Source organism: Camellia sinensis, chromosome 8, assembly GCF_055761805.1.
Source record: "Camellia sinensis isolate YWXY chromosome 8, ASM5576180v1, whole genome shotgun sequence".
NCBI classification, from domain to species: Eukaryota; Viridiplantae; Streptophyta; class Magnoliopsida; order Ericales; family Theaceae; genus Camellia; species Camellia sinensis.
Window position 1 is genome coordinate 135,612,775 of NC_138968.1, and position 144,179 is coordinate 135,756,953.

Below are 144,179 nucleotides of genomic sequence, written 5' to 3' on the forward strand. Positions count from 1 at the left end.
TTAGTGATCACACATCTGATGAAGCTACATTTTAGGAAACAAAATATAAGTCATATGTCATGTCTCATTAATCTATTGAAAAGGAGAAGCTACAGTTCACAGGACTTGTAACACCACCACCTAAAACCAAATCCAATGCGACTCACACTGCTGGAAATCGTACTTTTAGCGGCGTTTAAAAAACGCACGCCGCCATATGTATCAAAAACGCCCCTAATTCCTTTTGTGGCGTTTAGTACCAAACGTCGAAGCTGCGGCCGTCGCTGTAGCTTTGCGACGTTTTAAAAACGTCGTGATATTAGTACAGGCAAATGTCCCACCACACACACGCTGACGTCACCAACAATATTTAGCGACGTTTTTGAAACGCCGTCGTATTTGTTTTAAAAAAATTACCGTTACTGTTGAGGGATTAGGAGGCGTTTGTGGAAACGCCGTCATATCTTCCTTTTTTTTTTTTTTTTTTTTTTTTGGGGATATTATGCTAATTTTATTTGATTAAATTAAAAAAAAATACCTGTAAAAAATATTGAATTTAGTTTCTCATTCAATTAATAAAAAAATACCTGTAATAAAACTAACATACAAATTAACTCCCATTCAAATATCTATAATAAAACTAACATATAAAATAATAACTCCCATTCAAATAACAAATGAAGCATTAATTCAATTTCTCATTCAAAAAAAACTTAACAAACCGTGTTTAAGTAAGAGACTACAATTTCTAAAATTTTGATTCCAGATCTGCTAAAATGAAAAATCCATCCATCTTGTCATAAAACATAACCCACCAAACTCAAATCTTGTCTCAAAACTGCCACAAAAAGTAAATTAACTCCTCTTGAAACAAAACAATTAGATAAAGATATTATACCAAGACAAAACTCAAAGACAGAAAAATCTCATTGGGAGACTCCCAACCACTTTGAGAAGTTTTCAAACTCGGTGTAATCGCTGTCGGAGATCATAGTCTGGTACTATGCCTTTCCTGCAGACTTGCTTTTGGTAGCCTCTTCCTATTAATGATGAAAAGGTCAAAATTATTCATTTAGAAAAAAGGATCCAAATGAGGCCAATTGTCTACATATCAGTTTCTATGCACTGAATGATTGACAGAACTGAATATTATTACAGCAAAGTGATCAGAAACACACGTACACAAGTATAGTCTCAGTATGCACTTCTAAACTACTGAGCTAAATCATATGGTACTAATTATGGTACTTAACTAGGAACACTATGTAATACTGCTGGGATTTGATAAGTAGCATTTTGACTGAAGATAAAGAATTTTCTACAGTCATAAACTGCACTGAGCACCATTAACAGAGGATATAACCAACAGGTGTAAACAATTCGGACTAGCCACCAATATCATGTATAATATAACCAATAAGAAACATGACACTAGAAAATTGAAGGGAAACGTAAATAACATGGAAGCTAAATATTATTCACATTTTGTTTCCCTTTTCTTTTTTCCTGCACAGCCTTCATAAGATGTTTAATTTCAGTCATTTATATCAATGAATTTTCAGGTCCATAGCAAACCATGACACATTATAAAACCAAATAGATGGAAACTTGGTTCACCCTGCAGCCACATAACAAAGTTCAATAATATAATACATGAAAAGGTCCAAGAGGCCAAGAAACTCTAGAACATATCAGAAATACCGATTATAAATAAATTAGCCAAATTTGCTAGTGCCAAACTTACAGCCATGGATTGGTAAACGTCATAGGGTACAAGATGAAAATGGACAAATCAATAATAGGATAAATTACAAGATGAAAATGGACAAATCAAGGGTTGCAAGATAGTTTGATATAAATTATGAGGATGTTCAATAATAGGATAAAGTACACTAACCTCCCCCTTAAGTTTAGAGAAAACACAACAAACGCTACAATTTTGACATAATTACATCGATCTCTCCTCTTAATATAAAGCTAAAAGAACAAAAATTAATGCAAATGATGTGAATACATGAAAATAATTTGTTCTTGGTTTGCTGCCAATGAGTACAAAAATTTGGAAAAAAAAAATGAAAAAAGAGGAAACAGAAATCTAGACAAAACAGAAAAACATATGGACAGAACAGAAATCTGGAAAAAAAAAAAAAAAAAAACGATTGTCTTCGTCCTTCGTTTGCTGTGAAGAAACAGCAAAAAAAACGAACACAAAATTGCCAACAAGAGAAGTATAGTTTTACCTACAAAAAATAACAGTTGAAAGTATAGTTTTACCTACAAAAATAACATCAATAAAGCCCCAAAATCTTCCACCAGGGAGTTCCAACTAGTCCCCAGATTACATATTAACAAGGGCCATCAAAATGCCCAGTCTAAAAACATCAGGAAGTTTTACATAACCACCTGTCAATAAGGGGAAAAAAAAAAAAGAATACTCATCAGTGCCAAACCTAGAAAACATTATCTCAACTCTCAACCAGAGAGAGAGAGAGAGAGAGAGAGAGAGAGAGAGAGAGAAAGAAGAAGAATAAGAATAAGACGAAGATATAGCTATGCAAACGAGCATTTGTGATGATACAGTTCTACATATCACTGGATTTATCTGATACTTTGACCGCATTTAAACCTGCCAGAGTCAAAAAACCACAATACATACTTTACAAAATCATCTCTTTACAAATTCTTTGAGGGACCTTTCATATTTGTTGTCATTGATGGTTTCCAACCCCATCCTATTCTAAGCTCAAATCCTCTGCCTCAACTGTTATTTTAGCTTCCAACACCATATCTCTCTCCACCCATTGCTAATGTTCATCGAAGCTCAGCTGTGTCAACCCATTAAACATAGTGAGTGCAATATAGCAAATGCATCTAGTAACTTGGCCCATACTATCCCCAATGTGACGGGTTTGGGGAGGAACTCAACAAGGTTGGGGAGGGTCAAGGCCGCTAGGTTCAATGTTTTATAAACTACAACAGATCGAACTGGTCAACTCAACTCAACTCTCATTGTATTTCTTATAAAAAATTCAAGGGGTGCAACTGTACCACAGTCACCAACTCCAACTCCATACTTTATAGAGATATTATCTCCATGTTGATAATATCATTTTAAAAGCAACATTTTATTAGAACTGGTGCTATAGTATCCCTGGAATAAATAAAAATTAAATAAATAAAAAACCGTAGGAAAAGCAATAAATAAAACAAAGGAGACTACTAACTCTTGAAGACAAATGAGTATAGCATGATTCAGTCTGTTTAGAGCCAGAGCATCATAGTCCAGACAGATAACAAAAAATATCTCAACAGTATTCCTCTTACAAAGTAGCATACTAGAAATAAGCTTTGCGTATAGGAAATAAACTTCGATGACAGCCACATTTCGCCCATAAACGAAGAAGATGTGAAGTCAGCTGCTGCTTATGTGCTTTTCTATAGGAGGGTGAAAACAGATTTGGATGCAAGTGAGTCATTCGAGGGCTTCTTCAAGGTTGGCAAATTTTGGTCCGACTTTGAACTAGGATAATTTAAAAAATAGATTTGGATGCAAATCAGCACTCAGAAATATATATATTTGATTTGATATTGTTTATTTCTCTACATGTTAATCACTTCTAAAGAGTACTCCATCAATGACAAAACCAGTACTTCACATCTCTCTTTTCTACATGTCATCTATTCTTTTATTTGTTGAATTGACTCACTAGTAAACATTAAGCAAACATCATGTCTTAATAGATTTAGAAAAGTGAGAAATTAAAAACTAGTGATGTTAGTACTTTTACCTTGTTAGTTCTTCTTCTTCTTCTTTTTCTTCTTCTTCTTCTTCTCTTTCTTTGAAAGGTAAACCTATATTTAATCAGAACAAGTATTTTAATTAATAAGATATTGTATTGTCAAAAAAGCTTTGATTAAATGATTGCTCACCTCTTGGGATGTAATGTCTAATTATACCTCCACTCGAACTACTGAGAAAGGCTTTCGGCCAGTTCTATGATGTAGTGTCTTCTTCTTCCGGATTTTTCTATTCTTCTTGCTTGATTTCTGTTAAATATGAAATCCATTTGAGATATTATCAAAAATTATCATATAAACATTTTTTCACATAAATAAATTGTACCGATGCACTCTGAGTGCCCCAATAGTAGACCAAGGCCCGCCACTGATCCTCATGTACTCTATCCGGTCGATGAGCCAACCTTTCTGCATCAAAACCTTTTAAGCACTAAACTTAAAACCAAACCAAGCCAAACTTACAGCTAACAAGTAAGCATGTCAATGTGCTAGGGAACTGAAAACAGAAAAGCATTAAGACAATGCCATGGATGATTGAGATGTGATGAAAAAAAACAAGACAAAAGGTTGGAAATTTTTGTGTTCAAAGAACAAAAACAAACTTCATAGAATTTCAATAATGAGTCTCTCATTCAAGGGTAATCAAATACAGGGATTTTACAAAGCTCAAGACTCATTCCTGGTCATTTGTGAATGAACACTTTCCCTTCACCTTCAGTGACTCCCTAACAATTACAGACACCAGCATAACAAAAAAATATGTATGTGGGGGGACCAGAAAAGCACTGTTTTCCACATTTTAGATAGCTCTCACCAAGTGAAATGAGCCAAACGATAGAATATAATTATACTGATATTCTTTTTAGTAAAGTTAAAGAGACCATTATCCAAAAAAAAATTAAAGAGATAAAAATAATACAGATGATATGAAAACACAAATATAAACCGGTAAAATATATATTTTAATGTAAAATAAATGACAATATTATTTTTTCATTCATATTACTAACAAATTTATAATGAAAATGGAATTAAAGTTATATGAATTAAAACCTTAAGGAACTTAATATAATTATGTCAAGCTTGTGAAATTTAACATATTTTTTTCCAACTTCAAGAGTGTAATTTATCCTAATAATTAGTATATATATTTTTATGTGATTTAATTATATAATTTCTTTTAAGTTGAAGCTAAAAATACTCTAATTTTTAAAACACTTTTAACATAGATTCTCAAACAAAAAATAATAACTTACAAGCAGCTGAATAATCTGTACCATCTACAAATCTCTGTATATTCTTCTGTATGAAAACTTTCATTGAATAATGTAAAAATCTTTAAGTACAATAATCTTAAAATATGATACAATAATTATGAGTATTTTAAGATAGGATATGACGGAATTTACACTAAGTTTAAATCATGAGGTGAGGTGAGAAAAAAAATAATAATTATAATTTCTCACTTAGGCTAGAAAACAAAAGAAATATTTATGATTTTTCATCATTATATTTGGATTAATAAAAGAGAAAAAAAAATGATTCCTCACTAAATTTCATCACTTTTGGTGAGAAACAAAATATAAATTTGGTGAGAATACTTTTTTCACTATCTCTCATCATTTGTTACTATTTCTTACTTAATTAACCATCCAACAAGTAATGAAGTTTTCTATTCTCACAATTTTTATTTTTATTTTTATATTTTTTTTTGGTCCTTACCAAAATTATCGGTCAATTAATTAATGAACTCCTGCGAAACCTGAAAGAAAAGAACTATTAAGCATGTTGACAATGACATAATGGAGGTATATCAATCTGTTAAAACTTCTACATCAAATCCACAAACAAGTTTCTATAAGAACCAACAAAAATCTGCAGACAAAAAAGCTCTTAACATGGTTGAGAAATTTAGCTGAGTTTAATCCATATGTACATATTGCTCAACCAAAACCAAGTTCTTCAACCATGAAAAACCCAACTGGTTCTATGCAATCAAGTGCATAAAAAGAAAACAGAGCAAAATCATACCTTCCCAGCAGTAGATGTTGATGCTTGAAGCTGCAATTTCTCTCCTCTAAGCTCTCCTGTAATCTATACATCTCATCCTCCATCTTCTTAGCTTTGGCCTCTGCCTAGGGAAAAAAATAATAATAAAAAACCCAAAAATACACAAAATTAGAGAAGGTCCCACAAAGAACATCACTTTACAGAGAAGAACAAAAAGGTGAAATGAAATTATTTTATTTCCAAAGTACACACAGATGCAAACAAATATACATAGAAACATATAAACAAATATACAAATTCACATGCCTGTCTTGTTAGGGTTTGAAGAGCCAATGATTGCACCTGTGAAGCGAGACGGCTTCGGACCTCCTTGTGCTCCACCGCCAGTGACACCACGTTCCGCCGGAAGCTCTGCTTCTTCTCACTCAGATCCTTCAACAACGGATCGATATTTCTCGGTGCGCAGAACGCTGTCGTTCCTTGCAATCACCTCATTGTCCATGCGATTGAAGCTTCTCTCCATCGCGATCTTCCACTCCTCCGTACTCGAATCCCTCTTCTCAATCTCTTCCTTTACAAGTTCATGTAACTGATCTCTACATTTCATCGCCACCTACAAAGAAATCAAACACCAATTAAATTGATAGACTTTCTTGTTCGATTTCGGATCTGCAATTTGCGAGAGAGATCGAGTTTGAGTTCGATGAAGAAAAGCTAGAGCAAGAATAGATCTAACAAAATGCAAGAGAGATCAGATCGAGTTCGGATCTGCGATTTGTGAGAGAGAGAGAGAGAGAGATCGAGTTCGATGAAGAAGAGCCGTGTATGAGAGAGATTCTGTGTTATTTTGTAATTGGAATGGGGTTTAATGTCTATTAAGTTAAATACGGTGAGCATGACACCTTGAAAAACGTGTTGACTATTCAGTATACCACAACGTTTTTTAAAACGTCTTGATTCAAGCGCCGTTACAGATCACTTTTCTTGTAGTGTCAACGGCGAGGTGCGGCAAAATGATCGGTCGTAGGTTACGTCTCCGGTGAATAAAAGACAACTAATGGCATGGAAATGTGTCACTTTTCCCTTGTTTTACAATGTTGATTCGTTTGATTTTGGTATCAAACCCGTAAATATGATTTTTGATATTTTCGGTTGATAATCATCAGAAGTTGAAATATGGGATGTATATATTGTGTGTTTTAGGAGTATCTGAGTTTTTGATATGTTTTGATTTGTAATCGTCAGTATCTGTATGTGGGTTGTCAATTTTGTGAGTTTTGTGAGTTATTCGTTGGTGTTTTCGAATGGGGTTTATGTCGTCCTATGAAAGTGGTTGTCGATTTTGTGCGTTTTGTGAGTTATTTGTTGGTGTGTTTTCGAATATGGTGTTTACGTTTTGATGCTTACGTTTGGACGGAGGGCCACTGACATGGTTGTCATACGTGGTACGATTTTCATGCCCACACAAATGATGATGGTTGAATGTTTGAATTTGGAGGTCCACACTGTGGTACGATGTCGTTTGGTTGTTTATGAACAGTAACACAACTTTGTTATCGAATGTGACTGGTGCCATCTCAATCTGTTTGTCAATGAAGAATTTTGGATGTGAATGTGAGAAACTGTTTGTTAATTGTCAAATTAAGTGAAAAACAATTCACATGTGTAAACTGTGGATTTAATAATAATTTCACACAACGACACACTTGACTACATTAGCATGATATTTTGCACACGTGTGGTAATGTGCGTGCGTTATTGCGTGTTTGTTTTGTCGAATGTGCAGTTATGTAATTCCCTTTGTAACTCAATTATATTGTATGTGCATAATGGTACAACTTTCGGTTGTGGTTTGTGTTTCATAAATTTGGGGGCCCACGATGTGTTATGATGTTGTTTCATGTGGCACATTCTCATTTGTGTTACGTTATATGTCAGTATTCATTTGTCACATTCTTGTTGGTATTGTCACATTAATATTTGTTCTACGTTATGAGTCTACGTTCTTGTGACACATTCATGTTTATTTTGTCACAATGTCCAACATTTTGGGATTCACATCGTGTTGTGTTATTTTTCACATTGTTATTTTAGTCAAATTTTAATGTGGCTCGTTTATGTTGTGACATTATCGTTTACATTGTGTCATATCATTTTACATGTTAGCCATGTTGTCAAAGTCTAATGTGGCATATTTGTAGTTATGAATTTAAAGTTATGATATCGTTTCATGTGGCACATTCTCATTTGGCTAGTAAATGTTAAGTAGTTGATGTTAATGTTTACTATTTGTGATTTTTGTCACAAATACTAATTACTTGTTTATATAATATTGACATTAACGTAGAAGGGATACTTTGCGTACACTAGAGTTGGGGAAGTTGAAACATAAGATCTGGTGAAAGAACTATTGTTAGTTGATGACTGTCAGCGTCAAAAAGACTCGTAAGTGTGAATTATGTTGGTTTGAAATGGATTTCATTACTAATGCCATACATTACATGTGGTTCGTTCAAATGTATATAGTAATGTGTTAGAACATAACATTTCATATTTTTGTGGTAGGTCTGATTGTGGTATTATAGTGTGCTTCATTATGAAGCAGATCGTGCGTCACATCGATGTGGAGAAGCCAATGAGAAAGAAAAGCTGCAAGACTATGCAAGCCGAGATGGTGAAGTCGTTTGTCAACGACCCAACCAAGGGCATTCCTTGATGATAATTGACAATCGGAACAGTCCTCCAACAGTGGCCAAGTGGCTGCAGTCTGGGTTTTTGTTAAATTGGCAAGTAGGTCGTCTGTGAATGTCACATAAACAGCTTTTGTGGTTTTTAGCATCGTCATTTTCTTAATATTGTTATCGTTATTTTACTATTTTTGGAAGCATCATTGACATGGTTTACGTTGAGAATATTTTGGAATGCTTTAGTTATAAATTTGGATTAAATGTCTTTGGTATGATATGGCAGTGTATGTGGTGAATTTTGAACACAGGGCACACAAGTCTTTGGATAATGACAACATTCACGTGTAGGTGTTCGACAGTGCATGTGATAAATCGTCTTTTATTGGTTGTGACAGTTACATTATGTGTGTAAATTACATGTTGTGATCTGCGATTTGTGCGATATCGTTTCAATTGTTGGTGGTCACATTCAAAATTACGTGTCAATGTGCCGCCCCATACCCAATTCGTACTTCCACATTGTAAACCAGGTCCAGTTGGCGCAACGCTACGACCATGTCAAACCCGTATTCAATTTGGTCAGACATTCCCATTAAAAATGCTTGGTGTGCGCCATTACTTTGATCTTTATGACCAATGCTATAAAATAAGATGAACGACCTGATTGCAGAATCGTCTATCTTATTAATTGTCACAGTTACGTTACGTGTTTACAATGCCACACTAGTACCCGAAATCAATCCCACATTTACTTTGATCTTAAATGTCGGTCAAGAGGTCACTTTTGAGTTGCTTGGCATGTGGCAATCATTTGGCATTTAATACGGCTGCTAGGTTGGGTGTTTTGATCCATGTTCTACGTTTCCAAAAATGGCAACATCACACCAAATTGGCCACACCAACGTCGATATGGTTCATGCCAAAGGATCTTGCAATGAAAAACATGTTTTCCACGTCGACATTAGAACTTACCATGAATTGGTTTCCATGACCCGATAATTTGTAAGATATGGAAATGGATGCTGGTGTCACATCCGCACACCTCCCACATAAATCATCCACCATGTGAATGTCAAGAACACCCCTGGCAGCAACATTGGATGAACTGCATGTGCACAACAACATAATGTCCATATTCTAGGCAACAAGATGAACAAAAAAATAAGTGTCCGTACATTCCCATCCAAACAAAAAAAAAAGGGCATGTCACATTATGTGTTGTAAAATCAACTGTGAGCCCAATATTTGCTATGGATGTGTTACTCTAAGGGAATAACGTGGCATCCTAAATGTAACCATGTATTGAACCACCATCATCCCCAATCCAACGTAACTTCGATATCATATGACGGGATTCAACCCACATTCAATTAAAAACTCAATTCCACCGTAAGTTTGTGCAATGTAATATGACATGTATGTAAACACCAATTACAATAAAAACACAATACACATTCAATCTCATGTACAATCGAACAAAACACAGAAATGTCAGAGTACATGCTGGATGTGGATTCATGTTACACCCAAACTGTAACATGCAATAGGGGTGCAACTTGGTCGGGCTAAACCCGAGCAACCCGAACCCAACCCGAATTTTTTTAGGGCTTGGACCAGATATTTTCAAATTCGGTACGAGTTTGGGAAAAAATTCAGAAGCTTGAATTAAATTTGGACGGGCTTGGGCAAAGACATCAAACAACCCGAGCAACTCGAAGCTTGAATTGTACATATATAGATATATAAAAATATTAAACATATATAGAAATTATTAGCCATTACATGATATTAAAATAATTTAGATTATTAAATCATATTGAATATATATTATATATGCAAATAACATAAAATCATACTTTATTTTTATTTTTTTTTAATTTTCACTCATAAATTATAAAGACTACTATAGCGACATCTCTCTTACATTATATAAATTATTTGTTTTCATAGTTGTAGACACTCCATTTTTGACCGACCTTAAGACTCAGACGTCATCGATTGAGCACTCTGTGATGGTGCATGTTGTGCTCGTTCTGAGGTTTCGGAGTTTTGGCTGAGAGCCTTGCCTCCGGGCCTCGGAACTCTTTTGTGCTTTGGCTCGGTTTGCGGACCAAGTCTTGTTTTCTCTTCCCGGAGGGAGGGAGTGGTCTTGTAGACCATCTCTCTGTGGTCATAGTGTACTTTTCGTGGTCGTAGACCACTTTTCCCGTTTGGAGACTAGTTTCTGATTTTTAGAGCCTTTGGTCGCGCGCCTTGTCTTGGGACCACTTAACATTCTCCATTTGGCGTGGTTTTTGAACCATACCTTGTTGCCTCTGCCTAGAGGAACACTGTGGTTCGGGAGACCACTTTTGTGGTTGCATACCACTTTTGATGCTCGTCAGCTAGTTTTCGGGGCTTTTGGCCGCGTGTTTCGCCTTCCGATTTCTCGTCTTGCATCCGCTTTGGTTTGTTTTTGGTACAAACCTTGTTTTCCTTGTTTGAAAGGTGGTACAAGGGTGGGAGACCAGTATTTCTCCTTGGAGATCACTTTTCCTTTTTCCAGCTAGTTTTCTTGTCACATAACTGGCTTTCTTGGTCTTTGGACCATCTTTTCTGGTCGGCCACCACACCACCACCTTGCATTTAGTGTGATGACCTCTCCCACCTGTGGCCGACCAGTTTTTGCTCTGGTTGACCACATAAAGTGGTCGGCCGACCACTTAAACTAGCAGGCCGACCACTTCAAGTGGTCGGTTGTTTTTTGGCACCTATTTGGAGATATTTTGAGACAGTTGGCACAACTGAAGAGCATTTGAGCCATCCTCCATACACGTGTATGGAGGGATGGCATTCAAGCTTAGCTTCTCCAAGAAGCTTTGGCTTTCCACTTCTATAAGAGGGAGACTCCTCCTCCCTCCTCCAGGTTCAGAAATTTGCCCCAAAAGAGTTACATATAACTTTGTCTCTATATCACTCTTGTTCTTCATTTTTGTATTCAAAAGTGTAGATTTGTCTTACTTTAACACACAAACACACACTCAAACACCTTGCATGGGTTGCTGAGGCTTCTTGAGGTTATTTTTGAGGTTTTTGGGCTAGTTTAAGTTCAAAAAGGTTGCCGGAGTTGCAGTTATAAAGAGGGTCTTCAAGGGTGAGTTTCTAACCTTTAGATCCCCCTTTCTTGCTTAAGATTTTAGCCTATCTTGCATGTTGTTTTAAGCTTATCTCATAACTGGTAAAAGTTTGGTTTTTTCATGCTTAAAAAGTTTGTTTAAGATTACTTTTGTGTTTGGAGTTGTTTACCCCCTCTTAGGCCTTGTTTTTGAGCCTTTTTTGTGAGTTTCGAGACTACCTTGTTTTGGCCTGGTATTTTAAGGTCCTAAGAAGGAGAGGGCCATCCCCTCTCCTTGCATCTTCAATACATGCCTTAATATGCCTCATGTTTGAGTATCTTTACTAAGTGTATGTTGACCATGTCTTAGCTTGTATTTGTGGTTATTTTGCTGAGGCATGCCAATATTTTTACTTGCTTTGGCCACTCCATGCATGGTTAATACACTTGTAGTGTAAATCACATACACTAGCTTTGTATGCTTCATGAAGTAGCATGTATTTCTAGCCTATGTTGTGTCCATTTCAGCATGTTCTTGGGCTTGTTTTATCATGTCATACCTCTGTTTAGGTTTGGTTTGGTTAGCCTTTGCATGTTCCATGCACTTGTAGTGCATTTCCATGAAATAGCCTAACATGCATCATGTTGTGACATGTCATTCTAACATGCTTTTGGCTTAACTTCATGAAGCTTTTATCCATGTTTTAACATGCGTTAACTCTGATTTTAGTTGTTTTGGCCATACATGACTTGCTTTGGGTAGCTATAGTTTAATCTAGCATGCTAGCTTTGTGCACCAAGTCCACTAGCATGCTCTACTTGGCCTATTTCAATGATTTGGCATCATTTATAATATGATTTCAGTCCATGTTTCATGGCCATGCACTTGCATTTGTCAATCATTCAATGCGTTAGAGGGTTTCCCCCTTTATGTCTTAACATGAACCATTGCGTATGCCTTCATGCCTTTGCTTGCGAGCCACCATTTTAGTGTGTTTTTGGGGTTATTATGCTATGATATAACTCTGATTTTTGTCGCTTAAGTCATTCCATGCTTGGTCTTAATAGGTGTAGTGTAATCCACCTTATTTGCTTTGTATGAATCATGCCTTATGCCCTTCATGCTAGCACATTGTGGCTTACTTCCATGCATGTTTTAGACTCATTTTGACATGTTCTAGGACTATTTTGGGTTGCCTTAATCACATGCTTCATGTTTTGTATACTTGTAGTACAAGTACTCTTGCTTGCTTCAAGCTTTGAGCACCATTGCATGCTTCATTTGTGTTGAGTACATGATTTAGCATCATCTAGCACGATATTTCAGAGCTTATAGCATGCTTATGTTCCCACGTCATTCATGCTTTGAATGCCTTTAAGTATTGTCCATGTTTGCCTAGCTTATTGCCTTAGCTTGCATGCTTGCATGCCTAGGCCTTTGGGCCCTTATCTCAGCATGTTTTGGTCCATGATTGGACCTACTTGAGCTCTGTCCATACATAATTCATGCATTTGTGCCATGTATTGCATGCCTCATTTGTGTTGCTCTTTGCTAGCTTTCATGCCTTAGGACCCTAGCATGCTTTACTTATGTTGTTTGAATGATTTGGCATCATTTCTTGCGTCATTTTAGTGCACATAGTGTTGTTACACTTCCACTTTTGTCACTCATTGAGTACTCTTAAGAGTTGTGCTCTTTGGCCTCTTTGATGGTCAATGCATTGTGCATGCATGCCTTGCTTTATGTGCCTTCATTTCATCACTTATGGCCACTGATTCGGGCATGATTGAGGTCTACCCTTTTGGTTTAAGTCCATTGAGTATACCATGTATATTGCATTGAGCATGCCATACTTGGTATATTACATAAGTTGCCCTTGTTGCGTTGCATTGTGCATGCATGCATGCATTGCATTGTCCTTAGAACCTTATGATTGCCTTGCATTAAGTATGCCACCTAGTTCTTAGCATTTAGCATTGTGTATGCTAGTTGTTACATGCTTTAGCATTGTGCATGCCATTAGCCTTGTTAGGTTGTTCATATTGCATTGCATGTTTGCATGCTTAAGTCATATTGCATACTTGCATGCTTGAATCGCATTGTGTATGCCATGCTTGTTTGCATTGTGTTTGGAGTAGGTGTTAGTCCAAACATGGGAAACGAGGGACGTTTCATACTTAAAGTGATGAAATGTGCCTTAATTCCCAGTCGCCGACGCTCTTGATCATCCATGATACAGTTTTAGGCTTTATGTGTTTACTTGTGCATTCATTTTCATATTGAATTGTGCAACTTTGCCTCTCGGCCATCATGCATTGAAATACGCAATTGGTGGCTCGAGGGTCGAGAACCTACACTCCCTTGAGTTCATGATATGATAGAGAGGGTGGTTGTGCACACATATCTTGCAAATACATTGCCATGCCCTTTCTCACTCTTTGTTGTAGCAAATTATAGTATGGCAGCAACAACTGGTCGGCCAGCCAGAAAAAGTAGCTGGCCGACCACTTTTCTTGGTTTTCAACAACAAAAAGTGGTTGGCAGGGGTCTGGAGAGACCAAAAGTGGTCGGCCACCCTCCCACTGGATTCCCAAGGTGGATTTTCAGCTTTCTGGAGCTTGGTGCAAGTTTCTGAAAACAAATGAAATCAGAGGCAAATCGGGGCATCGCATTGGATTTCTGAATGAGGCGACTGAGCATGCATCCAGTCTTCTCCCTCTGAGAACCTCCTTATGTACTGCTTTCCTTAGCTTCCATGCTTAGATAGCTAGGTTTTTCTTTGGTTTGTACTTTAATTAGTTAATGCGCTAGCTTTTCAATTCGTTTTGTAATAATTAGTTAACTAGGAATAGTTAATCAATTTTTGTTGTGTAATAATTAGTTTAATTAGCTCAAGTTAGCTAGTTAACTCTTTATTCGGTCTCTCCCTCGAGAGAGCCAATTGTTGTAATAAGCGTACGTATGTATGATGCATGTCTTCCAATCCCCATTTCTTTCTCCTTTTTACTTAACTGCTTACGATGGTTAGTTTTAGGGCACGTTTCATTTAGCATACCTTATGCTTGCATGTTTGCATCCATTCATCTGTATTGCATGCACTGGGCTCGGCGCATCATACTAACTGCATTGTATTTCAATTTCAGTTTGAATACATGTACCAAGTTGCATTTCACATGACATCCTTAGGATAGCCGAGCCTATCTTAAATGCATTTTCGCATGTGTTGCATTAGCCATTCTAACATGAACTAGGATCATGCATGATTTCTAACTAGTTCTTTGTTTTGGCTCGGAATACACTGTGAGAGTTTACGTTTTAGCATATTGCACGTGTGTTAATGTTACCATGAAAGCATGCTTGCCATGAGGCTATTTGCTTATGTGATATAACTGCCTGAATGCCTGTGGGTGAAGGTTGGATTACTTGAATTGAGACAATTCATCGAAATCCGCATTTTAGCCTACTTGCGAGTAGCAAACTTCAAACCATTTTCCAAATCAACGGATATGCAATGCTTTGTTCCAAATTAGGCGATCTAGTTTATATTTATTTTGCTGTGCGCATCACATAGTAATTCTAGCTAATTAACCAGAATAAGAGCGCATGTGTTTTCAAAAACTCGATATCATGCTTAGTAAAGGCCGATCTTTGATCGGGCGAGCGGGGGTGCTCATTAAATGACCTTCTCCAATCGTACCCAAGTTCCCGAGCCGAGGCAACTTTGGTGATGACGGACACGTGGCCTTAGGAACGAGTCAGGGTTTCCTAAATTCCCCTAAAATAAAATATATAGGTGGCGACTCTGTATTTGGCAAAGCGGTCCATGTTTAGCACTTCTTTCTAAAAATCAGTTTTCCAAATCGATTTGCCGGATTTGGACTTTTTGGTGATTTATCAATCCCACATCGCACATTGTGAGATCAGATTAAGAACCGTGACATTTGAGTCTGAACTGTAGCCAACAAAGGCCCTGATCCGGGGCGCGTCTAGAATAGTATTAATGATTTTCTATATATAAAAAAATGCAAACATAGTCAAATTTTAATAATGTAGCTGCAAAATAAAAAAATAAAAAAAAATGCAATTCGGGCAATTCGGGTTTAACTCGGGTCGGGCTTGGGCAGGCAACCTTGGGTTATAATTCAGACTTGGGCGGGCCTAGGCAAATCTCAGCACAACTTGGGCTGGACTTGGACAACCTCCCAACCTGACTGAACTCGCCCGAGTTGCATCCCTAACATGCAACAACAAACAATCATCCAAGTTCCAATGTATAATCGCCATCCTACAATGGGGTTCGTATTCGATATCAATAAACAACTGGAAAATCCAAAAACCAACTACTCCCCACCTAACTCTTGAACCCATACATATTACCCCACACATCAAACAAATTAAAATGCAACAAAATATCACAACGTGAAATACACACATTCAATCAGAACATTAACCTTTGTGTGCCTACCAATGAATGTAAGTGAATGTGAAAGATGAACAAATAGCAACATATTGCAACAAATCCCCCCCCCTTAAAAAAAAAAAACACCCTCTTACTCTCCGCCGACTTCATCATACCATCAACCATATCCACATTCCTTTAAGCAACATTTTGAAAATGCAGTGTAATCCTACGATCAACGCGAGAAAGACTCGTACGGTCGTTGCCTCCAGAATTCCCTTTCGTAAAAGCCTTCCTAAATATGATATGGTGAATGAGAAAATAACGGACAATATGGAAACAAACTAGGAATATAATAGTACACTAATATCATTTATTTACAACTCATAGTACTTTACAAAACATATTCCTATCTAAGGACTTCAAATTCTATAAGGATTTTCACAGGATTTCACATTAAATTTTTTTTTCATAATAGGACTTATAAATAATTTTTCCTAAATAGATTGAAACAAAAAAAATAAAATAAAATCATCACTTCACTAATATAAAAATGTTTAGAAAATCCATTGATTCATAATAAATAAATTGAAATGCAAAAAAAAAAAAATCAAAACAAATAAAATCATCAAACATTATTCACTGACATCACAGATATATATATATACAGATCTCGAAAGAGAATCTACAAATCTGGAGTGAGATACGAAAATGGATGGCTCTCTCCACGTCCACCTCTGTCGTCCTCGTCCTCACCCCTTGCTAGAACTAGATCTATATATATACACACACATAACGACAAAGAGCAACGCGAGAGTGAGATCGGCGACGGAGAGCAGCGAGAGGGAGAGAACGCGATGAAGAGTAGCGGAAGGGAGAGATTGGCGATGGAGAGCAATGGGAGAGGTAGAGATCTCTATAGTCTGAGTTGTGTTTGGAAGGACGACAAGGAGGTGAGGAATCGACGGAGGACGGTGGTATTGGGGGCAAGATGAGAGATTGATCGATAAAGAAGTGAGTGTTTGGTTTGGTTTGGTTTGGTTGGTACCGTGTATACCATATGGGTGTGTTTGATTGGACGGACTGGATAAAGGGGATTAGAATCCATCAGATTTGAGTCCTGGGACTGTGAATCTCTCGGACTATTTAGTTGGATTAGATACGTATCATGTGTTTGTTTTTTCGTGGGATTAGATGTCTGGAAATGACATTTTTTAGTGAATCCAACGTTTGGTTGGACGGACTGGATAGGATAAATGACCAAATGATTATTTTACCTTTTTTCAATTGTTTATTAAATAATAGCAATATTAAACATATTTTTAATATTTTAATTATTTTTATCTAGATTAAATAAAAATTTATTTTATTTATTTTTTACACAATTAAATAAATTTATTTTTTTAAAATAAAATAAATAAAATGTCAATAAAAATATATGTTATTTTTAATTAGAATTTTAAATAAATTTATTTTTAAAAATAATAATAATTAAACAATGAAATTAAATAAAACATCTATTAAAATTTAAATAATGAAATTAAATAAAATATAAACAAAATTTTAAAATAAAACATCAACAAAATATCTATAAAAAATTATTTTAAAAAAATTAAATAAATAAAATATCAATAAAAAGTTAAATAAAATAATTTTATTTTTAAACCGAGACATTTAAGTTTTATTGAATTTTACTAAATATAAAGCATAATTAAATAGTAGAGGGTCAAAATGGTCATTTTATCACCTAATCCTAACAGTGGATTGTTACCCCAAAATTGTCCCACACCCCCCCAGGACACAATAGTCGTCCATATGGGGGATAAGGAGTCCGGTCGGACTCCATGTCCGGTGAACTAAAAAAAAAATAAATGGCGGATTGGATGTTTCCTCCGGATTACAATCCGCACAGTAAATAGTCCCCCCCTTTATCCCTCCAATCAAACACACCCTATGTGTATACAAGATATTTTAGTCATTTCACTTGTCGTTAAATGTAGACGTTTTGACCAAATAAAATTCGAATTTAGATTTATAAACTGAGTGTGCTTTAATTAATAAATTATTAAGTTAATAGTTTTTAATGATGTTAAAAATATATTTTAATTAATAATTTTGATAATTTTATTGTTATATATGAGAGTAAGAATTTTATTTTTTTCATTAATTGTTTTAAATGTTGACAAAGAATATTTGTAATTTTTAAAAGAGAATTTGTAAAAAAAAATTCACTCTAACAATTGTCTAAGATAATAAATCCAGTAAATCTTTTTTATTGGTGAGAGATTCACCTTTTATAATATAATTTGGTGAGAAATCCAAAAGAACATTTTATTTTTAATTTTACCTCTTAATTTATCTATTGCCTTTTTTTATCTGTTGATTTTTCTTTGACTATCTATTCAAATACATATCTTTCTATTCAATTTTTTTTGTCTATCTGTTCAAATTCGTTAACTATCTGTTTAAATTTATATGTATCTATTTAAATTTTTTCTATCTGTCCAAATTTTATCTGTATAAATTTTTTATCTGTCCAATTTTTTTTGTATAAATTTTCTATCAGTTTAAATTTTCTTATATGTTCAAATTTTCTTTCTTGAAATTCTTCTATTTGTTTATTTTTTTTTCTCTATACAAATTTATTTAAATTCTTCTATCTATTTGAAATTCTTTTATTCAAATTTATTTGGGGTAAATTACAATTACACTCCCTAAATTTGTTTAAAATATAAATTGCTCCCTGTAGTTTGAAAAATTACAAATACCCCATTGTTAAAATTTTTTATTTAACAAAATTAACTAAAAAATGAAATTTATAATTGTTCTCCTATACAATAATAAAATTACCTAAATTATTAATTGAAACATATTTTTAATATCATTAAAAACTGTTAATTGACTTAATGATATATTAATAAAAGAGACAATTTGTTATAAAATTAGAAACTCAGGGGTGGAATGTAATTTTAGAACCACTAAGAGTTATTCGTATTATAATCAAACCTCAGGGAGTGTATTTGTAATTTACCCATTTATTTTAGGGCAAACTTCACTTTACCCCCTACAGTTTATGCCATGTGCGGATTACCCCCATGACTTTCAAATATCACCACATAACCCCCTTGTGGTTGATGGAATATTGTACAACGTTAACACCGTGAATGACAAACATAAAAAGACCAATTTGCCCTTGTGTATATATATATTGAAGCTTGCTTACCAGTTTCACTTCCAAAAGTCATGCATCTGAGAAGAGGAAAGTGAAGAGAACTAGGGTTGTTCGATTGAACAAATTAGGGTTTCAATTGAACGAAATAGTGTATAGATTTGAGAAAGTAGGGCTTCGATTGTTCGATTGTCACTGATTTGGAGATTTATGAAGCAAACGAAACCCAAAAGTTCACGAAGAATAAGTTGTAAGGTATTTTTTTGATCATTGCTTTTTATTTTGTGTTTCATTCGGTTCAATTTGCTGATATATATATATATGTATATAAAATGTTAGTTGATGTACTTTTTGTTGCTGTATATTGTGGTCTCGTATGTTTAGTATATTAGGGTTTGTGTGCCTCCATTTTTCGTACCATTAGTGGTTAACTTTTTGTCATGGCACTGTGTGCGATGCAGTTGTTCATATCCTGCTGCTATGGTGGTTTTTTTGTATATATAAAGTTGTTCATATATTATGGTCCCCTATGGTTGCTTGTTTATTTGTAGTGAATGATGTCAGTGTATTACTTTGTTTATTGTCATTGTGTTTTGTGTATGCACTGAAAATGTGAAGTTTATCCTTAATCCTTAATGTATTACTTTGTTTGTTTCCTTCTTCAATTAACTTTTAACTTTATGCCTGAAGAATAGGTTTTTTTTATTCAATTACTTTATGCTTTTATATTCTGTTTTTGTTTTATGTGATCTGTTTGAGGATTATGGATTATTTATTATTTTAGTTTATGTTGGTTACATGCATGACTATATCTTTGTTTAGGGTTGTGGGTTATGGTCCCAAAATGTATTGATGAAAGTCTTTTCTACTTTAGGAATGAATGTTGAAAATGTCAGACGAATTCATAATTGTTCAAATGCACCATAGGGGCCATTTTGTCTTTCATGCACATGTTGTTTATGAGGGTGGTAGGGTGAATGAAATAATTAACTGTGACCTTGACAAAATGTCTATGTTTGAGTTAAGAGACCTTTATTATGACCTGGTTGGTGGAAAAGAAGCAAACATAGATATGTACTATACATGGACTGGTTATAGTTTTGATGTTGGGTTGAAAATAATTTACAGTGATGCTGATGTGATTGGAAATGCTTGAGGCTTTTAAGGGTTTGGATTATATAGTAGTTTATGAAGAGAAGGGTGTAGATCCTATTATGGTTTTGTCATCCAATGGTGAGTTGTTGTCAGATCCCAATGGTGTAGAAAGGTTGGTAATGCCATAGGTGGTGGTGACATAAAACGGGGTGGTAATGCCAGATGTGGTACTGACAAAGACATTATTGATATAAATTTGTCCGATATTGACATCATAGTTGATGACATTGGGAATGACTCAGATGATAGTGCAGAGGTAGCTAAGGGTGAGGATGTGGGTAAGGGATGTGAGGGTAGTGATACACAACATGAGGGTTATAGACTCGACTTTCTTTGCGCCCCCCTTTCGGAGAGCTCGAATTGGTCCTACAGTTCGGACTCCTGTCACGGTTCTGAATCGAATCTCACAAAGTGCAATGTGAGACTGATAAACACCAAAGAGTCCAATCCGGCAAATCATTTTGGAAAATCAGATTTTTAAATCAAATAATGCCAAAATTGGATTGCTTTGCCAGATTATAGAGTCGCCACCTAAATATTTTATTTTTGGGAAATTTAGGAAACCCTGACTCGTGCCAAAGGCCACGTGTCCGTCATCACCAAAGTTGTCTCGGCTCGAGAACTTGGATACGAGAGGGAAATGTCCTGAAATTAGCACCCCCGCTCGCTCGATCAAAGATCGGCCTCTACTAGCATGATATGTTGTTTTAGAAACATTTGTGTTCTTATTCCGGTTATTAGACTAACTTTACTATGTGATGCACACACAAGCAAGAATAGACTATAATCGTAAGAATTGGAACAAATTCAACTCATGTTTCTTTTCGAAAATGGTTTGAAGGTGCCACCCTCAAGTGGGCTAAAACGTGGATTTGCCACCTTCAAGTGGGCTAAAACGCGGATTTGCCACCTTCAAGTGGGCTTAAAACATGATTTGCCACTTCGCAAAGTGGGCTTAAAACTTACAATCATCGAATTGTTCCAATTCAAACAACCAAACCTTCATTCACAGGCATTCATGCAGTTAATCAAGTAAGCACATAGCCTCATGGCAAGCATGCTATCATGGCAACACTCACACTCATGCAAGTATGCTAAAGCGTAAAACTTACAGTGTACTCTAAGCCAAAACAAAAGCCAGTTAGAAAAATGCATGATTCTAACTATGTTAAGATGCCTAATACAACACATGCAATAATGCAATAAGATAGGCTCGGCTACCTAATCATGGCATATGATACAATTTGATAACATGCTTCGAAACACGTATTCAAAGAAGTATTGAATTGACAATGCAGTTTGAATGATGCGCCGAGCCTCGGTGCATGCAAGACAAATGAATGATGCACGCATGCGAGCATAAGGTATGCTAATTGAAACATGACCCTAAACTAACCATCGAAAGCGGTTAAGTAAAAGGGAGAAAGAAGTGGGGTTGGAAGACATGCACACACACACGCACCCTTATTACAATATCATGCCCTCTCGAAGAAGGGTCCGAATGAGTAAGCTAACTAGCTACGCTAAGCTAAGCTAAGCAAAGCTAATTATTACAACACGAAACTAATTAACTATTTTAGTTAACTAATTATTACAACACAATTGAATAACTAACTATGCTAAGCTAATTAAAATATTACAAAACGAATTGAATGATTAGCTACGCTAACTAACTAGTAAAGCAATTTAAACGGCCTCGAGGGATGAGGGATGCATGCATGCTCGGTTGCTTCCTCTCGAAAATACTCTTGCCTTGCCATCAGATGCCTCTGTTTGTACTCATTTGATCTTGGAAAATTGCAACAATTTCCAGATTGCCTTTGCTCCAACACAGGAACACACTTGCACAAAAATTCACTAGTGGCCGGTCGGCTACTTTAAGTGGCCGGTCGGCCACCCCTATTTTTTGGACTTTCGCTTTTGTTACAACAGAGAGCAATAGAGGCAAAACAAAGCATTTTCAAGGAATGTGTGTACTGCTACACTCCTTATCATTTCTCAAGCTCAAAGGAGTGTAGCTCTTGGCTCTCAAGCCATCAACCAAGCATTTAAAATGCATGATGGCCAAAGAGTCGAGCTTGTACAAGCTTAATGAATGCACAAATAAGACTCAAAAGACCACCACCCTATCATACATGATCAATGATGACGGTGACCAAGAAACGTGACACGTTTCATCACTTTGAGTATGAAACGTCCCACATTTCTTGTGTTTGGATTAACGTTCGATCCAAACACATGCAATGCAATACAACATGCTTAACTTGCTCAAGTTTTGCTTGTTATATTTTGTTTACACATTTTATATTACCGAATCATTCTTTAACCGGTTAAGTCCAAAGTGAAAGTTCTCTAATTGGAAAGAAGTCCTAAGCCACAAGTGCCTTGAGCATGAAAGAGGCCTCATGTTGTTGGTTAGTAGAAACCCTCAAGGGAGGATTAAAACCATTAGGCATGAGAGCCTCAATTTCACACTCAAGCCAACAAGGGGCTCAAGGCCACTTTCAAAACAAAGTAAAAAGTGAAGAATAAAGGAAGGTTGCAGACATTTCAGTGCTGATATGGCATGTAAAATGATACTACAACATGCAAGAAACTCATGCACAACATGTTCAAAAGCCAAAAATACTAAACTAGTGAAGAGCACTACATTAGAGGCATGCAATACCAAGCTCAATTGACCAAACCAGCTTAAAAAAGAGCAAAAACATGCCAAAACAGTGGCCAAAACATGCCAAAATAGTAGCTAAAACATGCTGAGATTGAAGCATAAAATACTAGAAGAACATGCTGAGATTGAAGCATAAAAGACTAGAAAAAACGCTCACATGTTAGCTTGCAAACAAGACTCAAAGCACAACTCTCAAAAGCAATGAAAGAGTGAAATAAGTAAGAGTGTGACAGAGCTATATACACTGAAATCATATGTAAAATGATGCTACAACATGCAAGCCACTCAAACACTTTATGCTTAAAGTCTCAAAACAATGAGCTAGTGAAGACCATTACACTATAGCCATGCAACACAAGCCTTGAAGGACTTAACCAGCCCAAAATAGAGTTAAAGTTGGCTAAAATAGTAGCTAAAACAACTTGAATTTAAGCTAACACAAGCTACAAAAATAGGCTAAACCATTAAGCATGCTAGACTAGTAAGTAAAATTGCACTACAAGTACAAAAAGCAAGCAACAAATGCTCCAACCAACTCAAAACAAAGTTGAAACATGCAAAAACAGGGCCTAAAACATACTGAGATTAAGCTAACACAAGCTACAAAATCAAGCTAACATGTAGTGCAAATTAGGCATGCAAGAGAGACACAAGGAGGGGAGGCTAACCCCTCTATTTTTTGACTTCAAAACATACTTTTTACCACTGAAATAACTTTGAATTTCAGTGATTTAAAGGCCCAAAAATTTTGATGTAAAGGTAGTAAGAAATGGCACAAAACGTTTCACATGCCAAAGAGCAAAAAGAGGAGACAACCCCCTAACTCACCAAGACTTAAACCACCATTTTGAAACCTTAAAAACAGAATTTTTTTATGGTTGAAAAACCAGGTCAAAACAGTGTAAAAAGATAGCCAAGCAAGCAACTAAAACAAAGCTTAAATGAGGTAAGCCTTATACCTTTGAAGCACAACACTAAACAACCACAATTCTGAGCTAAAACCAGCCTTATGAGCTCAAACCAAGCCTTAAAAAACCTCAGCTCCAAGATGAAGATGTTTGGTTAAGGGTCTTAGTGCAAAAGTATAAAAAATTCTCACTTTCAAGCATCAAACAAGAAGAGAGAGACAGAGAGAGAGAGAGAGAGAGAGAGAGAATTCTAGAGAGAGGGAAAAATTTGCTCCAAATTGTGTAACCCCTCAAAATGGGGGAGAGACCCCCCCGTATATAGAAAATCAAGCTAAAGGCTTGTATTCATCCCTCCATACACGTATATGGAGATGAGCATCAGTGATCAACAGCTGGCACAACTGGCAAATAAATATCTGAAAAAGGAGAAAAATGGCCATCAGCAATCATCAGTGGCCGACCAGCCATCAACATAGCCGACCGGCCCCCACTGGTGGCCGACAGGCACAAGTCATGGCCGGCAGGCTAGGGGGATAGCCGATAGGTCACTCTCTCCTCCAAAAGTGAAGCAACAAGCTCTTGCCCACAACCAAGCACAAAACAGACAAGATTAGAGGCTCAAGGGCAAGGTGCTTAGCCGAGACCTTCAGGGACTCAAAGCAAACACGAGCGAGCACAATCATCGGGTGTTCAAATGATGACGTCCAAGTCTTGAGGATGGTCAAAAATGGGGTGTCTACAGTTGCCCCTCTTTGACAGAACATGGAAGTCATGAAATGACGGGACTGAATTTCAAAGCCCAGAGAGGACCCATTTTTAACAAGGCCGAAGACTTAGACAAATAAGCAATCAAAACAAAGAACGGTTGTGCCCGTAGGCTGCCTACGTATCCCTTTGTAAGGAATCAAACCGGCGTAGTTCTGGGACAAGATGCAAATGATATGCACAATGCAGAACATAACTTATGATCATGCAATGAGACTGTAACGAAATATCTAGATGCAAAAGTTATGCAAAGAAACGCTACAGCAAATTCGTACATAAGCAAGTTAACATGAACCAAACCACATTTCATGTAGAAAGGATGTAAGAAAATTATGTTATCTTAACTACACATCACGCAGGAAAAGTAAAGAACCGCAACCGTCGGGCGCACCTGAGACGGCAAACAAGATTCCAACACATGGCACATGTGAGGAAAGGAATGGTGTGAACCCAGGGATACATCCTAAGGTTCCGAACCACAAAGAACAGTGATAACAAGTGAAACACATTCAACCATTATGTAGCCAAAACAAAGAGCGATATAAGCATTGGAATCCGTCCATATGCATTTAACCAAAACGTCCTAACACGCCACGCACGAGAAGGAAATGAGAGCGGTGCAAACACCGGAGGGTGGTATAAACATCGAAGCGCTTTCCAATGTTTCTAACCAAAACAAAGAGGTATAAGCGTCAGGACACGGTCCAAACACTTATAATCGGAGAGTGGTATAAACATCGGGCACACGACCCAATGTTTTTAACTAACAAGAGAGGTATACGCGTCGGACACACATCCCAAACGCTTCTAATCGGGGAGTGGTATAAATATCGGGCACATGTCCCAATGTTTCTAACCAAAGCAAGGTATAAACATCGGGCACACAACCTGATGTTTCTAACCAACAGGGGAGGTATAAACATCGGGCACACATCCCAATGTTTCTAACCAAAGCAAATGAGGTATAAGTATCGGGACACGGTCCAAACGCTTCTAACCGGAGAGGTGGCATAAACATCGGGCACACGTCCCAATGTTTCTAACCAAAGCAAGGTGGTATAAGCGTTGGACACATGTCCCAAACGCTTCTAACTGGAGCAAGGTGTGGTATAAACATCGGGCACGCGTTCCAATGTTTCTAACCAACAAGAGAGGTATAAGCATCGGGCACACATCCCAAACACTTATAACCAGAGAGTGGTATAAACATCGAGCACACGTCCTAATGTTTTTAACCAAAGCAGAGATGTATAAGCGTCAGGCACTCGGTCCAAACACTTCTAACCAAAAGAGGTAAAAGCGTCGAACACTCGGTCCAAACGCTTCTAACCAAGAGAGGTATAAGCATTGGGCACTCAATCCAAACGCTTCTAACCAAGAGAGGTATAAGCGTCAGGCACTCAGTCCAAACGCTTCTAACCAACAAGAGATGTGGTGTAAGCACCGGGCGTACCCGAATGCTTCTAACCAAAACAAGGAATGGTGTTCAAAGGACAGGAATGATCTTACCCGGAATCCCTCTGAATGAACCGTACATACAATATCGTCTGGTTGCACCAGCTTTGAATGAATCGTACATACAATATCGTGCCTGCATAAGAAAGAAACTTAACAGATGCAGCAAGATAAGAATGCATGTTCCATGCAAGATTAACAGCATGTTCTATGCTAAATACCAAATGCATATTCTATGTGAGTGTAGGAAGTGCACATTCTATGCAAAGGTGACAAATGCATGCTCCATGCTTGATTAACAAATGCATGCGTCATGCAAGTGAGAAGTGCATATTCTATGCAACGAAAATTGTGGCATGGTCCATGCAACATCAAGATGTATATTTTATGCCATACTAGCAAACTTATGCTCTATACAGGCACAAGCATTCTCATGCGAATGTAACGCCATGCGAGCATTTTCTATGCAAGATGAAAAGCATATAAAATGCAAGCCATGAGCATTAAAGTTCAAAACACGGGTTTAATGCCCAAGTAGAAGTGAGTATAAGATGCTTGCTCTATGCGAATAAGAAACAATGACAAAAACGGTGCACGGTAAAAATGACTCGATCGCAACCTCCAACTTACCTCTTGGAGAAGTCGCAAGAATTTAAAAGGATACACCTCGTTCGTATTGAGTACCACACACTGAAAACACAGTTCAGAGCTTCCACAGAGGCCACTTGAGCTTAAAAAATGTATTTCCCTTGCACTTTCTTGAGGGATCAAGGCACAAAACAACAAAACAACATCCAAGGAGAGCACTAGAGGCCTGTCGGCCACTCTGGAAAGCCACCGGCCACCCATCAGCCACAAAATAATTCCATCGGCCACAAATGTGGCCGGTCGGCCAACACTGGTGGCTGGTCGGCCACCGATGACAGATTCGAGGCAATTTTGGCATTTCACCACGGGTCTTTATATATAGGGTTCCAAACCCTATTTCCTCACTACTTCAAGCCCGAAAATCCTTCTCCTCTTGCTAAAACCATTTTCCTCTAGACCATTTTCCCCTTCCGATCCGCACTTTATACGCATTTTCAAACATCCCACGAATGTCCAATTCGCTAAAACCTCTTTGCACACTCCGTTTTGAACTGATTAAAAAGTGATTTCGGTGCTTCCTTCTTGACTTCCATCATTCGGGGTTTGTTTCCCTCGAGTTACCCTTGATTTCAATGCAATCTTCCGAGCCTTGACCTTTTCTTCCATTTTTCCTCTACCAGAGTTGACTTTTTGTTGACTTTTGGCATTTCCGCTCATTTTCCACATTTTTGACAATTTTCTCATTTTTCTTCAAGATGGCGGACAACATCCCACATGACAGAGTTCCTCCGGGGATGGAGATGGATCCAAAGTTCGAGCCATTGCTGCTCAGTATTTGATCGTTTGACCCGGCGACGTACCATCCTAAGGTGCACGTGCTACCTCCCGATAGCATCTGCCAGTTTAGGCGGTTTGTGCGAGGTGCACTGGAGGACCTCCTACTACGCGAGTCGGAGTCACATTTATCCCATGGTGCCTCCGAGGTATACACTTTCTCTTTATTTTCCGCAATGTAGGTTATAATAGTTCACACTGCCTTTCATCTATTCATCCCAAACACATTTTTGCACTGCATTTCTTACACTGCCTTGCATCTGCTTGTCCTGAACATACCCTTGCACTGTAATTCTTACACTGCCTTGCATCTGTTTGTCCTGCTTACAGGGGGATTCACATGCTATTCATGGATACGGGACACCTCCGCGAGGGAGTGGTATGTGGAGCTTCCCAACGCCATCCGTCACATCATCGACGAGGCTGGCTTCGGAACATTTTGCATGGGGCTCTCACGTCTTATTGCGAGCCGGCCTCCACTGGGCGCTTTAGTAGAGAGGTGGTGGGATACCACCGATTCCTTTCACTTCTCTTCAGCAAGGGAGATGACGACGACTCCCTTTGACTTCTCTATGCTCACCGGCATAGCGGTATAGGGTTATCCGATTCCTTACGACACAGACATGGGCGAGTGGGAAGCCGCTCAAATCTACCTGCTGGGAATTCACCCACCCATCTCCCGATCAGGGATGGTGCGATGTACATGGTTCGCTGATCATTTCAAAGGGACGACACCGACGACTCGTGAGGAGACAGAGTACTACGCCCGAGGCTTCCTCATGTTTCTGTTTGGCACTACTCTTTTTGCCGACCGGGCGAACACCGTCGGGCTCTACCTCATGAGTGCCTTGGTGGACCTGTCTCGCGTCCGATTCTACGACTGGGGCGGTGCAGGCTTGGCCACACTATATGGGTACATGAGCTCCATCTCCCGCCAGAGCGGGCATCTGCTAGAAGGCTACTGGAGGGCCTGGAAGGTATGTCCTACCCTTCTGCTTTACATTTTTGCTTTGCATTTCCCGTATACTACACACACCATGCACTGCACTGCACACCATCTACTTTTTGTTTTACATTATCTATACGCCGCACACACTATCTGCTTTCTGCATTACATTATCTGTACATTGTACACACTGTTTGCTTTCTGCATTACATTATCTATACACTATACACATTGTTTGCTTTTTGCTTTGCATTCTCTGTATTCATCTGATATATACTCAATGTTATCCTTCCGCCTTCTACAACTATAGGTGTACGCCTATTTTTCGAGGCTCGCCCCAGAGCCATAGGTAGAGATACCACCAATGGTGCCGTACTCGCACAGGTACGATGAGAGATGCTAGCGGAGGCCCCAAGAGTCATTCTTATTTTTCTGTCGATTCTTTGACACCGTGACCGCAGCAGAGGTAACTCAAACCTTATAGTCATTTCAGCTCTACTTCATATTGCATAAACAATGGAAGCTAACAATCTGTATATTCACTATTTGCAGATCACCTGGCAGCCGTGGGCAGTGATGCTTAACGGGGTCAGAGATGAGTTTGCCAGTGCTCGGGAGGCTTCTCGATTCCAGATCTTGCTCGAGGGCCTAGTTTGTCGGGCGTGGTTCTTAGGGAAGTGATTCCTACGCCAGAGCCTCGGTTTGCCCGAGCCGATGGTTCCGATGCCGCCTCCCACATATATAAGGATCACAGAGAGGTACACTATGCAGGAGATGATCGATTTCACCAGAGGTTGGGATGCTAACTTCTTCAGGCTTGAAGGTGATTACACTGCCTTCATCCAAACATACCTCATGCCGCCCCTGACTGGCACCCACGAAGGTGAGGGAGTTAGAGCTCCAGCTACAGGAGGGAGAGTGGGAGGATCCAGGGTATCCCGGGCTCATGACAGGAGGGATTCTTAGACAAGGCAGAGGGTAGGATGGCCAGAGCTGCCTACTACACTAACTTGCTGGCAACCCACGAGGAAGGCTTACTAGATTCCCATCGAGCTTGCACTAGTTGGACACGAGCTTGTCGGAGTTCGAGGCCCAACTTCGGTATGTACTATACTTTACATTTTGCACATTCCATTCATTTCAGTTATGCTTTGTAGACCGCTGACCATCTCAACACATTCATAGGCGTCCATAGAGTACATCGGGCAGGCTCTCGAGCTAGCGGCTTCTCTGATATGGATGGTTCAGATGAGCATGCACTTACTCAGTCTCTACAGGATTCCGGGAAGTTTCCTTCAGTTTGCACTTTATGTCATGAAGTTTTGTGCGGATACATTAGCATTTTAACTGCAATCTGCCCATACTGATCATAACTGATGCATCTGATAAACTGCCGTTTTCAGGTCCCTTTTCAGATGCCAGTCCTATCGGACGCCCCAGTGGGAGCTACGACAGGACCTTTAGTGCCTTCCCTAACAGCAGGGAGAGAGAGACGAGGGACTCCGATGCATAGCTGACCTATCCCGGATGATGATGAGATAGATAAGGATGAGGAGCCAGCGAGCCCACAGTCAGAGTCATCTGAGGGTGGAGGCGATGGCACCAGCTTGGGTTCTGAGGGCAGTGGTGATGCTGAGAAGGGCTCCGAGAAGGGAAGCGGATGCAGCTTTGGATCATGCTTCAGCTCGGATTCAGACAGTGGCGCCGATGGTGATAGCTTTGAGTCCGCCCTGTCAAGGAAGAGGATGAAGAGGGCCTCTCAATCCTGAGACGGCTGGCGCTGATTCAGATGTTTTTGCCTAGTTTTCTTTTTGCTAGTAGTGTTAGCACATTCTACAGCCTTAGGCAGTTTTATTTTCTTAAAAACTTGTACTCTTTTTGTGAAAAAGGAAACCATGATTGGAATGAAGACAACTTTTGATTAAAAAGTGTTACATTTTGCATTCTGAGCATTTATCGCATCGCACCATTTTTCACGAAACAGGATTGATGGAAATTGAATATTGTATTAGCAACTGCTTAATCAGGTAACGAACCAACCAACACATAACAAAAAGAGTAAAACAACTCAATGAACAAAACAACAACTTGACAATCAAAACAAATACAACTCGATAAGCAAGTTCACAACTCGATAAGTAATTCGACAACTCGATAAGCAAAACAACAACTCGATAAGCAATTCAACAAAATTCTTAAAGAGAGATGGAATAAATGCACCAAGAGTGGAACAAAAGACAGGTTCTTAGCACTTTCAACACATGGAGGGCCCAGAGGGCAAAATAGGAGGCCACTAGCCATAAACAAATTATGTCGGCCATTAAAAGTGGTTGTCGGCCACTAGCACTGGTCGGTTGGCTACAAAAGTGGCCGGTCGGCCACTAGTGCAGGGAACCTCCAGATTGCTGCCATTTGTCTTCCACTTAGCACCTTATCTTCTACAAAAACTCCAGCTTCGTGGTTTCTTCAATTCAGCTCTATTTTTGCCACAAATGGAGCCATTCTTTGCCGAAAAACTCTCGACTTAGATTGCAACTTTAGATGGTTCGAAAAAGTTGAATTTCTGAGGTTTCGAGATAAATGCACTATTTCCGCTAAGTCATACTCCACTGTGTTTTCCGTTCCTCCATGCCGTAGCTAGATGTTGGAACCCGGTTACGCATGTTTTCAGCTTCGGGGGACAAGAGATATGTCTTACAATCGAAGAATTCCAAGCTTTGATGGAATTGCGGCGTGATGAAGAGATCTTGCCCCAGTCCCGTTTCGGCCACATCCAAGCTTTAGAATGGATGTGTGGGCTCAATTTACACGATGCTCGATCTTTAGTTCACAACGGAGAGTTGGATATCCCCAACCTCATTCACCGATTTTCTGACGCCGGTGTCCGTGGCGACCATCTTTGGAAAAGTTTTCGGCAACATGCCCTTTGCTTGTGTATGTTGGCTCATTTTCTGCTTGCCCCTGGTTTTGGAGGGTCTAACATTCGCTTGATTGAAGTGGCCCAAGGCTTGAAAGAGGGCAAGAGCTGCATTAGTCTGACATTGGCCGAGACTTTGATAGGCTTAGATGCTTTCCATCGTCGCAAGACGACCAGGTTCGCAGGAAGTCCACTACCCTTGCAGGTAATGTTTCCCACCCTTCTTACATGTGTTTCTCACATCACTCGGCCCTCAGGCTCTGTTTTTCTCTCAAAACCCTTTTCTCACTTTTTTTTTCCACGTACACCTCTCTATTCTTTAATTTCTCTTGTTTTTCATCACCCTCCAGGTATGGCTCATGGATAGGTTGAAGGTAGTGGACTCTTGTCCTGCATATTCAGTACGTGGCTATTTCTTTCGCCAACGGCTAGTTGATTTCCCGAACAAGGGATGGTGGTGCCATTGGATGTGCAACAGGTCCGCTGTTGACATTACTTGGCGTTGCCCCTGGTTTGATTTGCCTGAGATGAGCTACAACATATCTCGACAACCTGGCATTCAGTTGATTGGCTTGACACACTGTGTCTTCTACTCCCTATTTCGGTTCAGGCGTCAGTTCGGTCACGACCAGACTTGCCCAGAAAAGGGGGTAGAGTACCTAACTTCATTTCTAATCTAAGGATCACACCTAGCTCGATATACCACTGCATGGAGGACAAGAAAACTTCTGGCCTCCGCTCCCAATTTTAGTTATGCCCTTTCTGGCGAATACATAGCTTAGCTTGAAGATGAGGCACAAACCGAGCCCACTTTAGCATCTAAAACTTCCACAAGCTCTGGGAGGGGACGCAGGAACACCTGACTTAACTATGCCCCAAGTTTATTGCTTTAATTTGTACTTTCAAGTTTTCCTTTTGAATGTAATAAAAATCAACTTCAATTTGTATCGAGAGTCGAAGAACTCTATATTGAAATCAATGAAATTGAAGGTTGTGGGTACTGAAAATTTTCCTTTTGGTCAAAAAATGGTCTAAGTTGTAAAAAGATTAATTTGAACAAAATCAACTTTTATTAAAACTTTTCAAAACCATTTTCGATAAGGATCACAATTGGACACACCCGGAATCTATCCTTGAGATGCACAACCCCGAATCCAATAACGAAAAGTTGCCCCTTGTCTGAATAGCACTACACTGTAACCAGCTCTGATAGCAAAGATCACAACCGAACTCTTGGATGCAAAAAAGACAAAGATGACCAAAACAATCACATGGACACAGTTGATTTGGAAGTGTTTATGGCTGGACGTCAGAATGAAATTGCCTACGTATCCCAAAAATGGAAATCAAGTCTTACGTAGTTCAGTTCAGGTTCACTCGGGTATTAACACTCTCCTTTTGTGCTTTAATTTTTGCTAAGGATGCCCTTTTTGGGTTTTCAACCTTGCGAGCTCAGTTTTTTTTTATTTTAAATTTTTTGTGCTATAACTTTTGCCTAGGTCGCCCTTTCGGGTTTTCGGCCTAACGAGCCACTCAAGGGTAGTATTTCTTCAACTTGTCCATCTTGATTGGTTAGGAGAACTCGAGGCCATCTATGTCCATAAGAATGACATCTCCACCCGACCAAATAGATTTGATGATGTAAGGACCAGTCCAATTGGGTCTGAACTTGCCCCTAGGATCATGGATGGGAGCTCGATTGTCTTTGAGCACCAAATCCCCTTCTTTCAGATTCTTGAACTTAACTTTCATGTTGAAAGCCCTAGCAATCCTTCGTTGATAACCTTGGACATGGTACAGTGCTTTCAGCCTCCTCTCGTCGAACAACATAAGTTCCTCGAACCTGCTCTGCTACCAATCTACTTCTGCTATCTGGTACTCAGCCATAACTCGCAACGACAGAATTTCAACTTCAATCGACAAAACAGCTTCCATCCCATAAACCAGAGAATACGGAGTTGCCCCAGTAGAAGTCCGAATTGATGTTCTGTAGCCTCAAAGAGCAAATGGCAGCTTATCTGGCCAGTCCCTATAGGTTTCCACCATCTTCTGTAGGATGTGCTTCATGTTCTTGTTGGCGGCCTCAATAGCTCCTTTGGTTTGCAGCCGATATGTGGATGACTTATGAAAAATCACATTGTATTTCTCTAACAAGTCAATCACCTCTTTCTTGAAGTGGGAACCGTTGTCCGAGATGATCTCATTTGGGACCCCATAACAACAAATAATATTATTCCCGATGAACCTGGCTACATGCGACGCATTCAGCACTGCGTAGGATTGGGTCTCGACCCAGTCTATTACCACCAGGATGTACTCATGCCTGTTTGACCCCTTCGGAGTAACTGCCCCAATAGCATCAATTCCCCAAACTAAAAACAGCCACGGTGAAGTCATGTTGTATAGCTTCGACGATGGGATATTCATGCGATTTGCATGGATTTAGTATTTGTGGCATCGCCAAACAAAACCAATACAATCCTCCTCCATGGTTGACCAGTAGTAACCTTGTCTGGGAATCTTTCGAGCTAGCATCACTCTACTCATGTGCGATCTGCACTCTCCTCATGGGCGATCTGCACTCTCCTCCGTGGATGGCCTCCATTACGTGCTTCGACTCTTCTTCATTAACACATATCTTGTGCATTCCTAGATGGCCTCGTTTGTACAATTTACTCCCGCAGATGATAAACTGAGCATCCATTCGCCGTATGGCCCTTTTATCTTTGGCATTTGCCCCTAGTGGATAAGCCTCATTTTCCAAGAAGTTCTAGACGTCATGATACCAAGGGTTCTAATCTTGTACTTCATCTATTGCGGCAATCAGCTCGTAGGCCGGCACATACCTCTGTTCAATAATGATTGGACGCATCTGGACTCCCAAAGGGATGTCTATCATGGAAGATAGAGTTGATAAAGTGTCAGCAAACCTGTTGCTCTCTCTTAACAGATGCACGAAGGTTAGCTTCTCAAACTTGGGAATCAGAATGTCCAGGGTTTGGTGATAGATTTTCATCCTTTCTTCTTTAACCTTCCAGTCTCCTTTTGCTTGAGACACAACCAGGTTTGAGTCCCCAATGACGTCCAACCGTTTTGCCCCTAGTTCCAGGGCAACTTCTAAGCCAGCGATACATGCCTCGTATTCTACTTCGTTGTTAGATACCTTGAACCGGAGTTTGAAAGCTAAAGGTATGTGGGAATTGTCGGGCGCTATCAGCAACACCCATATCCCATACCCGTACTGGTTAGATGCTCCGTCAAAGTATATAGTCCAAATCTTTTCTCCGACCTGCAGAATAGCCTCATCTAGGAATAGATACTCTACTGCTTCGTCTCCCTCCACCGGGTGATCGGCTAGGAACTCCGTTACCGCTCTCCCTTTCACAGACTTGCGTGTCACATACTTCAAATCAAATTCGGAGAGAAGAAGCAACCAATAGGCTAGCCTACTCGTAAGCGTTGGTTTCTCGAAGAGATATTTGATGGGATCTAATCTCGAAACCAGAATTATGGAGTGAGCTAACAAGTAGTGCCTTAACTTCCTGGTAGCCCATACCAAAGTCAAACAAGCCTTTTCCAGCGGCGTGTAGCAGGTCTCATATTCCAGCATCTTCTTGTTCAGGTAATAGATGGCCTTCTCCACTCTATCTTCAGATTCCTGCGCAAGTATGTAGCCCATAGTCGTGTCGGTTACTGACAGATACAAAATCAACAGCTTCCCTGGCTCCGGCGGTGACAACACCAATAGGTTCTGTAGATACTGCTTGATATGCTTGAAAGCAACTTGGCATCGGTCATCCCATTGGAATTTCTTTCCTATCTTCAGGAGACCAAATAGTGGTTCACAAGTTAAGGTTAATTTTGCAATAAACCATCTTATGAATTGCACTTTTTCCAGAAAGCCTCGCACCTCCTTTTCAGTCCTTGGTAGTGGCATTTCTAAGATAGCCTTAATCTTGGAAGGATCGACCTCAATGCTCCTTTGTGTAATCAAGAACCCCAACATTTTCGCTGTTGGAACACCAAAAGTACATTTCTGAGGATTCAGTCGTAACCGATATTTCCTGATCCGTTAGAAAATTTCTTCAAGGCGATGTAGTGGCCCTCTCTTTCCATGGACTTCACAATCATGCCGTCCATATACACCTTAACCTCTTTATGGATCATATCGTGCAAGATCGTAGTTGCAGCCCGTTGATAAGTAGTCCCAGCATTCTTCAAACCGAACGGCATCACCCTATAGCAGTAAGTTCCCCACGGCGTGGTGAAGGCAGTTTTCTTCCTATCCTCGGGTGCCATCAAGATCTGGTTTTACCCAGAAAACCCATCCATAAAGGAAAGCAACGTGTGGCCTGTGGTGACGTCCACTTATTCATTGATGTGCGGTAGAAGAAAGTCATCCTTTAGACTAGCTTTGTTCAAATCTCTAAAATCCACACACACCTGAATTCTGCCATCTTTTTTCGGCACCAGAACAATGTTGGCTAACCAAGTAGAATACTCAGATACTAGCAAGAACCCTACATCTATCTGCTTGGTGACCTCTTCCTTGATTTTCAGAGCCCAGTCCGAGCGTATTCTCCGAAGCTTCTGCTTGACGGGTTGGGCCTCAAGGTCAAGAGGGATCTGGTGCTGTACAATCTCAAGATCGATTCCAGGCATGTCTTCGTAGGACCACGCGAAAACATCTTTAAAATCTTTTAATAAAGCGACTAAGCGCTCGCATTCCTCTGAAGACAACGTGGACCCGATCTGGACCAGACGCGGATCCTTTTCAGTACCAACATTAATTAAAGTGATTTCATCAACCAGGGGTTCTACAAACATCTTCTCCTCTCGATCAATCAAATGTTTCAAAATCGGAGGAATTTCTTCCTCGTCATTTTTATCAAAGTTTTGAAAGTCTTGATTAATGCAATAAACGAGTGGCACAAAATAGTACTCAGAAACAGCAGTGGTACCATTCTCATTCACAACTTCCAGTTCGTCCAATTCCTCGGTTACAACCAACTCAAAAGAAAAGGAAAAAGATGACCTGGACAAAACAAAGGCATCCGGGTTATCAACCCCAAGAATACCAGACTCTGACTCAGAAGAACTAGAATCTGATTCCGACTGCACAAACTTTGTGGAATCAGATTTTGGTTCACTACCTGATTCAGAACTGCTGGACAAAAAGCCCTCTTCGAACTGCCAAACGAGGAAGGGTGCAATGGATGTGTCCAGAATGTCGGAAGAAGGGCCCACAGCCGATTGATCTCCAATAATGGAAACAAAGAAGTCATCCCCTGAGCTCTCCAGTGTGATCTGAGGATCCGAGAGGAGACAAGCTAGCGCTGCTCCTATCTCAAGTTCTGTGCCATCAGACTTATCATCTCTGCACTGTTCAGCCTCAGCTGGTATATCAGTTTGCTCTTCTACAACTTCATCCCCTTGCAACTGTAGGTTAAAAAAGATTTCAAATCCGGGAAAACGTTGCTTTTTTGAATTTAGCCATGGCTCGGGAAAGCCACAAAATGGGAAATCCTCTCCCTCCTGGACAAAGCGGTCGTTCACGGTTCCTTGAATAGGTCCACGCACCAACTCATAGTGCTTCCCAGTTTGTTTAGCCTTGGCCCTTCCTGTCATTTCCTTTCCCTTTCTTACCCAATCCTCTTTGGTAGGTGTGTAACCTAAACGAAAGGTATAAGGGTTGTGTGGCACTTCGGCCAATGCAGTAACGCCTTCCGGCCGCTCCTTCCTAATCCCATTCTGGGTACATGTTGCAGCTTATTCATAAGGTAGACGGATTGTGCACTGACATATAACCCCTCATCAACAGCCAGAATATCTTGCACTACCCGGGCCTCGGCCAAGGTGAACCCAGAGAAAAAGACATCTTCCTCACCGTGTACAATTTCTAAGACCGGTGTAGTAACCTCCGACGGCAGATGTATCGAAGAATTCCTAAAAATGATAGCTACCCCATTCGTATGGGGGTACTTCAATATCTGATGTAGAGTGGAAGAGACAGCTCTGACTTGGTGCAGCCACGACCATCCAAGGAGTAAATTAAAGGTGGCTGGGACATCCAGAATGTGGAATTCAATATCATGTTGTGCTGAGCCAACCTAAGTTCTAATCCGAACTGTCCCCATCATTTCCCGAGTTGTATTGTCATAAGCCCGAATCACTTGGGCCATTGGTGCGAAGTCTGCGGGTTTCAAACCGATAGCATAGGCCTTACGTGATGGACACACATTAATTGCAGACCCAGTATCAACCAAGACAACCGGTATCCACTTCTCTTTACATTCCACAGAGATGTATAGTGGCTTGTTGTGTTCAGAGCCCCCAGGCGGCAATTCTTTATCTGTGAAAGTCAAAGTCGGCGAAGCACCACTCGGGAAAACCAGTCCCACTAACTGCTCAGGGGTTGTGTCGATGGAGAGCTTAGCCCTATCCATTATTGATAAAATTGCTTGTTTATGCACCCGTGAAGCCATGAGCAATCCCCAAATGGATATATCTGCCTGAATCTTCTTTAGTTGCTTTAGTACAGCTTCCTCTTCCAACATTTTATCCTTCTATTTCTCTGCTTCCTTGTCTTTCCCTGACGCTTCTGGTTGGTCTAGGTGTAGGGGCTTAAAGTATTGCCTACTCCGAATCATGTGATCGACTTCCTCAGCATACCATGTATCATCTGGCAGATTCTGTCCCCAGTCTTCATCTGTGTGGGCGAGATGCAAATCCTCATCTTCCCACCACATTCCTTCGGCAACTGACAAACAACTGTCCGGTTCCGCTGTAATCATTCTTGTGTTCACAACACAATCAGTCCCCACGGGGCCTTTGGTTTTCTAACCTTCTGATTAGTCTCAGTTCTTTCCTGCTCGAACCGCTTCAGCGCGGCCTCCTGTTCTATATCAGCTGTACACAAGCTACCCAATTCTTGAGCAGAATTCTTAGTACCGGTGCTCTCCAGCAGTTTCCCTTTGTTGTCGACCGTTCCGGCTGTTGCAGCAATCCCCATTTCTAACTGTTCCTGCTTTGGTTGAGACCTCTCATCAACATCTAGCTCATCACTAAGCCACCCTGTGTTATTCGTTGATCCGTTCATATCAAACTAGTCGATCTATACATTTCCCAGATCCTGTTCATCAAAGAACTATAGATTACTGATGTCCTCCTCAAGCTTAGCTAAGTCATCCAACTCCTGGCTTGGCCCGTCCTCCCGGACTACATTAACCTTCAGTGCCTTCGACAATTCCACCATTGGTCTGGCCTGGCTAGTTGGTACAATGTAATAACAAGGGTTGTACTCTTCTTCAGTTAAGCTCATGAAGCCCTCAGGCATACCTTCTTCTACTGCCACCACCACCATGGGTTCGGGTTGGGATATGGATGCGCTCATCATGCACATGTCTGTGCTTTTTGGGATGAACAGCGCCGGCTTAAGCAAGTGGGAGGGGGTGATGTATATGCTGGGGTCGTACGGGACATCTATTGTTTGGATAAGGTTTACTTGCCTGGGTGGGGGAGGGGGTTGGTTATGTGGTGGGAGATTATTTGTAGTGATGTTAGGCTTCTCAGGAGGCGCTATCACTTTGTTGTCAATGAGATCCTGAATCTCATGACGGAGTCTAAAGCATACGTCGGTATCATGACCATGCTGTTGGTAGAAGGCGTAATACTTGGCTGGGTTGTGTGTAGGAGGGAGGGGATTAGGCAATGGCCGCGGCTCCAGGGGATTCAGATGTCCTTTTCTGATCCTCAAGGCCACTGATAAAGACATATGGAGTGGGGTGAAAACCCTCTGGCCCCAGGGTGGGTACTTTGAAGGTTGTAAGGTGGTTCCGGATATGTCGGTGAAAGAGGTGGCCGCCTTCGGTGTGGTGGTGACCATACCAACATCAGAAGTCCGTGTAGCTGCGTTGCTACTCGTAGTCGCATTTGAACTGCGTGTAAAGGCCCTCTTGGGCTGCTCCTTTTCATGGTCAATTAGACCCTGTTTCATCACATCCTCAATCTGTACCCCTATCTCATGAAGGTCAGCAAATGTGGGTAGAGGTAGGACTATCATCTTTTGCAGCAGCTTCGGTTGTAGATTACGAACAACCATTCTTATCTGGTTTTTCTTAGCTGGCCTAGTGGTCATCATGAAGGCCTTGGCCCTCCACCGAGTGACGAAGTCGGAGAAGCCCTCCTTCGGCTCTTGCCGAGTTGCCTCGTGACCTCGATTTGAGTGTTATAAGAATATTGGGCAACAAAGGCCGCGACCATCTCTTCCCAGCTCCTTTTCACAGAATCTTCCAGTTTAGCATACTAAATACCCGCAATACTCAACAGGGTCCGGCCAAAAAGGGATAACTTTTGCAGTCAAGTCAGGCTTATCGGCCACAAAATATTTGAAAATAGCCGCAAGTGGATCATGGGATCACCCAAACCATCAATGCGGTCTATGTGTGGCCTTTTAAATCTATCCGGCAATGTCACCGCCGAATCTATGTGGCCGTTCTCTATGTCCGGGATCGAGTTGACACCCTGAGCCCTCTTAAAAAGCTTCTCAAGCTTGCTCACCTTCAGAGCAGTAGGTCGACCTCAAACTCAAAGGGGGCCTTCGTTGGGTGGGCCGGTGCTTTGGAAGTCTGGGATGGAATCAGATTCGTTGGGATGTCCGCATTTTCCTGGACATTGGCTGTGGGAGCAAGAGCTCTGGGTACTGGAATATCTACAGGAGGTGGGTGGGATGCAGAAGCAGTTGCCTGTTGCGGTTGTTGTTGATGTTGCTGTTGAAGCCTAGCAATCTGTGAGACCATGAAATATCCTCTCACATGGATGTTGTAGAGATCCAACGAAGAAAAGGGCTTCACCCCTGTAGATCTGCAATAATGAACATAGTCGGTGCCACCCAACCGGGGTTGCCAGTCGGGACTCTCCGATGATGAAGTTAGTCATTGAATCAAGGGAGTAAATAGTATATACATTTGAAGGGGTGTGTGTTCTGTAGAGAGAGATGAGACATACCTTGCACTTTGGGATGCCCCCTCCTTTATGTAGATGGGGGGTGTAATATTTGTTTGGGCTGGATCCATTGTAGGCTTTGTTTGGGTTAGGCCCAATAAGCTAGTACCTATATTTTTCTGGCTCCCACAATTGCCCCAAAACTTTCATTGTCTTCGATAGAAGGAATGAGAGTTTTTATTGCTGAGTTATGCGGTTCAAATAAATGTTAGGTCCAAAGAATACATTTGATAAGTGAATAACATAAATGAATAGATGGCTGGATGAATGCGTGTATGTATGAATGCATGTACAATTATATGTATATAGAGGAGAGAAGTAAGCTAAAGCCCAATGAGTAATACTATCTCTATAACGATGGGTCATGATATTATAATCCCCGGGTAAGGGTGTAGGTCGCGGTGTTATAACCCCGGGCAAGGGTGTGGTATATTGTCGAGTGCAAAGATTGCTTCCAAATATGGACTTTCATGCCGAGCTAGAAATATTTCTATAGGCCGAGCATGAAAATGATTGCCTGAACCAAATAAGACAAATTAAATAAGGTAGATATATCAGCCAAAAATTGGACCTCGGTATTATTACCCCCGGTTAAGGATGTAGGCCGCGGTATTCTAACCTCCGGGCATAGGTGTAGGCCGCGGTATTCTAACCTCCGGGCGTAGGTATAGGCCTTTGTTGATGGCGCTCCGTGCCGAGTGCGAAGATTACACTATACTCAGAGACTTTGCTAATTTTAAATGGCGACCAACTGCCAATATGGCAAGGACTTTGAATAATACGTTCTGTCAGTGATGGCCAGCACCGAATGAGGTAGACGTGTTAATCACAAAGAATATTGCTCCACTTGTAAGGGATGGCCAAATAGCTATTAGGCCAACTATTTAATTTGCTGAGTAAATTTTTGGGCCAATTAGCATTGCTCGGTATGTATTTAGTCTAAGACTTGCCCCATTACTTTCGAATGACAGGTGCTAGTTGGAAGGAATGCAGATTCCCATTGCCCTATGTTGCAGGGAAGATTCGGCTTTGGTAAAATGACGGCACACAAAAATATGCGAACTGTTGATTGCCAAATGCGAATTGCTGACTGCCAAGTGCGTAATGTATTGCCCGAAAACTGGCGCTTGCTTGGAGTGGTGTGAAAAGGAGTGGGAGTGTGTAACTCAGGTAAATGTTGTAGTGTTTGTACCAAGTTGGCTGAGTGTGCATGCATATCAGAGGTGCCGAGATGATGATTGGCTAATGTGCCTAAATTGGAAAGCGGGAATTCGACTAAGATGTCCCAGTGGGCAATTGTTTTGCCGAATAATGTTATTAGGCAAATAAAGTTGCCGAATACTGTGGCCAATGTTGCGAATAAAGTTGATGCACTGCCGAGTAACTAGTGTCAAAACATCGGTGTCCATTTCATATATAATGTGATTTTCCCGAAAAGTTGGTTAGCTACACTTGGGTCAGTCATTATGCCGATCTTTTGGTCGGCGATTTCTCTTAGCTTCACGGTGTGTCGGCATCCCTTCGGAGTTGGATTTGCTAAGAACTTGGTTGGCAATGGTTGCCAATTTATTGAAGTTGAGTTTCTTGTCCAACGTATATTTGCCCCATTGCTTTTGAATATGATTTGTTATTCGGAAGGAATAAAATGGACGTGGACCAAAATTGCCGAGTAGGCTGATAAAAATTTGAAACGGATTCCGTGCCCCCGTGTTTTCAAGAAATTATGAGATTTTTGCCGAAGAGGTAGACAAATTAACAATTGTTGTTATTCCGAGAATGTCTAATGCTGTGGAGTGAAAGTTGTTATTCGGAAGGAATTCATCATTTGGTGACAAATGAGTCGAGCTGGGAGATAAGCAAAGAGTCGCCAAATAAGATGTAGTTGGTGAATTCGACATTGAGCAAACTCCAGGTATGACGGTAAAAATGTTGTTTTTAGCTGCGATATGTGGCATTGCATATAACATCTATGGATGTTTGGTATGGAATTTTCAAAATTAGACCGTACGGATGTGTTTAGAAGGCTCTAAATAGTTGGAAACGACTATTCGATTGTTGGAATCGAACTCCAGATGGCGTAATTATAGCTAAAATATATCCGACGGCTCAGATCGGGGGAGAATTAGGCTCCGTAAAGCACTAGATAATTTTTCTGACTTATTCTGCATGTAACGGCTCAGGTTGATTGCTTGCAGCACGGCTTAGTGGCCTGGCAAAAAATATAAACAATGTTTTTGCCTACAAGATTTGAGCTCATGTCCTTGTGAAAAATGTTGAACACTTAACTACTTTGCCACCTTAGAGATGGAAACTAGCACTATGTTTGGGAACATAGGAGAAAAAAGAAAAGAACTGATTACTTAACTTATAAGAGAAAAGAAATGAAAAGAAATGATTGTAATTTCTCTCATTCTTGTTTGGATAAGTAATAAATAAAAGAAAAGAAATGATTATAATTTTTCTCCTTCTTGTTTGGTTAGATTTCATAAGTGAAAAGAAAAGAAATTATTTTATGTTATATTACCAAAATAACCTTTTTATATTTTCAATCATTTTATTTTTTTTTATTTTTATGGGGAGAAAATTGGTATTATGAAAATATTGGTTTCTTTTATCTCCTAATCTCTCCACTTTTGGAAAGATTGAAAATAAGAGTTATAAGAGAAATGAGTTTCTCTCCGTTTCTCTTCATTTCTTCCCATTTCTTACGTTATCCAAACAAGTGAAAGAAATACATATCACTCCAATTCTTTTCTTTTCTCTCCAAATCACTCAATCCATACATAGCGGTCCTTTTCGACCAAAACAGTGCAACAGTTTGGCAATCTTTCAATTACCCAATAGATTCCTTCCTTCCTGGGCAGAAGTTGGTCCTTTTGGGCAGAAGCTGATTGCTAGCACGTCCGCATCAAACTGGAGTCAAGGTTTGTATTCACTTGCTTTTTTGAACGAGGTTTGTATTCACTTGCTATGCACCCTAATCCTGATCCTTATTCTTATGTTAGTTATGGGCAAGATTACAGTTTGTTGGTTTATGTAGAATTCAATCCATCCTGGGTCTATTTTCAATCCTATTTGAATGCGAATTCCAACCACCAAGTATATGTGAAATTCGAGAATGGATGCTTCAACGCATAGAAAATCCTTCATGTTGGATCGTCAGCTCAGTTGATGAGGTTGGAACCTGATGGGCATTTGAGGGTTTATGAGTGGGTAGCAGATAACTGGAATGCGGTGGATCTGCTGACGTCAGATATTGGTGACTATGGGTATCCCATGGCGTGCGGCAATTACGGTATATGTTGTTCAAATGGACAGTGTGGCTCTCTTGAGGAAGCCCCCAGCAGCAACACTTTCAGGCAAATAAATTCTAGGCAACCTAGCCTTGGAAGTTCCCTTGTTACACCCATTTCTTGTAACCATTCTCAATATCACACACTTTTGGAGCTTCGGAATACTAGTTATTTTTGTAACTTGAAAGACACAAATGGATACTACTTGGATGCAAAAATCGAGTTAGAGGATTGCAAGAAGAGTTGCTTGAAAAACTGTTCATGCAAAGCCGCTTTGTTTGCACATGACTATAACTATAATCGTTGCATTTTACAATTTGAAGTCTATTCTCTTATAAATATTGAGGCAGGGGATGATAGCGTTTCTCTATTTCTTAAAGTGCAGAATTCTGTGACTGCGCAGTATCCTTTACCAACAAATTCTCCTCAAAAAAAATCAAGGAATGTCGCAATCACTCTTGGATCCAGCCTCGGAGCTCTCTTTGGTGTATTTTTTGTGATTGCCTCTTGCATTTTCCATTTTAGAAAGAAAGGAGAATCTGAAGAATTTGATGAGTTCTCTGTTGATCAAGTACCGGGGATGCCTACTAGATTCTCATGCGAAGACTTGAGAGCCATGACGAGCAATTTCAATAATAAGCTTGGGGAAGGAGGATTTGGGTTAGTGTTTCAAGGGACATTAAGTGATGGCACCGAAATAGCAGTTAAGCGTCTCAATGTTTTGGTCAAGTTAAGAAGTCATTCTTAGCTAAAGTTGAGACGATAGGCAGCATTCACCATATCAATTTGGAAAGATTAATAGGATTTTGCGCTGAAAAATCACACAGGCTTCTAGTTTACGAGTACATGTCTAATGGATCCTTGGATAAATGGATCTTCCAAAGGCACCAAGAGCTCACACTTGGGTGGCAATCCAGAAGAAAGATCATCATCGTGATAGCCAAGGGTCTATCCTATCTCCATGAGGAATGCAGGCAGAAAATATTTCACTTGGATATAAAACCCCAAAATATCCTCTTAGATGAATACTTCAATGCAAAAATGTCTGATTTTGGATTGTCAAAGCTAATTGATAAGGACCAAAGCCAAGTTGTAACAACTTTGAGGGGAACACCAGGCTATTTGACTGGTTGAACTCAATTATCACTGAGAAAGTAGATGTCTACAGCTTTGCTGTTGTGGTCTTGGAAATGTTATGTGGCCGAAAAAATTGGGATAGGTCTTAACCTGAGGAAGATATGCATTTACTAAGTCTATTTAAAAGGAAAGCCAAGGAGGAACGATTGATCAATATCGTTGATAAAGGCAATGATGAAATGCAGTTACATAGTACAGAAGTTGTGGAGATGATGAGGGTTGCTGTGTGGTGTCTACAAAGTAATTTTTCTAAGAGGCATTCCATGTCAGTGGTGGTTAAGGTCTTGGAGGGTTCTGTTGATGTTGATAACAACTTGGATTCTAACTTCGTAAATCTTGTGATACGAAGAACAATTGCAGATGTTGGTCAGCAAGAGGATGCCATTGGCGCTGCTTGTACTCTATTGTCTCCATTAGCTCTATCAGGACCAAGGTAAACAAAGTAGACTTCGACAAACAAATTTTTGCAAATTGAGTAACTTTTTAAGGTTTTTATTTTTATTGTGTGTGTTTTTGTTTTGTTATTTTGGGGATGCTAAGTTTTAGGATTTCAATTTTCATTAGAAGCATTGCCATATAACTCATAATATTAGGTTGTTGCACTTTTCTTGGTTTGTATATATATATCATCTTATGAAATTACAGTCATAGATATATATTTGTCTGATGTCATGGTCATTTGTGATATATGAGAAATCCACGCGCTATAATCTTATCTTATGAGAATAAGTTAGCCAGGATTGAGTATAAGAAACTACAACCAGATTAGCTACAGTTTAACTCATTTAATTCTATTATAGGCAAATGAGATCCGAATAAAAAAAATTATTGTATACAAATAAAGAGTTGGAAATGTACCAAGATAACTCTGAACTAATATGTCATGAATAAGTGCGTTTCTAAATTTTTGGTACCCGCTGCTGTACTATCTTTACTTATTATTTTTACTATTCGAGTGGGATTCTTAACTTAATCCGTTGGTTTTGGATTCAATAATAACTAGCATATCACCCGTGCTATGCACGGGATTAAATTTAAAAAAAAAAAAAAAACAAACCATTCATAGTTATGTCAAATATATTTTTAAATTGTTAGCATAAAATATATGGAATTTTAAAAAAAAATATTGACATTGCATAATTAAAGTAATAAAAATAAGAATTTATTACATTTGTTCAAAATTCACTGAATAAGTAAAACAAAAAATAACTAAAATCTAAATTGTTGTAGGCCTTCCATTAGCATTCATGCATTGTCAACATAATAGTTTGTATTATAATTAATGAACAACACATATATTATGTATTTATAAAATGTTATAAAATAAAAATGTTATGCTTACATGTTTTTTTTTTACCTTCTGAAAGGTATAGACATTCTTCAGACTAATCTATATTTAAAACAAAGGTCACGCACGGTGCACAATCTAATTGGCGTGGCATTGTTAGTACATGTATGGTAATAAAAAATAGTAAATAAAAAATTAACTTTTAAAAAAGAACCATTAAAATAGTAAATAAAAAGATTATTTAGAACCATTGAACAAACATTTTTCTTTTTGTGAGTGTTTATGTTTATCTTACTTCAATCATATTAAAAAAAATCGAATTATAAATAAAAAGAGATAATTTCAATCATACAAATCACAATTTTTTTAATGCTATCTAATTCTACAATCATATTTTTCTCATAATAAAAAAAATAATTGAAAAAAAGAACCATTAAAATAGTAAATAAAAAGAACAATCACATTTTTCTTTTTGTGAGTATTTATGTTTATCTAACTTCAATCATATTAAAAAATCAAATTATAAACAAAAGGAAATAACTTCAATCATACAAATCACATTTTTTTTAATGCTATCTAACTATAATCACATTTTTCTCATAATAAAAAAAAAAATTTGAAAAAAAGAACCATTAAAATAGTAAATAATAAGATTATTTAGAAGCATTAAACAAACTACAATCACATTTTTCTTTTTGTGAGTGCTTATGTTTATCTAACTTCAATCATATTAAAAAATCAAATTATAAACAAAAGAAGATAACTTCAATCATACAAATCACAATTTTTTAAATGATATCTAACCACAATCATATTTTTCTCATAATAAAAAAATAACTTTTAAAAAAGAACCATTAAAATAGTAAATAAAAAGATTATTTAGATTCGTTGAACAAACTACAATCACATTTTTCTTTTTGTAAGTTAACTTCAATCATATTAAAAAATCAAATTATAAACAAAAAGAGATAATTTCAATCATACAAATCACAATTTTTTTAATGCTATCTAACTATAATGACATTTTTCTCATAATAAAAAAAATAATTGAAAAATTAACCGTTAAAATAGTAAATAAAAAAGATTATTTAGAACCATTGAACAAACTACAATCACATTTTTCTTTTTGCGAGTGTTTATGTTTATCTAACTTCAATCATATTAAAAATTATAAACGAAAGGAGATAACTTCAATCATATAAATCACAATTTTTTTAATGCTATCTAATCATCATCAATAATTTAAAAAATCAATCACAAATTAAGTCAATTGATAATTAAAAAACACAATAATTTATTTTTCAAAAAACATAGCGAGTTAAAAAGATCAATTACAATTTTTTTTTTTCGGTCAAAATACAATCTAATCATCATCAATAATTGGTACATTATGTGACCCTAATGAGTACAATCCATTTTGTTTTTCAAAAAATACAGTGAGTTAAAAATCAAATCACAAATTAAGTGAATTGATAGTTAAAAAAATAAAATAATTTTTTTTCAAAAAACACAGTGAGTTAAAAAAATCAATTACAATTTTTTTTCAAAATACAATCTAATCATTATCAATAATTGGTACTTTAAAAATCAAATCAGAAAAAAAAAATCAAATCAAATCACAAATATTTTTATACTATCTAATTATAATAATATTTTTTTCATAAATAATTGTAAAGAAAAATCATTAAAACAGTAAATAAAAGATTAAATTACATTAAAAAAAAGAACCATTGAACAAATTACAATCACATCACATTTTTTCCATAATAAAATAAATAAATAAATGAAAAAAAAAACCATTGGCTAACTACAATCATATTTAAAAAAAAAAAAGAACCATTGAACTAACTACAATCACATTTTTTTTCTTTGTGAGCGTTTATGTTTATCTAACTTCAATCATATTAAAAATAAAATTAAAATAGTAAATAAAAAGACTAAATAACATTAAAAAAAAAATCATTGAACTAACTACAACAATTATATTTAAAAAAAAAGTCATTGAACAAATTACAATCACATCACATTTTTCCCATAATAAAAAAAATAAATGAAAAAAAGAACTATTAAACTCACTACAATCACATTAAAAAAAAGAATCATTCAACTAATTATAATCACATTTTTTCCTTCGTGGGGGTTTATATTTATCTAACTTCAATCATATTAAAAAATCAAAATAAAATTAAAATAGTAAAAAAAACCATTGAACTAAATGAAACAATCATATTAAAAAAAAAAAAAAAAGTCATTAAACAAACTACAATCACATCACATTTTTTCCATAATAAAATAAATAAATGAAAAAAAAAACTATTAAACTAACTATAATCACATTAAAAAAAAAAAAAAGAATCATTCAACTAATTATAATCACATGTTTCTCTTTGTGAGGGTTTATATTTACCTAACTTCAATCATATTAAAAAATCAAATTATAATTTTTCATTCGCTAGACAAATCACAAATATTTTATGCGCTATCTAACTACAATATTAAAACAGTAAACAAAAGAAAAAGTCAAGAAGGAGAAAACAAAAAGAAGACTTACTGTTTGCATACGTGGTCACTGAAGTTGAAAGTATAGAAGTGAGAGGTCAAGAAGGAGAAAATAAAAAGGAGACTCACTGTTTGCAATAGGTATGTGAAAAGTTAAAAATAGTGTATGTATTGGAAAAGTTAAAAAGAATTGGAAAAATTTAATAAATGCTAAGTTTTTTTAAAAAAATAAAAATAAAAAAATTAAGAAATTAAGGTTCAGATATTGGAATTCCCACAAAAATTGTGGGTTAGAGATAGATATAAAAAAATAGATAAATATAGATATAGATATTTGCCGTTTGGTAACACTTACGTTTTCAGTTTTCTGTTTATATTTACAAAAATTTAAAAAACTCAAATAAAAACTTGTTTGGTAAATTTTTTTATTTATAAATCAGTGGTCTAAGTTTATAAATTTGGCCAAAAAATGTAAACTCAAAAAATGTGTTTCCATTTTGAGTTTTCAGTTTTTTTTTTTACCACCCAACACTAGCCACCACTTGCCACCATTTTCCACCACCGTTTTCCACTACCACCACCCACCCCCTACCACCCACCACCCACCCACTAGCCACCACCCACCTACCACCCACTCGCCACTACCACCCACCCCTCGCCACCACCACCACCCACCACGCGCCTGCCATCCACCTGCCACCACCCACCACCCGTCACTACCATCCACCGCTCGCCACCACCACCAGCCACCTACCCGCCACCACCACTCACCACCCACCTGCCACCACCATCCACCACCCGCCACCCGCCACCACTAGCCACCTGCCACCCATCCGCCACCACCACCACCACCTACCACCCACCACCACCACCACTACCACCACCATCACCCACCACCCACCCGCCACCCACTACCCACCACCACCACCGCCACCACCCACTCGCTACCACCCCCACCCACCACCGTCATCCACCCACCCACCACCACCACCACCACCACCGGCCACCTACCCGTCACCACCCGCCATCTGCCATCGGCCACCCACCTGCCACCACCACCCACCACCCGCCACCACCCACCCGCTACTACCCACCACCGTCACCCACTCACCTACCATCACCACCTGTCACCTTCCCGCTTCCACTACCCACCCGCCACCACCCATCACCCGCCACCCGCCACCCACCTACCACCACCACCCACCACCCGTCACCACCACCACCACCACCCGCCACCCACCTACCACCACCACCCACCACCCGTCACCACCACCACCACCACCCACCCACTACCACCCACCACCTGCCACCGTCACCTACCCCCCACCGTTACCACCACCCACCCGCCATCCGCCACCCACCTGCCACCACCCGCCACCACCCACTCGCTACCACCCACCACTCGCCACCCGCCGCCACCACCACCACCACCCACTAGCTACCACCCACCACCCGCCACCTTCACCATCACCCACCCACCCACCACCACCCCACCGTCACCACTCTCCACCACCGTCTTCGGCCGCCACTTGCCACCACTTGCCATTTCTCACTCTTTTTTATATTTTTAAATTTTTTAAACATTTTGTCAATTACCAAACGCGTTTGTAGTTTATGTTTTTCTAAAAATAAACAAAAAATAAACAAAAACCAGTTTATAAAATTTTTGTAAATATAAACTGAAAACGTAAACGTTACCAAACAATATATTTGTTTTAAATTTTTTTTAATATACAAATTATTTGTTTTATAAGAAGTACTGCAGTAATTATAAGAGAAGTCAAAATGTCTTGTAGGTTGAGAGAAGTTAATAAATATACTGAGGTTAATATATTTTTTTTTAAAAAAATTAGAAAATTAGAATTGACATATTAAAGCTCCTATAAACTTTTGAGATTAAAAATCTCCTTTTACTTAATATATAATATAGATTAGGCATATTTGAGTGAAAATTGTTTCCCATTCAACAATGGCGTGTCAAATTTTCCCTCCCATCAGATTCATACCACTACTCACTCTTCGCAATTATCTTTGTGGCCACCAACAGCACGAGCAACAACAAAGATTTTGTGCGTGAAGAAAGGGGTTATCTACACACACGTTAATTGACTGACTCTTACTCTGACTCGGGGGTGGCTAACTAAGGCTTAAATTAATTCTTAGTGTATTTGGGAATTCCGTTGCGGTCTTTTGTGGAGTGTCGTCCTGAGCCTCTTTCTATAATTCGAACTGTTTATATTGTAGGGTTCATTAATTAAGGCCTTATTTGGGATGTTTTAAAAAAATCAAAAAGTCAATATCCTATTTAAGTCATATCATCTTACTTAAGTCACATCACCTCTTTACCACATCATTTCAAATCTAACCCATACCCAACCCATATTTCATAAAAATAAAAAAAAATACACTTATTTAGATTATCCCAAACCACCTTAAATCATCTATACAAAAAATCAAGTTTATTGGATATTTGCATCCCTATAATAAAAGCATATCTGTTTTATAAAAATGAACGGCTAACATAACTTTCATAAATTTTTAAAGACAATTAAGACTTAATCATGGAGTTATAAATATCCAATTAACTTACTTCTTTATAGAGATAATATTCTTTACGAATCCTATAATATGAACTGTTCAAATTATCAAAAGACATTCGAGACAACCTTCCACAATGGGGCACAGCAGCACTCCCAAATTTTTTTTCTTTTTTATTGTTTTTTTTTTTTTTAATAGCTTTCCATTCACGTTATGTTGGGAGAAAGGTTTTTGTTTGGATCATTAATTTGAGGAAGAATTTAATTGTTTGGATCATTAATTTGAGGAAGAATTTAAAAAGTGAAAGGAAAAAGAGGCACTGTGGATGCTCCGTCTGTCTCATCACTAGATTTGGTCATTGTGCAGCCAGCCACATACATAACCAGAGATCGTTCAAGCGTGTGGACCGACTGGAAATGTATAGATTAAAATAGTGAAAAGTCACTATTAAAAATTAATTTTTTTAATCTATTATTTTTTTGTCTTTTCGTAAAAAATAAATAAATCATTATAATACTTTTTATTATTATTTTATAATTAATTAAATATAAAACTAAATATTTTAATAAAATAATTATTCCATTCAAATGTTAGGAGCAAAAACAAAAACTACTGGAGGCAATATACATTTTCCACATCTTGACTGACCAAACATATGGTGGATGTTATTCCAAAAGCACACAAGTCTACGAACATAAAATCGAATACAATTTATCATACAGTTATGATAGAGATTCCAACAAAATACAACCCACACAACCTCTAAAATGATCTGTCCCATTCAAGTCACTGTCAGAGATAGAAAAAAAAAAATTTAAACACATCAATAATTAATACATCCGTGGGGGTCGTGGGGATCTTCCTTTGTGAGAGTTCCAAACATGTTCCTTTATCATATGAAAATGAGTGGAGCAATTGGAATAAAATTATACATTTTATAATGAGTTCAACGATGTGATAGGTATGATCAAAATTATTTTATGTGATTAATTTTGTGTTTGAATATATATTTTTTGTAAGAATATATATATATATATATATATTATTGGGAGAGACTTCTCTCAAGTCCACATAGTTATGTGAACTGAAGTATATTGTTGGGTCCGTAATGCCCACCACGGGTTCTGTTTCAATAATTCGAACCCTTTAAGGTGTAGAGTTTGTCGAGTACTTTATGTCTGTAAAAAAACACGTTGATTGGATATTAGTAGCCCCTTGATCGAAACACATTTGTATTAACAATTTATTTTTAAAATCATATTTACCATGGACAAAAATGTGTTTCATTCAAGCGGCTACCGATATCCGATCAATGTGATTTTTTGCCGGCATAAAGTACTCGACGAGTTCTACATATTAAACGGTTCAGATTATCGAAACTGGGCTCGGGGTGGGCCTCACGGATCCAACAATATGCTCTAGAAGCCATCTCCTATACTATTATATAAAAGAAAAGACTATGGTACACACCCCTCAAATGTATGCACCTTATAACTAAAGGAAAAAATGGCATAATTTCATGCTTTCTGAGTCGTAACTTAAAAAAAAAAAAAAAAACAAAGTCTTATACATGAGATATAACAAAAAATCTCATGAGTCATAACTAAAATAAGATCATAAGTAAAGAAGAAAATAGATTATAACTAAAGAAAAAAATGACATAATCTAGGAGTACACAGTGGCGGAGCCAGAAATTTAATATAGGGGGGGCACTTATTAATTACAATCTCAAATTTTTTTTCCCCAATCAATAACGATAACATAATAATAATTTTCGAGCTAATGTTAAACATTAAAAATTAATATTCATTACAAAAAAAAAATTAATTTTAAACTTTTACAATTGACCCCGACGAGTTTTCATCTTTTGAAATCTTTCCATAATAGTATCATTGTTAATGCCATAAAAAATATCTCTCTCAATGTAAACAACCAAGCTATCATTCATCCATTCATCACCCATTCAGTCCTAGGGTTAATTTCGCGAATAAATGGAGAACTGAGGGTTTTTATTTTTAACTGATTTTTTGCTAATTTCTTTTAATAGTATAATCAAGGTATTATTTTGTTCTATTATTATTTGTAAAGAAATATTACTATTTAAGTTATCAGATTCTATTTCTTCACTATATTTAACACTCATACAAATGTTATTAGCAAGGTCGAGAAATCAGGCTCTGGTATCAATTTCAATTACGAATTTTGAGAATTTAATTTAATATTAACTCTTTCAAAAAAAATTGTTGGTAATCGATACTTGCCTTTTCTAAGGATATTTTATTTTTAATCCTGACAATTTTCTGGTTATAATTTATTATAGATTATTCAGAAGCAATAACCAAAAAAGAATTTAATCTATTTAACTTACTTTATAATTTAGAAATATAATCTAAACTATCTTTTATTTCAACTCTAACTGTTGTAATTAAACAAATATAATTATTAATTAAGTATTCAAATTTTTTTTATTATTATTATTTTATAATATTAAGTTTAATTAATTGTGATGGAAGGTTTGTAATAACAGCTTTGTAGTGGTATGAAGAGAATACGGACAGAAGTGTTGTGAAAGGGCTTGTGATGCAATTTATATAATTATGATTAATTAAGACCCGTGGATTGTATTACTAGATGAGGTGGCAAAGTATGATGAAAGTGCAGGAAGATGGGTGGAGGGAAGAGTGCAGGAGGGGATCCACTTCCCTATTGGGGAGGGCTATGTATTAACTGCAGACTGTAAAAGCCAGACCCAACTTAAAAAAAAAAAAAAAGTCATTGGGGGCACGTGACCCCCTTGAGCCCCACGTCGCTCCGCCTCTGGGAGTGCATATGGTAAGGAGTGTGTATAGCATAATTTCCTTATATAAAATCACTACTTTTTTTGGTGCGACTGTCACATTTTTTATTTTTATGTTTTCAAAATGTCCTCAGAATATAATAATTGCTTAAAACTATTTCAAATATCTTAAATCCAACTATTTCAAATAATTGTCATAATTATCAGATTTAATTACAAATTCAGTTTGCCCACCTCTAGTATATATATATATATATGGTTAATTACACAAAGACCCCCTCCACTATTAGCAAATATTTGTTTATCTCACCATTAATGTAACTATCACGACCCAAACCCGCCTCTATAGGTTTACTGTCATGACCGGCCAGTAATCCCAGATTATCTATGACCTCAATTAACAAAATCAATCTTATAGCGAAAACAATACAAAACATAATAGACAATCCATTGAGCAATTCTTATATGAAAGACTTCATTTTATACATGAACTTTCAAACATCTTATATACTTACGACATAGCCAATTTAAACATTTGTCATACAACATTCATCCAAACTTTACATCCATTACAAATTCCAACATGACAAAAACAAAAGCAAAAGACAAAAGGGTTGACCATGCTTGGCTCCACTCAAACCCAAGCTTGCTTCATCTCAGAAGTACTTCAAAACAGCTTACACGGGGTTGACTCCGAGGGTTCCACTAGACTTGATGCTCAGCTTGTTCATCTGCATATATATATACACACACACATATAAATAGTGAGTTAGAGCTCAGTGAGTAATAATAGTATAAAAGAGTTAAATGAATAAAGTTCAAAACATAATTTCCATTTCCTTGATCAACATTTCACTTAACCAATGAATTCGATGTATCTCAATAGCAATAACAATTCAATCAATTTACATCGTATATCCAATAGAGTAGCAATAACAATGGGACCTCTTGAGTCAATCAATGGAACCACAACGGGTCAATCAATATAACAATTTCAATGTGACTATCAAGGTCTAACATCAGAGATCTCTGTGCTTCAATTATCTAATGGGTCGTGGTATTGTTTCTCCCACGCAAGGGCCTATTAATCCAATGGGCCATGGTGTTATTTCCCTCAGGCAAGGGCCTAACTAAAGGATGCCACAATTACAATTCAAAAGGAACTTCATTCATTACTAGAAAATAACATTTCAATAAATCAACCATGTAACAATTTTGAAAATAAATATAACATTGAACACATCTTTATAAAGTTACTACTCACAGTGGGTTGGATCGATTCTATGCCTCCGACGTCCACCTATACAAAACACATAACAAACACACAATTGAAGCACCATTTCGATTAACCGTTTTATCTCAATTCAATTCTCTTCTTGTATGTTTCTAGTTTATTCCATGGCTAAATGTGTCTAATTGATGCCTAAGAATACTTAAAATGATATGAAGATGCAAGTATGCTCTTATAAGAGTTAGCCAAAAATTGCTGAAAACAGGGTCTTCGCTCGAGCGCACCTTTGGTCGCTCGAGCGGTCTGCAAAGCTCTGTAAAAGCATTGAATGCTTGAAATCTAAGCTTGAGGCAACAATTTGTCACTCGAGCCATGTGCAGTGTAAAAACAGGGTTTGCTCGAGTGCATACTTGGTAGCTCAAGCCATTGTGTAATTGTTTGCAAAAATATTGGGAGCTTGAAATGTGCGCTCAAGTGACAATTCCATCGCTCAAGCGAACTGCTCAAATTCTGGAATTTCTAGAATTGTGTTTGAAGCTGAAAACATGGATTGAAAAGTTCAAACCTTGCATGGTTGATACAAAAACATGGAAAAACAGTGTATAACATGAAAATACTCCCAATTTGAAACCAATTACTCAAAATCATGGTCCAATTCTCAAATTCAAACTTAAAACTTTAAGCTACAAGCCATGCATGCCTTGAATTGGATTCTTTTCTTTTCAAAACATAACAAAATGGTATAAAATGCATGAAACCATGGAAAAACCTCCAAGTTCATGTATCTAAACTTCATGCATGTGGTAGCTTTGATGAAATTCAACCTCAAAGATGAAAATTTATGCATGCATGTACTTAATTATGCCCTTGATTAGTCAATTCTTGGGAATCCTAGCTTATCCTACTCAATTACATGTAAATGATCCTACAACCTGTTGAATTCAACTCTTACTTAAGATTATTTGCAAGAATTATGGTTGAGATCATACCTAACGCTTGAATTCAAGTGTCAATTAGCTCAATTTTTCAATCCTCTTCCAATTCTCTACACTTCTCCTTCTCGCTCTAAGGTTTGAGTTCTCTCTGTTTCTCACTTAATCTCAGCCAAGAGTGATAAATATGAGCTCACTATGCTTATATGGCATATTTATACATGTTGCTTATGTTAAGCTAATCAAGGGTGATTAAGGCTAATTAATCATTTTGATCTGAATAAAATTTTAATTAAACTTACTACATGATTCTAAATATTCTAATTAGCCTATCGGCCTAGTCAATTTTGGTTTTTGAGTTCGTTTGAGCTTTCAATTTCTGATTCTATGTTGGCAATTAAATAGATATTCCATGAATTAGCAGATATGCACATCAATTAACATATAATCATGCAATTAAACTCACACAAATAATATATAAAAATAGTATACGCGTTGGGGTCGTCACAAAAACCATAAAGTTTAACCCCTTCAATTATAAAAATGTATCACTTTTATCCTTTCAGACCAACTTCAAAAGAGGCGTATTTTCACAATTTTCATAGTTGAGGAGAGTCAGTATGTATAGTTTCATAAGTTATGCAGTAAAGTGATATTCAACAAATTGAGGGGGAACTTGGTATAATTAACCCTATATATATATATATATATATATGTTCCAACAACACATGGAAGGAGGTTCCCATTTCATCTCTAGAGCGCCTCTTCAATCTGATTGCTCGAAGTAAGTTGGTTTGGCTTTCTGTGTTTTTATGCATTAATGGATCAAACGAGGAGTTTGTGTTGCACTGTTCTTCTGATTTTAACATCTCTTATCTATTCCTCATACTTACGTTGTATTTGGTTGGGGGATTTGAGAAGGAATTTGGAAATAGAAAGAGAAAAGGTAGGTGAAATGTAAATAAAATATACCTACATTTCACATAGTTTTACACACACATTTTTCCTTTCCTTTTCTAAATCCCTTCCCAAATCCCCCAACCAAACACAACATTAATAATAAAAGTAAATCCCCAGCTTGTGGATAATCCAATTGCCATCCTATCCAGTTCATGGACCATTAACAAACCCCGACCAGCCCTGAATGCTTCGTGATTTGTATGGAAGCTGAAAATCCGATTAAAATATTCCAAACCCTAATTATCCAAAAACACACAATCTAAATCAACCAGCACTTACGAAAGTGATTTAGATTGTTTGTTTTTCGGAATAAACAATAAATCGACACAAACGATTTTTACGTGAAAAAATCACAATTGAAGAACCTTCAATTGTAATAAAAAACCACGGGCGAAACGCCACTAATCAATCCACTACTGAAGAAAGAAAGATTATAAAGATAATACACAAATTACCCAACTCAGTCAATTTGTCTTCGAATCTTCTGTAACTCTTTTACCACGCCTTCGTCTCGGAACTGATCAATCCTGAAGTTGAATCCACAACTTCACTTGTCGAATTAACGACTACGTACAGAATCAAACGCCTTTTGAAACTCTACGTTTGAATCTTCGAAATCCACCGAAGAGAACTCTCTTGAATATAAAGTAACAAACTCCTTGATGTATGAATCTCAAATCATAAGTTTAGAACTCTCTCAAAAACATCAAGGAAAACTCACAAAAACCTCAGAAGAAAACTTCAAACAAAACCCTAGGACTCTTGAATAAGGTCTAGGAAAAGTAAATCTTAGAATCAGCCTAAACAGGTATAAATAGGCAACCTGAGTCCGCAATCTCCGCTCGAGCGCCCAACAGCCCGCTTGAGCGGATTCAGCAAAATATGTGTGTGATAAAATAGAGCTCCGATCGAGCGCTTGAGAACCCGCTCGAGCGCGAAATCACACCTTCTAGTATTTTTACAGACCTGACAAAATACTAAGAGACCCCAATCTCTGCTTGAGCGCCAATGGTCCCGCTCAAGCGGGAAAGACAAAAACATAGAAAAAATTACAACTTTTTCAACACAAAGTTTTATACCCGGATTTGACAATAAAAGGACCTAACAATCTCCCCCTTTGTCAATTTCCGGACAAAACCTTTCTAAACAATTGTCCTTAAACACACGCACTGGACAAGATTAATAACAAAGAAAAAAGACTCTAAACAACTCTATTATCAAACAATCTTGCCATGTGATCAATCCATCCATCCAACTTCATCCAACATTCACCTGTGAAATAGCTAGCAACATACCAGAAAAACAAAACTTGTGAAACTGTATAAGAATATATCAAAACATACATAGAAAGATAACCATGATACAGTATCCATAATGACCACAATAATATCCAAACAAATCAGACTTAACCACCAACTACAATATTCAAATATTAACAAGACAAAACCAAATATCAAAATATGTACCACCAATGTCATCAAAATATCCAAATTTGTACCACCAATGTCAAAAAAATGTCCAAAAATGTCCAATGTCCACTCCCCCTTTTTGGCCGGGAATCAAGGATGAAAACACAAAGATCAAGCATCAGGGGGAGGTGGAGGCTGTTGAATCTGAAGTAGGGATGTGATGTGCACTAGCTGAGTAGTAATTTGGAAGGCAGTCTGCTCCAACTGACCAAGGCGACCATCAAAAGCATCAAAGCGTGCATCCAGAAAGTCCAACCGTCGGGTCATATTCTCCTCAAAAAGCTGAAGATGATCATGAAGAGTTCGAGGTGGAACAGCATCCGCCTCACCACCAGCAGCGGCGGTGTCAAACTCAGCCTCCTCAGCTAGTCCAGCAGTGGTACCTACAGAAGCACCGACCCAAGAAGACTCCCCCCTTAACATGAGCACGACTTTGGGACACGGTCTTTTTAGTGAACGGTCGGGAGGGGAAAGCAAACTCATCATCCTTTAACACTCGGACCTCAAGCTCGGACAAAAGACGGCTGATCATACAACCATAAGGAAGTCCTAACTGTTTATTCCCAGAAACACCTATCATCTTCTTAATAATCAGTGTGGCTAGATCAATAGACATGTGACGGGCGATACAGAACAAAACAAATCCTTGGTCTTGATTAATTTCGGATGAGTGAGTGGTTACAAGGATGTTGGCACAAACAATAAGATTAAGTAGTCTAAACTCCGAAAGGAGTTCAAACTGTTTTATCAATGCACACGTAGGCCAAGTACGAGAAGCACCACATAACACCTCAGCCACATTATTGAAATCACAAGTGGGACGGACTGGAAAAGGATAGAACTCAGGAAAGACTCTCTTAATCTTAAGAAGCTTGCGAATGAGATCAGGTGTGACAGAAATAGATTGAGACCTAACCCAGGTAGTGAAAGAAGGCACAATGTCACTAATTTACTGAATATTGCAGAAAAATTCTCGAACCCAGTCGAGATTTAGACGACCAGAAAAAGACAACACCAAATCACCACCTAAGGGGTCAAACAATCACACGCATATTTTGCTGAATCCGCTCGAGCGGGCTGTTGGGTGCTCGAGCGGAGATTGCGGACTCAGGTTGCCTATTTATACCTGTTTACGCTGATTTTAGGATTTACTTTTCCTAGACCATATTCAAGAGTCCTAGGGTTTTGTTTGAAGTTTTCTTCTGACGTTTTTGTGAGTTTCCTTGATGTTTTTGAGAGAGTTCTAAACTTATGATTTAAGATTCATACATTAAGGAGTTTGTTACTTTATATTCAAGAGAGTTCTCTTCAGTGGATTCCGAAGATTCAAACACAGAGTTTCAAAAGACGTTTGATTCTGTACGTAGTCGTTAATTCGACAAGTGAAGTTGTGGATTCAACTTCAGGATTGATCAGTTCCGAGACGAAGGCGTGGTGAAAGAGTTACAGAAGATTCGAAGACAAATTGACTGAGTTGGGTAATTTATGTATTATCTTTGTAATCTTTCTTTCTTCAGTAGTGGATTGATTAGTGGCGTTTCGCCCATGGTTTTTCATTACAATTGAAGGTTCTTCAATTGTGATTTTTCCACGTAAAATCGTTTGTGTCGATTTATTGTTTATTCCAAAAAACAAACAATCTAAATCACTTTCGTAAGTGCTGGTTGATTTAGATTGTGTGTTTTTGGATAATTAGGGTTTGGAATATTTTAATCTTGATCTAATCAAGAATCACTTAGGATTTTCAATTCACGACCATGATCAGTTCAGATTCTTATGATACGCCCAATGGAAACACCCTGTTCATTTTGGATTTTAAGGACTAAAGCCTGGAAAGCATCAAACGTATCAGATTTTTTTCTTAAAAAATTTACCCAAGAAAATCGAGTAAAATCATCAACAGTTAGAGAAATATATCTTTTACCTCCAATACTTTCAGCGCGAGTAGGACCCATTAAATCCATGTGAATCAATTCAAGAGGACGTTTGGTTGTAAAGCTGTCCACCTTTTTATGAGGGGCACGGGTTTGCTTTCCAAGTTGACATGGTCCACACACATGGCTCAAATTCTTACCCAGTTTGGGTACTCCTCTCACAAGCTCTTTGTTGGCTATCTTAGTTAGGTCTTTGAAATTCATGTGACCTAATCTTTGATGCCACAAATCAATGTTACTTATGATGGCAGAGTGACAAGTGAGATCATTAGTAGTAACAATCCCATAGCAGTTATCAGATGTGCGAACCCCATGTAAGACAGTATTTCCCTTTTTATCCAAAATTTCACATTTATTTTTTGAAAACAATACTTCATGATGGGAATCACACATTTGACTAATGCTCAAAAGGTTTGCTTTAAGACCATCAACAAGTAAAGCATTATCCAGCTTGGGAAGACCAGCAACACTGATAGAGCCCTTTCCAATGACTCTAGAAGTGCCGTCATCTCCAAAGGTAACAATTCCTCCTTCATATTTTTCTAGGGAGGTGAAGTAGGATTTGTTACCAGACACATGACGAGAGCAGCCACTATCAAAATACCACATGTGTGAATCACGTGCTTTTAGAGCAGTGTGAACAACTAAACAAGTCAAATCATCTTTTCTCACCCAAAACTTTTTAGTCTTGGTATTCCGCCTAGACATATAAGGTTGTCTCCTAGCCCAGAAAGTATTCGAATTTCTACCCTTTTGAGACACCTTACCAAACAATTCAAAACAGTAAGGACGAATATGGCCATACCTACCACAGTGATGACAAATAAAAACAGGATTTACCTCCTTTTTGTTAATCTTACCTGCTTTTGGTAGATGAAGAAAGGAATCATCCTGGTTTACCTTCAATTTTCCCTTTGCTTGAGTCTTCAGGTTATGTGAGGTAGAGGCCTGTCCCTTGTGAGCTGTCGCACCATAGCCTAGCCCACTTTTGTCAGAACCCATTTGTTGAGACCCGAGTATGTCTTCTAGAGATTTGGAACCTTTGTTCCACATGGCAATTGTTGTTCTAGCAATACGGAGTTCTTCGTCTTTCTGACAGACTATCTCTTCCAATGCAGCTTGTGACAACTCAAGACTTTCAAGCTTTTCTTCATATGTGGAATACACTTTCAAAAGTTCATTCCTTTCAGTTTCACAGGATAGAATTTTTCCACATAAGTCTTGCCTGTCACTTGAGATCTTGATGACATTCTGTTTTGCTACTACAAGTTCTCCTTTTAGCCTGACATTCTCACTCTCACATGTTTTGAGCTTGAGAGAGAGTTTGTCATTGATTTTGGACAAATTTAGAGATTTCTCGTACAACTTTTCGTAAGCTTGTTATAGTTCATCACCATTGACCTCATCATTGTCTTCAGATGTTTCATCATCCTCTTTTTGCTCTTCATCCTCCTTGACCTCATCCAATCTAGCAACTAAGGCAGGGAAGTTGTTGGATGGTAGTGAAGGTGAATCTCCTCTTTCATGGAATTGGCTCAGAATTTCCCATGCATCTTTAGCCTTTGTGCAGTGAACAACTCGTTGCTATTTTTCATAGGAAATTGCTCCACGAATAGTAATCAGGGCTCTCTGATTGCCCGGATTGTCTGCACTTTCTATATCTTCTTCAATGGCTTGCCAACCTTCTGGTTCAGAAGCTCTCAGAAAAGCCCTCATTCTGATTTTCCAATATAGGTAGTTAGTCCCATCAAAGGTGGGAGCATGATGCAGATTCTGATCACGAGCTAATTCCGATGGCTTTGGAAGAGGTTGAGAAAAAGTGGTCCAAAATGCCATGAAAGCACTATCCCCGTCTTCACCGGATTCAGGTTCTTCAGGTTCTTCGGGTTCTTGCTCCGACCCGCTTTCATCATCCCAAGTCACAGTGTAAACTTTCTTTCGATTCTTTTTCGAAGGGCATTCAAGGACAATATGACCAAACCCTTGACATTCATAGCACTTGACCCCTTGCCCCTTTACAATCTCTTTTCAGTTTTTTGAGCAAATTTTGATGGAAAAGTTTTGGGTTTTTCATTACTCTTGTCTTTTGAAATAGGGTCTCTGAAATTAGGCTTCTTTTTCTTCAAAATTTTTTTAAACTGTTTTGTAAGCATAGCCGTCATCTCAGACTCTAAATCAAATTCAATCTCCGGAGTTTTTGCAATCTCATGCGCACTAGTGAAAGCCACACTATCTTTTTGTTTTTTCTTTGAAATCTGGTAGGCTTCATAAGTCTGCAAGTTTCCAACCAATTGATCAAGCTTGAGGGTATTAACATTCTGAGCCTCCTCAATGGCTGTTACTTTTGATTGGAACCTCTCGGGAAGGGACCTCAAAAATTTTCCAACAACTTTAGCTTCCGGGATTTTTTCACCAAGTGTGAAACAGGAATTCACGATATCACTAAGTTTTGCATAGAAATCATCAAACGTCTCATCGTTGCACATAAAAAGGGTTTCAAAGGCGGAGGTGAGACGTTGAAGTTTTGACCTTTTGACAGAAGTAGTACCTTCATGAATCGTTTCAAGAATGTCCCAAGCCTCTTTTGCTACCTCACACGCGTAGATTCGAAGAAACTCATCAGGTGTGACGAAGCAAAACAAGGAATTGAGAGCCTTACTGTTCCAACTTGAGTTTTGGTAATCCGTTGTGTCCCATTTATCAAGGGGTTTAGGAATATCAACACCATTAATGGTGACAATAGGTTCACTCCACCCATAGATTACGCAGTGCCAAACTTTCTCATCGATGGATTTTAAAAACACTCTCATACGAGCTTTCCAATAAGAATAGTTTGTACCGTCGAGTAAAGGAGGTCTATGAGTCGAGTTACCTTCACGAATAGAATCCATAATACTAGTCACACAAAATCACATTCCTATAGTTTTGATAAAAACAAAGAGTGACCTGCTCTAATACCAATTGAAAATCCTGAGTGATTCATGATTAGATCAAGATTAAAATATTCCAAACCCTAATTATCCAAAAACACACAATCTAAATCAACCAGCACTTACAAAAGTGATTTAGATTGTTTGTTTTTCGGAATAAACAATAAATCGACACAAATGATTTTTACGTGGAAAAATCACAATTGAAGAACCTTCAATTGTAATGAAAAACCACGGGCGAAACGCCACTAATCAATCCACTACTGAAGAAAGAAAGGTTACAAAGATAATACACAAATTACCCAACTCAGTCAATTTGTCTTCGAATCTTTTGTAACTCTTTCACCACACCTTCGTCTCAGAACTGATCAATCCTGAAGTTGAATCCACAACTTCACTTGTTGAATTAACGACTACGTACAGAATCAAACGCCTTTTGAAACTCTACGTTTGAATCTTCGGAATCCACCGAAGAGAACTCTCTTGAATATAAAGTAACAAACTCCTTGATGTATGAATCTCAAATCATAAGTTTAGAACTCTCTCAAAAACATCAAGGAAAACTCACAAAAACCTCAGAAGAAAACTTCAAACAAAACCCTAGGACTCTTGAATAAGGTCTAGGAAAAGTAAATCCTAAAATCAGCCTAAACAGGTATAAATAGGCAACCTGAGTCCGCAATCTCCACTCGAGCACCCAACAGCCCGCTTGAGCGGATTCAGCAAAATATGCGTGGGATAAAACAGAGTTCCGCTCGAGCGCTTGAGAACCCGCTCGAGCGCGAAATCACGCCTTCCAGTATTTTTACAAACCTGACAAAATACTGAGAGACCCCAATCTCCGCTCGAGCGCCAATGGTCCCGCTCGAGCAAGAAAGACACAAACATAGAAAAAATTACAAATTTTTCAACACAAAGTTTTGTACTCGGATTTAACAATAAAGGGACCTAACAGAAGCCCATCCTTATTCGAAGAGGAGGCTTTCGAAAGCGTTTTTCTGTCAACTTCTACTGCGATTTTGCATACACTGCCTGCATCCTTTGTGTTCTCATCCAAGCAGATGCCCTCCGAACAGAAATCGATGACAATTACCCCCCCTCAAGTAGTTTGGTCCACTAATCCAAACCATTCTGTGAAACTTACCTCAACCTTGAAACTCACTCAGGAAGGAGACTTGATCTTGGCAGATACCGATGGCACTTCCATCTAGTCTACAAACACTAGAGGAGGAGGATGAGGAGGAGGAGGAGGAGGAGGAAAGTACTCTGTCTCAGGCTTAAACTTGACTGAAGATGGAAACCTGGTCCTCTTTGATCAAAACAATGCAATAGTTTGGCAATCATTTGATCACCCAACAGACTCCTTACTTGTTGGGCAAACGTTGGTTAATGGCCAAAATCTGACTGCCAACACATCTGCATCTAACTGGACTCAAGATTTTTATTCACTTACAGTTCAGTATTACAATCTGGTCGCTTATGTAGAAACCAATCCACCCTTGGTCTATTTTCAATCCTATTTAATTGGGGATAATGTCAGATTTCAAAATGGAAATCTTCAACGGTCAAAAAATTTATCTTGCAGTTTCATTGTTAGCTCAGTTCACCAGGTTGGAACCTGATGGCATTTAAAGGCTTATGAGTGGGGAGGATTGAATTGGAATGTTGTGGCAGATGTACTGACATTAGATATTGATGACTGTGGGTAACCCACGACATGCGGCAATTACAGCATCTATTCACCAAACAGACAGTGCGCCTGTCTTGAGGAAATTGCCACCGGCAACACTTCCATGCAAATAAATTCTAGGCAATCCAATCTTGGATGTTCCCCTGTTACACCCATTTCTTGCAACCATTCTCACTATCACATCCTTTCAGAGCTTAAGAATATTAGTTACTTTTACTTCAACATGAAATACAAAAATGGAAACAATTACCACATTGATGAGAAATCAGAGTTAGAGGATTGCAAAAAGAGTTGCTTGAAAAACTGTTCATGCAAAGACGCTTTGTTTGCACATGACTAGGACTATCATTCAAAGAAAGGTTGTTTATTGCTATCTGAAGTCTATTCTCTTATAAATAAGGAGGGAAGGGATGATAAAGTCGTCATATTTCTTAAACTGCAAAAATCTCCAATTCCTTCACCAACAAATTCTCCTCCAAAGAAATCAACAAACATTAGTCATATTGGGATCCGGCCTCGGAGCTTTCTTTGGTGTATGTTTTATGGTTGCCGCTTGCATTTTCATTTTCAAAAACAAAGGAGAATCTAAGGGACCTGATGAGTTCTTTATCGATCAAGTACTAGGGCTGTATCCTAGATTCTCTTGTGAAGAATTGACATCCATGACAAGCAATTTCGATAATAAGCTCGGGAAAGAGGATTTGGGTTAGTGTTTCAAGGGATATTAAGCAATGGCACCAAAGTAGCAGTGAAGCGTCTCAATGGTATTGGTCAAGTTAAGAAGTTAGTTGAAGTTGAGATAATAGGCAACACTCACCATTTCAATTTGGTGAGATTACTTAGATTTTGTGCTGAGAAATCATATTGGCTTCTAGTTTATGAGTACATGTCCAATGGATCCTTGGATACATAGATCTTTCAAAGGCACCAAGAGCTCACTCTTGGGTGGCAATCCAGAAGGAAGATCATCATGGATATAGCCAAGGGACTAACCTATCTCCATGAGGAATGTAGGCAGAAAATATTTCACTTTGATATCAAACCCCAAAACATCCTCTTAGATGATCTTCCTTAAAAAATTTCTAATTTTGGATTGTCAAAACTAATTGATAGAGACCAAAGCCAGGTTGCAACAATGATGAAGGAAACACCTGGCTATTTGGCTCCCGAATGGTTGAACTCAATTACTACTCAGAAAGTAGATATCTATGGCTTTGGTGTTGTGGTCTTGGAAATGTTGTGTGGGAGCAAAATGTTGATAGATCTCAACTTGATGAAGATATGCATTCACTAAGTCTATTTAAAAGGAAAGCAGAGAAGGGACGATTGATCGATATCGTTGATAAAGGCAATGATGAAATGCAATTACATAGAACAAAAGTTGTGGAGATGATGAGAGTTGCTGTATGGTGTCTACAAAGTGATTTTTCCAAGAGGCCTTCCATGTCAATGGTGGTTAAGGTCTTGAAGGGTTCTTTTGATGTTAAAAACAAGTTGGATTATAACTTCATAAATCCTGTGATACAAAAAACAATTCCAGATGTTGATCGCCAAGAGGATGCCATTGGTGCTGGTTGTACTCTATTGTCTCCATTAGCTCTATCTGGACCAAGGTAAAGAAATGAGGCTTCTACAAGCAAATTTTTGCAAATTGATTAATTTTGTACGATTTTTATTTACTTATTATTATTATATTTTGTATTTTGTGTTTTCATTTTGTTTTTTTGAAGATGATAAGTCATATGATTCCAATTTACATTAGAAACATTGCCATATAAGGCTATAATATTAGGTTGTTACACTTTTCTTGATATGTATATATATATCATCTTGTGAAACTATTGTCATGGATATATTTGTCTCATGTCATGTGCATTCGTGATATATGTCTTAATTTTTTTTCTTCTTCCAATCAATAAGAAATTAAGTACAAGGGCGAATTACATTAATAATCCCTATAGTTTGGGGTTTGTATCACTTTGGTCCCTAACTTTTCAATTGTAACACATTTGACCCTGAATTTTGAATCTTGTTCCAAATAAAAACAATTGAAAGTACCATTGCTTAATTTCAAAGGCAAAATCATCAATTTGATAAAATATAAACAAATTTGACAAAAATAAATGTCAAAAAATATTTTTAAATTTTTAAAAATTATTTCCACCCACTAAAAGATAAATTATGTAAAATTGATAAATCTTTAACACATTATTTATTTATTTATTTTACCAAATTAATTTTTATTATGTGTTTGGATAATGATCATGTAATGAGTGGTTGTTAGCCTTTTAATGTGTAATCGATATATTTAATATATGAAATGTTTTTAGTTTTGAATTTTTTGATTTAATGGATTGATTTAATAATGATATCAAAATTGTCGCTATATTTGACTTTTAAAAAAATAGAAACTAATTTAATGAAAATAAAAACAACCCCCCATTACATGATCATCATCCAAACACATAATAAAAATTCATTTGGTAAAATAAATAAATAAATAAATGTGTAAAAAATTTATCAATTTTACATAATTTTATCTTTAGTGAGTAGAAATAATTTTTAAAAATTCAAAATTATATTTTTGACATCTATTTTTGTCAAATTAGTTTATATTTTATCAAATTAATGATTTTGCCCTTTAAATTGATCAATATTATCTTCAACTGTCCTTATTTAGAACAAAATTCAAAATTCAGGATCAAATATGTCGCAATTGAAAAGTCAGATACCAAAGTGACACAAGTCCCAAACTATAGGGACTGTTAGTGTAATTCACTCTAAGTACAAATATGAGAATAATTACATCAAATTAGACGATTATAGTCTAATAAAGCATATCTACAAACCCAACAATCACAGCAAGAAACCTCCTAACCCAACGTGACAATCACTAGAAAGAATTCACCAAACCCAACAATCACTCAATACAACCATCACAATGAAAAATAAATAATCAAAGGTTATCAAACTTTTCTCCATAGGATTTAAACCCGCAATCTCACACTACAAAGTGTGTGCTACATAACGATTAGGCCACAGTCCTTAGTTGATATATCATAAATCCACCCTACCATCATATATCTAATTAGAATAAGGTAGCAAGGTTGAGTGTGAGAAACTGCAAGCTTAGCTACAGTTTAACTCATTAAATGTACAAGGGAATGAGATCCTCATAAATAAAAAAATGAAGAAACTACAAATCAGTGAGTGAGAGGTGGAGCAAATAATTACAAAAAGAGGTGAGAATCTTTGTTGGGTGCACCTTTTGTGGTGTTTTTCTACATAGAAAAGACATGCACCCCAATGTATTTGTAAAACGTGTGCAAATATCGAGTTGAAAATGTTCCCAGGTAAGTCTGAGCTAATATGTAATCACATTCATAAAATTTTGACACTTGCTGCACTACTATCTTTATACTTACTATTATTATTTTGGTTTTGAAATCTTAACTTAATTCAATGGTTTTGGAATCTTAACTTAATTCAATGGTTTTGGAATCAACAACAATTGGGTGCATTTGAGCAGTTTCCCATTCAACAATTGGGTCACAAATTTTCCCTCCTATCACGTTCACACCACCACCTCACTCTGTTAAGTCCAATATAGCATTATTAGTACCCATCGTCTACACACACAATAATTGTCACACTGACCAACTTTTTTTTTCTCTTTTTTTTTTTTTTTTTTTACCTTCTTTTTTTTTTTAAAGATTTCCGTTCCCATTATGTTGACACAAAGATTAGGAAAAACAAAATAAGTTGTGCACTAGAGGAGAGATGGCAGTGTGGATGCTGTCTGTCACTTTCACTAAACAAAAGTTTCTCAAAAATTCTTACATATAACATTTCTAACTAGATAATTCTTCACAAATCAATGTTTAAAATTACCCAAAACGATCTTGATATCTTAACTGTTAGTAAACACAACACACAAACTTTATGAGAAGTTGCATACAGAAAAGGTAAATTCATGAATTATAGTTGAGATCAATCACCACTGGTTCATCTAGTATGATATATCATCCGTTTCTGAAATGATTATCATTCAGTATTCATACCATGCATACAGAAAAGGCAAATTCATGAACTATAGCTGAGATCAAGCACCACAGGTTCATCTAGTATGATATGTCATCCGTTACCGAAATGATTATCATTCAGTATTCATACCATATTCTTCGCAAAATTCTAAGAAATTAAACTTCCCCAACAACTGGCACATTATCGTGAAAAAGGATTCATTAAATCTAGTAATCATTGGATGTTCATTTGGTTCAAATAAATTAGTCACTGAAAACACAGAACACAACCTTTGCGGCCCATTGCCTAGAGAAATGCTAATTACTCCACTTGAAAGCAACTACCACTAGCACAGTTCAAGCAAACAATGCAATAACACCATCTATTTAGAAATGTGCAAATTCTATTCCATCAAAAGAACAAAATACCATAATAAAGTAATGAACTAAAACAAGGGCAACAAGCCACACCAAAATCAAGATATTAGCATCCAAAAGAGGTCCTGAGGAATGTTAATAGCATGTATTTAACTAGAAGAAGGTATTCAGCAAACCTAAAGACAAGCTTCAAATGTATCAAGCATACTGTTTGCATGAAGTATGCACGTTGTTCAACTAGACTCTCCTCAGGTCCATCATTTTCCTCTGGCAAAGCTGGTTCTCCCTCACTATTAACTGCATCAGAAGAATTTGTCGAGCAGCCATCCACAACTTGAGTTCCTTCCTCCAGTAAAACTAGGTTCTCCATGTACTTATCCACCCAAAACGCATCTTTGCTGCCACTGACTCCAAGGTTTGTCATTTCTTGGCACTCAAAGTCATATGAGACCAGCTCTCTACCCATTCCCAACAGCATTTCACCGTTCTTTCTCAAGCCAAGCGTCAACACCAATCTTCCATCAAGATCAATTGTATATTGCTTACTCCAAGACCCCACCACCCCATATTCCTTCATAACCCACACCGTACAACTCTTACTGTATACCGGTGAATCATACTGTAGCACCGAAAGTGATTCACCCACTATAGCAGTCAACATGTTCCTAGGAAACTGATGAACCAGACTCAGTGGCAACTCAATCTCCCCAAAGACTTCATTACCCAAATAAAAAAACAGAGCAAAACAACCACGAGTAACCGGGTCAATAAGCTTGTAAGAAACCCAATGAACCTTCCCATTCAAATAAGCTTGTGACCAAAAGTAATTAACCATGCCAAAACGCGGCACAACACCATCAAAATCCCTCCAAGAAGGATCGCCGAGGACATAAATTTCGACTTGAGGAGGAACCTTAAACCCATTTTCTGATCCCAAATACGAAATCCTGACAACCTTGAAGTCATTTTTAATCAAATCAAGGCCAAACCCATGAACACACATAAAAGGGGAAGTTGATTCAGAGGTAACACGGGGCACAGGAAGGGTGAGAGAGCGGTGAATCGAAGGGTTCCAGAGAATGATGGTATTGGTGTAACCGAAGCAATCGTCGGTGAGACAGAGCAACCCATTACAGGACCCAACAATTCTGAAGTAGTATTTGAAGTGAGTCGAAGATGGGCATTTGAGGTCTAGGAATTTGGGGAAAGTGTGGTTGTTGAAGTGGAGTGAGAAGCGCTCTTTGCGGTGAGAGCAGTGGCGAAGAAGAATCAAGTTGAAGGTGGTGGTGGAGTGATTGAGGTGGGAAGTGATGAAAGAGGAGTTGGAGATGAGAGAGCGCCATGATTTGCATACGCACCTGAATCGGAGGAGAGAGATCACTGGGAGTCTTGAGAGGATTTCAATCAGTACCTTGGTAGGTAGGTAGTCCGACATTGTAGAGAGAGAGAGAGAGGGTTTGATTTTATTTTAGGGCTTTGACAGTTCTTCGACGACGTCTCATTGAGAGGGAAAGGGCATGACTTCAACAGTGGCTCGCCACGTGGCATATGGTCATAGGAGGATTGCTTTTTAGTTTTTTTTTTTTTTTTTGAAAATTATGAATCAGTCTTACTTTTCAAAAAAATAAATATAAAAAAAAATTACAGATTTATCAAAAACAACTATGAGTTTAATTATTGTAAAATTTACTACGAAGTTATAATTATTTTTAAAATGTATACTGATATGCTATTTTTCCTTTTTTTCATCATTTTATATACGAAGGTATTTTTTTGATTTTAATAAGGAAAATTACAATGAAAAAAAAAAAATTGACAACAAACCCTAAGTTTTAATTTCATAATTTTAAATCATAATCTTTTAATATATTTTCAATGTAAACTAAGTGGATGTTTAAGAAGTTGCTATTTTAGTAGATTATTTTAGTTTTTGGCTAAGGTTTGTTTGGCAAGTGAGTTGACTTTTTGACTATTTTAGCATGAAATTAAAAAGATTCATTGCGGAAACGCTTTTGGCTTTTTTTACTTTTTTGTAAAACAACCTTGCTTCATACACCCAGTGGGGGTCGCGCCCCCAGTGACGTGGCGCGTCCCCACTGGTCGGAAGTCAAAAAAAAAAAAAAAACAGAAAAATTGTTTTTTCCGGACCAACCCCCAGCTGACACCTCACTGGGTGTCACCCCCAGCTGGGGGTAGGAAGCATTTTTCTTTGTAAAAAAATAATATAATGATTATATGTTAGATGTGATATTTTATCTTATTAGCCTAAAAAACCTATTTTATTTTTTGTGACTATTTTAGCCAAAAAAAGCTAAAAGTTTCTACCCAAACACCCCCCAAGTAAAATTAGTGAAAAAATAATATTTTAATTATTAAACTCGAACAAAAAAATATATTTAGACTTTTCATTTACATTTGTTTTGAGTTTAATGATTAAATATTTTTTCCTGTCAATTTTAAATAAATAAATAATTTAGATTGAAAATAAATCAAAATTTTATAATTTAATTTATTAAAATTAAAAACTCATAATTATTTTGTTACAATGATCAAACCTAAATTCTTTTTTCCTTCGTAATTTCCCTTTTTTTAATATTTACATATTAAGTGATATAAAATGATGACAAAAAAATCATTATCTACTTATTGTCCCACATTATTAGTACGTTTTTTCTTTTTTCTTTTTTTCAAATTTAAAAGGTCCAAAATGTTATGCCTTTTCCCAAAAAAAATCAACACAATGTGTCTCTCAATTACAATGAAGACATATACAATATAAATCACAATTACATAAATGGACTCATTTTACTAGGAGAACAAACTTATACACACAAAAAGAATTGAAATTTTCCAGGGATAATAAAGTGTAAAAATTTTACAACTGAGACATAATTTTTTTCAAATTTTCCAGGGATTTTCCAGGGAAAGTGCAACATGCATTCATTCCACCACCCCAACCCCCCCCCCCCCGCGCGGCAACACCCACTCCATATTTATTAAGGGTCCGTTTGGGAAGGACTTTTTCGGGCTTTTTTAGCTATTTTAGCCACAAAAGACAAAATAGACTATTTTAACCACAAAAAACAAAACATTACATCCAATCCATAATCATTACACTCTTCTCTCACAAAAAAAGTCAATAAAGTCAAAAAGTCAAAAAGCCCTTCCCAAACCAAGCCTTTTTAACCCAGGCTAAAATAGCCAAAAAAATCAAAAAACCACAAAGCCAACCCACTTCCCAAACGGAGGCTAAAAGTTACATACATATTTTATGGTCACTAAATCACAAAATTTGGAGTGCGATTATCAAAAAATAAATAAATAATTGCAAAATAATCCCCTTTTTCAAAATTATACTTTATAATTGACTAGAAATTTATTTAAAAGTGAGAATAAAAAAACAATTTCATAAAAAAACAATTTCATAAGGAATCAAATGTTGTCACTTTGCAACCAAATAAAACTTGTAGGACTTTTCTCATGTGTGCCTTGCATATGGTATGCAAGGCACTTACACCCTTCCATTTTGCATTTACACATTTATATGTATTGGGTTTTATCAAAATATTTAGAAACTTACACATTGGTGACCTGCTAAGCAGGTCACTTTCCAGGTAAATTAATAAAATAATATATTATATGACTAAAGGTGTAAATGGTCACAAGAAAAGTATAAGTTTTCAAGAAAGGCGTAAGGAATTTCAGAAAAGGCGTAACTGATTACTGAAAAGTATAAATCATTTACACCTTTTATGAACACTTACTCCTTTTGTGTAAGAATTTTTGGCATAAGATTTATACCTTTTGCTTCGAACATACACCTTTTGTGGAAGCCCAACTTAAAGCTTTTCGGAAGTCAAAAATTCTTACACAAAAGGAGTAACTTTTCAAAATATATGTAAGCACTTCCACGAAAAGGTATAAGGTTAAGAAAAAGGTGTAAATTTGATGAATTTTTTTTTCCACAAAAGGTATAAGTGACTTCCGAAATAGGTTTAAATTGGCCTTTCACAAAAGGTGTAAGTTCGAAGAAAAAGTATAAATTTCATACCAACAATTCTTACACAAAAGCAGTAACTTTTCAAAAATGGTGTAAATATTTTCACGAAAAGTATGACGGAGTAACATTTCAAAGCGTTGATAACCAGAAAAGGAGTAACAAAGGGTTCATTTAAAAATGTTCGTAAACACAGAAGGAGTAACATATGTTCATCTGAAAGTAGCAAACACAGAAGGAGTAACATTTCGAAGTGTTCATAAACCCAATTGAGACAACCACTGAACAAATCAAAGGGTCGTGACCACCGCTGACCACCCAAGCGTCTGTGCGCTCCGGTGCTCACAGCCTTCTGAGATCGGCACCTCCACTGGCACCGCCGCCGCAAATCAAAGGTTTTTTGAAAGATTGGCTATCGATCTTGGTCTCTCTGTGTCGATGTCGGTCTCTCTCTGTCGATCCCTGTTTATCTCGGTCTGTCTCCAGCGATCTTGGTATGTCGGTGTCCATGTGGGTCTCTTCTCTGTCGATCTCTGTCGATTTCGGTCCCTCTGTCGATCAGTGTCCATCTAGGTCTCTATGTCTGTGGATCTCAGTCTATCTCTCTCTCTCTCTCTCTCTCTCTCTCTCTCTCTCTCTCTCTCTATGTCTCTGTCCGTTGCTCTATACTAAAAACGGTATCTATATCTGTCGATAACACTCTGTCGATCAGTTATACCTTTTGTGGAAAAATAAAGTCATCAAATTTACACCTTTTCCCTAAGCTCATACCTTTTTGTGGAAGTGCTTACATTTTTTTGAAAAGTTACTCCTTTTGTGTAAGAATTTTGGCATAAGATTATACCTTTTCTTCGAACTTACACCGTTTGTGGAAGGATAACTTAAAGCTTTTTCGCAAGTCAGTTATACCTTTTGTGAAAAGATAAATTCATTAACTTACACCTTTTGCTTAAGCTTATACCTTTTCGTGGAAGTGGTTATATTTTTTTTGAAAAGTTACTCCTTTTGTGTAAAAATTTTTGGCATAAGATTTATACCTTTTCTTCGAACTTACACCGTTTGTGGAAGGCCAACTTAAACCTTTTTCGGAAGTCACTTATACCTTTTGTGAAAAGATAAATTCATCAAATTTACACCTTTTGCTTAAGCTTATACCTTTCGTGGAAGTGCTTATATATTTTTCGAAAAGTTACTCCTTTTGTGTAAGAATTTTTGGCATAAGATTTATACCTTTTCTTCGAACTTACACCTTTTGTGGATGCCCAACTTAAAGCTTTTTCGCAAGGCAGTTATACCTTTTGTGAAAAAATAAATTCATCAAATTTACACCTTTTGCTTCGGCTTATACCTTTTCGTGAAACTGCTTATATTGTTCTTGAAAAGTTACTCCTTTTGTGAAATAATTTTTCTCATAAGATTTATACTTTTTCTTCAAACTTACACCTTCTGTGAAAGAGTATATAAGCACAAAAGTATAAATGTCATGCCAAAAATTCTTACACAAAAGGAGTAACTTTTCAAAAATGGTGTAAGTATTTTCAGTAAAAAGTGTAAGCTTAATCAAAAGGTGCAAAATTAATGATTTTTTTTTTTTCACAAAAGGTATAAGTGACTTCCGAAATAGGTTTAAGTTGGGCTTTCACAAAAGGTGTCAGTTCGAAGAAAAAGTCCAAAGTATAAATCTTATGCCAACAATTCTTACACAAAAGCAGTAACTTTTCCAAAATGGTGTAAATATTTTAATGAAGGAGTAACATTTCAAAGCGTTGATAACCAGAAAAGGAGTAACAAAAGGTTCATTTCAAAATGTTCGTAAACACAGAAGGAGTAACATATGTTCATCTCAGAGTAGTAAACACAGAAGGAGTAACATTTCGAAGTGTTCATAAACCAATTGAGAGAACCACTGAACAAATCAAAGGGTTCGTGACCCCCGCTGACCACCCAAGCGCGGTGGGCTCCGGTGCTCACAGCCTTCTGAGATCGGCAACTCCACTTGCACCGACGCCGCAAATCAAAGAATTTTTGAAAGATTGGCTATCGATCTTGGACTCTCTGTGTCGATGTCGGTCTGTCTCTGTCGATCCCTGTTTATCTCGGTCTGTCTCCAGCGATCTTGGTCTGTCGGTGTCCATGTGGGTCTCTTCTCTGTCGATCTCTGTCGATCTCGGTCCCTCTGTCGATCAGTGTCCATCTAGGTCTCTATGTCTGTTGATCTCAGTCTATCTCTCTCTCTCTCTCTCTCTGTCCGTTGCTCTATATTAAAAACGGTTCTCTTTTACATTGACATACTTGGTTGGATTTGGACTCGGAGTCGCTATTGGCAGCCTTCCCAGACTCGTCTTGTATGAAACGGAGTTCTACTGGGAGAAAGGCCAAGCCCTCCGAAACGCCCTTCTCTCTCACATTGCCAATATCTGAACAAGACAAATATAGTGTGATTGGATTTTAGGAACTTGCAAAAAAAACGGAACTTGGACGTTTTGCGAAGTTACTTACATCTCTTTGTGGCATAGATCTATACGTTTTCTCCGAACTTACACCTTTTGTGAAAGTCCAACTTAAAGCCATTTTGGAAGTCAGTTATACCATTTGTGAAAAAATAAATTCATCAAATTTACACCTTTTGCTTAAGCTTATACCTTTTCGTGGAAGTGCTTATATTTTTTTGGAAAAGTTACTCCTTTTGTGTAAGAATTTTTGGCATAAGATTTATACATTTTCTTCGAACTTACACCGTTTGTGGAAGGCCAACTTAAACCCATTTCGGAAGTCACTTATACCTTTTGTGAAAAGATAAATTCATCAAATTTACACCTTTTGCTTAAGCTTACACCTTTCGTGGAAGTGCTTATATTTTTTTCGAAAAGTTACTCCTTTTGTGTAAGAATTTTTGGCATAAGATTTATACCTTTTCTTCGAACTTACACCGTTTGTGGAAGGCCAACTTAAACCCATTTCGGAAGTCACTTATACCTTTTGTGAAAAGATAAATTCATCAAATTTACACCTTTTGCTTAAGCTTACACCTTTCATGGAAGTGCTTATATTTTTTTCGAAAAGTTATTCTTTTTGTGTAAGAATTTTTGGAATAAGATTTATACCTTTTCTTCGAACTTACACCGTTTGTGGAAGGCCAACTTAAACCTTTTTCGGAAGTCAATTATACCTTTTTGTGAAAAGATAAATTCATCAAATTTACACCTTTTGCTTAGGCTTATACCTTTTCGTGGAAGTGCTTATATTTTTTTGAAAAGTTACTCCTTTTGTGTAACAATTTTTGGCATAACTTTTATACCTTTTGTTCGAACTTACACCGTTTGTGGAAGGCCAACTTAAAGCTTTGTCGGAAGTCACTTATACCTTTTGTGAAAAGATAAATTCATCAAATTTACACATTTTGACCCTCTCGTGGAAGTGCTTATATTTTTTTTGAAAAGTTACTCCTTTTGTGAAATAATTTTTGTCATCAGATTTATACTTTTTCTTCAAACTTACACCTCTTGTGAAAGAGTATATAACCACAATAGTATAAACTTGATGGCACAAATTCTTACTCAAAAGGAGTAACTTTTAAAAAAAAATATAAGCACTACCACGAAAAGGAATAAGTTTAAGAAAAAGGTGTAAATTTGATGATTTTTTTTTCCACAAAAGGTATAAGTGACTTCCGAAATAGGTTTAAGTTGGCCTTTCACAAAAGGTGTAAGTTCGAAGAAAAAGTATAAATCTCATGCCAACAATTCTTACACAAAAGCAGTAACTTTTCAAAAATGGTGTAAACATTTTCACGAAAAGTATGAAGGAGTAACATTTCAAAGCGTTGATAACCAGAAAACAAGTAACAAAGGGTTCATTTCAAAATGTTCGTAAACACAGAAGGAGTAACATATGTTCATCTCAGAGTAGTAAACACAGAAGGAGTAACATTTCGAAGTGTTCATAAACCCAATTGAGACAACCACTGAACAAATGAAAGGGTCGTGACCACCGCTGACCACACAAGCGTCGGTGGGCTCCGGTGCTCACAGCCTTCTGAGATCGGCACCTCCACTGGCACCGCCGCCGCAAATCAAAGGTTTTTTGAAAGATTGGCTATCGATCTTGGTCTCTCTGTGTCGATGTCGGTCTCCCTCTGTCGATCCCTGTTTATCTCGGTCTGTCTCCAGCGATCTTGGTCTGTCGGTGTCCATGTGGGTCTCTTCTCTGTCGATCTCTGTCGATCTCGGTCACTCTGTCGATCAGTGTCCATCTAGGTCTCTATGTCTGTCGATCTCAGTCTATCTCTCTCTCTCTCTCTCTCTCTCTCTCTCTGTCCGTTGCGCTATATTAAAAACGGTTCTCTTTTACATTGACATACTTGGTTGGATTTGGGGTCGGAGTCGCTATTCCAAGCCCTCACAGACTCGTCTTCTCTGAAACGGAGTTCTACTGGGACAAAGGCCAAGCCCTCCGAAACGCCCTTGTCTCTCACATTGCCATTATCTGAACAAGACAAATACAGTGTGATTGGATTTTAGGAACTTACAAAAAAAACGGAACTTGGACGTTTTGCGAAGTTACTTACATCTCTTTGTGGCATAGATCTATACGTTTTCTCCGAACTTACACCTTTTGTGAAAGTCCAACTTAAAGCTTTTTTGGAAGTCAGTTATACCATTTGTGAAAAAATAAATTCATCAAATTTACACCTTTTGCTTAAGCTTATACCTTTTCGTGGAAGTGCTTATATTTTTTTGGAAAAGTTACTCCTTTTGTGTAAGAATTTTTGGCATAAGATTTATACCTTTTCTTCGAACTTACACCGTTTGTGGAAGGCCAACTTAAACCCTTTTCGGAAGTCACTTATACCTTTTGTGAAAAGATAAATTCATCAAATTTACACCTTTTGCTTAAGCTTACACCTTTCGTGGAAGTGCTTATATATTTTTCGAAAAGTTACTCCTTCTGTGTAAGAATTTTTGGCATAAGATTTATACATTTTCTTCGAACTTACACCTTTTGTGGAAGCCCAACTTAAAGGTTTTTCGGAAGTCAGTTATACCCTTTGTGAAAAAATAAATTCATCAAATTTACACCTTTTGCCTAAGCTTATACCTTTTCGTGGAAGTGCTTATATTTTTTTTGAAAAGTTACTCCTTTTGTGTAAGAATTTTTGGCATAAGATTTATACCTTTTCTTCGAACTTACACCGTTTGTGTAAGGCCAACTTAAACCTTTTTCGGAAGTCAATTATACCTTTTGTGAAAAGATAAATTCATCAAATTTACACCTTTTGCTTAAGCTTATACCTTTTCGTGGAAGTGCTTATATTTTTTTGAAAAGTTAGTCCTTTTGTGTAACAATTTTTGGCATAACTTTTATACCTTTTCTTCGAACTTACACCGTTTGTGGAAGGCCAACTTAAAGCTTTGTCTGAAGTCACTTATACCTTTTGTGAAAAGATAAATTCATCAAATTTACACATTTTGACCCTCTCGTGGAAGTGCTTATATTTTTTTTGAAAAGTTACTCCTTTTGTGAAATAATTTTTGTCATAAGATTTATACTTTTTTTCAAACTTACACCTCTTGTGAAAGAGTATATAACCACAAAAGTATAAACTTGATGCCAAAAATTCTTACACAAAAGGAGTAACTTTTAAAAAAAAATATAAGCACTTCCACGAAAAGGTATAAGGTTAAGAAAAAGGTGTAAATTTGATGATTTTTTTTTTTCCACAAAAGGTATAAGTGACTTCCGAAATAGGTTTAAGTTGGCCTTTCACAAAAGGTGTAAGTTCGAAGAAAAAGTATAAATCTCATGCCAACAATTCTTACACAAAAGCAGTAACTTTTCAAAAATGGTGTAAACATTTTCACGAAAAGTATGAAGGAGTAACATTTCAAAGCGTTGATAACCAGAAAAGGAGTAACAAAGGGTTCATTTCAAAATGTTCGTAAACACAGAAGGAGTAACATATGTTCATCTCAGAGTAGTAAACACAGAAGGAGTAACATTTCGAAGTGTTCATAAACCCAATTGAGACAACCACTGAACAAATGAAAGGGTCGTGACCACCGCTGACCACACAAGCGTCGGTGGGCTCCGGTGCTCACAGCCTTCTGAGATCGGCACCTCCACTGGCACCGCCGCCGCAAATCAAAGGTTTTTTGAAAGATTGGCTATCGATCTTGGTCTCTCTGTGTCGATGTCGGTCTCTCTCTGTCGATCCCTGTTTATCTCGGTCTGTCTCCAGCGATCTTGGTCTGTCGGTGTCCATGTGGGTCTCTTCTCTGTCGATCTCTGTCGATCTCGGTCACTCTGTCGATCAGTGTCCATCTAGGTCTCTATGTCTGTCGATCTCAGTCTCTCTCTCTCTCTCTCTCTCTCTCTCTGTCCGTTGCGCTATATTAAAAACGGTTCTCTTTTACATTGACATACTTGGTTGGATTTGGGGTCGGAGTCGCTATTCCAAGCCCTCACAGACTCGTCTTCTCTGAAACGGAGTTCTACTGGGACAAAGGCCAAGCCCTCCGAAACGCCCTTGTCTCTCACATTGCCATTATCTGAACAAGACAAATACAGTGTGATTGGATTTTAGGAACTTACAAAAAAAACGGAACTTGGACGTTTTGCGAAGTTACTTACATCTCTTTGTGGCATAGATCTATACGTTTTCTCCGAACTTACACCTTTTGTGAAAGTCCAACTTAAAGCTTTTTTGGAAGTCAGTTATACCATTTGTGAAAAAATAAATTCATCAAATTTACAACTTTTGCTTAAGCTTATACCTTTTCGTGGAAGTGCTTATATTTTTTTGGAAAAGTTACTCCTTTTGTATAAGATTTTTGGCATAAGATTTATACATTTTCTTCGAACTTACACCGTTTGTGGAAGGCCAACTTAAACCCTTTTCGGAAGTCACTTATACCTTTTGTGAAAAGATAAATTCATCAAATTTACACCTTTTGCTTAAGCTTACACCTTTCGTGGAAGTGCTTATATATTTTTCGAAAAGTTACTCCTTTTGTGTAAGAATTTTTGGCATAAGATTTATACCTTTTCTTCGAACTTACACCTTTTGTGGAAGCCCAACTTAAAGGTTTTTCGGAATTCAGTTATACCGTTTGTGGAAAAATAAATTCATCAAATTTACACCTTTTGCCTAAGCTTATACCTTTTCGTGGAAGTGCTTATAATTTTTTTTGAAAAGTTACTCCTTTTGTGTAAGAATTTTTGGCATAGGATTTATACCTTTTTTCGAACTTACACCGTTTGTGGATGGCCAACTTAAACCTTTTTCGCAAGTCACTTATACCTTTTCGTGGAAGTGCATATATTTATTTTAAAAAGTTACTCCTTTTCTGTAAAAATATTTGGCATAACTTTTATAGCTTTTCTTCGAACTTACACCGTTTGTGGATGCCCAACTTAAAGCTTTTTCGCAAGTCAGTTATACCTTTTGTGAAAAAATAAATTCATCAAATTTACACCTTTTGCATCGGCTTATACCTTTTCGTGAAACTGCTTATATTTTTCTTGAAAAGTTACTCCTTTATGAAATAATTTTTCTCATAAGATTTATACTTTTTCTTCAAACTTACACCTTCTGTGAAAGAGTATATAAGCCCAAAAGTATAAATGTTATGCCAAAAATTCTTACACAAAAGGAGTAACTTTTCAAAAATTGTGTAAGTATTTTCAGGAAAAAGTGTAAGCATAAGCAAAAGGTGCAAAATTAATGAATTTTTTTTTTCACAAAAGGTATAAGTGACTTCCGAAATAGGTTTAAGTTCGGCTTTCAGAAAAACTGTCAGTTCGAAGAAAAAGTATAAATCTTATGCCAACAATTCTTACACAAAAGGAGTAACTTTTCCAAAATGGTGTAAATATATTAACGAAGGAGTAACATTTCAAAGTGTTGATAACCAGAAAAGGAGTAACAAAGGGTTCATTTCAAAATGTTCGTAAACACAGAAGGAGTAACATATGTTCATCTCAAAGTAGTAAACACAAAAGGAGTAACATTTCGAAGTGTTCATAAACCAATTGACACAACCACTGAACAAATCAAAGGGTTCGTGACCCCCGCTGACCACCCAAGCGTCGGTGGGCTCCGGTCCTCACAGCCTTCTGAGATCGGCAACTCCACTTGCACCGCCGCCACAAAGCAAAGATTTTTTGAAAGATTGCCTATCGATCTTGGACTCTCTGTGTCGATGTCGGTCTGTCTCTGTCGATCCCTGTTTATCTCGGTCTGTCTCCAGCGTGGGTCTCTTCTCTGTCGATCTCTGTCGATTTCGGTCCCTCTGTCGATAAGTGTCCATCTAGGTCTCTATGTCTGTTGACCTCAGTCTATCAACGGTTCTCTTTTACATTGACATACTTGGTTGGATTTGGACTCGGAGTCGCTATTGGAATCCTTCCCAGACTCGTCTTGTATGAAACGGAGTTCTACTGGGAGAAAGGCCAAGCCCTCCGAAACGCCCTTCTCTTTCACATTGCCATTATCTGAACAAGACAAATACAGTGTGATTCGATTTTAGGAACTTACAGGTTTTCGGGGGAAAAAACCGAACTTAGACGTTTTGCGAAGTTACTGACATTTCTTTGTGGCATAAGATTTATACTTTTTCTTCGAACTTACACCGTTTGTGAAAGCCCAACTTAAACCTTTTGTGTAACAATTTTTTTCATAAGATTTATACTTTTGCTCCGAAGTTACACCTTTTGTGGAAAAAAAAATTCATCAAATTTACACATTTTCCTTAAGCTTTCACCTTTTCGTGGAAGTGCTTACACCATTTTTCAAAAGTTACTCCTTTGGTGGAAGAACTTTTGGCATAACATTTATACTTTGTCTTCGAACTTACACCTTATGGGAAAGCCCAACTTAGAGCTTCGTCGGAAGTCACTTATACCATTTGTGAAAAAAAAAATTCATAAAATTTAGACATTTTGCTTAAGCTTACACCTTTTTGGGAACATATTTACACCATTTTTGAAAAGGTACTCCTTTTGTGTAAGAATTTTTGGCATAACACTTACTTTTTCTTCCAACTTACACCTTTTGTGAAAGACCAAGTTAAAGCATCTTCGGAAGTCACTTATACCTTTTGTGAAAAACAAAATTAATGAAATTTACACCTTTTGCTTAAGCTTACACCTTTTTGGGAACATAGTTACACCATTTTTGAAAATGTACTCCTTTTGTGTAAGAATTTTTGTCATAACATTTACTCCTTCTGTGCTTATATGCTTATACAATCTTTCACAGAAGGTGTAAGTTGGAAGAAAAAGTATAAATGTTATGCCAAAAATTCTTACACAAAAGGAGTACGTTTTCAAAAATGGTGTAAGTATTTTCTCGAAAAGGTGTAAGCTTAAGAAAAAGGTGTAAATTTGATGATTTTTTTTTTCCCAAAAGGTGTAAGTGACTTCCGAATAAAGCATTAAGTTGGGGTTTCACAAAAGGTGTAAGTTGGAAGTTAAAGTATAAATGTTATGAAAAAAATTCTTACACAAAAGGAGTAACTTTTCAACAATGGTGTAAGCCCTGCCACGAAAAGGTGTAAGCATAAGCTAAATGTGTAAATTTTTTGTTTTTTTTATCACAAATGCTATAAGTGACTTCCGACGAAGCTTTAAGTTGCCGCTCACAAACGGTACAATTTCTTGAACAAAAGGAGTAACTTTTCAAAAATGGTGTAAGTATTTTCACGAAAAGTATGAAGGAGTAACATTTCAAAGTGTTCAAAACCACAAATGGAGTAACAAAGCGTTCATTTCAAAATGTTCGTAAACACAGAAGGAGTAAAATTTCTGTTTATATTTACAAAAATTTAAAAAACTCAAATAAAAACTTGTTTGGCAAAATATTTTGATTTATAAATCAGTGGTCTCAGTTTATAAATTTGGCCAAAAAATAAAAACACAAAAAATGTGTTTCCATTTTGAGCTTTCAGTTTTTTTTTTTTTTACCACCCAACACTAGCCACCACCCGCCACCATTTTCCACCACCGTCTTCTGCCTCCGCCACCACCACCCACCCCCACCCCCACCCCCACCACCACCACCACCACTACTGCCCACCACCCACCACCCACCACCCACCACCCACCTGCCATCCAACCGACACCACCCACCACTTGCCATTACCATCCACCGCTCGCCACCACCACCTACTTGCCACCACCCACCTGCCACCACCACCTGCCACCACTAGCCACCCACCACCACCTGCCACTCACCTGCCACCACCACCACCCACCACCCACCACCACCATCACCTATCACCCACCTGTCACCACCACCCGCCACCCGCCACCACCACCACCACCCAGTCGTTACCACCTATCACCCGCCACCGTCACCCACCCACCCACCCACCCACCCACCCACCCACCACCACCACCACCACCACTATCCGTCACCTACCCGCCACCACCCACCACCACCCGCCATCCGCCACCCACATGCCACCACCACCCGTCGCCACCACCACCCGCCACCGTCACCCACCCACCCACCATCACCACCCGCCACCACTCGCTATCCGCCACCCACCTGCCACCACCACCCACCACCCGCCACCATCACCACCACCACCTATTCGTTACCACCCACCACCCGCCGCTGTCACCCACCCACCCACCCACCCACCATCACCACTCGCCACCACCTAGCACCTACCACCACCCGCCATCCGCCACCCACCTGCCACCACCACCCACTTGCTACCACCCACCACCCGTCACCGTTACCCATCCACTCACCACCACCACCCGTCACCTACCCGCTACCACCACCCACCACCCGTCACCACCACCACCACCCACTCGCTACCACCTGCCACCATCACCCACCCACTACCACCACCACCACCCACCACTCACCGTCACCACTTTCCACCACCGTCTTCCGCTGCCACTTGCCACCACTCGCCATTTCTCACTCTTTTTTATATTTTAAATTTTTTTTAAACATTTTGTCAATTACGAAACGCGTTTGTAGTTTATGTTTTTCAAAAAATAAACAAAAACTAGTTTATAAATTTTTTGTAAATATAAACTGAAAACGTAAACGTTACCAAACACACCAAGAAATTATTTGACAAAAGGTATAACCTTTTCAAATATGGTGTATGTTTGTCCGTAGAAGGTGTAAATGACCATAGAAAAGATGTAAGTTTTGTTTTTCACTAAAGGTGTAACTTGAAATAATAAGTGTAAATTTTACGAAAAAGGTTTTTCCACAAAATGTGTCATTTTTCAAGAAGTTGTAAATATTTCCGAGAGGAGGTGTAAATTTTTAGGAAAGGTGCAAACTTTAGGAATAGTTGTAAACTTTGTGATTTTTTACAAAAGGTACAAGTTCCCAAATAAGAGCAACCATCGAAGCTGAATGTTTCGTTTTTACAAAAGATATAAGTTCCCAAAGAAGACCAATCCGAATTAAAGCTGAATGTTTCGTTTTTGGAAAAGATCCAAGGTGTAACTTTTACTAAGAAAATTAATGTAATATAAAGATAAAGTTCCAAGGTGTAACTTTTATGAAGAAAATTAATTTATAAATGATGTCAGTTTTCATTAAAAGGTGTAGGTTGTCAGAACAAGTATAAAACTTTAAAAATTGCCGAAGTGTTCAGAAGAGGTGTAAGTTCCGTCGGCCCGTCCGTCTCTCTTCCATCTCGGATCTCTCTCTTTGTTTGTCTTTCTGTCTGCCCGTCTCTCCGTTGTTCCATTTCCCCGTAGCTGTAGGGTTTTACAGAGAACAATATTTGAGTGCTGAGCTTAAGTTCTTGGGAAGGCTAGCCATGGAAGTGGATGCGTAAATACTTTTTTTGAGTTGATTTTTGTCGGTGGAGCACAACCGCAAGGGTTAATCGAGCACCACCGTCGGTTCGTCTGATCCGGTTGGTATTTCCTTTATTTCGTGCTGGTACATTATCTGTCTCCTTGTTTGTCTTCTATCATTCGCATATACCTTCACACCCAACCCGAAATCGACCCAATAGGAACTGTTCTGTACTCCATTTTGGTATTTTGTGCTATTCGAATAGGAACTCTTCCCTCTGCTAACCGAAATGAACCCAATAGGAACTGTTCTGTACTCGATTTTTTGTATTTTCTCCCTTCCGAATAGGAAGTCTTCCCTCTGCTATCAGTGCTGCAAGTTGAACATAGGTATGATAGTAGTTAGCAACAAGCATAAAAGGTGTTCTGCATTTACATGGCGAACTTGTTATGTTGGGTTATATATAACGAAAGAAGACTTTAAAAGAAATTTGTGTAATGTTGGCACGGGAAAAACAAATTTTTTTTTTTCTTTTTGAGTAGCCAAAAAAGCAAAAATAAGAAACTCGATAAACAAACAATGACTAATCTTGTTTCCGCAACAGGTAGCACACTCGGTTGAATTGTGCTTTAAATTTTGTTGTACTCGGTGATTTTATATTGCCGGAACTTATGTTTAGAAACAATCTGTGGTACACGGACTCTTCAAAATAGATCAAATACCCGTGTCGGACACCTGAGAGTCGGACAAGGGTATGGGATATGTGTCGGATACTTTTCAACGGACACTTCTTATATAATTGTATAAAACACAATTATTATATGTGCAAATTATTGTGAAATTACTATAAATGTGATTTTGACACCGTGAGTTACATATAGTACCATTTTATGGCACATATTAGATTAAAAATATGATATTTTTTCCCCACACCGTGTACCATTGAATGTAGGGTTAAGATATAATGAGTCGGACCTGTACATGCATACCGCACCTGGGACCCGTACCCGAGTCCGTGTAACACAGTAAACAACTCTTTCTTTCAGTGCTGAAGTTCATGCATAGTTGACGGTATTCAACTTAAAACATAGGAAAGCCAATTGAAAGAGTTGAAATGAGGATGACGATTTCCAAATTTTGTAGAGAGCTATTCGTTCCCACACCCAATTCTGAATCAAGAGTTGAAGCATTCACTTTCATGGCTAGCCTTTCCAACAACATAAGTGGCCGGAGACGATGGCTGAAAACCAATACCTTCTCCCCACCTGAGTCGGAGAACCCTAACAGATTAAGGAAGGAGTTTGCCTTCAGTCCTTGTCTAATATCCAACTTTTCTAAGATGTGGTCCATCCGGGCATCGTCAATGCCCTCTGTTTCTGTGGTTGACGTGTCTGTAGGTGAAATCTTTAGGAGGGATCTCAACTGTGCGTGCACATACAGTGTGCTCCCATCGCAGGTGATGTTCAACTGCTTAACGAAGTTGTTCAGTTCTTCAACTTCACGAACTGTCGTAAGGGTGAGGTGAAGAAATTCAGAGAAGTCAACAAGCCCAGGCAATTCACGAAGAAAATCTAATTTGTAGAAATGGACAACCTTGCCTGTCATTGCACGCAACTTTTGAATGACGGTTACCTTTCTCTTGAAGTTATCATCTTGCATATATATACAGCAGTTACATTTGAAGAGGAAGGTAGCTGTCATTCATGAGTTGCGGGCTGTTTGAACTTCATTGAGCGTAGAAATGAAATGCGTACTCTCATTTGTCTTTTTTATGACCTTCGTGCAGAATGAGAATGGATGGGTACGTTAGTAATATTTTTTGGCAGGCAGTGGCAGTCTTGCTTGTTTCATTGTCGCATACAATTGATGAAACTTGTTTGTCAACCACAGAAAAGTATTCTTCTCTGATCTGCCCACTGTCTGAGCACCCGAAGGTAATGGAGCATGGGCCAGGATGCAGCCACCTCGATTCTCTGCAACCAAGTTGCTCAGTAGGAAATTGAAGCCCTCAACTTGATGGCTGGCCTTGCCAACAACTTAAGCGGCTGGAGAGTGCGTGCACACTGTATGTGCACGCACAGTTTAGATCCCTCCTAAAGAGTTCACCTACAGACACGTCAACCACAGAAACAGAGGGCATTGACGATGCCCGGATGGACCACATCTTAGAAAAGTTGGATATTAGACAAGGACTGAAGGCAAACTTCTTCCTTAATCTGTTAGGGTTCTCCGACTCAGGTGGGGAGAAGGTATTGGTTTTCAGCCATCGTCTCCGGCCACTTAAGTTGTTGGCTAGGCCAGCCATCAAGTTGAGGGCTTCAATTTCCTACTGAGCAACTTGGTTGCAGAGAATCGAGGTGGCTGCATCGTGCCCACTGTCTGACCACCCAAAGGTAATTGAGCACGGGCCACGATGCAGCCACCTCGATTCTCTGCAACCAAGTTGCTCAGTAGGAAATTGAAGCCCTCAGCTTGATGGCTGGCCTTGCCAACAACTTAAGTGGCCGGAGACGATGGCTAAAAACCAATACCTTCTCCCCACCTGAGTCGGAGAACCCTAACAGATTAAGGAAGAAGTTTGCCTTCAGTCCTTGTCTAATATCCAACTTTTCTAAGATGTGGTCCATCCGGGCATCGTCAATGCCCTCTGTTTCTGTGGTTGACGTGTCTGTAGGTGAACTCTTTAGGAGGGATCTAAACTGTGCGTGCACATACAGTGTGCACGCACTCTCCAGCCGCTTAAGTTGTTGGCAAGGCCAGCCATCAAGTTGAGGGCTTCAATTTCCTACTGAGCAACTTGGTTGCAGAGAATCGAGGTGGCTGCATCCTGGCCCATGCTCCATTACCTTCGGGTGCTCAGACAGTGGGCAGATCAGAGAAGAATACTTTTCTGTGGTTGACAAACAAGTTTCATCAATTGTATGCGACAATGAAACAAGCAAGACTGCCACTGCCTGCCAAAAAATATTACTAACGTACCCATTCATTCTCATTCTGCACGAAGGTCATAAAAAAGACAAATGAGAGTACGCATTTCATTTCTACGCTCAATGAAGTTCAAACAGCCCGCAACTCATGAATGACAGCTACCTTCCTCTTCAAATGTAACTGCTGTATATATATGCAAGATGATAACTTCAAGAGAAAGGTAACCGTCATTCAAAAGTTGCGTGCAATGACAGGCAAGGTTGTCCATTTCTACAAATTAGATTTTCTTCGTGAATTGCCTGGGCTTGTTGACTTCTCTGAATTTCTTCACCTCACCCTTACGACAGTTCGTGAAGTTGAAGAACTGAACAACTTCGTTAAGCAGTTGAACATCACCTGCGATGGGAGCACACTGTATGTGCATGCACAGTTGAGATCCCTCCTAAAGATTTCACCTACAGACACGTCAACCACAGAAAAGTATTCTTCTCTGATCTGCCCACTGTCTGACCACCCAAAGGTAATGGAGCACGGGCCACGATGCAGCCACCTCGATTCTCTGCAACCAAGTTGCTCAGTAGGAAATTGAAGCCCTCAACTTGATGGATGGGGTTTCATCTGGTTTTTGTGCCTAGGATGAGCACCAATTTCTGTCACAGAAGAATCGTGTCCTGATTGTTTAACCCCGTCATGAAATAGTTCAGTTGCTTCTTTGTCATTTGTAGGCGGGCCTTCATAAAAGTATGTGCGTGTAGTCCTTCAGCCCTAAATGAAAAACACAATGTAGTCCTTCCTCTTGAATATTTGTGAAATTATGCATTTATCGCTTGTACACATAATTGTTTTAATTGTAAGCTGTGTGAAAGAAATGCAAAATTTCCATGTGTGCCCTTTCTTTTGTCTGTTTCAAAATCTGTATGTGTTGGGAAATTCTGCGTGTTGTTGTCTGTGTTTACGCAAAATTTTAAGGTTAACAGCCACATGTTGCAGCCGTTTGTTTGTGTTCCTGTAAATATTGATTGCAATACTTTGCAGGAGTTGTCGTCATTGCATCTGATGGATATTGGTCACCTCGCACCAACAATGTTAGTTTTCTCCTTAAAGACTTGCTACCAGTTGGTTTCGTACATATGTTTGTAAACAAACGAAATCCATCACCAAGGAATACGCTGATTTTTTTCCGGATCAATTCTTACAGCAGCCCTTGTACTTTTTTGTTTGTGTTATTTGTTTTGCACAAATTTTGAATGGCCTCGCTTTGCACCATCAATTTTGAACTTTTGTTTCAATTACGTCCATTTGATTTCAACTCTTCACTGTTTTGTATCAGAAAATATGCATATACGTGGCAACTGTACTTTTTGTTGTAGTCAACTTATAACTTTACTGAACTTACATAATTTGAATCAATTGACATTACAATCTTTGTTTTAAAAATGACAAACGGCATTAGCAATTTGACCGAAAATGTCCACGAAATTTGAAATGGACTGTCACAATTTAGGTAGTTTAAAGTGCATCGATCGAAATTAGACGACGGACAAAATGTGTACACCACCCCTGTAATTTTCCCTTCAATCTAATTTGTATGATTTGCTCTTTCATAAGGGGAAGGAAAAGATTGAAGACAATTGCCGAACAACATATCCAAATGTCTGACACTATCACTGGCTCTTGTCGAAAGCGGCCAGTTGCACCATTCATTTGTTACAGGTACTAGTTCTTTATTTTGACAATCTGGAATTACATATTTCGTACTGAAATTACGCGCCTCGTCGAAGTTCAGTTTGTGATGTTTCAAATTGGTTTTGTTCCGCATGTCTGAAAATGTTTAACTTGGTGTCGATTCAGTCCCGGATGTACGAAAGCTGTCTTATGCCGATTTCAGGGCCAGCGTGACATAAAAACTTGCATATATATATATATATATATATGTATTCATATTTCACATTTAGTGATGATAAGCTTGACGATGCTTGCATGCAGCCAGCAACAATTCAAGGAAATGCAAGGGCCAGACAACACTCGACGAAAAATGGTGAGTGTTGAAATCTGTATTCTCTATAATACAGTATGATGGAAACACATCGCTGGGTTGCTATCCACACGTTGTATTGAATGGTCGTAGTGGGCTTGTGATTGTTTCGCGTTTGTAGGATTGTAGCATGTAATAATGTCACCTTCCTATTGTTTTTGTAAATTTCAATTCGTTGTAAAAGTCCAGCTACGTTTCGTCGCTGACTTTTTGCTGCAACTGTTATTTGTATTTGCAATCTTATTTAATTAGCAACAATGCACGCGGATTGCGTTTGGCATAAAGTTGTAGTTACAGTAATTTCGGACTCATTGTTGTTACTTGTCTTGTACGTCTGTCATTTTCTTGGTTAAAGACTCGAAAGGAGATTGGGGAAAGGTGGAAGGCACTCCCCTTTGATGAGAAAAAGAGGTTTGTCGAAATGGCTAAGGCGAGCGCTGAGGAACACGCCAAAGTAGTACCATGTGCACCGAAGTCTGAAAAGGTCATTACGTACTTCATGTTTTCGTAAATGCATTTGGCTAGGTCCTGCTTTGCTGACATTGTTGGTTGTATTTTTTTATTAATTTAAGGGTAAAAAATGTGCAGGGTAAAAGGCAACTCCGCATATCATTGAAGTCAATTGTTGAGCTAGTTAACCGGTTCAACGAAGCACAAAAGCAGGCAGTCATTGACATTGGGTTTGCTGGCCTCCTGGGGATGAAGTGTACACGTATAGATCACGACTTGTGCGCATGGTTGGTACAGAACTTCGATCCTGACAGTAGTTCATTGAATGTCCATGGTTGTCAAGTCAGGCTCACGTGTAAGGCAGTTAATGTTTTATTGGGAATACGGTGTGAAGGCGATGACGTGCAGTTGGCTGGGTCATTGGAAGCATATCCCAATATCTACGATGAGGTTGGAGTTGTTAACGGAGTCATTCCTTTGAACAAGTTGAGACTTTATCTGACCGAGACTGCTGGTGCAGAGGACGAGTTTCGGTGGAAATTTGCGCTGTACGTGTTGGGGGCCATGTTGTGTCCTACCACAATGACCAGGTTGAAGCCATCGTTCATTCATGCCGTGAAGGACGTGAATCGTATGCGAGCTTGTAATTGGGCAAAGTTGACACTGCAATTCCTTCACAACGGTGTTCGCAAGTATAAAGGTCATCGCGGTGCAACTGGATGTGTTTTCCTGCTAATGGTATGCCAATACCTTGAATTTTTTTTCCATTCCCCCCTTCATGTGTTTCATGCATTGTTCTGTCATGGTTCAACAAATTGGCCTTGATTGGGACATACAATGGTACCTGCTTTGTGAGTACGACAAACAGCACTCTTCCTGACCAAGTATGGTACTTGCAGAAATAAATTTTGTGTGACTACCGTCATGAATTTAAGAACAAAGAGTACAGGGCAAAAAGTATGCTGAACCTCAATGGAGGAACCAATTAAAACTACGTTGCGAAGAGGGGAACATGTACATAAATTTTTTTTCTTGGTTTCATCAATAAAGTCCTTGGTGTGCTGTACAATTTTTTCCCCAAAAAACATTGCATGATATGTGCCTATAAAGTTGACAGCATCCTCAACAAAATCGGTATGCTGTGTACGTTCGACTGCAAAATTGAGAATAATGAATGTCATTGTTACTGAATATAGTTCATTTCTGTGGGAAGAACAACTTAATTATGGTATGCCCCTTAATGTCCACAGCTGTTGTACCTTGATTGTGTTTGTCTGAGCTCGACTACGACGCGGTCCACACCTCGGCTTCATTATTGGGGTGATACCCAAATACGGGAGACGCTGCGACGTATCAGAAGGAAGCAAAATTTTCCAACAATTGCGGTAAGCACTCCTACCACTGTGCACATTTCACACCATCGACCCACTTGTCTTCAACATACAATGTCAGACTTCATTTATGCGTTTCTATGATTAGGTGGAGTTTGATTACAGTAACGCCGATGATGCTGACATGGATGCATGCCATGTCGAGAACCAACAAACAGGACAGTACAATGAAGTCCGTATGAGCAATTTGGAGTCCGACATTCGTGAACTGAAGGAAATGATGAAGCAAGTTCTCCACAACCAAACAGATTTAATGGAGATGTTGCGACATTTCGAAGGCAAGCAAGTTGTTCGCAATGACAAGGTAATCCATCCAAGCATTACGCAATTTTCACACAGTTGAGCCACATCATTTGAAGATGGTTTGTAAGACTAAGTTCACAAATGTGTATGTATAATTAGGTGGAAGGCAATGATGTGTGTATCATTAACCTCTCCTCCAATGTTGCTCAACTGAAGGACATGCTGAAGCAACTGCTTCAACGTTTCAGTTTGGGCTGCAACGAACCGTTCACTGAACAAACCAATTTACGTGAACTGAAGCAAATGCTACACCACCTCATTGAAGGTATATTCTCTACACCGCAACCGGCAGGCGTGGCCAAACAGGGTGTGGACCCTGCTGTTGGAGTCGAGGCGCATGAGGATGGCGTGGTCAAACCATCGGACGAAGTTAACCCAATGGAGTGTAATATTTCAGATGTACAAGGGGTGGATCACCAACAACATATTTTGAAGGGAACCTTGGCAAGGGACAAAAGTCATTTGCGTGATGGGCACAAGCTGAACATCGAAGAAGGTGGCGACAACAACAAGAAGGGAGGCCTTCAGTCAGGGGAAACATATGAAACTGAAGATAAATACAGTCCTGACCTTCAGTCAGTGGGCGTGAAGAACGTGGCGTGCGATGTGCATACTTCTCCTACTAAGCTTGGCAAACCATTGGGAGCAACTGGAATCGTTAGAAGAAGTGCAAAGGGAAGACGAAAAGGAAAAGGAAAAGGAAAAATGTGCGGAAGTGGAGTTCAAGCCACTGAGGTCGGGGATATGCAATTGTGCATCGATAGCAAAACAAATAGTGGAGTTGACGACAGCAGTTCACCTGTGGATGTTGATGGTGTGGACAACGTGAACAAGGTACAAATACTGCCTTTAATGCCCCACAAGTTGTGAATACCCAATTCATGCCCACATCAATAATGTGAATCAGTAATTTTACAATCATCTGTGTTGTATTGTACTAGTTGTCAAAGAATTGCATGTTTGCAGTTATGACTGCTGCCATATGTTAGTACACATTTCTAACAAACTCCGCACCAAACATCACAAGTTGGGAAAACTCTGGGGCTCACAGTTTTTACATCATTTCACGTTTTTTTTATGACTACAGACCTTGTAATATAAGCTTCAATACTTTTATGAAATGTGTACTGTTAGTTGGCTGTTTATTTTTGTAGGACTCGTTGACGATGTTGGACAGCGAAGGGTTGTTATCGGCGGAGGAACAAAAACTTCTTCACTATGTATTTGACGATAGCAAAAATGAAATGTATTGTTTCATTTACTACTTGCAAATTTTCAATGACAGTCCACTGTGAAATAACTATCGTTCTAAGGATCATTTATTGCTTGTAGGGACATTGTTGTTTCCATGAATCTTCATGGACGGGCATGTGAAGTTGGCACCCGGCGTGACATGCGCACGCTCAAACCAGGGTCGTGGCTATCCGACACTGTAAGTGTTGGCTGCACAAATATGAATCTGCGTTTTTCAGTACCCCTAACTCAGAAACCTTTCTAATCAACTTGCCTTGTGTCTTGCATACAATGTTCCAGCCAATCAACTTGGTGGTGGTGCAATTGACTAATCGACAGAGGGATTTACACAATGACAGGAGGCACACTAATTGGTTCTTTCCCGTATATCTGTCGGTAAGTAAGTGTTTAAAGCTACGTTGTGTATTGTGTATGACATATTTTGACAAATGTTTCCGTCAATGACCTTTACGCATTACACATGCAGACTATGATTCTAAATAAAGATATGCAACCTCTGGACCATGAACATATCGTCACATCATTTTTCGGACATGACAGATACACTGGTGCGATTGATGCATGCCAGAGGGTAATATCAATGTTCATCCCGTTATATTAAAATGAAAATATGAAAGCCATTACATGTTTGCATGGCCTCTAAACAAGGTCTGCTGTTGTGTTTTCGTGTAGATTTGCGTGCCTTTCAATTACAGAGGAGTGCATTGGTTGTGCGTTAAAATTGATATGGTGGACCGTGTAGGCTACCTATTCGACTCAGTCCCATCCAACCGACCGAACAAAAGGAAGCTAAATGCAGCTAAAATTTTGGTATGTCCTTCTGGTGCATTTCTGAACACTACAAAAAACTTGAACATCCTTTACGTAAACCAACTTCAACCTTGTGGAACAGGTTGAAACTATGCACGACTTGCTGCAACTACACTTTGGAAATGATTATGTTACAGACGTGCGTACCTTCCACCGCTGCATGTTAGACGAGAGGCCAGTACAACAACTGGACGAGTAATCCACAATCCCTCCCTCACATTAATGTCTAAGCTGCATGACTGACTTAATGAACCTATTACGTATTGACGACAACTTTAATGTGAAATTATTTTTGTAGCACGTTTGACTGTGGGATGTTCGTCATCAAATTCATGCAGCAACCTGATTTAAGCCCCGGTCCACACAAGGTACATTCTACCGCTTAATTTCCATTTGTCAATCAAATCCTTCCTCGTACGTCCTCCAATTTTAACTGATTTGTCTTACGATTTTTGTGGACAAAGTTCGCTCCCTCTGTGCGTCATAAGTTGTTGGTTGACATCGTTATGGATGTCAATAATGCAAAGATCGCAGAGTACCGGGACTGCCTTCATATGAGCAATGCCACAAGCTAGGCCAGTGATGGGAATGGGCTGCCAGTACGCCACTAATTTGGGTGGCAATAGGACTTTAACTAATTTTTTATTCTTTGATTTCAATATGGATGTTAATTATGGGTCCCCAGTATTGTTTTTGCTGGAAGATGTAAATATGGACCAACTGTAAACATGGATCAAACATGTCGATGTAAACATGGATCAAACATGTCGACGTGGCTGCTGACTTAGTACTGTTTTGTTTACGCATGTTTCTTGTTCGGATGAATGCGACTGTAACTGTATATAATTTACGGCTGCTTTTGTTACCGAAGTTAATTTATAATTTAATTACAAAAAAGGGAAAATTAATTTTCAAAAATGAAAGAAACCACATTATGAATGAAAACTTAATACTCTTCGTAGATAAGTTATATATCAGCCCATTAGCACATATGACTCCAGCCAAAAAAAAACTTTCATGGCTTACAGGGAAGGATAAAAAAAAAATAAATCAAATCTACATATCTGCTGCATCATCAGCAGCGTCTTCTGAAGAGTTGTCCGTACTGTCTGACTGACTGTCCTCATCCATTGTCTTATCAGACTTCGCTTCGTCCGCCGCCAATTTGTCATCGGTCAGCCAATCAACGTTCTGTTTGATAGCGCCGACTTGCCGCTCCAAACTTGACAACCGTGTGTCCACTTCATTCAGCCTTTCGTAGATAGCTTGCAACTGCTGGAATGCAGGAGCAACATGAGCTTCAACAATAGCTTCAATCTTGTTCGAATCGGACATTTTGTAGGAATATGTGTATGGTTTATTTTACTGACTACTTTTTTAAAGGAATGTACAGATTCATAATATTACACAACACTATGCTGTAAGTATTTGTAATATATGGTACATGACTTGTATGTTTGCAGAAGACCTCATGCATTGTGGCATACATCGTATTAATTTCTCAAACTGGCCGAATTCATCTTGCAAAAATTCGTTCCTTCTTGCATGCACCAAGTCATCCGTTCAGTACCCCTGATCGTCCATTATTTGGCATTTCCAACACACATGCATTGTACCTTCCATCAGTACTATCCCACTGTCATTGATTTCCACACCCACAGTTCATCATACAGTCACATTCGTCATTTGTATTTGTGCCCCAACCCAATTACATGTCTACTCATCCATAAAGGTTAGCAAAATTGTTCTTATCAGATACATATGCCGTTCCAATTGCACCGAACCTTTAAATGCAATACCCGCAGTCATTAAGTTGCTTTTACGCAGTTTGGGTAGTTGTTGCCACCAAACAACAATAAGTGTGTTCACGTCTTTAAACCTACCACCAACGTATTAATGACTATGGGTTGAAGGTAATTTAACATTTACAACCAACCACAAAAAGGTTGCAACCAGTGTTGTTTCCTTTGCATTTGGGTTTGTTTTTGCGTCCATATATTCTTCGTGAACCTGCGAAAACAAAGTTGGACTCAATCAAGAAGCTTCACACCTATGGATGCACACCACGGTAAACGTGGTCGTGGACAATCACTTGCAACGGCTGGCAGCTCCCGACCGAAGTCACCAGAATTGGATTATGCAGGTGGGTATATTGATTCCTTCGGTGATCGACGTTTCTTTGAAACAGGGTTCCCACTGTGGAGTTTTGAACCTCTACGGGATTACAACTGCACCCCAATACAAGATGCTTGCCTGGGGAAGTATTTTGGAATTCCAGTTTCACTGTTTGCCAAACGAGTTCAGTGTGAACACCACTGTCGATGTGCTTTTCTGAAGGTCACAAAAGCCCGATCGGTTGAAATGCAGCGGCAATTCCCTCATGTCAGCGACTCCCAACTTAGGCATCGTTTGCAAAGTGAGGTTGATCAAATGACTCGTCGACTCATTAGGAACTCACAGATAGAGGACGCAAAGGCAGAGTCGAAGATACATGGATCGAACCCGGCATCTGCGATAAAGGCTATAATGGAGGATCCTGCACTGGTGTCGGACCCTGACCTTTCAGATTACTCAGACTCCGAAGTTGTTGATTTGAGCGAGGATTAGCAGACCTGGACATGTGTATGACATAGTAAGCGTAGTCTTGTGAGATGGCATCGTCGCGCGAAAATAAACGACTTAGAAACTAACAGACCGTCATACTCTGCTAACCATTGCAACGGTGCATGCATTAACGTCTTCATCAAAATGATTTGTTGAAGGTATTTTTTTGGGTCACCGTCCTCGACTAAAATCTGTCTTATGATTTTTGTTGGTACGATGACAAGGTAATATTTTTGTAATGTCAATGACCGATATCAGAAACTATCATTAACCTACGTTTTGTTGATTACTTCATGTTTGTGAATCGTTCAATATGGACAACAAGGTTTAAGTGTCGGAATCATTGCCTGGAATCACAAGCTGTAATTGCAAACAAAAATTGTGCACAACCAGCCAACGGTCTCATACACTCTTACCATCAATATGGGCACAAAATGTTTTGTTTTTTCAAAGACGACGGTTGTGTGGAAGCATACCCCATGGGGTCAACCTGTGCATTACCAATTTTTCTCCCATTGTGCATTGTTATGAACTAATCAGCTCCCCTTCAAACAAAAAAATATACAATAGACCATGCAGAAACAGAGTATTGATATTCATTAATGAAGAAGTCAGCACGATGGTGAAGAAATGTACCACGCATCCTACATCTGCTTTCAACTTGCTAACAGATAATAGTTGAGGCCACAGATAAATGACAAACAGATACTAGTTGACAGATAACAGATTTGCCAAATCTGTTAATTACAAACAAACCTGCAACACATAACAGAAGTTGTTCATTACAACCAAAATTGATGCACCCAGATAAGAGAACCTGCAACAGAAAACAGGCCACAGATAAGTGACAATGCACCGAAAAAATTCAGTCATCCACAAAGCATCCACAAAATTCATCCACAGAGCATCCACAAAAATGAATCCACATACCATCCACAAAATTCGTCCACAGATCTGCCAAATAGCATCCACAAAGCTCTTACAATGACACCAATGTTTCCCAAAATTCATTACAGACTAACATTATAAGTCACATCATAATAACTTATAAAATTCATTCCGTAAATTCATTCCATAATAAAATTCATTCCACAAAGCTATTAAGTAAGTTACATAAGTTACATCATAATAAAATTCATTCCATAAACATTACTTACATAATGAAGTACAATACAACAAAAACTGGTACAAACTTCCATTCAATTTCCCAAAATACAAACAAGTACGAAAGTTACATGATCAAGTACAAAATGATAGAAGGGCTGTGCTACATCCCCCGAATTTGGGGGCCCCTAATCCCCCGAAAAATCAGAACAAGGCAAAAAAAAAAACATGCCCAAAATGACGTTGCTTTGGGCATTAGGGGGATTAGGGGGGCATTTTTAGGGGGACAAATCATTTCTCAATGATAGAAAATAGGAAAATGATTTGTCCCCCTAAAAATGCCCCCCCCTAATCCCCCTAATGCCCCAAATGACGTGGTTTTGGGCAAATTTTTTATTTTTTTTTTTTACCCTTTTTTTTTTTTGCCTTGGTTTGAAATTTAGGGGGATTAGGGGGCCAAAAATTAGGGGCATGTAGTAAGGCCCTAGAAAAAATAATGAAATACACCATCGCTTTGATTATATTTTCTATCCTTTCAAGCCTTCGACCATGGTCATTTCCCAAGTCATGAAGCCTCGTCCTTACATCGTTGAAGTGTTCTACTGTTAAAGCATCACCAGCTCTAGTGTTGGAAGGGATTGTGGACATAACGCCTTCATCATCTTCAGCCACGAAGTTGAAGTAATTGCAATGGGGAGTGGGAGTGGTACTCTACAATGCATGACAATCAGTTAGTTGAATACGACAAATATTACTGTGACTACTAAAGGATTAAAATTTCCAATACATACTTACATATTTTGATGGGCAAACAAAGCACAAACGCCCTTCATTTCCATTCTTATTGTTCTGACAATACGTATGGCAGCGGTTCTTCCACAATTGCACAGCCTCGTTTGTAATCTTATGTTGCTAACGTTAGAAGAAGAAGCCATTTTTAAAATCCGCATACATGAGAAATTTGTAGTGGTCTGCTATGCTTCTGTTTGATGGGGTTAATAGCAGGTCTAGGTTAATTTGAGGGACAGAGTGTGTCTTTACTGAAAACATCTATTTGTTCAAACTGCCATGTTTAATAGCATTTGCACAGAGGTTACACAGACTAAACTGTTAATAGCATTTGAACAAACATCGCAGCTCAATGTACACACGTAGCATTTTGAAACTGAACAAATACAGCAGTTTCAAACATAGCATTTGTGATTAATTACACACATGTTACACACATAGCATTTTCAATCTGAACAAACATGGCAGTTTTACAAACATATCAGGTCAATGTCAAGTAAATTATCAATCACACATGTTAAACAACTATTATCAACAAATCATGCTGAAGTGAAATGATTAGGGGCAGATTGTTGGAGACTGTGATTCAGTAGTTATCAAACTGAAATAGTTATCAACAAATGACACATGTGATTTTCAACAAAGCACACTGAAATACTTATCAACAAATCAGTAATAGTTATGAACATTTAAGTTCAGTTTGATAATAGTTACCAATGTTGATAATAGTTAATTCAAGTCACGCAGCTAACACATTAGTTGATAGCAGTTCATTACAACAATTCATGCGTGATTGACAACAAATTCAGCAAAATCACATTATCAATCACACATTGAAAATTACACAACTATATGCATTCGTTCAACTAATTATCAATCTGCATAATCATACTATGTTCTGCAAAGATGTGATCCTTTCATTTTATGTTGGATCAGTTTCTGCGTATTCATACTACGTTCTGCAAAATTTATACTTTAACTCTAAAAGGTAAATGCATAAATGTTCGTCACAATATGTGCCGCATTTTTCAAGCATACCATTTATCTATCTGCATAACAGTAATTTTCAAATATATTTTGTGAATCACAACCCTAACTTTTTTATTTCAGCGTTTGGAGGACGAACCTGGTTCATCTATGGCCTGAAAGCCCACGTTATCGTCAACAAATTCCTTCTCTACAGCCGATGGTGGTCGCGGTCGAGCTATGGTTCGCGAAGTAGAGAAAATGAGGGCTACAGCGGTGGGTTGGGTTTACGAGTGGGTGGCCGTCGGGAGTGGTCGCCGGTGAGGCTGGGTTCGGTGGAGGAGGAGTGATTCGGTGGAGGAGGAGTGAGTGTGACAGTGAGGGGGAGTGAGAATGAGATTGAGGTGTATACTCTGTATAACCTATATAGCAGAGCGGGAAAATGGAAATTTATGTTTGGTTTGCATTTGGGAGACGAGTTTTAAAGAAAAAAATTTCTAAAAAATTGTTTGGTTTTAGTTTTTGTAAAAAAAATTTCAAAATCACTTTCTCTCACTTACATATCAATCAATCACTTTTTCTCTCTCCTCTCTCCTTTCCAATCACTTTTTCTCTCACACACATCTACTCAAATTCTCCCAAAATATCAAATCATTCCAAACTCCCAAAAAAACAACTCTCCCAAAATACACAACCATTGTTAACATAAATTTCAGAACATAAACCTTACACTTTTGATCATTTACCATGTGTATTATCAAGAAATCAAGACAAAATGACATACCTGAATCCATTGATGAACGGTTAAACGGAAGCGTGATTATCAATGAACTCTTTGTTATTGATTATGTTATTGCCTTCTAATCCTTTCCCCTTTGGTACCTTATGTTTTTCCTTGAGAGGATTTAGAAAATAAAATGGCAGTGTTCTTCTTTTTTCACCTTTTTCACTTGGGAAGGAATACGGACCATAACCTTTTAAAGGTTGTAATTGGTTTTCAAAACTGAAAGGTTGTGGAAGTTAAAAATGAATGAAAACCAACTTTAACCATTATTGGTTTTAATTTCTATTTATTGGTTTTCAAAACTGAAAGGTTGTGGAAGTTCAAAAGGAATGAAAACCAATTTTAACCAATATGTTTTAATTTCTATTTCTGCCTCTCATAGAAATAGAAATTATACAACTAGCTAGTATCTACACATTAGGTCCATAACACATATACCCTTAAGCCTATTAACTAAATTGAATCACTTAAATTGTAGGCTTCTTATAAATGATAACACCACATTTAATTATGTGGTCCCATTGAGACATTATCTAACAATCTCCCACTGGACCACATATGTATCCTGAAAAATGTGCTTAACTTTACTGAGCTCAGAAATTTGTTATCATAACTTGAGGGTATCCAAACAATCTTGTCCATTAACTATATTAATATAGGATCAAAGCGGTCTTCATTACATCAATCGTAACTCGACCCACCAATGGTCACGTATACTAATACAGCTAAATGACATAGATCAATCATGGATGCGTAGCATGGAAATTACATGTGATGTGATCCATACATGCCTATTTCCAACTGGTCCTACTTAACTTTATTGAGATCAATACTTCACAATACGTAACAGAGCGTAATAAACAGAATATTTCATTTCTGCAGAAATTAATCCAATTACATAGATAAAACTCAAGGCTGACATAAAGCAGTAATATAAATACAAACTCCCACTAAACCAGAATGTTCTCAAATAGAACAACACCCATCTGAGCAGTGTGCTCATGAAAAACCTTGAGTGGTAGTCCCTTCGTAAGTGGATCCGCTATCATGGAGTTTGTCCCAATGTGCTCTATGGAAATCTGTTCACTCTGCACTCTTTCTTTTACAACTAGGAACTTGATATCAATATGCTTTGATTTTGTCGAGCTCCTGTTGTTATTTAAAAGAACAAACCCAAAAAATTTTTAAACTCTCTCCCCAAATTTTTTTTCAAAAACAACTCTCCCAAAAACAAACCAAACAGTCTTCATTTTAATTTTTAGTCCATAAGCCAAAAAATCACTAACAAAAGACAGAATGAATTAAGACTGGGACCCCCTTTCCCCGTACAAGGATCCTCTCCTTGCAAGCCCCTCCTTGTGCCTGTCCTTGCAGAGCCGTCGGGCCTACTTTTAGGCCCAATTTTGATAATCCAAACCGTTAATATTTTCTGATTTATTCAGTATATCATACCTGTAAAAAATCAAGTTGATTTATTCACTGTAACGCCCAAAAAATTTACCCATTATATATATATCAATGACATGCATTATTTAAAGAAAACACTTCAATAATTCATTATAATATTCATCAGAGTCTTACTAAACAAAAACATTACATGTAACATCAAATTTAATGCCCTAACGGCTTACATCTTTCCAAGCCAACACTTGGACACAAAAGTATGAGTTCTAACTCAAATATAAATAAAGCCCTAGGCTTGAGTGTTTACATGTACTAACAATAAAATAAAACAAATAACTAGAAATAGTCTTCAAAGTCCAAGTCCTTCCAAGCTAAGTCCTTGGAGGTAGCTTATCACCTGAACCTGAAAATGATGTTCCCATAAAGGGTGAGCCACAGCCCAGTAGAAATATACTAAACCACATATAAGCAATGAATAAAGCAATAGCGTTCAACAGATGGTTAACCAAGATAATCAATTACTTCATTTTACAGTCTCATGACACTATTGTCTAAGATACGTTTTACTTTCCAACTTTATCAACATGGCTCAGAACCTGGCCAAACTTACAACAGTGAATTATATGTATCATATTCACATTCTTCCAATATCAACAAACAAATGAGACTCAAGCTCAAATCAAAACACTTCATACTTCCAGATTGATACACATTTTAGTGTTGTATCAATAAAACACTTCTATATAAATAAGCACACATAAAAGTGATGCTAATGGAGTCCATCCCCTATCTCCTCCCAAACAAAATCCGGTTTAGAGGTCCATCCCCTATCTTCCCCTAAACCGTGGAGTACATCCCCTATCTCCTCCCACACAAACCAATGTATGCAAATGCAATGCTCAATCAATACACGTATTTTCTGTATCAATGCAATAGTAAAAAATTAATGACTTAACCAATGTGATTAGTTTCAGTTATTCCTAATCCACATGCAATGTCTACAACAATCACGACTATCCTCCACCGATAGCCCAAAACAGTTATTTCTAGACTGGAAATAAATATATCAATATCAACAATTCAATAGGTGAGTGATTTAAATTACACAACTACTCCATTTAATCAATGAATTCCTCAATTTCATGAATTTAACAAAATTCCCCAATCTCCTGAAATTAATTATACAAATTAATTTATTATTACAACTAGGGTTTTTCCCAAAATTACCAAAGCATTTCCAACATATCAAAATACCAAAACTTAGAACAAAACTTATAAGATGGAGTAGGAAATCCCTACCCTTGAAGAAAAGAACTGGAATGAAGAAGATGACGAAAACCAAGGTGCTCCAAACCCACGATTGTTCAGATTAAACGGAAGCCCTTGACCCTCTCTATCTTTTTAACAAAGGACTTAGGGTAGAAATACACTCTAAGTAGATCAAACCTAAGAGAGAAGGTGTGTAGGGAGAGGGAGAAGACGGTTCTAGGGTTTTAAAATAAAAAAGGAGATGAAAAATGATCCAGAAAGTCGGATCTCGGATTTTTATACCAGTCGCCCCGCTCGAGCGTGGAAACCCCCGCTCGAGCGCCACTCGCAGACTCCCGCTCGAGCGGCCAAACTCCCGCTCGAGCGGCGAATGCACACTCGCAGAAGTTTTTGCAGACAGGTCCCCGCTCGAGCTCCTAACTCCCCGCTCGAGCGTTATTCACGACTTCCCGCTCGAGCATCTAATCCCCCACTCGAGTGGCCAACACTACACAGGACATACTGGATGGGTGTATTCCCCGCTCGAGCGTCCAAACCCCCGCTCGAGCGGACAAGCCAAAATCTGGGCAACCAGACTGGGTTCCTAAGCTCAACCAACCTACTCCAAATCTTCCTAACACAACCCAAGACTGAAAATAAGGATTAAAGGGTGCAAACAACATACTCTCAACAATCAGCTCCACAGAACCTAAGTCTATATATAACAAGTAAAGAAAAGGGAAACCGGGATCGCTATATTCACTCTCTCTGCTTCCAAGTCCCTATGGAGCCTCCCTTTCTCTTCTCTGCCTTGGCGCGCTCGCCCTCCAATTCCCTCTAGAGATCGCCTACTCTGCTATCCACCTCGTCCTTCTGCCTGACCAGCTCCTCATTATTGCTCATAGCCTCTTCATGTCGCTCGACCGCGGCGGCACAGGCTCTTTGGGCCTCGTCGATCTTCTTCTGCTCGCCAGCAAGTTGGAACTCGAGCGACACAACCTGGCGGCGTGTGTCCTCCAGCTCCGCCTGAACCGTTTGCAGCTCAGTGTGGGCACTCTCCCAACTTGCACTCTTCTCCTTCAACTTTGCAAGCTGGGCCTTGGCCTCATCTGCCTTGAGTTTGCCACCCCCCGCCTTCCTCAGCAGGGCCCCTGCTAAGGTGGTTACCTCCATTTGAGCGAAGTATAACCCCCTTAGCAGCTCAGCCTCGTTGAATCTGGAGGCCAAGCGCAAGGCTGCCTCTTCTACAATCCCTACAAGGCGATCTGCCCCTGCTCTGGCTGGGCCTTCTTCTCCCTCCAGCCGCCCTGCGGTCCTACCGACTCCTCCTTCTTGAGGTAGAAGACCCCCCTGAGGCTGTCCCTCCCTCCTTGGCCCAGGGCCAACAGCCTCATCCTCCACTTGCCTTTCGGGGACGACCTTTGCGCCCCCTACGGCGATCGCCGCCACCACTGGCACCACCTCCATGACCTTTGAGGCAAGCATTTATTACGACAACACCTCTCCGTCGGAACAGGACCCCCTTACCCTGAGCAAAGTAAGGTACAACATAGGCTTTCGACAAGGAGAGCAGGTCGGAAGGGACAACGAAATGATGAGAAAAGGATATAAGCAAATGTTGTAGACAAGAAAAAGGTTAAGTTCTCTATTTGGAATCCTCTCCCATATACTCTGCTTCTTTCCAACAACTTGCTCGTCCGAGAGTTCGCTGGGGGACTACTCCGTTCCCCATTGAACTTGCCTGCAGGTTATCTGGTGGGCTTGATCATTTGGACACGGCCTGGAGGAGCTTAGACCTGTCTGATCCATACACTGGGACGAACAACATTAACACATAATCAGTGCAAATTTCCTGTCACAAACATCATATCCAAGTACAACAAAATCTATTACTTTGAAAACACAAAAAATTAAATTTAAAAAATATGAAAATACTAAAATAACATAAAAATAGCAACTTCCTAACCACCTTTTAGGGCTGGTTTGGCATGTTTACAAAAAACCAAAAGTCAAAAAGTCAATATTTTTACTTTGATCACATTATTTTAAGTCACATCACCTCACACACACATCATTTCAACCCCTAACCCAAACGGAACTCATATTTCACAAAAAGTGAAAAAATACATTTATTTATATTTAAAAAGTGAGGAAAAAAATTGGACTAAAAAAGTGCAATTTTTGTCTTTGTGGATGAAAAAAATGTGGATGTTTGGGTTAATTTTTTGACTTTTATAAAAAAATGTGTATTACAAAATTGTATAAATTAATGTGTAAGGCAAAATTAGAATTCGGAATTGTGTAGGCGTAATTTTTGACTTCCTGTGAATAGTAATAACTTTATGACTTTTTGGTTTTTTTTCCCAACTTGCCAAACTTGGCCTTAATATGTAGTGTCACGTACGTTTCCGTTTCCCTCCCAAATTTGGAACAAAAACCAAAGTCGGCAAACAGCGCTTTTGAAATCCCACAGACGCAGTACTTTTCATGATGACACACATGTCGTAGCCTTTCTAATCTCACCAACTCATTTCCATTTCCCATACAAATTTCGGCTACTTTGCTGTCCCTCCTTCTCTCTCCATTTCGGTTTTGCTGTCCACCTCCAGTAACACACTCTCTCTCTGTGTCTCCATTTCGACTGCGCCAAGTCGCCGACGGTAACAGTCACCATTTTCTCCGGCATGTGTGAGTCTGTCTATTTTTTATTTCGGAGCACATTATTATTATGACCTACTGTGTTCCACTCGCACGACATTACCATTCATGAACTATGAAACTGTTCCTCCTTAGGTAATTGAAACCATACGTACGATTAGGTATACAAACTACACGGGTGACAAACTGATATTGCCATTGAGGAGTTCCAAACTGACAGACGGTCTTCGTTGAGCAGTGTAGTCGGGTTTTTATTTCTCTGCATGAAGGTAAGTTGCGTATGGGTGCTGTTGGGTTGAATGTCCGATGTGGCCCTGTTTCAAGTGTGCGCATTGGTTGTTGATTCGGGCTTCAAGTCGTAAATACTATAAAACGAGTACAACATATGGCTAATTAATTTTCGTAAAACAGTGGCATGCCATATCTGCATAAATTAACGACAACATATCATAGTTGAAAATAAACGAAAAGTACCACTCGTACAATGCACGTATGACTCAATGGTCCGTTGATTGTAAGTTGTTAACAGTCAATTTCGTTTTGTTACAATGTGGGAGTAACGTTCTTTCTGCATCCTTATGAATATTGCATGCAATTCTTTGCAGGAATTATCGTAATTGGATATGGGCGACATGTCAGACAATGCGAAGCAACTGTGAGTTTATGTCGTTCAGTATTTGATACATTTAGGTTTGCAAGGTTATGTTTCCTGTACCTACTAAATACCACGGTCTGTTCGTGTATGGCATATTGTGCCGTTATGTACTGCCCTCAGGAGGTTGTGCGATTTGAGTTTGACACATTTGCGATAGCCTCAAATTGCACCATGAATTTCGTGTAATGGATTAAAACTGTGTCGATTTCTTACCAGAATATGTGCACATACGGCACATGTCGCGTATTCTGCGGAGAGCATTTGTGAAATCCATAATTCACTGAGTTATACTAAACCACTTCGGTTCATCATTTTCGGTGACAACGGAAAACGATGTTACCAATTTCACGAAAATGGCACAACTTTTGAAATGGGAAGGCAAGATTGACTAACTTGAAAGTTAACCGACGAAGATGATAGGATGCACAAAACGTACATACCACCGATGTAATTTGGCCTTGAACAAAATTTCATTTACGCTGATATTTGTTACAGGCAAAGGAAAACATTGAAGGCAAGTGGCAAAGGTTCAGGAATGGAAAGGGTTGACATTACCGAGCCCCCTCGTCGAAAGCGGCCACTTGGGCCATTTATTTTTTACAGGTTCGATCCGTGTCCTTCAAAGCGGCTCACAGTACGAATCCCTCTCGTCAGAAACATGTGACAGTATTTTTGCACAATTCTGCATTACATATTTTGAACTCATAGCTTGCGCCTGTGCAGATTTCAGTTTGTACTCACAAGAAATTAAGATTTTAGAGACCAAAAGTAAGGGCCAAAATAATTTGGACCATTTATAATTTTTGTTGCAGAAATGATGTGGTTATTATATTTTTAGCAACCAAAATTGGACATTACGGATGCATTATTATGTAGTTGGGACCAAATTTGTTTGTGTCACAAATTGTGTACGTATATGTATATATATCCATCCATATCTAACATATACTTGCACCGAAATTGACAATGGTTGCAGCCAGGAACAATTCAAGGAAAGACGAGAAGCAGACAACCCCGGACCGAATATGGTTAGTGTGCAGACATGTAGTAAGTAGAGTACCGTGATGGAAACACGTGACTGCTGTGATAGCAAAGTATGGACTTCTATTCCATGCGCGCACCAGTCATGTGCTTCCATTGTGTCGCATTCAGCGATTTCCAGCAGTCATAGAAGCCATATTGCATGTTCTTATAAACTCCGATTATTTGTAAAATTCCATGTCCGTTTTTATTTCAACTGTGTGCGAAATAGTAATTTGTATGTGCAAACATATGTAAATACCAGAAAATGTGCACACATTGCGAGTGATACAACTTTTGCTAACAATTATTTTGGACTTACAGCTCCTATTTGTCCTGTATGTGCGTCACGTTGGTGTAACACTTACAGAGCCGAAAGGATATTGGGGAAAGGTGGAAGGAACTCCCCTGTGATGAGAAGAAGAGGTTTCAGGACATGGCTAAGGCAAGTGCCAAGGAACTGGGCGAAGAAGTTGCAAAGAAATCTGCAAAGGTACTTACGTGCTTAGTGTTTTCGTAACTGCATTTGGGGAGGACCTGGTATCGACACAATGTTGGTTACTTTTTTGTATTAATGTTCACGTTAATCACATTGCAGAGTAAAATGCAAGTCCGCATATCATTGAAGGCAATTTTTGATATCGTGAACCGGTGTAACGAAGCACAAAAGCAGGCAGTCATTGATATTGGGTTCGGTGGCCTCCTGGGGTTAAAGTGTACCCGTATAGATCACAACATGTGCCAATGGTTGGTACAGAACTTCGATCCCGACACGTGTTCGTTGACTGTTCATGGCCGTCACCTGAGGCTCACCTGTGAGGAAGTGCATGTCTTATTGGGTATACGGTCAGAAGGCAATGACGTGCAGTTCACTGGTTCAATAGACGCATATCCCAATATCTACGAAGAGGTTGGAGCTGTTAAAGGAATCATTCCTTTGAACCAGTTGAGAGTTTGTCTGACTGAGAGTGATGGTGCGGATGACGAGTTTCGGCGGAAGTTTGCGCTGTACGTCTTGGGGGCCATGTTGTGTCCTACCACAATGACCGCATTGAGCCTGTCGTTCGTTCATGCCGTGAAGGACGTGACCGGTATGGGGGCATGTAATTGGGCAAAGGTGACACTGCAATTCCTTGTGAAAGGTGTTCGGAAGTATAAGATGAAACTTCAGCGCCAGGCAACTGGATGTGTTTTCCTTCTAATGGTAACGTAATCGACCGTTGTTTGTTTGTACCATGCCGATTACATATTTCATCCATTGCTGTGCATATGGTTCAATAAAATGGCAGTCGTTGCGAAATACAAACTTACCTGTTATTGAACAGCATGACAAATATACCTGTACGGGCCACATTTTTTGTAACCACGAAAAGCTTATCTTTTGAACCGGAAAGCTGCATGGGGATTCTGCCATCGAGACACATAAACACATACATATGATTGTGTTGTAAGTTGTATGCATTGTTAGCGAATACGGATTACTTTGCTCGGAAGTGTATAGTAAATATCTTTTCCCCCTTACAATGCAGCTATTTTACTTGGATCGTTTTGCCCCTCCCTGCAAGAGTACGTCGGCTACTACACGCTCCATCCCTCGGCTAAATGATTGGGGTGATGCCGAAATACGGGAGACGAGGCGACTTATGGGAAGGAAGCAAATGTTGCAGCAACATGAGGTAATCAACCCATTCGTTCTGCACATTTGACAGCATTGCCCCACCTGTGTTATGGATAACGGTGACAGACAGAATATGTGTTCCTATGACTAGGTGACAAGCACCGACAAATAGTGACCCATTCCTTAGCGTACGTCATATTTTCAGTTTGTCCCTCCCTATTTACTCTGAAATACTCGAACTTTTGGGGGGAAAACATGAAGTTTCCATGTGGACGATGTTGTAGCCTTACAAATTCAATTTTATGTACTACTTCTGTTACGAAATGAATTTTCGTTAAGCCCTGAAGTCAGATTTTTGGAAAAGCTTGAAGATTTTGGTTTTTTAACCTTGTAAAAAGGTCAAAACATTGTCGTTCAGTTATTGTTAGTTAGTTTGTAATTGAAAGTTTCTCTTTGTTTATGTAATTGGGAAAAGGTAAAGTGGTAAACATGGGATCGACTGTGAAGTTTTTATCCACACCAGATGAGCATCATTTACAACAACATTTTTTTTCCATTTCAGACGAATGGAGTAATTAATTTTTATTAGATATATTTAATATGTAAAGTGTGTACACATATGTTGTGTGCAACTTAAGAAAGCAGACGGAAACTTTACGATTCACAGTTGAGCTCGATTAACGATTCAGTGCATTACCATTTTCATTTATGATTTGAATCCGGATTTGACAACTATGTTAGGTGGAGTTTCATCCAACAAAAGCGGAAAGCAACGACATTGATGACGCAATTGACACACACCATGTCAATAACAAACAGAAACCACGGATTGATGATGTTCGTTTGAGCAAGGTTGAGATTGACATTGGTGAACTGAAGGAAACCATGAAGCAAGTGCTTCACAGCAATGCGGAAATAAGGGAGATGTTGCTCAATTTCCGAGGGAAGGAAGCTGTTCACAATGCAAAGGTAAGCAAAAGCAATCAGTACACATGCTTCACACAGTTCACAGAGGTTACTTGAAGATGAAATATCGTACCAGGTTAATGTATGTGTTTGTGTGATTAGGTGGAGTCCACTGAAAGAAATTGTAACATTAACATATCCTCCAGCATTGGTGAACTGAAACGAATGCTGAACGAACTGGTTGCAGCTATATTGTCTGGGAAACAACCGTTTACTGAACAGACACACATTGCTGAAATGAAGCAAATGATGCAGCAAGTGCTGGCAGGTTTATCGGAAACAGCACAATTGGCTCGCTCAGAGGAAAACGGTGTTGACCCTACCATGGGAGTCGAGTTGCATGATGGCGGCGTGGTCTTCCCAAATTATTATGGTAGCCCAAATGAGGGTAATGTTCAAGATTTACAGGGGGTGGATTGGGAGGACAATTATGTGAATGGAATGTTGTCCAATGAGATAATTGATATGCACGTTGGACAGTTGCGTACCATCCAAGAAGTTGGGGACATGCACAACAACCGTCGCCTTGAGTTGGAGGAAACATACGCAAGCGAAGAAAGCAAATCTCTTTCAGTTCAGTTTCTGTCCATGAAGAACGTTGCAAAACAGAGTTTATCTTCGTTTGATGATTTGCAAACCTTGCCACCAATGCGAGGAGAAGCAGACAATGTGCATCCTTCTGCTGGTAAGGTTGCCCAAACATTGGGAGCGGGACAAATTGTAACAGCCACACGAAAGGGAAGAGGAAGAGGAAGAGGAAGAGGAAGAGGTGTTGAAGCGACAGACGTAGGGGATATGCATTCGTGCAACGATAGCAAAATAAGTACTCGACTTACTGCCGAAAAATTCCCAAGTCGCCACATCACTTCACCTTTCGTATGTTTCATTATTGATGCCGACAGCATTACTGATCATAATAGAACCATTATTTGTGTTGTATTTTAATATTTGTCATTCTACTGCAAGTTTGCAGTAACAAATGTTGTACAATTGTCTTACAGATTTCGGACAAACTCCTGTCCAAACTGCACAGGTTGGACAAGCGGTTCCGTTCAGAGGTTAGACATCGCTTCACCAATTTTAGATGCATAAGGATGTGTTATGTACTTTGCAAATCACATTTCTGAACAGTGGTGAGTTAGTTAATTGTTTATATTAATAGGAGGAGTTGATGTTACTTGATTGTTTATATTGATAGAAGGACTTGATAACACTGGAGAGCAGAGAGGTTTTATCAGTGGCCCAAGACGAAGTTGTTGACTCTGTACTTGACGACAGAAACAATGAAAGGTACGGATGAGTTTAGTACTCGCAATTAACCTGTTCCGTAGTATTTGTGAAATAAGTTTGAATTCCACAATTTTCATGTGTCGTGCTATGTTTATTTGATTCTTGTAGGTATCAGTTCTTTAATTTTTCATTCTCTATGATTTTGATGGGTTTATGATGGGTTTATGATGGGTTTATCCATGTCGTATGTAGGATTCTCTTTGAATTTAATGCAGTGGGCTACGGAAAGATCAGTGGCTAAATTTCCTGTCTGAAGTTTTCTTCTTTTGGTCTTATCCTGCACACATGTACCTATTGGGAAAATTGCAAACCACTGATATTTTCACAAAAATTTTAACACATTCATGGAAACCTTTATAATTTTAATTATGAAACTTAATAAAGTTTACCAATGATTTGCAAATTTTTTTGAGAACTTATAATGAAGTGCAATTTTCCCTACCTATTTTCTTCTACTCTGCTTACATTTTCCATTTTGATCATTTTGGGATATTGTTGGCTCCAGTTTGTAAAAAACGTGTTTCTTTTTTTTTAACTTGCTGACCTGTAAATGAGCATTTCAATTTTCACATATTATTTTAGCAAATACTATTGGACATGTCATGAGTTGTAATATCTAAAACTTTGTCTTTTCATTTTGTTTTTTAAAAACTTAAAACTAATCTTCATTGGATTGGAGCCTAGTAGAATCAGGAATATCTGCCATAGTTGTACAACAGGAAAAACTAATCTTATGTTGTAGAGTTAAGCCAGATACGTTTAAGTTTTACTAGGCTGTAGGTTGCTTCTTACTAATTGATGTATACGTTTTATGTAGGGACATTGTCGTGTCTATGAATCTGCATGAAATGCCTTGCGAATGTGCTACGCGACGTGACATGCGCACGCTGAAACCAGGGACATGGCTATCCGACACTGTAAGTCGTGGCATCTGACAATGTTATTTCCACTATATTTGCATGATGGACATATCCATGTAGGGACATTGTTATTTCGTATTACATTTAAACAAATGGCAAACCTTATTTCGCAAGTTGCCTGGTCTGTTACAATGTTCCAGCCAATCAACTTGGTTGCGGTTCAATTGACTAACGGACAGCGGCAAGTACACAAAGACGGTAGGCATACTGCGTGGTTCTTTCCAGTATATTTGTCGGTAAGTAAGTGTTTTAGGTCGGTTGTGTATTGCAGAAGACATATTTTCAGAAAACTTTGGCTGACTGAACTTTACACACTAAACATGCAGACTTTGATACTAAATCAAAAAACTCAACCTCTGAACCATGAAAATATGGTCAAATCATATTTTGGACATGACAGATATACTGGGGTGCTTGATGCATGTGAGAAGGTAATATGAATGTCCATCCCATTGAAGCGAGTAGATTTAATATGGACGTCGGTAATATGAATGTTGATCCCATTTACTTGAATGTCAATGTAAATATGAAAGTGCGTACATGTTCGCATGCCCTCTAAACAATGTCTTCGCTTGTGTTTATGTATATGTGTAGATTTACATGCCTTTCAATTATCGAGGAGTACATTGGGTGTGCCTAAAAATAGATATGGTAGACCGTGTGGCGTACCTATTTGACTCATTGGCATCCGCCACACTGGACACCAACAAGCTGAACACAGCAAAAATGTTGGTATGTCGTGCTGAATTTCACAAATCTACTTCCACACTGTCACATCCTTCACATAAACTAACCGTCTCATTCTGCAACAGGTTCAAACAATGCATGCCTTACTGCAACTACAGTTTGGAAATGAATATGCTGTAGACATGCGTACCTTTGAGGTGCGCATGTTAGAACAAAGGCCATTACAACAGCTGGACGAGTAATCCATAAACCCTGCGTCACATTGACTTCACTCTTGAATCACTCATTTAACGAACCTGCTTATATTTTACGAGAGACTGAATGTTACATTTCATTTGTAGCACTTTCGACTGTGGGATGTTTGTGATCAAGTACATGCAGCGGCCTGATATACCCAGCGGTCCACACAAGGTACATTGTACCGCTTAATTTCCAATTGCGAAATAAATCCGTTTATTCCCTACCGCTGTAACCGTACCTGATTTGTGTTATTCGCTTTCTGTACATAGTTTCATCCTTCTGTGCGCCGGAAGTTGGTGCTTGACTTCGTTATGGATGTGAACAATACAAAGATGGGCGAGTATCGTTCGTGCATGTGATTGATTGCAATTACAACAAATAGTGCAGCGATTTTATCATGGCCTGCCAGTACGAGTGTAATTTCGATGCCCAACCACAACTGGATTACTGCATCAGCTTGTCGTGACAACTTTTTAGGTCGCAGCTGTGATAATACTAATTTCCCACGCGTATTGATTGCACACATAATTCCAATGTTTGGGACTCGAACAAACGAGGGAAAGTAGTCATGTTTGTTTGCTTTTATCGTGGCCTGTACGTAATGTGATACACATAATTCCAATGTTATGGGTACAGTACAGAACAAACAATGCAATGTCATATTTGCCCAAATGACTATACTAATGTTTGTCCAGTGCAATGTGATATTTGTCCAACAAACAATGCAAGTTGAAAGTAGTAATGTTTGTTCGCTTTTACCACATGAATTATGTTTGTTCGATTTTTTTTAATGCCAGGATTTTGTCCAAAACAAAGCAAAAAAAAGCCCACAGAAGAAACAAATGGCGGTGACTATAATGCACTTTGAAGGGGAATTGATTACTTCATAAAAATGCACAAACGGTGAAAAATTGCACAAAAAATAAAAACAACCATACAACAGACCATTAAAAACACAGATTATTGATATTCAATTTTTTTTTGTTCAGCAAAACAAAAAACTGTATTGATGGAAAAGCACATACAAGGTGTCAATGATACATCAACAAAGAGGAGGTTGGAGACCAACGAAGAGAAACAAAAACAGAAGGAAAACAATAACAATGTAACTCCAAGCCCATCCTCACAAAACCACATAACAGGGCAACCAGATGAAACTCCAAGGCAGCATGAACAAACTTCAGACCATACAGCCACCATTGAGACTTGAGCCTGAACCTTCAACCTCCATTGAGACTTGAGCCTGATCCTTCAACCTCCAAAAAAAAAAAATTAGTATAGCAGCAGACCAACAATTACAACAAGGCCCGCAGCAGACCTCCAATAACTTTCCCCAATCCAACAGCAGACTTCCAATACAGCACACCAAAACATCATTCAAACAATTGCAAAAAGGCCAATATGCAGCAGCAGACTTAAGCCTATTCGTTGATCCCATATAGCAGCAGCAGAGTACATATATAGCAGAGCAGATTTGAAGCACAGCAGAGCAGCAACCAGAAATGAGCATGCTTGACCCCATAAACTAAGCCAGAGCAACAAGCCAAAAATAAGGCAAAGCATAGCAACATTGAAGCACAGCAGAGCAAAAGTAGCCACCAAGAAGATATGGTAATACCACAGACTGACCAAAATCCTGCATACCACAGCTTGACCAAACTCCTGCACCCCAGTTTCAAAAAACACCAAACACCACCCCCTAAATGAGACTTTGATACTATCCAGAATACAATATATGTCGTCCACTAAATACTGTAGGCCTCTATAACTTTGCTTACAGCAAAGTGCAACCCTCACTTTCACCATCTCAGCCAATTTAGGCCCATCAACAATCTTATCATTAAAAAGGAAATCATTCCTACCTTTCCAAATCATTCCTAGGTGTGCAATACAAAAGAATACATATATAAACTAGCCTAGGATTTGGGGAACAGAACGCCTAGAACACCCCACTCTGATTGAGCATCTGCCAGCATGGCTTGGGCTTGGTCCAACTCAGCTTTAGTTGTCTGAATGGATGTAGAACGATGTCTAATTTGGGAGAGCATCATCCTTGCTTCTTGATTAAGCTGGTCGTGTTGCTGCTGCAGATGAGCCTTTCTTTGCCGGACAGAGGCAAGTTCTGCCATGAGTTTGGCTTCCTCAAGTTCAAGTGCTGAGTGTTGCTGAAGAATGGCTGCAGAGGTCTGCTGGCTGAGTTTGAGTGAAGTAGATATGGTGTGGGCTTCGTTTAGGAAATCCTTATTGGTTTGAATATCCTTCGAGCAAGTCTGAACCATCTCTGAAAGGGTTGGCCATTCTGTGATGATCTTGGCCAATTGCTTTAGTTGAATGGGGTTGAAAGGATTAGGGGAGAGGTTTACAACAGCAGAAAGACAGGCCAAGGTTTCATCAGGTTTGTGGAGAATGATTTCTTCAACTGGGGTGTTAATGAGGTTGATGAAGGTGGTTAAGGTTTGTTGAGTTTCAGCATCAAACAGATGTAGCCTTTGAGGCAATGGAGATATTTCGTCTAGATCTTGTTGAAGAATAGAAACTTCGGCCCAAATATCCTGGCATGGACCGACGGCCTGTGAACATTAATAGTTTGGTGAGAATATATGCTTGCAAGTAATAAAGAGTAAATAGGATGAGGTTGGAAATGGTAGTACCTGTCCTGATAACGTTCACGCAGACGGTTGGCCTTGTTCAGCTGTGGTTGTCGCATGAGGACGAGTTGTTTCTGGTACTGATGAGATGGCACCATCAGCGCCTTGAGGGTGTTTCTCTGGTTCTGCTAGCAGGGGAAAGTCATGAGGACCTTCAAGTTCTGTCTCGCCCATTGGTCGTGGAGATGAGTCCTGTATTATGTCCATCCCTGTAAATTGGAGAACAATACCAGTTACTCAAAGAGAAGTTTTTTTTTCCCAAACGAACAGTAACATTTGTATTTCTATTTACCTTGGTTGTGGTGAACTTCTGGTTGAGGGGATTTTGTGTTGTCATCTGTTGGAGAGGATTGGCTGTTGATTGAAATGTCAAATTCAATCCTCTGTGATTCTTTGTTTGACGTTTGGGAATTGGAGGGGTTGGATGGTGATGGTTGAGGGCTAGAGACAGAAGGGACAATGTGTTGAGGAGAAGTGGAAGGATGTTGTGATGCAGACTGTGTGGATTGCTGTGGCGAAGACTGTGAAGCAGGTTGTAAGGAAGTTTGTTGCGATGCTTCAGGTGGTGGTGGAGTTGGTTGTACAGTGGGTTCTGTGGGTACATTACTGATTGGACTGGGAATTTGATGAATGTGTTGAGGAGAAGTGGAAGCATCGTCATCATCAGCAGCAGCAAGGAGTAATCTCCTTCTTTTTCTCTGCACAAAAGTAAGTGATCAGTCGGGCGTGAATGCAAATTCAGATGCTGTAAATATGTAAAGTGAAGGCTTACTTGGTAGAGCTGCCCTGAAGGATTTGATGTTGTTTCGCCAACCATTTGGCTGAGAGGGATATCCCACTCACTTAGGTCTGTGCTTAGAGCAGGAGCAGTGGAAGGCTCTTCTCTCTTCTTCGCCGTGACCTCTGTCTCAGCAGGGGTACGGGTGGTAGCTCCTCTCTGTGCTTGTGTCTGCGCGGCAGCGAAAGAGTCTGCCATTAATTTCGGAACTGAGGGGGTGTTTGTCTGAGTAGTTGCATCCATTGGATCCTTGCCTTTACGTTGGTCCCTAACCAATGGTTCAGCAGCAGGCACAATTTTGGCTGTCAAGGGTTAAACAAGTTAGTGTTGTAGAGAAAAAAACAAAACAAATTGCATGACACAGTCAGGGATATGAAGTATATGAAGGAAGGATACCTGTAGCCTTAAGCTTGGAAGGCGAGGATATGCGGCCCTGAATATGAATACAAGTATCGTTAAGGCAGCTTTCAAGTGGCTTGCAGAAAATAATGGCAGTCATAAGTCCCCACCAATGGTCAAAAGCAGCCGAGCAGTCCGAAGCAGGTTTGAAGAAGAAGGGGCCAAAATCTTGGAAAAGTTTGGTGTTCTCTGTCAGAATGGATTCAGCTTGTGTAGGATCTTTCAAGTGGATTCTGGACCCAATCTCCTCATGGATGGTTGGGTGGAAATAAGGATAAGGGATAGCCTGGGAAAGACCAAATTGCCTGGACCATTGATTGGGACAGTATGTCTCAAAACTGCAGCTGGATAGCTTGGCGGAGGATATGGAACAGCCAACCAAGACATGTTTACAGGTGAGAATGTGTCTCCAACTCTCATTTTGTTCTTGGACTTGCTCATTGTGTAAATCAGAAGGGTCTGTGAAGAGGAAGCGAAGTCTACTGGAGGAGAATTCAAAGTTTTGAAATGGCATGTACAGGTTGGAAGGTCTCTGGGAAGGAAGGTTGTAAAACATGGTAAGATGATTTGTGAAAGTGAGTTTTGAATGGCTGTTATAAGTGAGCAGTTGCTCAGCATAGGAGTGGCAAACAGGTTTCAAGGTGTTAGGTGGTGGGGGTCGTGCCTCAGGGAAATAGGCATACAACCAGGCCTGGAAGAGCCAGAAGGGGCCACCACAGTTGCCAGAAATCTTCTTGTCGACAAAGGAAAATAGGGCCTTGTAAAGGGTGGCAAGAAGATAAGGGGCTAAAGCCATAAGTTGGCCGTCTTGCATACACAAGGCAAGGGGGAGGTATTCTTTCGTGATCTTGTACCCAGGGACACAAAAAAGAAACTCACAAAGCCAAAGTAAGTAAAAAGCAGTTCTTTCTTTGTCATCGACAGGGGAACCACGCTTGCCTTGGTATTTTTTGGCAAAATCTGTATAGCACATGTCAGTGTTTAAAGTAAATGTCACTTTTGGAGGCTCAAGGAGAGCATGAATTGGATTGCCCAAGATTGGCAGACTAGTCAAGTGAGCTACATCTAAGATGGTAGGGGAAATCATACCAAAATTGAGGAGTAGGGAGTTACTAGACTGCGACCAAAAGCATGCAGCAGCAGCAATCAGCCCTTTCTCCACGTCATAAATTTTAGTCGACAGTCTAATTGCTTCAGCAATGCCCTGGTGCTTCCATACTTCGGCATCGTGACCTTCAATTCTCCTGGCCCAGCTTCGCCAATCAGAGTCTGGTGACCTCCACCCTCTGAGTGGGTTTTTGCTGACATTCCAGTTAGTCCACTTGAGTCCAGCTTGGTTGAGAAGAAGGTTCTCACCATTACCAAGGGGATAGTATGGAGCTAGCTCGTCTGGGAAGTAAGACGCGAAGGTAGGGCCTAGAGTAGCCTTAGCGACAGAGCTTGGGCTGGGCAATAGGGTTGCAGCAAATTTTAGAGGAGCGATAAGTGCTCTGATAGGGTCCGGGAAGCGGAGTAGGTCTTCATTGTTCTCCTCAGATGGAGATGGTTGAGATTTTTTCGGTGCCATGGCTTAGGGTTTTGTGGTGCTCTGGTTTTGAACGGCAATGGTTGAGAAGAAGGAGTACAGTCTGGGGAGTTCGAATCAGAGGGAAATGAAGTGGTTTGAAGTTGAAAGGGTGGGTCTTTTATAGCTTATGATGGGGCCAGTATATTTAAAAGCTCTTATATTGGGCTGTACTTTATGTTTGTTTTGGGCCCAAACAATGGCCCCCTCGTTGAAGTTAAATATCATATGACTTGGACCCCCATGACCCCCTCTCTCTCTGATTGGCCACTTTTTTTTTTTTTTTTTCAATTTCTTATTTTTTTTCCTTCTCCAAACAGCAGCCCCCACGTGTGTGTGTGTGGGGGGGGGTGGGGTGGTGGTGATTGGGGGGGTCTCAATCACTTCCGCAATATTTAACTTGAACATGGGGGCCATTGTTTGCACCAAGTTTTGCCAGTCTCTGTCGACAGATGGTCCACTTAATCGAGGGCATGTGGCCAAGTCTGAAGGAATGTCCACGACCTGAAAGTGGGCTCTCTGCATGTGGGTCACCTAGAAGTGATAGGGGAAGTTTTTACCACCAGTCACGGAGTTAGCGGGCACACTTTCAGGAGGAAGCATGAGACAAAGCAGGAGCCTTGCTCTGTCGACAGAAGTTTAAAACAGTTGGTGGCCATGAAATAAACACAAGAAAAGGGAGCTCGACAGATAGAAGTGGAGGTTTAGTATTGATATCCGTATACTGTTTTTGTGGCCCATCATTGCATGATCCCACACGTCTACACCATAACTGCCACTGTAACTGCCCCGACTTCGAATCTTCAAGTCCACTCTGCCAAATATTGACTCTTCCCTGTCGACCTTCCTTTTCACCATTGTGGGGCATGTCCCTCATCATTATGAGACAAAAATCGACAGAATATTGTCCACTAAACACAACCACAGTCCTTGCAAACTGGGTCAATGAACCGCAACACTTGGCCACTCACAGTTACTGCCCCTGACTATGAATCATCAAACTCTGCCAAATATTGAATTTTCCCTGTAATTTAATCAAAATATATTCAATGTCGGTAAACTTGAAAATACGTTTGAAATAACCTTTTTCTATATTGTAATGACTTAAACACAATTGTTGTCCTACATTTTACGTAACGAAAATACACAACTTGTTTATATCAAAAACAAAATATACATCTCGGGTTTATAATCCAAAAAATGGGAACTACTTTTTTTTAAAAAAAAAGTTCACTCATATTTTCACCTACATTCTGATTGGATATTAGATTAAAAATTCCTCTTTGCACCTATTTTTCCCACATCCTCCCAACAGCTGCTCCATTCAACTAACATTGAATCTTGCATGCCACCTGACTTACACGCTGGAGCAGTTACTGGCAGTGCTCATGGATTTAGTGGCCACCCTCCAACAGGAAACATGAACGAATTGGGAGTCTGTATCTGTCGAGGAAAGGCTAAAAGGACCTGGGCACAGGTGGTAACTTCAATTATATGCACTTCGACAGGTGGCAACTTACTTTCTACATTGTAACTTCTGTGTAGTTTTTTCCCTTCTACTTTCTACTTTGTTACAAACAACACAACAACACAACAACTTACTTTCTACTTTCTACTTTCTACTTTGTTACTTTCTACTTTGTTACCATCACTTCATCGAAAGAAGTCTTCATCCATTTCAGGCATTTGAACCAATACCACAATTGCTTGATTTTCTTCTTGAACTTGTCAACTTTAAATTACTGCTTCGTTGCTGTCCATATAGGCCCACCATAATTTTACTAACAATAAACCCATAGTAAACATTAAATAATTTCACAACTCCTGTTCGTAACTCGTAATTCATATACCGATCGGCATGGAGATAAAGTAACGAGTTCGTTGGGTTACTTTCTCCAAGTAACACCCAAAATTAACTGCCACTTGGATTATATACAAAATGCATGTGCTGGTATGTAATTTTGCAAACCCACTTGGACAAAATTCGTATTTTACTCGAAATATAATACTAATTTACAGACACAAGTCATAACAAATCAATACGAAGCGAAACACATCGTTAGTTGATAAACCACACCGCAAAAAACCCTTCAGTTAGATCCAACCAAATATGGAACAGAAACAAGCAACCCGCAATAGGAATCTTGGAATACAGACATAAGCCAATTTCCCACCCAAAACAACACACAGACAACCCATATATATCTCACCTCACCTTCAGTTAGTTTTGAAAATGACAAGTCACTGCAAACACAAATGACAACATCACTCTAAACAATATGGGAAATTTACAACTCGTGGCCTTTTACATAAGTAACGTTGTGCCATTTCCTGGCATTGTACATAACCAATTATTTACACGTTACGTACAGCAATCCGTGCAAAATGAAAACTACATACATTATTTCCATGTGTTTTCAATAGCTAAGGGAATAAGTAAATCATACAAATTATACAATTACCTGATTCACCTCATCAATTGTGTTCGAATCATTTTTCCACACTGCTGCTTCAACACTACCGTATTGGCCCACAGGCTGCTTGGAATCAGGAGAAACATCAAAAAATAGTCGTTGTTGCTTAATGTGCGGTGTACTTGGATCCACCAACCCAGTTTTGCAGCGAACGGGCAATGACTCCGCATTGTACTCACGGTCAGTTATGTGGGGTGTATCTGCATCTGAGTTATTACCCACTGTTCGGCTAAACCGAACCTTAGGACACGTTCGCTTTGTGTGCCCAATGCATTTGCAATTCCCACATTTTCTTGGTCTTCGACAGTTGGACGAGGCCCGTCCTGGGTTCCCTTTTGTCTTCACAACATCAGGATCTTCTACTCCAAATTGTCGACAGAATGAATGTTTCCCTTTGTCTCCATTCCCACCGTTCAAATTCCTCTCATATAACTCCTTCATCCGGCTCGTCATTGGAAGACATGCATCCCTAGCATCCTTGAAACCTTCCGTTGATTGCGAGGCGTAGAAACACATTTCGTTGTAGGAAGAACACAATATCCCATACCGGGCCGTCTGTGTTGTAGTGCTATCAATTGAGGGTTGAGGCCATTGCTGGCCATCCTTGCTTGCAGCCCTTGTCCATCTATGCAGCACACAAGTTGGGGGAATTTGCGTTAAATTTTCAGCTTTCATAACACATATCATGTGGCAGCAAGGTAGCCCCAACGACTCAAACTTCATGCAAGAACATCTCATTGCAGCATCCATTGGACTGTGTGTTACTATCCATGATCTGTCCTTCACTCTGTACTTATGAATATAGTAGCATTTCTGACCATCCGGCAAAGGGAACACATCCTTCACATTCAACTTCCCCTCTTCTAAGATTTCATCACGGAACATTCTAAATATATTTCGGGTGACTAGCTCAGCTCCATGTCTCTCTATATCTCGCAATGGAGTAATCAATACCGGAAAAGTGTTATTTGTTTCAGCATCATCTCCAGCCTCGTTATACCTTATCCTTGCAAGAGCCCGATCATAGTGCCTAACAAATTCATATAGCTTCAATTTGTGTTGGAGGAAGGGATTGAAATAAGCATTCATACACTCCGAGCGCTGAGTGCTCTTCATCCCAGCAAAGAAATGTCCACGCATATATGCCTCAGCCCACATATGACGCTTCTCATATGTCTCCAACACCCAACTGTTGGTTTGAAGTCCAAATTCTTCGACCATTGTCGTCCAGCCATGCTCAAACTTTGTCTCATCCATTTCCATGTCCATGCACTGCTTGAAAGCATGTGCAAAGCCACTTATGTGAACATTTGAAACAGCATTTTTCCCAAGATGCCAATTACATAATCGATGTCTTGCATCTGGAAATACTCTTCTGATTGCCTCTCGCATCGACTTATCCCCATCTGTTAGTACGGACACAGGTGCTTTATTGCCCATCGCCTCCATAAATGTTTCCAAAACCCATGTGTATGTCTCAATTGTCTCATTAGCTAGCAAAACACATGCAAATATCGTGGTCCTAAAGTGGCTAGTCACACCAGCCAACATGACAAACGGTTTCTTGTATGCATTGGTTCTGTAAGTTGAGTCAAATATCAACACATCACCAAACTTTGCGTAGTCGGCCCGTGATTTCGAATCTGCCCAGAACAGATTTTGTAACTTGTTATCGTTACACACATCATACTTGTAAAAAAAACGTGCATCAACATCAAGTTTTGCGCATAGGTAAACCAACGCACCCTGCGCATCACCATCCTCAACTTCTGCTCTACGTTCGGCTTGAATATGGTTGTGCAGATCCGTGCGGATGAAACCAACATTCTCATAAGACCCGGACTGATTTACCATATAGTCCATGATTTGGCTAGTCTTCACACCGACATTGCGCATAGTCATTGCTTGAGCTTTGTCACCGCTGTTTAAACTGCGATGTGACCTCAGATACATCACACAGTGTTGTTCCGCCAATTCATGGTTGTGGTCTGCGACGAAGTGAGTCACAACATACTTTCCCCCTTCACCAGCATCCGCATCGTACCGTATGCGAAATTGGGCTTTGCAACCTACTCTTGTTAGTGCCTTGGGAGCTCTACTCTTCTCAGCAACACGGTCCAAGTATTTTGGTAATCTCTGACCTTCCCTTGAACACAACCACAGCCTACTAACGACCTTTCCCTCTTTATTTGTGTTAAATCTGGATTTTCGTATACTAAATCCCTTGGCTTTAGTATACGCATTGTAGAAATCTTCTCCATCTTCGACCGAATCAAATTTCTGTTCCAGAATAGCACGTTCAACATCACCAACCATGTCATTGCGATGAGCATCGTCAACCATTTCTTTTTTCACATCGGCTCCGCCATCTTCAACGTTCATGTTGGTTGCTTCTTCATTGCTCGGACCAGCTTCGCAACCATGATCAGGTTCTGCCCGACTTTCATTCATCAAACGGATGTCATCTGCTTCATTTGGAATGTCATAATCATCACCTTCCCTTTTAACTTCCGCTGGGGCCATACTGCACATGACATTACTACCAACAATTACTTGATGACCGAAAATTGTTAACACAAACACAAACATGACATTTTCACACGGGTTACCTGTTTGTGCAAACACAAACACTCGCTTGAGAAACAGAAAGAGAAAGGTTAGCTGCCAATGGAGGGGTTTCCGTTGGAGCGAAGCGTAGAGCGGTTGAAGTTAGGATGGGGGTTTAGTTGAGGGAAAATAGCTGAAGTGAACGGGCCAGAGAGACAGAGAGGGAGACAGAGAGAGGGACACAGCTCCATACCTCATATCCAGTTCGAGAGAAGGGCTTCACTTCAGCAATGGAACCAACACAGCCTTCTAGTTACATTGTTGTTGGAAATCGCCCGTTATACTGTTCCCTACAGAGCTTCGTCAATGGAACGAACCCAACAGGGCCTTCTCCCTGTAATGGAAATCAACGGTTACACTGACTCAACCTTACACAGAGAGGAGAACAGAGAGAGATAGAGACGAAATACAGAGAGTGAGTGGGATGCAATCATGCAAATACAAGCATTAACCGGTTGCCCCGGTTTCAACTTTTTCACGATTAAACAATTCAATGGTCTTGATCAATTATTGTAATCTAACGGCTAACAATTGGGTTGCATATGGTGTGCAACCTTAAGGGGTTTGCACACTTAAGCACGACCCAAACTTGTAACATATATCATAACATACGAAACCTATGCTTTTACTTGGCAATTGAGAATAAATGGTAAAGTTTTAGAAAAGTGCAAAACAAATGTATTCTATTTCCCATTAGCAATAAATAATAGTGCATTATAACTGAATGTTAAAAAGCACAAAGTTCACAGTAGTAGCAAACAGGCAAGGTTGGGAGTCATAACATCTCATTTTACAATTTGATACCATGTGAGGGAACTCACACATATCCTGTGAACAATTACAATTTGATATATGCTTGTGCTTCTTCCTCCTTTTTTTTTTTATTATTATTATTCAAAAACAAAACACTCTGCCAGACCTAAAGTAAAAATAAATCAATACAAAACAGTTTTGGGAATTCTCAAAGAAGTTAAATTGTAAGAGCCTTTGGTTGTCTCTAAATTGAAATTTTACTGTCATATTTTCTATGAGATCTAATTCACATCAATAATCTTTCTATAGCAACCGACTGGGCCTTTTTGTTTTTCTAACAACTATTTATTTATTTCAAAGTTTTGATATAAACAATTTAGAGTCTTCTAATTTTTTTAAGGAAATGCCGACCCAATGGCATGCAAATTCTAACTACAACAAACACATCAGACCAAACAAAAATTTCCTTTATTGGACAACCAAGAAACCAATAAACAATTAGAATTGATGAGCTAGTTCCCTGAAGTTTACTTTCAGAAAATACACGCTTTTTCAAAAATGGATTTAATGGTAACAATATCAATCTCCCATAAGGTATCATACAGCTTCAGTGGTTCGGTATGCTAAAATAGTGCGCACAAGACAAATTTTATATCTCCTCAAATATTCTAATGGACCTTTCGTCATTTACAAAGAACATATGGCTCCTAATAAGTCTGAAACAGACAAGTATTTTGATGCAAGTTAAGGAATTCTCTGAAAACAAAGAGTTAAACTAAGTCATATATGGGGTAAATGCATTCATCAATTGTGTTTATATGAAAACATCAGAATTTATCTTTGAGATCATTGATTGGCTTATCAAGCAACTTTCCTCCATATAAAATTCATTCAAAAGTACATGAGGAGATGTACCTTTTGACAAGTAAACTCATTCATAAACATATACATGAAAAGTAGTGAGAAATAATATGTATGAAAGCAAAAGGATAATATAACACCTAAAATATACCTAGAAGACAGCATGGCAAGAGAAAATATCAAGCAAGTTCATCAAACCTTCATTGGAAAAGGGGTCTCTTTGTTTAATATGTAACTAGTAAGCAAAAAGGACAATAGCCATCTATTTGTCAAAACACTCCACTGTGTATCAAAACCTACGATACTATTCACTGGTGTCAAAGACAGAGACTAGGATTACTAATCTATTCTGAGAAGAGATAGTCAGATTATGCAGCTTACTACTACCAATACTTACATGTCTATGGCCCAAAAACTAGATTGATCCTAATTCCGAAGTAGGAACTCCAACAGGCTACCAGTTATGTAAGAAGCTGCAAAAAGAAAATTCCTCTTCAAGGCTATTTCGAGTGTGCTCTCATCTGCTTCTTCCTCATTTGTAACTTTAGACAAAACAGGATCAGTGTTCACCTTCCCCTGCAAGTCCCCATTTGATCCATCGAGCAAAACAAGGCTCTCCACATAGGTACTGGCATAAAATGAGCCTTTGACACCACGCAATCCATGTTTCTCAATGCGCTTGCTCTCAGGCTAATACGAAACCGTATCTCCACCTCTAGTCCCCATAAGCAATTCGCCACTCTCCCTAAAACCAAACACCAACGTTAAACCTCCCTGAAAGTCAACATTATATTGTTTCGTCCACGACTCCACAACACCATAGTCTTTCATCACCCATATGGAAACACATTTATGGTTTGCACTATTATCAATAAAACTCACCACAATCATAGTCCCAACTAAATGAACTCCCAATTGCAACGGGAAAGTAGGAGCCACTGTTTCCGGGAGCTCAATCTCATGGAACAATTCATCACCAAAACCAAATGATAAAATCACATTATGGAATTTACCATCCCCAACTCGCTTGTATGCAATCCAATGTGCAAAACCACTCAGAAAAACATGTTCCCAGAAATACTCAACCATATTATATGAAGGAACACCACAAGTCAGGGCTTTCCAAGAACCGGTTTTAAGCGAGTAAACCTCAACTTTAGGAAGAGGAATTGCATTTTTTCGCCTCTCAAAGTGAGAAATTCTAACTACCTTATAGTCATTGGTTCGCAAATCGAAGCCAAACCCTAGAACAGACATGTAAGGAATATAGGAATCGAGAGAAAGACTGGGTTTTGGAAGGGCCACATACCTGCGAATCATGGGGTTCCAAAGGATTATATTGTGTTTGTCACCAAACCGATCGTCGGAGAGACAAACCAAGCCATTACAAGTACCAACAACCCTGAAATAGAAGTGGGTTTTGAATGGAGAAGTGAATTGGGCGTAGCGGTTGAAGGTTTTGTTGTCGAAACGCAATGAGTAGTGTTCTTGATTGGGATTGAGACAAGTGTATCTGAGTAGGAGCAAGTGAGTGAGAGTGTTGTTGGTGGACTTGTTGAGGTGGGTGTTGATAAAACTAGGGCTGGCGATGAGAGATCGCCATGGTTTCGACACACAAGTGAATCGAAGCAAAGATTTTACGGGTAATCTGGAGAGAATTTCGATCAATACCTCTTCGGGAAGGTAGTCCGACATTGTTGAGGCTATCAGAAAGAGAGAGTGTCTAGCTTTGACTTCCCATTTTATTTGCGTCCGGATCCTCTAGAGTAACTCTCTAGAGTGATCCTCTAGAGTGGATGATCCGACGGTTCAGAATCGTCTTCAGTTGAGGATTTTTTTTTTAAAAAAAAAAAAAAAAAAAAAAAAAACTATTTTTTGCGATTTCAAAATTTCTCCTAGGCTGAAGAGGTTTATCAGACGAGCGGGAAGAACCAAAGCTGCGAAAGAAGGAGAGAGGGAAGAAGAGTTAGAGAGGCTGCTCCGTCGTGCATCCCGTCGGCCCACCGTCGCAGTCGCCCCGTCGCCCCACCATCGTAGTCGCCACTGTCCTGCCGTAAGCTTCGGTCTCTCATCTCATTCCCTATTCCTGTCTCTTTCTCTCTCCCTCTGTCCCTCTCTTTCTCTTTGTTCTATTCTTGTCTACCAACAAGTTAGGCTTTTTTATTTCATGTATTGCTTAAATCAGTGATTTGCACCCTTTATACACATATATGTGTGTAGATATATATGTGTGTAAAAAAAAAAAAAACAGACCCTGCATTCCAATCTAATCTATTTTACATAAAAAAATATATTTCAATCTAGATGAACTAAAAATCAAACTGGTGAATCTGAATTATCAATCTTCATCTTATCTAATGAATCAGTTTTTTCTTGATCTGATCCATTGTTATGAGCATTTGTTCCAGTACTCATTTAGTTGGAATGCTCACACACCAAGTGTTTGATAATTTGCTCCTTCGAACTTTACCAAAGTTTAAACCTGCAGATGGACTTATTTACATATTGATTAACATGAAAGCCTATGTAGTAGAAGATAAGTACGTAGATGTTGTTCCTAAATGTCAAGGTGATGTATACTCAAACAAAGCCTTTGTTAATTGTTGGTATGTGGCCTAAATGTTAAATTGATGTGAAATATTACAAAAATACGAATGATAAATCTAATTAATCACTTAGTGATATGATTTGTTATAATTAAGGATTATGCTTGACATAAATGAATGCATATTTGGCCATGATATGATATGATATGAAAAATTATTTTATCTTGTAAGGATCATGTGCTAGGTCCTACATGTTTGAGTATGCTGGCTTATCTTCATGATGTGGATAGAATATAGAATATATATCTTGTAAGGATCATGTGCTAGGTCCTAATTCTCTTACTATAGCATAATCCCCAACCCCAATAAGCACTCCTTACAGTGACAATCCATAGCTCTCAAACAACCAAAAATGCAGCAAACTATTAACTAACAGTTACATCTGCTCCTTGTACATCTTACAAACCAATTATAAAACATTTTTCCTCAACGTGGTATATTATCAACGGTCAATATTTTCTCTCATGTCCTATCAAATAGTAATCTTGAATGGCAATCTAATTATATAGACACCCTTCTAATAAAAGTTGGTCACCAAATCAACTCATAAAATGTTCTCACCCCAAACTTTCCAGGTGTTTCACCAGAAAATATCCTCTCTATCCTCCGGGGACTGGAATAGCGAATCACAAAATGCATCCAACATCTCCAAGTAAAGGCCTACTAAACAGCCAAACAACCCTTTAAAACACTAACATAATTCAGAAATCCATAATTCCATGAAATTTGCTAACCCTGTTCAATTTTCACCTAACACTAAGGTCCCCCTAACACTCCCGTACTTCCCTTCTGCCACCCTCAACAAGTTCACTTGACTTGAAATCATAATTACAATCATCTACTTAACAAGGCTTAGCAGCCAACCAGCCCACCCTAATAGCATATTCATATCATGTTGTCACTGTATCTCGTACCTGTTTCCAAGCAATAATAGCAATCCCACTAGGTAAAGAATTCATTCTGTCTTCCCTGATGAGAACAATAGTCTGGTTGTGCCATCTTGACATCATGTCTTGTGAAAATTAAATGAAATTCAAAATCATTCAAGGATGTTAGCTTACACTACTAGCTTCGAGACACTGCTTTTACTTCCTTACACAATTTTCCACATTCAAAATGTTGCAAACTTTTCTTCCTTCACAGTCTATGAGCAAACTAAATAACTAAAAAGGAAAAATGTAATTCATTAAAAGAAGAAATGGTGGGACTTAAAAGACCAAAAACATTAGTCTCTTCCTCAAAATTTTTAAACAAGGAAATCCCCAAAACCTAGCTAAGACACAGAAGAAAAAGGTGCAGCATCATCAGCCACGTTAGAGTCACCAACATGGCTCCATGTGATCATAAACTAAGCTTGTATTGTTCAATAAATAAGTGTGTATGATACAAACTTGATTATTAACGATGCATCATTCCATAAAATAGATTTGGGTTACCATCCAGCCTAACACAGGTAAGAAGTTAGATAAGTCGAATTCAAAAACAGAGTTTTTTTGTTGTGCAAATTTACGTTAACAACATTGTCAAGGTGCATCATATGTGCGCAGGCCAGGGCCTAAATTATGAAATGGACAAAAACCAAAAGTTCATTAGGATTGAGCTGTACATATATTCTATCTAATCTATTCTAGTACATTGGTATTCTATCTATCTTATAATATCTGTACATATATTCTATCTAATCTATTCTAGTACATTGGTATTCTATCTATCTTAGTTTGAATCTTAGTAATATTCTTGCATTATAAAATAGTTTTTCCGCAATTTTAGATTATGTTAACTTTTGGAATGTGCGAACAATATATAATTTATGATAATTTTGTTTAATAAAAATATAAACTTCATTAGGATTGAGCTGTTATACTGTGATAACTTGACTTTCCTAACACACTTGTTAATAACTTGTTTTTTATGCAGAAAAAAAAATGGCTTCATCTTCTATTGATAATACGAACTTAAGATTAAAGCAAAGGTTTTGTAATTGTGGAAGAATAGCTTCCATGCGTATTGTACGAACCAATGCGAATGGAAATAAAGGACGTGTCTATTTTGTTTGCCCAAGAAAATATGTAAGTACCTGTTATATAAATGAATCTGTTACTTTTTACAAATTTCATTTGTTCTTTATTGATTAATTGATTCTTGTCCAATGTAGGATTCGAACGACCACTGCAATTACTTCAGGTGGTTCGCAGATGATGACGACGACGACATTACCTCATCAATCCGTGCCAATGTTGACGACGACGACATTACTTCAAGGCTTGGTGAGCATGATAGAAGGCTTCAAAGGATTGAGAACATCTTGAAGGCAGTGACTTATGTCATTGTATTTTGTGTGTTTTTGTACTTTTTCATGTAAATGACTCAGTTCTTAAGTTTTCGAACATCCTATGAATGTAATCTACTTTTCTACTTGTTTTGTAATTTTTTTTTGGTGCTTCAAATTCTGAACAAGTGTGTAACAGGTTTATTTGAGATGAAATGTGTTGAATGAACAGTTTGTGAAAACTATTGAGTTATGTTGGTTGCTTATCAGTGTGTATTATATGTGATGGTTTGCAAAAAATAGGTACATTAATTAACAATGTGTTGAATGAACAGGTACTTAACAGTGTATTTTTTTGGACAATGGCTGAACATGTTGAATGGTTGAACATGTTGAATTGAAATGTGTTCAATGAACAGGTTGAAGGAAATCAGTTATTTCTGTGTACATCACTACATTAAAATTCTGATTGGTACATATGCAATTGTTGCATGTTTCCACAGTTTATAGGTCAAAATATTGAATAAATTTAAAGGTGCTTTGGTTTGTGATTGAAAACTCTTCAAACAGGATTGAAAGTGTATCTGAAGTTAGAATCGTTCACTCTGCTTCTGGTTTGTGATTGAAACAGGATTCAAACAGGTTTGTGATTGAACTGTAGAAGTGCCTCAACAAATGCAATAGACGATGGATCATTAGAATTTTTCAGTGAAAAATTTTCCCTCTGTAACACATTCAGGAGAATCATGCGGGTTGCCCCCTGCAAAACTGATGCTTGATCCATTCAAAATCCGTGCCCGATCATGAGATGATGAATATGCACCTAATTGAGCCCCCAAGGCATGCATTGCAAGTGTTCTAATGGTTCTAGGAACTATTTCTTCAGACCTGACAATCCTAATTAGCTCATTTGTATACTCTGGCTCATTAGCAAAAAAGGATACTAGTGCATCATGAGCATCACTAGACTGCACGAGCACAATGAATGCAGGAAGACAGACCCGACTGTACAACCTGCATACTCTAGGAGAACGAAAGGCATGAGCATATCTGATTCTGGTTAGCAAGGAGAACCTGTGCTCAAGAGGTACATTGTAGTCCTCAACACACTGCTTCAAAAGCAACAGATCATCCTCCTTCCGGAAATGGAGATATGGGATGTGAATAACACACCCATGTGAACCTATGCTGCTGTTGTGCCCTTACACCAGCAGCTGCATCTGTTGTGCCCTTACACCAGCAACTGCATCCGGAATGCTGCCATAGAATGCCACTATAACAAAAACCAACAACAGGTTAGTGTGCTATTCCACACTTACACATTATCTTGTGCCCAAGACAGGTACTTCAGAATTTGCATGAGGCAACAGTAAATAGAGTGAAATATTATTTCACCTTTCCTAGAATGCTGCCACCAGGAACAACCTTACACCAGTGGCTGTTGAATTCATGCTGTTTGTATGCTTCATATATATGCATAACTAAGATATATGCATAACTAAGACATATGCTTCAACAGATTACATATGCTGCTGCCCAACACAAGTTCTCTGTCCATCCAGAAGCTAATATCTATGATTATCAATTTATCACATGCTAAAAGCCAAACACAGTACCAGCATCTTTATCTTACTAATGCATATATATGAAGCTCATTCGCCTAATTCCTAATCTCTAACACAGTACGACCATCCTTATCGTAGTTATGTATGAAGCTCATTCTCCAAAGTTTCAGCAACATTTGAACAGAAAATTCAACAAAAATGAAGCAAAAACTAATCAAAAGTTCATCAACATTTGAACATAAATTTTAGCAAAAATTTAAGCAACAATTGAAACCAAATTTCAGCAACATTTCAGGTTTTGAATATTACATATCCAACAAAATGCCCTTCACAAAAATTCCGAAAACAAAATAACACTAAGATGTTCGCTTGTGATCGACATCCCCATGCCCACGGCCACAGCCACGACCACGACCACGACCGTATAGTACCTACAAAAAACAAGATATTAATATTACATCAAAGGAACCATAAATTAAAATGGAACTTTAAATGAATTAATGACAAAATCAATGAGGAAAGGTGAAAACTAAATTACTTCACTACATGCGGGACTATTTGAAGCTTGCGAGTGATAACTACTTGCATTGTTAAGCAATGCTTGATAGGTTCCATGGACGGAATACATCGATGGCATTGAAAAATGCATATTGTGATGAAGAAAACTTGGCTGCAACAATAGCAAACACATATCAATCTAAAATGATAATAGTCACCTACAAATCCGTACTAAAACTTTTTATTAAACTAACTTACATCATAGGCGGGATACATAAATTGAGATGGAGAAGCTCTAACTTGAGGAACACTCGGCGAGAATGGAGGAAGTTGAGGAACACTTGAAAATAAAGGAGCCGACTGAGGAATTAAGGGAGGTGCTTCAGGAGCACTTGCCGAAAATAAGTGAGGACTTTGAGGAGTAACAGACATGGAAGTTTGAGAAGCATTATGTGAACTTGTTTTATTTTTCTTTGCCAACGCAAGCTCCAAACCACCTTTTGTCCGCCTTCGTCCCTTGCTAGTGCACTCTTTTCTCTTGAGTCCTTTTGCTTGGACTACATTTTTATCCGCTACACCATCCACTTCAAAGCTTTCGGGGCATGTGTTGGGGGGGCTTTCTTGTTGAATAGTATCTGAACAAGGCATATTGAATTTTGCGGTTAACATGGTTTCAATGTCTGCAATTAATTCATCCGCTTTCTCGACCGTCAAATTATATGTTTCCTCACTTTCAGAAGCTCTACACGCTACTGATCTGAATATTGCCATCAATGACCTATAACGTGAAGTTTGATGCAATCTTACATCAACCTGAATATCATGCCCACACCTATCTTTCACATTTTCAGATCTTGCTTTTTTAGTCCATCTCTTCAGAATATATTGTGAAGGAATCTCTTTCAAATTGAGTCTTTCTCTAAGGATCTTCAAACAATGACTACACAAAATGCCCTTCATTTCAAACTTCCTACAATTGCAAGTGACCGAATCATCACACTCCTGCCTCACCTTCCTCACCTTTATACCATCACTATCAAGAACCGTATAAACGGTACTCTCACCATCATTTTCAATTTCTTCAATGTTGACTTCAAGGGACTTGACATACTCATCCTGAAATTCTTCAAAAATTTTATTTGTGTAAACAGCTGCAGCTTGCTCCATAATCTTCACTTTAATATTCACCCTGGGCAACTTTTGGCATAGAGCATATTCAGCTTGTAACTCTTTGTACCTTTTCTCAGACAGAACTCGATCAAAATGCATGAAAAATTGCATTAAGTTATGATCAGACCGAATGAAATCCTTCAAGAAAGCATTAAAGGATTCACTAAGTTGGGTGCTACTCATGCCCGCACCCCATGCATTTCTAACATATGGCCAATCCCATTTTTCCTTGACCCCAAATGTTAACTTCAACCAATGATTATCTGTTACTTCATACTTGTCAAGCATTTCCTCCCATTTTAACATAAACTCTTCCTCATCCTCAATGTCGTACATAAACGTGTATAAAACACTCTTCATCCCCTTATCCTTCATCGCCTTATCCTTGAAGATAGAATTTGCATGTCTTAATGCATTTTGCATCAAATGCCAAGTGCAAAGGCGGTGGGTTGTGTTAGGCATGACAATAGGTATGGCCTTAGCCATTGCAGCATCCTGATCCGTAAAAATTGTTTTTGGAGCCTTACTTGACATTGCCTCCAAGAATCTTCTAAAAAGCCATACGAAAGAATCGGCGGTCTCATCATACATCAAAGTTGCACCAAATACCACAGTTTCCCTATGATGGTTTAATCCAACAAAAGACGCAAATGGTCTATGTGCACTATTTAACTTGTAAGTAGTGTCGAAAGTGACAACATCACCAAATTGCCCATAATCCATGATCATCTGAGCATCGGCCCAAAATATGTTCGTAATCTGCTCCTCGTCGTTATCTAATTGGACCGAGTAAAAAAAAGATGGATTCTCCAATGATTTGTCACGAAAATATTGCAAAATGCTACCTGCCTCCCCATATGCTAAACTGTTTTGCCTCTTCGTTCTCAAATAATTTTTTTGGTCAAGTTTTGTAAACCCAAGCGACTCCCTTCCACCAACTTCATTACCCATGAGCTCAAATGCAGCATTAAGACGGATTCCAGATCTTTCGGCTAAATCTATTTCGGTTGCTTGTGATGCAGATATCTTCCTTTGGGATGGTAACATATGCGTACATTCTGCTGGTACGAAGATATGATTATGTTGTTCAACAAAATCACTAACAAAAAATTTCTGAATATTCCTATCCCACTTAATGACAACTCGGGCTTGACAACCAGTCCTCACTTCCTGCCTAGGATTTTTTGTTAATGAATCTCGCTTGTCGACAACCCGAAATCCTTCCTTATTACAAACAAATTGCCTTGAAGTGATTTGCCCCTCTTTGCTCTTGTTTACATAACCCCTTCTAATACTAAAGCCCAACCTTCCTCCATAAGTATTATAGAAATCATATGCTTCTTGTTCTATATCAAATGTCATGCGAACTCTAGGCTTCCAATCACACTCACCCCCGTCATTCTCATGATTGTTAGGTTCCATATCAATGTGCCAAGTCACTTAAAAATAAAAAAGTGCTCAATATTAGCATAAAAACTGTATACAAACCGAATAAGATAATTAACGAATAACAAACGTACCACATGAATATATATAAACAAACAAGGAAAAATTCTACTAATTAATAATTTTTACACTCTTATGATCAATAATTACTAGACCATATCAGGCCAAATAAGAAATGAAGCAGATAAATTCACTAGTAAAGCATCAGCTACCTTTCCATATTTCTAACTAGTCATTTTCTATAAATTGAAATCCCATGTTTGCTAACTAAGAGTTCAAAGGAAAATTAGTGCAACAAAACTAAAAAAACTGATTACTTTAATTTGTATTTCCTTGGGCCTTAAATAGAAAATACTATAATAATAAACATTTTAAGTTTCTTCTTCTTCCTCACATTTAATTAGAAACCAAATTGACAAAAGGAAAAACAAGCACAATAGACACTTCCTAAATTAATAATTGACAAAAGGAAAAACAAGCACAATAGCTTTAATTTTAGTTTATTCTTCAGCGTTGAGATTGAGGAACTGATGAGTGACAAAAATGGGAAAGAAACAGAAGTTCCATTTTTGAAATAAATTCAACTCTTAATCTCTTATCTTCAGTAAGCATTATTTTATCGGCTGCCAAACAAAGGAGGAGGAGGAGAAGATTGGGGAAAATCTCAGATTCTGGGTGAGGGGAGGAAAGTGAGAAATTTACTATTCCCAACAACATAGATAGGAATCCAAAAAAATTAAACCAACAACGAACCCAAAAACATTACAAAATGAAAATCAAATTTTGAAACAGCTATACCTGAAACAGAAAAACAAGATGCAACTTGCTTGAAGAAAAATAACTGATTCCAAATTCTCTGAAACTGATTCCAAATTCTATGAAACTGCAATAGCAGAGAACATCAAATCATCAGCTAAATTGCAAAATCGAACTTGATTTTATTCTGATTTTTTCAAATACCTTTTTATACTTGGGTTTGTCTTCACAACAGCGTGAATGAATTAAAGGAATATTGCAAAATTGATAGCAGATTTAAAAAGTGAATTCAGAGGAAGCTTCGATTTTTTGGGTCTTGAGATTATGAATATTGAAATTGATAAGTTGATTTCTAAGAAATCGAGAACATTTCAAAGCTTGAATCGTCGGGATTCATATCCGATTCCGATCTCGCAAACCCAGAAACTGATCTCCTAGTTCAGATGTCATCTAAAAATTGCTTCAACATCTCCTGGAAATGTACCTGTCCAACAAAAATTGAGTTAATTACGAGGATTGATAATCAAAAGATGGTAAAAAAATAGGAATTTGTCCCGATTACAGAGCTCTGAACAAGCATTTTCTTTGTAATATGGAAATGAAACAAACAAATCTTCACGAAGAAGTAGAGAAATCAAAGCCAAATCCACTTCAAATCCCATGTTCCCAAGTCTCAGTATTTTTTTGTCCCAATATACTCTCAACTGCATCATTTCTTGGACATTTTGAGAAACAAAATTCTCGAGATATAAAACTATACTGTTGAAGTGTATTGAGACAAATGAATAAATAGATTTGATAACAAAAGAATCGTGACTGCATAGATTGATTTATATCATAACAAAATACCAAAAAGGGCAGGTGTGTGTGTGTGGAAGCAAGCATTGAAAATCTCTACACAAAAAAGATAGAAAATCGAAGTTAGACAACAATTTACAAACCTCAATCGCGAGCTCCAGATCTTCTAATAGAAGAGCGAGTTCAACATTTTAGTTACTAAATCTCATCGAATTTCCATGAAAATCTCTCTGTTTTCTGTAATTTTCCGAGAAACTAGAAAGAAAATTGAGAGAGAAAAACAGAGAGATAAAAGGAGGTTTGCTTCTTTCCACTGGAATGATATTCCGACGGGATACACGGCGGGGGCGACCTGGTCTGTAACTTTTCTTCCCTCTCTCCTTTCGCAGGTCTGCTTCTTCCCGCTGGAATGATATTCTTCAGCCTGGGGGGAATTTTGAAATCGGCAAAAAATGTTTGTTTTTTTTTTTTTTTTTGGAAGTCCTCACCAAAACGACGTCGTTTTGGTGAGGAGTATTCTGAGCCGTCGGATCATCCACTCTAGAGGATCACTCTAGAGAGTTACTCTAGAGGATCCGCTCGCCTTTTATTTACCCTGATCATTATTTTATTTATTTATGATTATTTTCATGGAGTGGGTTCTTAATTAGAAAATTTACTTATAAATTCCATATTGAGAAATGTTGTTCTATCTAATCTTGAGTGTTTTTTTTTGTAAATCATTTTGTCTTTTTTATATTTGATATGGTATCTTTGTTTGTTATATTTTATATTTGGTATGGTATCGTTATATTGTATAAACATCAATATACTGTATCACATATTGATGTTTGATGAGGTTGAAGATGTAATTGATGTTTGACAATGTTCACAATGTTGATGATGTTTAATGAGGTTGAAGATATAGTTGATGTTTGATGATGTTCACAATGTTGGTGATGTTGTAGTTGATGTTGATGATGTTTTATGATGTTGGTGTTGTTGATGATGTAGTTAATGTTTGATGATGTTGATGATATTTTATGATGTCGATGATGTAGTTAATGTTTGATGATGTAGTTGATATTTGATCAATGTTGATGATGTTTTATGATGTTTGATGATGTAGTTGATGTTTGATGATGTAGTTGGTGTAGTTAATGTTGTTGATGTTCAGAAATGAGGGAAATCTAAAAAATACCTATAGTGAGCTTTTAACATTCAAATAGGACTTATTAGTCTACAAAATAAAAGGCAGGACCAAATGATTTAACATATTAAAAATTGGGATTTGTCCTTACTAATTCTTTTATCATCAGATTATTTAGTATAGTTTTTTATTAGAGAAAGTTGTTGAAAAATCTAATTTAAAAAGAGTATAAAGTATTAAGTTTATCATTTGTGAAATAGTTTGGTGAGATGTCATTTTGTTAGTTTTAAAGGACATTTTGTTTTTAATTTTACCTATTAATTTATTTGTTGACTGTTTTTATCTATTGACTTATGTTGAATATCTGTTCAAAATTTTTCTATTTGTTCAAAATTTTTCCACTTATCTATTCAAATATCTGTCCAAATTTTATTATCTATTTAATTTTTTCACTTATTTGTTCAATTTTTTATCTGTTTAATTTTTTTTTATCTATTTAACTTTTTTATCTGTTCAAATTTTTAATATATTTTATTATTATCTGTTTCTCTCATCCTTATCTGTTCAACACAAAAATAAAACAAAAATAAAAAATTATCTCTTTGATTTTGATCATCATAGTCATAGTCATTATTATCATCATCATCATTATCAATAACAACAACACAACCACAACCACCTTATCTATTACAATACCAAGCCAATCCAAACCTACTTGTTCAATTTTTTTTTATCTGTTAAAATCTCTCTGACTCTCTATGTCTCTCTCCCTATCTGTTACAATTTATTTCATCATTATCTTTATCAATAACTACAAAAAAACAAATAAATAAATAAATAAACATTGAAGATCTATTTAATGGTATTACAGATTTGTTTTATCATCACCAACAATATTCATCAACAACAACAATAACAAAAGATCAGCAACTATCAACAAAAAAAAAAAAAAATTGTAAATAGAGAGAGAGAGACAATGCCATCTAGAGGCTCACAAGCAACCCAAAAGCCCAACAATGGCTTCACTCGGCTTTTTGCCGACTTCTTCACTTTCCCTTAATATTCAACACATCTGACCACTGTATTAATAGTTTGCTGGCGGATACAGCGAACGAGCCGACGAAGGAGAGCCGATTGATGGCATTAGCTGAGATAGAGATGAGCATGAAGATACTGCCAAAGCTCGAATGTAGATCTACAAAGTAGGAGTGCAGATCTGGAGACGCTGTTCTAAGCGAAGCTAATGCTGATGATCTGGTGCCGAGATGCCGATGACAGCAGTGAAGCCAAAGGAGGCATAAAGGATGGCGAAGAAGAATGTCTTCGGTGGTTGTGGTAGTCGTTGAAGCCACCGTCGTTAGCTACAACAATGTCGAACTCTTGGCTGTTCAGATAGGCGTAGCGGTGAAGTCGAGAGAGAAAATAGGCGAGAAGAAATAGAAAGGTTTGGGGGAAACATAGATAGAGAGAGAAAGAGGGGTTTGAAGTAGAGGTGAATAGCGGATATTCCGATCTGCCAAAACCGACCGAACTGAACCGATCCGCAGCATTTTGGACAGATGCTTGATGACGAGTGGACAGTTGCAAATTGATTTTTATCAATCCGCCTAGTTTTGGACGGATGACGGATTTGAGGTTTCTTTGGACGCAACTGAATCGCCAAACCGCGAGCACATCTAGTAATTTGTAAAACTCTACGTTTTCAATTTGTTTAGATATTCTGTTTATGTTTTCAATTAAAAAGAGTTTAGATATTCTGTTGTGTTTTCGATTTGGACATCCTTTTACCAAATGACAAGTGTCGATATTTGGTATTTTTGTATGGAAAATATAAAGCTTAATTTTGTCATTTTTAAAAAAAAATCAAATTAAATAGTTTTTGAATAAAAAAAAGTAATGAAATAGTTTTGATAATGCATGGTTTTCTTATATGTATTTATTTTTGGTATTTGACAATTTACTTGATAATGTTTTGATTATGTTGAGTTGGATTGTTATCCAAAAAAAAAAAGTTGTATTATATTCAAAATTTGTAAAAGTTTAAACCGCCAAACTGATTCGCATCCATCTGCTAATCCGCTCAATCCGTATCTGTCAATCTGGTGGACGGGTGTGAATTGATTTTTTCTAACCCGCCAATCAGGTGGACGGATGCGCGAATTGAAGATTTTTCAACCACAACTGAACTGCAAACACCCTTAGTTTGAGGTAGAACAAAAGGCGTGGTTTTAAATGTTCTTGTCCTTATGGACATAGTGTTTTAGGGGTAATTTTATTTTCACACACTAATTCCATTCAATTTATACACTTAATGAAAATTTTCATCAATATAATTTTGTCTTAGAATAAAAATGTCATAATTCCATCATCTTCTTCTACTCAAACCCTATTTTTAAAATGCCACAACCATTCTCTATCGCCAACCCCATCTTTCTTATCCGTAATCTCCTCTCGTCGCCTTTTTTCTTATCTACCTATGATCACTTTTCATCATGAACGATACACTCCCACAAGTCTCTCACCATGAATCACTCATTGTTGACTGTGGATGTCTAGAATGAAGGGGGATGAGCTAGAAATGGCGGTGGTTGTGGCGATGGATGGTTGAAAGTGGCGGCAACAATTGTAAAAGATGAATGGATGCATGAAGAAAAAAAATATATTAGACTCTATTTGGTATAGTTTTAGAATATGTTTTCGAAATTAAATAAATAAAATAAAAATATTTTATTTCAATATGGTTTCATCTTTTTAGGGGCAAAAAGAATTAAAAATTTAAAAATAAAATAAAAATTGGTATTTATTTTTGTCAAATTAATTTATATTTTTCTCATAAAAATTTTAAAAAATTGATTCAAAAATTAAAACCAAACATAGCCTTAGGGTTTAAAAATTGAAAATGAGGGTAATATTGAAATAAAAAGATGTGTACTGAGAATTTATGTTTTTATAATGTGTATATTGAGAAAGTGTTCATTAAGTGTGTATACTAAGGGGAATTAATGTGTGGAAATAAAATTGCCTTATATTTCTTAAAATTTATTTTACATTTTTTACCCATTGATTTAATAAAAATAATTAAGATAATATTGAATATATGGTATATATACTTATATACTTATCATATTATCAACAATTTTATTGATGGCTTAGTGATTAAAGTGTTTACTTCTTATGTGATTGATTCCATGTTTACACACTCTCCACAAACTTATTTTTGTCTAGCAATAGAGGAATCAATCACTAGTGATATTATTCCATAAACGCAACACTCCTGACTGCAAACAGTATCATATTGCAGGACTTGAAAGGAGAATACCATGAAAAATAATTTCACATGCCAAAATCCAATTTAGAACCAACAAGTGCGTTCGGCTTAGATTGGGCTAATCCAAGTCGAACACGTTTGCCAATTTCTCCTAATAAAAATCATTGCTTCATTTTCGTACCAAAGAAAATCCTTTGCAGATACAAAATGGAAACACTTTCAGACAGTTCCTAGAATGTAAAGGAAAACACATCGAGGCCAAAGAAATATACAGTGGACAGCAAAATGAAGGTAGAATCAGAGTAGGGCACAACACTCACTAATCACAGAAAGCATCTTTTACGAAGATTAGGATCTGGGACAGAGCACATGATGTTGTAGTGTCTATGTTCTTCCATCATCATCTCTTGTAAGCACTGTGCTTTGCCGATTTGCATTTGAATAACAAATCTCAACAGGAAATAACAAAGTTAACCCGCTGAATTTAGAGGTGCATCCATGGTAAATCAGCAATTTAGGAGCTTGCACTTCCGGTTGTAGCGTGCAACCAAAAGGATATCTTCAGATAATGCAATTTCACAACTTTGTATTAGGCTGTCATCAACAAATCTATAATTATAACCAGAAAAAAAATAAAAATAAATAAACCATTATCCACACTCCCAAACATTTCCAGGGTACAGTTCTAATAAAAAAGCTCAAAATTTTTCACATTGAAGAAACAAGACAAATGATTGCAATTCCTAATGTTATGAGATTCTAAGCAACTTCCGAATTTCAACTAGTGGTTTCTGTTTCAATCAATTGAGTTTGCAGAAAGAACCAACTTTTACAGAAAAGAAAAATTGAGTTTCCGAATTTCAACAACTCTCCTCTACCCCTTTTCTTCTACGTATATCTTCCATAATCTCCCTCTCCTCCCATTTACAAGAATCAGTGAGGGCATAAACTGTCTTTGTAACCAATAAATGATGCTTGAACCAATACAAATGTACCATGTGGCTTATTTATCCTAGCTCAGCCCTTAAGCCAAATTATCAGCCACATGTTTTTTTTCCTATTTCAAAATTGCAACGATCCTTGACCTGTATCAGGCAAGGACCTCCAAACTGAATAAAAATCTCACCAGCCTACATATAATTTTGCCAAAATCTATATAATTTTTACTTTGGCCCCTCCAAAATCAAGATAGTTTCAGAACCACCCACACAAACTTCATAAAAATCTCCTTAGCCCCATTCAGATTTTAGTATTTATAAAATAAAATAGCAATTTGGTCTCCAAAATCTATATTATTCTTATTTTGGCACATCCAAAATCTAAATAATTTTATTTTGGCATTCCCCTTTGCAAAATTTATGAGTTCACCACTGTGTGTGTGTGAAAGAGAGAGAGAGAGAGAGAGAGAGAGAGAGAGAGAGAAACTTGTTGCGTATTCCTTACATCCTATGAGTTACAACATACAGACAGAATAGTATCACTTAAATTTGGTCAGACTTTCACCTTACTTTCAATTACGAACCCACAAGGGTTCCAAAGACACAAGCTTCTCATTTCGTATATGAACTGGTGGAGTGCTCAGAAGCGGTGCATGCACAGTTATTGGAAGCACCCACTCGCACTTGTCTCTTCCATCCATCAGAAGAGGATGCTCAAATCTGGCATGAAAGAACAAAAAGGAGTTGAGGACAAGAATTGAGTGACAGAGTACTCAACTACAGCTAAAACAGTGAGTGCTTACCTAAATACCAATCACAAAATAGCATTTCAAATTTTAAAGAAACTCAAAATGGTTGAAGTTTTATAAACACTTTATTTTTTTTTCTTTTTGAAATTTTGGTAATTCTTACTGGAGTACCCAGCAGGGAACTGGACTAGTTGAGTAGGACAATTTGGATCAGGATCAACCATGTTTGTTCCTGAGAAAGCTTTTGAAACTAGGTGAACCATGCAAAAATAAAGAACTTGTGAGTGGAATGTAGTGATGACAAGGTTGATCTTCTGAGTTTAACCCAGTACACAGGAGCTTCATTGGCAAGACTGATCTGTTAGTAGTAGCTCAGCAACCAACCCAAATGCCACAAAAGGGAACGATTAGACCCTAGGTAGAACCATCTTTTTGGTACATCAGAGGCCGTAGCCAGGGGAGGGGGAAGTCTTGCCTATGACAAAACTCAAATCCACAACCTCCTAGTAAGGTGCAAGGGTTTTTTGGCTAACTGGGCTAGCCCTAGTTGGTTCAGATAGAAGAACCTTTAATGTCCCGTTTAGTTCCCCCTGCCCCCCAAAACTTTCCTTGAGGCATTCGGAAGGATGTCTTTTCCTTTCTTTATACTCCTTTATCTCTTAATAGTCGCATTCATATAAATGAACAAAACAAAGAATTTTGTCCAATTACCAGAAAACACTAATATCCTAGCGAATTGCATATTGACACGGATGTTCTAAAATATGGTACACTATCGTTCCAAAACGGTAAATTTAGTGATTTGAAGCGATCTCAAAAGTTTTTTTCCAATATATTTCTTTAAATGTTATCTTAGGAGAAAAAAATCAAATATATAAACTAAAATCACTTGACACAAACCAATACCTTTCTTTAAACCACACCCATAAGAACCAACCACCTCCCCTAACCCCCATTCCCCTTACCCAAACCATACTTACCAGCCACCACCAGTCTCCATACCCGGTTCGGCTCCAACGCAAAACGCCACAACCACTAACCCAACAAAGCTTTGTTGAACATAACCAGACTCCGAACCCCTAATCCTCCTTCATCTTTTGGTTAGAAAATCCACCCCCAATCCACCAAATGATAATGGAAAGCACCTCCCCCACTATCCCACAGAAAATCTCGCTGGAGCTTCTCTATCCGCCATGCCACACTCTTAATCAAAGTCAACCTACCCCATTTGGAAAGATATTGTCGTTTCCAACTTGCCAGCCGACGTTGAATCCGCTCCAACACTCCATCTCATATCCCTTTGGCCTTAAACGTTGCCCCCAAAGGCAAACCCAAATAAGTAGCTAGCAAAGTCGATTCCTTACAACCCAACACCACCGCTAAAACTGATAATCTGTCCACAGTTCCCACTGGGATCATCTCCGACTTCCTCAAATTCACCCGAAGGCCTGAAACTGCCTCAAAACACAACATGACACATCTCAAATAACCCACTTGCTTTGTCACTGCCCCACAAAAGATCAAGG

The 144,179-nt window shown here is 38.3% G+C and overlaps 4 protein-coding genes, 2 long non-coding RNA genes and 1 pseudogene across 23 annotated transcripts; 2 read left to right on the forward strand and 5 right to left on the reverse strand.

Annotated features, from left to right (window-relative positions):
• Positions 1 to 2,186: 2,186 nt before the first annotated feature.
• Positions 2,187 to 6,773, reverse strand: LOC114266345 (uncharacterized). 17 transcript variants are annotated; one of them, XR_014338272.1, is made up of 7 exons: positions 6,130 to 6,773; positions 5,809 to 5,908; positions 5,500 to 5,539; positions 4,103 to 4,197; positions 3,910 to 4,026; positions 3,768 to 3,831; positions 2,187 to 2,382 (listed from the first exon to the last, which is right to left on the reverse strand). XR_014338272.1 is itself a non-coding variant. In XM_082883539.1 (6 exons), the coding sequence occupies exons 2-5, from the start codon at positions 5,889 to 5,891 to the stop codon at positions 3,772 to 3,774; spliced, it is 312 nt and encodes a 103-aa protein (XP_082739665.1). In that variant the 5' UTR covers positions 5,892 to 5,908; positions 6,130 to 6,773; the 3' UTR covers positions 2,187 to 2,382; positions 3,768 to 3,771. The 17 variants fall into 17 exon arrangements, 4 of the variants coding, with proteins under 4 accessions (XP_082739665.1, XP_082739664.1, XP_082739663.1 ...); XR_014338271.1 differs by having other exon boundaries at positions 5,809 to 5,912; XR_014338267.1 differs by having other exon boundaries at positions 6,094 to 6,773.
• A 36,777-nt stretch (positions 6,774 to 43,550) lies between these two features.
• LOC145798078 (G-type lectin S-receptor-like serine/threonine-protein kinase SD2-5) lies at positions 43,551 to 45,246 on the forward strand (annotated as a pseudogene).
• A 9,143-nt stretch (positions 45,247 to 54,389) lies between these two features.
• On the reverse strand, positions 54,390 to 70,952 carry LOC114312530 (F-box/kelch-repeat protein At3g23880-like). The gene is made up of 2 exons (XM_082883546.1): positions 69,654 to 70,952; positions 54,390 to 54,662 (listed from the first exon to the last, which is right to left on the reverse strand). Exons 1-2 carry the CDS (start codon positions 70,910 to 70,912, stop codon positions 54,659 to 54,661), a joined length of 1,263 nt encoding a protein of 420 aa, XP_082739672.1. The 5' UTR covers positions 70,913 to 70,952; the 3' UTR covers positions 54,390 to 54,658.
• A 23,559-nt stretch (positions 70,953 to 94,511) lies between these two features.
• LOC145796680 (uncharacterized) lies at positions 94,512 to 95,827 on the forward strand. The gene is made up of 3 exons (XR_014337173.1): positions 94,512 to 94,619; positions 94,723 to 94,792; positions 95,567 to 95,827. It is a non-coding gene; the product is annotated as an uncharacterized LOC145796680 (long non-coding RNA).
• A 20,201-nt stretch (positions 95,828 to 116,028) lies between these two features.
• Positions 116,029 to 118,973, reverse strand: LOC145797136 (uncharacterized). Its single transcript, XM_082883541.1, has 4 exons — positions 117,200 to 118,973; positions 116,798 to 117,105; positions 116,318 to 116,723; positions 116,029 to 116,234 (listed from the first exon to the last, which is right to left on the reverse strand). Exons 1-4 carry the CDS (start codon positions 118,767 to 118,769, stop codon positions 116,044 to 116,046), a joined length of 2,475 nt encoding a protein of 824 aa, XP_082739667.1. The 5' UTR covers positions 118,770 to 118,973; the 3' UTR covers positions 116,029 to 116,043.
• A 6,665-nt stretch (positions 118,974 to 125,638) lies between these two features.
• LOC145788682 (F-box protein At3g07870-like) lies at positions 125,639 to 127,162 on the reverse strand. Its single transcript, XM_082883547.1, has one exon. The coding sequence runs from the start codon at positions 127,154 to 127,156 to the stop codon at positions 126,152 to 126,154; it is 1,005 nt and encodes a 334-aa protein (XP_082739673.1). The 5' UTR covers positions 127,157 to 127,162; the 3' UTR covers positions 125,639 to 126,151.
• A 13,949-nt stretch (positions 127,163 to 141,111) lies between these two features.
• LOC114312509 (uncharacterized) lies at positions 141,112 to 143,307 on the reverse strand. 2 transcript variants are annotated; one of them, XR_003646857.2, is made up of 3 exons: positions 142,817 to 143,307; positions 142,470 to 142,624; positions 141,112 to 141,575 (listed from the first exon to the last, which is right to left on the reverse strand). It is a non-coding gene; the product is annotated as an uncharacterized LOC114312509 (long non-coding RNA). The 2 variants fall into 2 exon arrangements; XR_003646856.2 differs by having other exon boundaries at positions 142,475 to 142,624; positions 142,817 to 143,305.
• Positions 143,308 to 144,179: the final 872 nt, after the last annotated feature.

What these genes read in the sequence shown, in the direction of transcription:
- LOC114266345 (XM_082883539.1), bottom strand. Translation starts at nt 5,891, where the DNA reads ATGGAGGATGAGATGTATAGATTACAGGAGAGCTTAGAGGAGAGAAAT. An exon ending in CAACATCTACTGCTGGGAAG is followed by an intron (nt 4,182 to 5,808) that starts GTATGATTTTGC and finishes TGATGCAGAAAG; the next exon opens with GTTGGCTCATCGACCGGATA. An exon ending in GGGGCACTCAGAGTGCATCG is followed by an intron (nt 4,027 to 4,102) that starts GTACAATTTATT and finishes CATATTTAACAG; the next exon opens with AAATCAAGCAAGAAGAATAG.
- LOC114312530 (XM_082883546.1), bottom strand. Translation starts at nt 70,912, where the DNA reads ATGTCGGACTACCTACCTACCAAGGTACTGATTGAAATCCTCTCAAGA.
- LOC145797136 (XM_082883541.1), bottom strand. Translation starts at nt 118,769, where the DNA reads ATGGCACCGAAAAAATCTCAACCATCTCCATCTGAGGAGAACAATGAA. An exon ending in TTCCAAGCTTAAGGCTACAG is followed by an intron (nt 117,106 to 117,199) that starts GTATCCTTCCTT and finishes AACCCTTGACAG; the next exon opens with CCAAAATTGTGCCTGCTGCT. An exon ending in CTTCAGGGCAGCTCTACCAA is followed by an intron (nt 116,724 to 116,797) that starts GTAAGCCTTCAC and finishes ACTTTTGTGCAG; the next exon opens with AGAAAAAGAAGGAGATTACT.
- LOC145788682 (XM_082883547.1), bottom strand. Translation starts at nt 127,156, where the DNA reads ATGTCGGACTACCTTCCCGAAGAGGTATTGATCGAAATTCTCTCCAGA.